At 38.4% G+C, this 144,179-nt stretch overlaps 7 protein-coding genes across 18 annotated transcripts in view; 3 read left to right on the forward strand and 4 right to left on the reverse strand.

Moving 5' to 3' along the window:
• Positions 1-26,580: 26,580 nt before the first annotated feature.
• commd4 (COMM domain containing 4) lies at positions 26,581-31,581 on the reverse strand. Its single transcript, NM_001011118.2, is given in 8 exon segments — positions 26,581-27,388; positions 27,524-27,694; positions 28,626-28,706; positions 29,560-29,679; positions 29,984-30,023; positions 30,107-30,172; positions 30,354-30,425; positions 31,507-31,581. Coding segments are annotated over 8 exon segments (594 nt in total). The 5' UTR covers positions 31,510-31,581; the 3' UTR covers positions 26,581-27,347.
• A 239-nt stretch (positions 31,582-31,820) lies between these two features.
• Positions 31,821-45,402, forward strand: neil1 (nei-like DNA glycosylase 1). 4 transcript variants are annotated; one of them, XM_012965879.3, is made up of 9 exons: positions 31,821-31,952; positions 34,223-34,697; positions 35,024-35,143; positions 39,735-39,798; positions 40,654-40,753; positions 42,536-42,660; positions 43,435-43,462; positions 43,719-43,771; positions 44,685-45,402. In XM_012965879.3, exons 2-9 carry the CDS (start codon positions 34,276-34,278, stop codon positions 45,075-45,077), a joined length of 1,305 nt encoding a protein of 434 aa, XP_012821333.2. In that variant the 5' UTR covers positions 31,821-31,952; positions 34,223-34,275; the 3' UTR covers positions 45,078-45,402. The 4 variants fall into 4 exon arrangements, with proteins under 4 accessions (XP_012821333.2, XP_012821336.2, XP_012821334.2 ...); XM_012965882.3 differs by having other exon boundaries at positions 31,821-31,948; XM_012965880.3 differs by having other exon boundaries at positions 31,822-31,948; positions 34,274-34,697.
• Positions 45,403-50,989: 5,587 nt separating this feature from the next.
• On the forward strand, positions 50,990-79,489 carry man2c1 (mannosidase, alpha, class 2C, member 1). Of its 3 annotated transcripts, none has more exons than XM_031897493.1 (27): positions 50,990-51,040; positions 52,670-52,810; positions 53,823-53,948; positions 54,411-54,534; positions 55,464-55,534; positions 56,037-56,214; positions 56,989-57,178; positions 57,972-58,078; positions 59,320-59,430; positions 60,360-60,452; positions 60,884-61,000; positions 62,892-62,987; positions 63,127-63,272; positions 63,445-63,568; positions 64,023-64,144; positions 65,113-65,198; positions 66,599-66,766; positions 67,376-67,458; positions 69,345-69,439; positions 70,273-70,377; positions 70,467-70,623; positions 72,973-73,116; positions 73,693-73,802; positions 74,921-75,000; positions 75,299-75,444; positions 78,897-79,000; positions 79,128-79,489. In XM_031897493.1, the coding sequence occupies exons 2-27, from the start codon at positions 52,671-52,673 to the stop codon at positions 79,243-79,245; spliced, it is 3,141 nt and encodes a 1,046-aa protein (XP_031753353.1). In that variant the 5' UTR covers positions 50,990-51,040; position 52,670; the 3' UTR covers positions 79,246-79,489.
• A 1,106-nt stretch (positions 79,490-80,595) lies between these two features.
• On the reverse strand, positions 80,596-104,431 carry slc27a3 (solute carrier family 27 member 3). The gene is made up of 10 exons (XM_002938870.5): positions 103,805-104,431; positions 102,822-103,031; positions 98,076-98,234; positions 95,424-95,548; positions 89,818-90,012; positions 88,809-88,899; positions 84,976-85,174; positions 83,328-83,425; positions 82,216-82,346; positions 80,596-81,428 (listed from the first exon to the last, which is right to left on the reverse strand). The coding sequence occupies exons 1-10, from the start codon at positions 104,271-104,273 to the stop codon at positions 81,252-81,254; spliced, it is 1,854 nt and encodes a 617-aa protein (XP_002938916.1). The 5' UTR covers positions 104,274-104,431; the 3' UTR covers positions 80,596-81,251.
• Positions 104,432-113,318: 8,887 nt separating this feature from the next.
• Positions 113,319-129,512, forward strand: hykk (hydroxylysine kinase). Of its 5 annotated transcripts, XM_012966593.3 has the most exons (6): positions 113,322-113,452; positions 114,263-114,403; positions 114,820-115,168; positions 125,423-125,565; positions 125,936-126,119; positions 126,869-129,512. In XM_012966593.3, the coding sequence occupies exons 2-6, from the start codon at positions 114,338-114,340 to the stop codon at positions 127,324-127,326; spliced, it is 1,200 nt and encodes a 399-aa protein (XP_012822047.2). In that variant the 5' UTR covers positions 113,322-113,452; positions 114,263-114,337; the 3' UTR covers positions 127,327-129,512.
• On the reverse strand, positions 127,623-133,231 carry ctsl (cathepsin L). Of its 2 annotated transcripts, none has more exons than XM_012966538.3 (8): positions 133,162-133,231; positions 132,744-132,847; positions 131,665-131,807; positions 130,959-131,147; positions 130,675-130,857; positions 130,267-130,426; positions 129,500-129,620; positions 127,623-128,400 (listed from the first exon to the last, which is right to left on the reverse strand). In XM_012966538.3, the coding sequence occupies exons 1-8, from the start codon at positions 133,182-133,184 to the stop codon at positions 128,298-128,300; spliced, it is 1,026 nt and encodes a 341-aa protein (XP_012821992.1). In that variant the 5' UTR covers positions 133,185-133,231; the 3' UTR covers positions 127,623-128,297.
• Positions 133,232-140,223: 6,992 nt separating this feature from the next.
• LOC100496172 (ervatamin-C) overlaps positions 140,224-144,179 on the reverse strand; it is an 8,557-nt gene continuing 4,601 nt past the window's right edge. For both annotated transcript variants that reach the window (XM_002938879.3, XM_031899146.1), the window contains 5 exons: positions 143,450-143,641; positions 143,108-143,290; positions 142,411-142,570; positions 140,975-141,095; positions 140,224-140,481 (listed from right to left, as the gene is read on the reverse strand). In XM_002938879.3, the coding sequence (XP_002938925.2) occupies positions 140,385-140,481; positions 140,975-141,095; positions 142,411-142,570; positions 143,108-143,290; positions 143,450-143,641 (753 nt within the window). In that variant the 3' untranslated portion in view covers positions 140,224-140,384. The remainder of the gene's footprint in view (positions 140,482-140,974; positions 141,096-142,410; positions 142,571-143,107; positions 143,291-143,449; positions 143,642-144,179) is intronic.

The following is a 144,179-nucleotide window of genomic DNA, read 5'->3' on the forward strand; positions in this document are numbered from 1 at the left end:
ATTATGCTGGAGATCCTGAAGTATGTTGCAGGTTCCTGAATTAGTGTCTCAGTTTGAGATTTCTCCTCTGGAGTTCCCTGATAAAAAGTCCAAGGTTGCATACATTATTGCCTTGCTTTATGGTAAAGCACTTGCCTGTGTCACCACAAGATGATCCTCTTTTCCTATTTACAACACCTCTGCTTTTATTTCTATGCCCCCAGGCAGAAGATCAATGCCTCTGCCCGCCTTTTGAAGATAACCCAGGGCACCGTGTCTGCTGCAGAAAATGCTATTGATTTCGTTCTGGTGGCCAAAGTCACCTGGAACAATGATGCCCTTGCCACAGTTTTTTGGCAAGGTCTGAATGAGAATAATTAGACAAATTGGCCACAAGGCATTTGTCTACACAATTTGAGGAATTAGTGTCCCTTGTTATTCACATTGACACCAGGTTTAAAGCGAGGCAATCCCAGAAGTCATGATCCCATAAGGCACCTGCTCCTTCCGTGCCAGTCTCTGAACCCTCTGCTGTCCAGAGCCACTTTTCTGTCCCCAAAGGAGAGGACACGTAGAAAGTCTTCAGGCCTTTGCTTATATTGTGGACAGAGTGGTCACCTTCTTAAAGGAACAGTAACACCAAAAAATGAAAGTGTATAAAAGTAACTAAAATATAATGTGCTGCTGCCCTGCACTGGTAAAAGTTGTGTGTTTACTTCAGAAAGTCTACTATAATTTATATAAATAAGCTGCTGTGTAGCCATGGGGGCAGCCATACAAAGGAGAAAAGGCACAGGCACATAGCAGATAACAGATAAAACACTATTGTATTCTACAGAACTTATCTGTTATCTGCTATGTAACCTATGCCTTTTCTCCTTTTATCCAGTTTGAATGGCTGCCCCCATGGCTACACAGCAGCTTATTATATAAATCATAGTTGTGTTACTGTAGCAAACACACCAGTTTTACCAGTGCAGGGCAACAGTGCATTATATTTTTATTACTTTAAAGCTCTTTCATTTTTTGGTGTTACTGTTCCTTTAAGGCCTGCCCTGTAAAGCCTCAACATCAGGGAAATGCTGCTGCCTAGGTCTGAGTGGGGAGTCTCCCCTAGGCAGTGTCACCCCCAGATAAGCAAGTTTCTAGCTACGCTATCCTATTCTTCTAAGTCCTTTTTCTGTCAAGCATTCCAAGACTCTGGGGCAGCAGGGAGTTTCATGGACGCGTTGATGCCCAAAAGGGCATTGGTGAAGTCATTGTTAGGGTGGGCTTCGCACTTATTCACATCATAAATCATATAGCCTGTATTAATACAATTAATACTAATGCTTATGAGTAAGGAATACATGGGGCATGTGCTATAGCCCACCATGAATCTTGCTGACTTACTGCTAAACTTTGCCCCAAGGTAATGGATGAGGGGGTCTCATTCCTTCAGTGGGGCTGCCAGGAATTCCACCATCAGGTAAGCACTTACTCTACAAACAAACATAAGAAATGCCAATATGTATATTTAATGTAAAAAATGTGGTTTAACTGGTTAAGCATCTCTGTGCCAGACCAAGCATACTCCACATTTCTAATAACTTACTCCTTCTCGAAAAGAGATCTCTGCAGTTTCACAACTAAGGTTTAGGGCACATAAGCCTAACCGAATGCTTTGTCACATAGGGCTGTGTGTACAATAAAGACTAACTTTTCTGTGTCCTGTGGGATGGTGAATTCTTGGCGGATTGTTTTGCAAAACGGCACAAAAATTTGCCACACAACAACAACAAAAAATTGATGTGCAAAAAAAATTATGTGTCAAAAAATTTTTTTGACAGGCGGCATTTTCCACGTTTCGTGAATCTTTTCAAAGTTTTGCAAATTTTTTGCCACAACCAAACAGGATAGATTCACTCATCACCAATAGTGTGCTATACCCTCTACTGTAAAAAAAAAATACCTGCAATAGGATTGGTTGCTCTGTGCTAAATGCAGCTGGCGATCTACTGTATATTGTGGCAGGCAAAGCAGTCACAGAGGTGCAAATAGAGAATCTTCTGAAACTGCATGAAAATGTGTACAACACACTTTTCTCTTAAAAAGTTGAGGTGTTCAATACCCATTCTGCCAAATCCCAAATAAGACTTTTGAAATATTTAGGAATAAAACACATTATCATTTGGAATATACAGAAATTGAAATATTTAAAAACAAAAACACCAACCCACCAGTCACCAGACAGGGCTAATAAAGGCATAAGAAATCCTGCCATACCATGTGCTTTAGGAAGCAGTAGGTAAAATAAAAATAGATACCTTGGGAGGAACATAGAACATAGATACCTTGGGGGGAATTCACAAAAGTGGAGGAAGCATTTTTTTTAAAGGGATAGTTCACCTTTAAGTTTACTTTTAGTATGTTATAGAAAGGCCAATTCTAAGCAACTTTTCAGTTAGTCTTCATTAATTGTTTTTCATAGTTTTTTTAATTATTTGCTTTCTTCTTCTAACTCTTTGTAGTTTTCAAATGGAGAAAAATGATTTCTCTGTGAAGCTACAGTTTCATAGTTATTGTTACTTTATTATTATTATTTATATAGCGCCATCACTTCACACAGCACTTTACAGAATAAAGGGTTACAAAAGACATGTACATAAATTAACACACTACTATCCCATAAGGAGGCTCTCTACCTATCTTAGGTTAAAATAGCCTTTTTATGTATAAAAGGACTTGTTGGCTGCCAGTTACAATTTTAAACAATTTATAAATACTCTTTACTCCGTTCAATAGGCCTCACAACTCCAAAAAACTTTTAAAAGAATCAGGTCACTCACCGCTCCTTATCGGTGGTCCGGGTGCAATGCCTTAGACCCTCAGCACAGGGAGAAACACTGAATCAAAGCACCATGTGGCACGCACTCAATCGGACACCAGGGCAGCGGTGAAGATTAAACTGCTTTATTCATGAATACATTCTGGCACGTTTCATGTGTATACACACATAGCATACGTATAAAAACCAACAGACAGCTTCAAGTTTAAAAAGCATTTAGGAACCACATCTTCAATGAAGTCACTTCCTTTATACAAAAACAATTAATACAATTAGAAACCTTTGCATTACAAATATATTATACATATTTACATAAAGACAATTCACAAAAAATGGTTTACAGTTACATTTGGATGAGGATTGGAGACAATAGGGGGAGGGCCCTGTTCGCAAGAGCTTACATTCTAAAAGGGAGGGCTGAGACATAAGGTCAGGGTAACTAGCATGGCGGTAGAGTTCATGTTGGTGTGTGAAGTGACAGTGAGGGTAGAGTAAGAGGTGAAAACCAGTGGTTGGTGAGTGTATGAGAGAAGAATAGAGGTGTTCAGTGGGTAATCACATTTCTGAGGGTTTAGGTTATTGGCTTGAATGAAAAGGTGAGTTTTAAGAAACAGTTTAAAAGCTTGGAGACTCTGGTAGTGTCTAATGGGACGGGGAAATGTGTTCCAGAGGATGGGTGCAGCATGTGAGAAGTCCTGGATGCGAAAGCAAGTAATGAGTGAGGAGAAGAGAAGGAGGTGATGTGTAGAGCGAAGGTAACGTCTAGGGGTGTACTTGGGGATTAGGGTGGTTATATAGAGTGGTGCGGCACCAGTGAGTGCTTTGGAGGTAAGTTCAAGTGTCTTAAACTGAATCCTGTACATGAAAGGTAGCCAGTGTAAGGCTTGGCAAAGAGGGACAGCACTTGTGGAGTGGGAGAAGAGGTGCTAGAGTCTGGTGCAACTGTTCATGATGGATTGGAGTGGGGTCAGTTAAGACAGGGAAAGCCCACAGAGAATTGAGTTGCAGTAGTCTAAACAAGATATATTCTGAGACAATTTGCAATTGGTATTAATTTTTTATTATTTGTAGTTTTTTAATTTTTTACTTTTCTATTCTGGTCCTCTCTTATTCATATATTAGTCTTACATTCAAACCACACCCGGGTTGCTAAGGTAATTTGGACCCTACAACCAAATAGATGCTGAAACACCAAGCTGCAGAGCTGCCGAACAAAAACTGAAATAATTAAAAAACTACAAATAAAAAATGAAGACCAATTGCAAATTATCTCAGAATATTACTCTCTACATCATAGTAAAAGTGAACTCAAAGGTGAACAATCCCTTTAAGTACAAGTGGTGTTAAACTGTTGTAAATACAATCTCTATATTCACAAAGAGAAATCGACCAAAATACTGACTCAGCCACACTTCATTCCGACACTTCACTCATTTTTTGGTGAAAGAAAGACAGTTTACAGACACTTTTGTGAACAGGTTTTTAAAAACAACATTTTCTTTTGATATTTTTTAAATGGTGTAAAACTCACCCCCCCCCCCATTTCTTTCAATCTCCATTCACCCCTATTTCAGTGGCAATATAGGGGAAACAGCATATTTCAGTCTAACCATAGAAAAACAAGGTGTAAAAATCCTCATTAGCATTTTTATAACCAAATAAAAACAAAAAAGGTGTATTTTATATCATTTTATATATAAAAGCAGATTTTTGCCAGCATAAAATAGGTGACAAAAAATGTTTTTACCCATACTGGCAGGGAATTGCTTCTCTGAAAGACAGAATCATTAGTACAAGGAACAGGTTCACCTTATGGCAGACTGGCAGGATTAGAAAAAGCTAAAGACAAATTCAGAAAAATTTAGTATCGGTAAAATGCCATTTAAAATTTCCTGTGACACACAAAATCTGGAAATAGTCTGTTTAAAAGACAAAGTCATAAAAGTGAATATGGCAGGATCAGGCCCGGATTTGTGGAGAGGCCACAAAGGCCCGGGCCTAGGGCGGCAGAAGTTTAGGGGCAGCATGTCACCCCGCCGCAAGAAAATTTTTAAATTTGGCTCCCATACGGAGCAGTCGGGACCTCTCCCTACTGTTCCGTATGGGAGTTTAAAGTAGCGTTTGTGCATGCGCACTGGGGAGAGTGCGCGTTCGCGCATGCACACGGGGGGGGGGGGCACCCACAGGGGCGGCCTCGGGGCGCCCAGAAGAGAAATCCTCTGACCCCCCAGGGTACAATGACTGTGTCTTTTTTTTATTATTGTATTCAGATAACTGGGCCACTAAATGAAAAATGTGTACTCTTCATGCTAAACTCATCTCTTATTCTTATTTACTCCCCCTATGATAAAAACAATCCCCTTTTCACTTTGACTTAGCAATTTAAACAATGTTGACAGACAAGTATCTAGACAAACTGAAAAATCTTTAAAATCATTTCCCTTTTTTAAAAGACTGAAGCACACAAACACTGCTTGGACTCCCCCCTAAAAGGGACACTATAATCTATTCGATCTCCACGTACCCTGCCCTTTTCTTCCTCCACATTCTTATCTGAATGTAGTATTTGTGCTTGTCTGCCCCATTTCTATGCTATGTTAAATGAAAGTTCAACCTTTTTCAATATTAGCTCAGTGAACCAAGAAGAAGCCCTCTGTATAAATAAACCCCTCCCTTTACCCCAGCTGCACCCTTTGTTAGGTTTTGGGTTAAGGAGCAGCTCATTATATAGAGCGCTTCATGGAGGATTGGTAGATTTGGTGATTTGTATTAAAGGAACAGTAACACCAAAAAATGAAAGTGTATAAAAGTAATAACTATATAATGTACTGTTGCCCTGCACTGGTACAACTGGTGTGTTTGCCTCAGAAAGACTACTATAGTTTATATAAATTAAGCTTCTGTGTAGCCACGGGGGCAGCCATTTAGGGCTCTGGCACACGGGGAGATTAGTCGCCTGCAACAAATCTCCCTTGTCACAGGCGACTAATCTCCCCGAACTACCATCCCACCGGCGAACATGTAAGTCGCCGGTGGGATGGTACACGCTGCGCAGGCGACTTCGGCAATTTGCCGAAATCGCGCAGCCGTGTGTGCCATCCCACCGGCGACTTACATGTTCGCCAGTGGGATTGCAGGTGATGGCAACTCGGGGAGATTAGGCACCCGCGAACAGGGAGTTTTCTCGCAGGCGACTAATCTCCCCGTGTGCCAGAGCCCTTACAGGAGAAAAGGCACAGGTTACTTAGCAGATAACAGATAAAACCCCATTATATTCTACAAAGCTTATCTGTTATCTGCTATGTGCCTGTGCCTTTTCTCCTTTTTCCCCCAGCTTCAATGGCTGGCCCTGTGTTGACATAGCAGCTCATTTATATAAACTATAGTAGCGTTTCTGTTGCAAACTTACCAGTTTTACCAGTGCAGGGCAACTGTACATTATATTTTAATTACTTTAAAACACATTCATTTTTTGGTGTTACTGTTTCTTTAAGCAGCTGATAAAAAACAGGTGGTTTAAATGGGACTTCCAATTTAAAGGAAAACCCCACAAAAAAATAATAACGAAACAGTCTCTCTGACTTTTTTAACTACCATCACTCATGTTGTTCAAAGGTTAATAGTAAGACTGCAGCACCCCCTTAATCACTTGGGATTCCTTCTCCTCCTCTAACCCACTCGGCCCCCTCCCTCAGAATTGACTTTGGCTCTTGACTAACTGAGCATGATCATTTCTTATCAACTAAAGTTACCAAACACACCTGTCAGTCTAGCAGCCTATGAAGAGATGGCACGGCTGGTTACCATAGAAACTCTACTCTAGCTGTGCACTCTGCTGGAGAAACATATATTTTCTCCTAACCTCCTGTCCTGAGCTTAGCTTAAAAATTACAGTGCACAATCCAAACAAGAGTTTTTATCAAACTAAGTTCTGCCTGTGTAAGCCTGCATTCTTCATTGAATGAACTTTACAACACCTGTGTGCCATTTGCAGATGTAACTGTCACTTAAGATGTGTGAGAGGAACTGCCTGGTGAAAGCTGCTATTTGTTTCAGGAAAATATGATGGTGCTGGTAAATGAAGGGGATAAATGCAATACGAATGGTGTGGTTTGGGTGGGGGACATGTGCCCAACTTATATACATGGTAGGAAAATGTAAGGTTTACACGTCCTTTACATTTTACCCTGTTGATAGATAGAAAAAACATTAGACAAAAACTTTGTTCAGCACAAGCCCAATCTGTTGACCTAATGTTAAAAAACAGGTCAGACTGTTGTATGTTTTGATCATCATTTGAATTATTGCAGTAGAACTAAAAGCTCAAGAATGTTTTTCCCTAGTACTGCAGAACTTAGCAATATATGTCAAATTATATTCTACCATAATATATAATACAGGCAGGGGTGGGCCAAACTGACCGGGCGCCCTAGGCAACCCAGTCAGCCACCTTGCCCCTACTTTCCTCCCGCCTACCATGTGTGTGCGTGCTCACACGCTAACGCGCAATGACTAGAAAGCACAGGCTAGAGGTAGGTGCTTGTGGTGTTGTGCCCCAGGCAGGTGCCTCTTCTGCCTACCCCTAGTTATGGCCCTGACTACAGGTATAGGATCCAGAAACCCGTTAACCAGAAAATTCAAAATTTCGGGAAGGCCATCTCCCATAGACTCCAATTTAATCAAATAATTCTAATTTTTAAGAATGATTTCCTTTTCCCCTGTAATAATAAAACAGTACCTTGTACTTGATCCCAACTAAGATATAATTAATCCTTATTGGAGGCAAAACAATCCTATTGTTTAAATGACTTAAAGGACAAGCAAAAGTACATTCACCAATATATTAGGCACCCTCCAGTGATTGCAGGGTCGGATTTCTACTTGGGGCGCCCCAAGGCCGCCCCCATTCGGCGCCCCGCCGCCGCCGCGAATGCGCATGCGCCAAACTTGCGCATGCGCGAACAAGCCCCCCCCGCCATGACCGCTAATGCGCATGCGCAAGTGCCAAACGTAGACCTCCCATACGGAGCAGTGGGGAGATGTCCCCATTGTTCCGTATGGGAGCAAAATGTTAAAATTTGCTTGTGGCGGGGCAGCATGCCGCCCCTGTGTATGTGCCGCCCTAGGCCCGGGCCTTTGTGGCCTCGCCACAAATCCGGGCCTGAGTGATTGTAATCACAGCAGAAAACTGCGCCGGCCCGGAGTACCTGCAAGTGATCCTCTACTTCCTTATTTGCCACTTGCACATGCGCAATGGAGTGAAAAGCCAAACTTTAACAAAAAAGCCAGCCTTTTCCTTCTACTGTGCATGCGAAGAACGAAGACGGAAGGAAGAGGATCGCTAATTTACTGGTACCCTGGGTTGGGGCAGTTTTCTGCTAACAAGAGCACTGGGCTGGGGTATCAGGTACGTGATTATGATTATAATCTGGGGGGGTTGCTTAACATTTGGCACCTCCCCAGTGATTGAAGCTTTTCTTCTCCTTTAAGGTATGGTGATCCAATTTACGGAAAGACACCTTTTCCAGAAAATCCCAGGTCCCAAGCATTCTGGATAACAGGTCCAATATGCAGTATTTTCACCTTAGATAAGCCTTAAACTTAGAAAGTTACCTAGTGTCCTGATGGTATACATTTAAACATTTTTCACTTACACTCCTGTAGGAATCTTTGTTGGCAAATTACATTAATAAAGTTAGATAGTTACAGTTTAATCAACTGTTTTGAAAAGTCTTTTTTTATAATGCCTGTATACAGGTGTAAATATTTAACAATATAATTTTGAGAGCCCCCGCTTAATATTTTTTTAGCAGCAAAATATATAAAAAAAAGTATAATAAAAGTTAGAAATATGTTTTGCTGGTGGGCCTGGGAAGATTAAGCAATGCCATAATTATTATTATTATTATTAAGTATATTAAGACTTACAATGTTTCTAGCTGCTGTTTGTAACTGTTAAATAAAGATGATATTTAGATCATATTATTGTTTTATTATAATTTATTCTGTTGTTACGTCCCAGCTAGTGATGTGCGGGCTGGCCCAATACCTGTGGGAGCCACGGGTTAACCTGCAGTTCTCGACCCGCACATCACTAGTCCCACCCTAACATAAAAGAGAGTTGCTTAAATTGAAATTCTGCAAAAACCATTAGATTATTTTGTTGACTAGAAACTAAAAAGATGAAGGAGTAATAACAAAGTTTAACAACCAACTGTTAGCATAACCTGAGATGTTAGAAAAAAATGAAAGCTAAAAAATTAAATACAAATAAATAAAAATAATAAATAAAAAAATACAAAATAACTAAAAAAAACTAATGTCATGAAAATGACCTAACAACTGTATGCTCAAACACTGGAGAGAAACCATGTAGCATTCCAGCACTTTATTTTTGTAAAGTCCAATGACATCACACAGCGACAAATCGTAAAATAGCATAGAGGCAGTTCCAAAGTCCCACAGAAGAATATCCACAGTCTGAAGAAAATAATGGCCGAAGAATCACTGAAGCGGTTGATCCGAAGTGCAGGAATCCTTTCCTCTCTCTCTCTCTCTGAAGACTGACTTCCAAGCTCTCTTTGGGGCTCTTTTTATGTCCCTGTGGGCCCATCCTCCCAGCAAGCCCCTATTGTTTCTATGCAGGGGTGGAGAGATGTATAGGTGCCAGGGTAACTGGATTATCTGCCTATTGTTTCCAATCAGGCCAGGGCAGACGTGTTGGAGCCTTTGGGTATCAGTCCCTAATCTCATCAGAGAAAAATTAAATCAATTCCGCCATTGTTTATCATAAACCCGTCACAGCTAAAATAATCAGTTCTGAAGCATAACATTAAATATTACACATAGGGCAACTCATAGGGGCCGATACATTAAAACATGAGTTTGAATTCTGAATGGGAAAAATTCGGATTGGATACGAAAAAAAACGAAAAAGACTCAGTGGTCCCTAATCTAGTACCTGCTTGAAAGCTGATCATGATATCAGCATTTACATAGAATCTAAAATAAAAAAAATATATTCTTTGTGTTTAAAGTGTTGATATAGAAGAATCTTAGCAAGTGTGGCAACAGCTGGAACACTTTCTCATATGGAAATCTGTTGTAAATCCCAAAGGCTGACAATGATGACCCCATATTTCTTAAAATATGATCTGCATGTGCCTAGCACTCAAACAGAACAAATCTACATAAATATTGCAACTAACGTACAATTACAGTACAAGTACAGTGTACTATGTTTTATGCTTACAGATAACATAATACTGATTTCTAGTTTGTATATTTCTATCAAACCCATTCAAAGGCCAAACAACATGTTTTCTGAAGCTGAAACTCAGTTCTCCTCATGCTTATATATGACTAGATTGTAATCAAAACTCAAAAATATTTTAAAAGCCAGTTCAGTCAAGCAAGAATGAGGCAAGGGTAATCTGCTTGTAATGGCACTTAAAGTAGCAGTATATACCTGTGTTGATGAATACAGGATACATTCTGTTTATTGTATAATTATGAAAGATGTTGAACAGTGAAATTTAAGGAGGTTTGATTTTCCAACTTCCTTGCTTCCTCAGAGCAATTGTGGGAGGAGATGGTCAATTAAATTTCCCTTAGGCTAATGTCCCGTGGAAAGATTAGTCGCTAAAATTTTTCAAGAGCGAGTTCCAGCGACAAGTCGCTCAATTTGTCTCTACATAAAGAAGAATATAAATTGCCAGTACCTACACCAACGATACTACTTCAAATCACTTACCCGCATTGCTATGAGACCCTTTTCCGAGTGATTTTACAAAGAAAGCATTGTCATTCCAAACTATCGGAATCGCTGAAAGTAAAACCCACTGAAGTCACTGAGATTTCCCCTTTGCATTGAATGTAATTTCTGATTGTGGGTGGGGAATATGACACCTGGATTTGAGGGAAATAGAATCGCTCCATTGTGAAAACCCTAGTTACCGATTGTTAGGAAAAGACAAGCGACTCGTCGCGGAACTTGCTTTTTAAAAATCGCAGTGACTAAATCTCCCAGTGGGACATTAGCCTTACCAAATAAAACCAGGGTATAATGAACATCTCCTTATCTGTAAACTTGAGACATGAGCAGAAAGCAGTGAAGGATTCTTTAACACAGAGCTCAGAAGGGAAAGGAAATGTAGTAAAGTTAATAAAATTGAATTACATAAGTAGCCAGAATACATTTTTAACATAAGCCCTATTTATTTGTTTATCTTTTACAGGTTTATGTTAATGTAGAAGTAAAGTGATTTTAAAAGCAAAGGACCACAGAACAGGCCCCCCTTCTCCTCCCCAAATGCACCCTCCTCTGTAGAACTGTGCAGCAAGGTTGGTGCCTACCATGTTTGTCTGCCTCACTTGTGTTCCTTGCCTCCATGGCACTGATCACTGAACTGAGGCATAAGCACTGAAAACTGCCTTTCAGATTATGCTTAGTGCCTGGGAGCCAAACACCGGAAGGGAATTGACTAAACATGGCTGCCAGCATCTCTGCTGTGCAGGTCACCTTTTGAGATTAGGTATCTGGAGCAGGAGCATTTTCAGGAGTCTGTATGGGAAGTAAACTGAGTAGGAAAAAATAGGGCAAGACAAACAATAATTAAGCAAATTTCACATTTATTTTCATCCATTTTCAACCATATACTATGGTACTTGTCCATATTACTTCATTGGTCATAATAACATTTATTAATACATTCATAATTTACTACTAAATACTGTTTTATATAAATTATTCATTGGTCATATGCTGTGACGCCAAAAAAGATGCAAGATTTAAAGCAGATTTTGCAGTTGGTCTAAATGAGTGCTGCAAAGAAATAAGGCTGAAATTACCTTCTATGTTTGCATAAATAACACAAGTTATCACAAGACAAGATACGAGCAGCCTTAATTTTGTTGCAAGAAAATTTACAGTGTTAAGGAGTGATGAGTTACAGACAATTTTTATGAACTTCAGTAGAAAGACACCCAGATCCCCTGTTTACTGGGAAGTACTGCCCCTAGGCCCCATACCTGACTGCATTCTTACACGTAGTAAAAGAAAGAGATAACACAAGTGGTGTGAATCTGTCAGTAGGTTATGTTAGCCCTACCACGGGAGAGTTTGACACAATATATGGGAAGACCTCATTTTTTATAGTATCCTAAAATGCAGTATCAACACTAAGATTAGACCAGTCAACAATAGAAGAATTTCTTGTTTGTGCCTAATATTTTAATATTTAAAAAAGAAACAACTGCTCAACATGTAAAAACATTTGTCAATTTATTTAGACTATTTATTTAGACTGACCTTACAAATAATTTGTTGGAGAGTGGAGTTCTTGTTTTAAATAACTAGAAAAACAAATTAGATCAAATATTTTAATGACATTGTGCAGCTAGCTAGCACATTAATTAGATTATTGACATGCAGACACTTCAGGCAAGATTTACTTTACCTAAACTACATGAATAAAACCAAACCAGGAAATAAGGTAACAATTAACTTGATCGGGTCTCTTGACCTGGCCCAAAGTCATTGACAACTAGGCATGACAACTAGGGTTGCCACTGTTTTTTGTATAGGGCTGTCTGGGTCAAAACTGCCTGTCCGGATTTCCAATTTAGTACTTTGCACTGATTGATGTGGCAGTTAGCCAATCTGCAATCCCTACAGCATAGCACCCCCCCAGCATCATAACCTTGATGACATCTGTCCCAATCCCTGCTGTCATTCTTTCTCACCCCAACATCAACCGCACCATCCCCTGCCTGGACTTTGTGAAAAGGAAATGTGGCAACCCTAATGACAACACAGCCTCTAGTATGGCTGACCCCTGGCATAGTTCATATTTCCAGTCCATAATAGTTTAATATCTAATATAACCCATTTGTAAGGCTTGGCCTTTATGACTGGTAATTATAAAGTATCCTTTCCTCAGTGACCTTTTGAGTAGACCCCTGGCATAAAGGTGCCCCTATACACATGTACATGTACAAATCTCCTGTTTACTGGTAAAGTATACCTATACCTCATACCTGACTGCATTGTTATAGATCAGTGCTGTCCAACTTCTGTGATACCGAGGGTCGGAATTTTTCCGAACTACGTGGTGGAGGGCCGATAATGGAAGACAGTTTTGACCACTCCCCTTTTTGAAACCGCACCCACTTGAAACCACACCTGTGTTATCACATGACCATACCCATATTAATGGTTGTAGTACAGCAAAAACCTGCCATACTCTGCCTTCCCTACCCTGCCTGTGTGTGCCATACTCTGCCTTCCCTACCCTGCCTGTGTGTGCCACACTCTGCCTTCCATAGCCTGCCTGTGTGTGCCATACTCTGCCTTCCCTCCCCTGCCTGTGTGTGCCATACTCTGCCTTCCCTACCCTGCCTGTGTGTGCCACACTCTGCCTTCCATAGCCTGCCTGTGTGTGCCATACTCTGCCTTCCCTCCCCTGCCTGTGTGTGCCATACTCTGCCTTCCCTACCCTGCCTGTGTGTGCCATACTCTGCCTTCCCTACCCTGCCTGTGTGTGCCATACTCTTCCTTCCCTACCCTGCCTGTGTGTGCCAAACTCTTCCTTCCCTACCCTGCCTGTGTGTGCCAAACTCTGCCTTCCCTACCCTGCCTGCGTGTGCCATACTTTGACTGTGTGTGCCATACTCTGCCTGCCCTACCCTGCCTGTGTGTGCCATCCTCTGCTTGCTCTACCCTGCCTGTGTGTGCCATCCTTTGCCTTCCCTACCCTGCCTGTGTGTGCCATACTCTGCCTGCCCTACCCTGCCTGTGTGTGCCATACTCTGCCTGCCCTATGCTGCCTGTGTGTGCCATACTCTGCCTGCCCTACCCTGCCTGTGTGTGCCATACTCTGCCTGCCCTACCCTGCCTGTGTGTGCCATACTCTGCCTGCCCTATGCTGCCTGTGTGTGCCATGCTCTGCCTTCCCTACCCTGCCTGCGTGTGCCATACTTTGACTGTGTGTGCCATTCTTAGCTGGTTTGTGCCATACTTGGCCTGTGTGTGCCATCCTCTGCCTGCCCTACCCTGCCTGTGTGTGCCATCCTCTGCCTGCCCTACCCTGCCTGTGTGTGCCATCCTCTGCCTGCCCTACCCTGCCTGTGTGTGCCATACTCTGCCTGCCCTACCCTGCCTGTGTGTGCCATACTCTGCCTGCCCTATGCTGCCTGTGTGTGCCATACTCTTCCTGCCCTACCCTGCCTGTGTGTGCCATACTCTGCCTGCCCTACCCTGCCTGTGTGTGCCATACTCTGCCTGCCCTACCCTGCCTGTGTGTGCCATACTCTGCCTGCCCTATGCTGCCTGTGTGTGCCATACTCTGCCTGCCCTATGCTGCCTGTGTGTGCCATACTCTGCCTGCCTGTGTGTGCCATACTCTGCCTGCCCTACCCTGCCTGTGTGTGCCATACTCAGCCTGCCCTACCCTGCCTGTGTGTGCCATACTCTGCCTGCCCTATGCTGCCTGTGTGTGCCATACTCTGCCTTCCATACCCTGCCTGCGTGTGCCATACTTTGACTGTGTGTGCCATTCTTGGCTGGTTTGTGCCATACTTGGCCTGTGTGTGCCATACTCTGCCTGCCCTACCCTGCCTGTGTGTGCCATCCTCTGCCTGCCCTACCCTGCCTGTGTGTGCCATCCTCTGCCTGCCCAACCTTGCCTGTGTGTGCCATACTCTGCCTGCCCTACCCTGCCTGTGTGTGCCATACTCTGCCTGCCCTACCCTGCCTGTGTGTGCCATACTCTGCCTGCCCTATGCTGCCTGTGTGTGCCATACTCTGCCTGCCCTACCCTGCCTGTGTGTGCCATACTCTGCCTGCCCTATGCTGCCTGTGTGTAACATTTTTTTGGGGGCAAACAACAATAGCAGCAGCAACGTTTCAGGTCACAAGACCTTTTATCAAGCTAATTGGCAATTACACACAGCACCTTTTATCCCCTGTGCACCCTCTAGTGGAGATGTTCCTATATTACAACAATGTATAAAACAGCAGTGGAGCTAAGTAGACACTCATGTGTTACAATTAAGTGATCAATGTATATCTTTAAGTGTTAGTTGAACTGCAACACAATACCCTTATAAATTTTAAAAAAACATGAAAATGAAATTAAAAACAAAGGCCAGGACAAGAGGAGAGTAAGGGAGAAAGAGAGAAAAGATTTTTTTATCTAAAGATTGGTCTTAAGTCATATTCTTTATTCAGCCCTAAAGGACTTAATGTTTCCAGTTTACGTATCCAGTAAGCCTCTCTATATAGTAATTCTTTTAATCTATTTCCTCCTCTCCTCTTTGGCTCAACTATTTCAACAACTTGAAATTTAAGCTGATTCACTCTGTGTCCGCATTCAATAAAATGGCCTGCAACAGCCTGATCTATTTTTCCTGTGTTAATTGCTGACTTATGTTCTCTTATCCGTTCGCGAACTGTTCTCGTCATTTGCCCAACATATGCCAGCCCACATGGGCATTTGATGACATATACTGCATAAGTTGAGCAACACGAGAATCTCCCACGTAACCTGATTGCATTGCCTTTTCTAGGGTGATATATCACCTCTCCTACTTGTACATTTGAGCAGCAATTGCAATTGTAACATGGAAAAGTGCCTTGTTTCCTTCTCATATCATCTCTTTGTACACTGTTAGTTCCCAAATCTGATCTTACTAAATAGTTACCCACACTCCTCCCTTTCTTGTAAGCAATGACTGGGGGCCTCTCGAACTCTTTTATATATGGCAAATTATCTCTAACCAGTGACCAGTGTCTCCTTAGAATTTGAGCAACATGTTTACTCAAGGTGTTATATTGAGTCACAAAGGTCACATGTTTTTCTGCCTTCTTTGGCTGCATCTCTAGCATCTCATCTCTATTTTGAGTCTGAACCTCTTCTAGCTGTCTCTGTAACAGATCACTTGGATACCCCCTATCTTTGAACTTGTTACACATTTCTTTCAATCTTTCATCCACCCTTTCCTCAGAGGAAACTATCCTTTTAACTCTACTTAATTGAGACTTCGGTAACGCTCTTTTTAACTGAGGGGGATGAAAAGAATTGAAATGTAGTAACAAGTTCCGGTCTGTGGGTTTAACATAGAGATCAGTAAGTAACCTGTCATTGCCTTTATAAACTACAAAGACAAGAGGTGCTGTTCCTGTTCTTCTGTACCTGGATGTGCCGATGGAAAGTGGCCATTGGGGAACCTGCACTACTTCTAACTAATCACAAGGCTTGGTGCTGACTACTACTCTCCAAACTATGCTGCCTGTGTGTGCCATACTCTGCCTGCCCTATGCTGCCTGTGTGTGCCATACTCTGCCTGCCATACCCTGCCTGTGTGTGCCATACTCTGCCTGCCCTACCCTGCCTGTGTGTGCCATACTCTGCCTGGCACACACAGGCAGCATACAGTGACACAATGCTGGCACTGCTCCTACAGAATGCACAATAACTATATATTTAAAAACTTTTTAATTGCAGTACTACCTCAGTATATGTTCTTTTTGTAGTGTGCAGGGATTATTTGTGGGTTTCTACTGCTCCTACAGTCTGTCTTAGGTGTGAACAGGGGAACAATGGGAGTGATTACAGCCTGAGCCTGAGGTGTGAACACTGCAGGGGGTGAACAATGCAGAGATTAAAAGGTGTGAACAACCCAAGGGATTACATTTTTAAACAATACAGAGGGTTTACAGCCTGAATCTGAATTTAAAGCTTACACAAGAGTAAGCCATCAAAGCAGCCAGACAGGTGGGGGGCCACACAGAGGGGGGGTCGCGGGCCGCCAGTTGGACAGCACTGTTATAGATGGTAAAGAATACAAAGAAGTGGAGCGAATATGTCAGTGGGCCATGGCAGCCTGTGGTAGAGTTTGACATTACTGTATATAAACATGCATTATCAACACTAAGGATAGATCAGTCAACAATGGATACATTTCTTGTTTATACATAGGTGTATTTAAAAAATGAAAACTATTTTACTTGTAGAAACCTTTGTCAATTTATTTTTATTTTTGTTGGAAGGTTTTTGGAAAGATTATAAATCTCTAGACGAGATTCCTGATGCACTCCCTGGGCCTCTTATCTCCCTCCCCCTATATTGAATGCATGCTCTGGACAGGGGGTTGAGTGAGCGGTGGGGGCCCCAGGGGGGCTCTTCACCCCTTAGTTCGACCCTGACAGCAGGTCTCTTGACTCTGACCCAGACCTACAGATCACAAGGCATGACAACAGTGCCTCTGCTGACTTCTGCCATAATGCATCTTTCCAGTTCATATTAGTTAAATAACTAATATATTTATAAGGCCTGGCTTTAATGATTAGTAATCTGTTCCTCAGTTCCTCAATTACCTTTTTTGAGCATGGACCTTGCATAAATGTGTCTATATATATATATATATGTGTGTGTGTATTGTGCTATAAATCAGAATTAATATTTGAACATGTCCTAGCGGCGTCCCTTTCCCAGCTTGTTAATGGATTTAACCTTTTTTGAATTACCAGTGGGGAGTGACAGCAAAGCTGCCAGGTTGGATTTGCAGTTCCACAAACCAGAAGAAACACATCAGCCTTGAAGGGACGTTATAGACTTACTTTTGTTATTGGATAGTAATCACTACTGCAGAGCAGTTGATAACTGTGAAAAAAAAACATTATTTTTTTCCCCAGCACACATTATTTCACAATCCTTTAAGACAGTAAATTCTTGCATGCACAGTCCTTACCAGCTTTTTTTCAGAGTGATTTGTCTCTATTGATGGTATTGGGGTGATTTTTGATCTTCTGATCTTCTCTCTCCTTCTCTAACCATATAAACACCACTGTCAAAACCTGTCACTGTATCTTACGCAATATTGCCAAGGTCTGTCCCTTTCTTTCACCTGCAACAGCTTATAGACAACATTTTGGGCCTCGCTGGGCGCTTTATGCACTCCTGGAACTTTTGTACAGTTGTGCTTAGCGCGCTCAGCCCATCCTGAATTCCGTTCCGAATCGACCCTTGCTGGTGCTCCCCCAGCCGACCATTCCTCCCCTGATGCACTAAACTTATATGCAATTAGGGGAGGACGTCAGGTGGTTAGGGAGGCTCAGCAGGGGCCCCTGGGGGGGGGTAAGGGAGGCTCTGCGGAGGTTAGGGGGCCCAGTCCGACCCTGAACTGGGCTCAGACATCCCTCACATGGCAAATACCAGATATGACACCAAACAGACTATGTCTGATTTGTGTCAAAATGCGTTTGCAGTTGCATTTATTTTGGCAAATTGGACCCAGCACCCCAGTGCGGCCACAATGATGCTAGAATTCTGAGAAAAAAAGCTGAATTGTGAAAACAACACCATGGTAATTGAGCTTGAAATTGCATTTTGCTTACTGCACTTGCAGAAGTAACGTTTTCCTATACCCTAATAGTCATGGCACATATTTCTAATTTCTTCTGAAATCTCATGAACCCAGCTGTGTAGCCTGTCATTTAATGGAAACTTCCTGTCACTGCTGGTTTCCATTAATGCAGATAACAGGCTGCATGCCAGTTTTGAGAGCTTCAACACCACATATTCCAACATTAATGTTCTCCTGCTTCCCTTCCTAAATAAATATGTTCCATTTCAAGCTATCTAACCCATATCCCTCTTAAACAAGAACCTCTCTCAAGTCCTAATTAATTCCCAATATTAGATTGGGTTTGGTGCCCACTAGCGCCTGGGCCTACCCGAACCTCTGGACACTGATGATGTGCATTCCTCAGCACGAAGGTAAGTTGAACTACAAGAGATTGACAAGAATACTGAGAATGTTACTTTCCCTAATGTGTGGAGCCTTTTTAGCAAAGCAAGCTTCCAAAAATTTTAACAGAGCATTTTCTTTCTGCTAAATCTCTGCATTATTTACATTTATAAGGTAGGGCAGTGGTGGGCAAACCGCGGCTCAGGAGCCACAAGCGGCTCTTTAGGCCTTGACTTTGGCTCTTCCAGGTGCGGGTTCGCACGTACAGTATGAACGCATTTTCGCTGCCCATAGCAAAAATCAGCAGGAGGGGGTGGTCTTTGGGCTACAGGAGACACGGCACAGGCGGGGGATCGGGATATGCAGTGCAGGGGAGGCTCGTTCGTTTCATGCACGAGTGAGCCAGTTACAGTCTGCAAAAAATTTGGCTCTCAAAAGAAATTTCAATCACTGTTTTGTTGATATTTGGCTCAGTTTACTAATAAGTTTGCCCACCACTGAGGTAGGGGAAGGATTCAATATTGATACTGTCCCTTTGCTGATTTATGTACCTATGTATTTCTTTGTTATATTCATTGGCCTGACCATAAGAGGTCAATATGAAGCAAGAGATAAATAGCTTTTAATTTCATATTCACTACTTCAGAAAAAGTCCTGTTTTTGCTTAAAACAATGGTTCATATATAAGTATTGGTGTTCCTGTGGAAGAGCTTGCAGAGCATAGATTGGGGCATTAAGTTTTCTGCTAAAAACACAGAACAAAAAGGGTTATCATTTAAAATTATATTAAATTATTACTGTTCTCAATTTATTCCCTTAAGCAGTAAATGATGAAGCTTCAAGAACCACCCTGTGTGGTTTATTCATAAGTAAAGAAGTTAATAGGGAAAAAAAGGAATGCATTTAAGAAATACAAGTTAGAGAGGACAGAATCTGCATTTAATGAATATAAACACTATAACAAGTGTTGTAAAACAGCAATTTGGAAGGCAAAGATAGAAAATGAGGAGCGCATTTCAGCAGAGGCTAAAACTAACCACAAAAAGTTTTTTTAAAGGAGTAGGAAAGGTATGATCACTGGGAGGTACCAAAATGTTAGGCACCCCCCAGTCATTGTAATCATTTACTTAATACACCAGCCTGTGAGCAATTGATCCTCTTCCTTCTTCTCTTCCTAAAGCCAAACTTTAACATATAAAGCCGGTTATAACTGATACAGAAAAGGCAAATGTGCTAAACCAGCTTTTTTTCTTCAGTGTATACAATAGAGGAGCCCAGACCCACCCAATAGCTGCACTGTTGGCTCAGTTCAGTCTAGTCAGTGGCTGATGCAGGATATGGTATATAAAGGTTTTCTCAGAATTAATGTGAACAAGGCACCAGGGCAAGATGGAATACACCCTTGGGTACTGAGAGAGCTAGGTTTACAGTGGCCTCTCTTTCTTATATTCTCACTCACTTTCATCTGGTATGGTGCCTATGGATTGGAGGAAAACTAATGTCATTCTCATATTTAAAAGGGGATTGTGATCTCACCCATTTGACATCTGTGGTGGAATGGCGTTATGAACAGTAATCAGCATGGCTTTATGAGGGACAGGTCATGTCAGACCAATTTGATTGCTTTTTATGATGAGGTGAGTAAAAAACTGGACAGAGGGGATGCAGTAGATGTGATCTATTTGGTTTTTGCCAAACCCTTCAATACAGTGCTCCATAAACGACTGCTTTCTAAACTAAGGTCTGTTGGTGAAGTTGTTTGCACTTGGATAGGAAACTGGTTACAAGATTGGGTACAGAGGGTGGTCATTAATGGTACATTCTCTACTTGGAGTAATGTTCTTAGTGGGGTTCTGTATTGGGTCCACTTTTATTTAACTTGTCCCTTAGGGGAGGGTATTATAAGTAATATATCAATGTTTAAAAATGACACAAAACTCTGCAGCCCAGTTAAATTCATCCAAGATGGGGCAATCTGGGAGGCTAAGTGGCAGATGAGATTTAATGTGGATAAATGTAAGGTCATGCACCTGGGATGTAAAAATATGCAAGCCAATTATACCCTTAATGGAACTGCACTTGGCAAATAAATAATGGTCAAGGACCTTGGAGTCCTTGTAGATAATAAACTTGGCAGTCAATGCCAGGCAGCAGCTGCAAGGGCAAACAAGGTTTTGAACTGTATTAAAGGGGTATAGATTCACGGGAGGAGTGGGTTATTCTTCCACTCTACAGAGCGCTGGTAAGGCCCCATCTAGAATATGCCATGCAGTTTTGGTCTCCAGTGCTCAAACAGGATATTATTCAGTTAGAGAGGGTCCTAAGAAAGGCAACTAATCTGGTAAAGGGTATGGAAAATCTCAGTTATGAAGAAAGACTGGCCAAGTTCGGGTTGTTTACGCTGGAGAAGAGGCGCTTAAGGGGTGATATGATAACTATGTATAAATATATAAGGAGAACATATAATAATCTCTCTAATGCTTTATTTACCAGTAGGTGCTTCCAGCAGACATGAGGGCACCCACCCCGTTTAGAAGAAAGGAGGTCCCGTCTGAATATTTTTTTACAGTTAAAGCTGTAAAGTTGTGGAATTCTCTTCCTGGCTGATACATTAGACAGCTTCAAGAAGGGGTTGGATAGCTTAGCTTTGCAAATGACAAAATACAGGGTTATTGGTGATAGCTTATAGTACTAGTTGATCCAGGGACCGGTCTGATTGCCATCTTGGAGTCAGGAAGGAATTTTTTTCCCCTCTGCAACACATTAGAGAGGCTTCAGCCAGGATTTTTTTTTTTTGCCTTCCTCTGGCTTGACTAGCAGTTAGGCAGGTTATATATAGGCATAAACGGTTGAACTTGATGGATGTGTTACTTTTTTAGACCTAACTTACTATGTTATTATTTTGGATGATATTCTTACACTCCTGCAGCTATTGATATCACCTGACAATATTTTTGAAGTTTTTACATAGGATGTGTGGGGTGCGTTTTCCTTGCTCGAAAAAAATAAACGATTACAGTTGGCATACAAGGGCCAAGGAAAGGAGAGGAATAGTCTAAGCTTTCAAAAAGAAGGGGCAAGACCCCCAGATATTTATTCATATTCTAAGATTACCGCATAAACTCATTAAAGGTGTAGTTCATTTTTAAATTAATTTTTAGTATGTAGACAGGGATTATCTAAGAAAATCTATAATTGGTCTTTATTTCTAATTTTTATGGTTCTTTAGTTTTATCTTTTGCTTAGCTTCATGGGGGTATTTCAGCAGCTATCTGTTTGCTAGGGTTTTATTTTCCTTAGAAGCCAGGCATTGGTTTAAATGAAAGACTGCAATATTATTAATATTAAAGGGCCTGAATAGGTAGATAAGAAGTAACTAACAAAATTTTGCTTGGGTCAGTAACCCCAATCTAAAAGCTGGAAAGAGGCAGAAGAGGAAAAATAATTCAAAAACTGTGAAAAATAAATAATGAAGACCAACTGCAAAGTTACTAGGAACTGGATATTCTATAAGCTACTAAAAGCTACCTTAAAGGAGAAGGAAAGGCTAAGTCACTTGGGGGTGCCAAAATGTTAGGCACCCCCAAGTGACTTTAATCGCTTACCTCGTACCCCGGGCTGGTGCCCCTGTTAGGAGAAAACAGCACCAGCCCGGGGTACCCTTAGAGAGTGCTTCCTCCTTCCTGCTTCGTTTTGCCGGCAAATTTCTGGAACCGGCGCATGTGCATTAGAGTGAAAAGCTGACTTCTCTGTTAAATCTTGGCTTTTTCACTCTACTGCGCATGCGCGCGACAGAAGCAGGAAGGAGGAAGCGCTCGCTGCTACCCCGGGCTGGTGTTGTTCTCTCCGAACAGGGGCACCAGCCCGGGGTAAAAGGTAGGCGATTTAAGTCACTTGGGGGTGCCTAACATTTTGGCACCCCCAAGTGACTTTGCTTTTCCTTCTTCTTAATGCAGGACTTTGTAGATTTCAAAGACCAAACATCTGCAATATTAAAAAACATACACGTGACTATGTGGATTAGAACGAGTGCCCTCCTGACAAGCAGTGGGCAAGCTGGTTGGTTCTAATGATGGCTGTTGTACATCTGCTGTAGCTCTCTGCCCTGGGGTACAACTACTTTGCTCCAGAGAGATCAGGAAAAGTTCAGAGTCAGGCATTATTTTCTGGGTTTAAAATACAAAAGCACCGCACCTTGTCTGCAATCACTGCCTAAAGCTAAATGTGCAAACACAGTTGGAACATTTTCTAGCTATTTTTCAAAATTAACATGGATTTACAGCAATGACATGTGCACATGACACACTTGAACAGAAATATGACAAGGAAACTGAAAAGTAGAAAGAAAACACCTTCCACTAGTATGAGATGAATGGTGTGCAAGGTCAAAATACCAGTGATTATAAGAGCAGAGAATGACAGTGACTTAACTACTGAGTAAATTGATTACCTGTGATTTCAGCCGAGAGAGGCCCATGGAAAAATTTTTTTGCAGGGGGACCTGGCCCCTATAGTTATACCACTGAAGTAAAATTCACCAAAATGTGAGATTAGCTCACCACAGAAAAACTCACCCATTTTACATTTATTCCTATGGGATTTTGAGAAGCTTATTTATCAAATGGTGAATTCTAACTTTTACTTATTCATAAATATGCTTCTAAAAAGAAGTGGGAAAATCTTCCTGTGGTGAGCTCCAAACTCACATTTTGATAAATTTGCTCCTTAGAGTTGCAATTTTAATGAAGTATGAGTGCTGCCTATAATCACCTGAATCCACTTGATATTGATATTCTGAGACAGTTTGCAATTGGTTTTCATTTTTTCAGTCCTGAACAAATGGCCCCATTGTGGATAAATTACAGCTACCATGTGACAACGTTTGGATTTAGATCAGGAGACTGACTTATATAATTTTATTCTAAAGAAGAATATGCCAGATCTCAGATAGTTTCCTATCAAATATGTTACTCATATATACCTCTCAACATCTGAAAGATGCAAAGAGGGACAAAAAGAAATGGCATAGTGGTAAAACATTTTGACTACACCCCCTAAATACCACTCCCATTTTACAAAATTTGACAGGTTATGTAAAGTTTGAAAACATTTCTGGGGTTTTGGGGTCTTGTTTTATATGTGTTATTACAGTTTTGCTAATGAAGGTAAAATTGTCCTTATTAGTTACAATTGTATCTAAGTGCAGAGTATTCTGGGCTCTCTGCCAAAAGTCTATTTATCTAATTAAGTTTGAAAACTTTGTATCTTTTTTGGCATTCAGTGCAGGAGATTAAAGGGAAACAAAGGACTTTTCAATAAGAATCAGGGACTGCGGGTTGACCTGTTAAAGGAACAGTAACACCAAAAAATGAAAGTGTATAAAAGTAATTACAATATAATGTACTGTTGCCCTGCATTGCTACAACTGGTGTGTTTGCCTCAGAAAGATTACTATAGTTTATATAAGTTGGCTGCTGTTAAGCCATGGGGGCAGCCATTCAAAGGAGAAAAGGCACAGGTTACTTAGCAGATAACAGATAAACCCCCATTATATGGGGCTTATCTACTAGTTATCTGCTATGTAACCTGTGCCTTTTCTCCTTTTTTTCAGCTTGAATGGCTGCCCCCATGGCTACACAGCAGCTTATTTATATAGTAGCTTTTTTTGTAGCAAAAATACCAGATTTTTGCAGAGCAACAGCACATTATATTTTAATTACTTTAAAACACTTTAATTTTTTGATGTTACTGTTCCTTTAAAAGACTTTCTTCACTTTAAGGCAGTTTATTTAACACAGGGGTGCCCAATTCAGCATTCAGCTTTCCTCTCATTTTCTCAAACACTCTGTCGCTTTTTGAATAGCTCCCTCTGTTCCTTGCAGTGGCAGACACAAGTTCCAAATACAGACAGGTAGCCTTCCTGCTGTGCACCCTGCTCAGATAGACTTTCTTAGCATTCTCACTACAATTACATACCATTCCACAGGACAACCTTCCTGTGGAAAGTGGGCTCCAATATATGAGATGAGCCACTGGAATGGATCTTCCAACTATCAATAGCTTGATAAAGAGCCAATTAGGCTCGAAGCGTTGCTGCTGCCTGCATTGTGACAATAAAGGCATTTTAATGAAGTATGAGTGCTGCCTATAATCACCTGGATCCACTTGAATGGATTGCCTGGTCTGCCTCCTTCCAGAACACTATAGCTTCCCAGACCAAACAGCAAAACCCTTTAAACAGAGAAAGCATTCTCTTACCGCTTACATCTCCCACTATGGAGAATTAAAAGGGAAAACTCAGCTTATGGCCTGTTTATTGGGTCACTCTACCACAATACCAAGCACCGCACTTAAAAATGGACACCAAACGGCACCATTGTATTAACCAATTGAACTGTGACACCATGGTTTCATGTTAAGTTGTTAAATTTTAGTATAAACCTGGCCTTGTATACTAGTTTCTTTTCTCCTGTCTGTAAATGTATACTTTTGTATGGTTAATAAAAGAATTGTTAAAAAAAAAATTAGGGATTATGCACTATTTTAACTGTGGGGAATAACTGTATAGAATATGTTCAACCACAACTTCATATAACATAATGGAAATAACGTGTTTACCAAATCTGCAGCCCTGTCAATGGTAGCTTCAGAAATATAAAAAAAAAAACTGGGACAATTTAGGCCACATTCCTGACATGCCATGCCAGCTATGTTCACTTTCCTTCTGGGATGTGTGATTTTGGACTGTTGCGCCTAAACAGAAACAAATTAGAGGTATGGTACAACTGAGCTAGGGGTTCCCTCAAGCTGTTGTGCATCTGCTTTCCTCCTTAATACTGTGATAGCCTGGCAGACCTTAGATAAGAACTCCCCACACCCTGCTTAGCTGCAATGACTTGCTGGTCCCCCTCTGATGTATAGACAGACATGCTTATGTTCCAAAAGTTTATCATGCCATGGGCAGAGTGTTGGCCACTGGTTAACACCTTAGTAACACATAATTAGAGACCCAGCAAATAAAACAGAAAAAATATTTTAACCATTTAATGCAGGGACCCTCTGTTGCCCCCACCCAAAGCACAAGGCAGCAGGCCCTATTTGCCATCCAAGGACAACTCACTTGCAGGTGCTGCCATCACTTGTATCAACTGAGATATTTATCATTGCATCCAAACAACAGCATCACTCTTGTATTACTAATGTTGTTAGTGTGCTGTTGATAAAACAAATAATAAAGCCTCTAATCTAAATAGTATTTATAACAAAGTAAATATAAACGAATAACAAATTGAAGCCCCAAACAAATCAAAACCCGTACCAAATAAATGAATAGGTCCGGGTGTGAACACCCCAGACCTAGCGCAGTTGTGAGGAATCTCTAGGGGGCCCCAATGAAAATTTGTAATTGATACAGAATCAGAAAAAGCTCACCAGAGTCCACAATTGGTCCGGGTGCTCAGGGCCCCGAACCCGTAGCTGAAGGGAGAAATTATATCATATACAGTTGAGCTCCAAACATCTCCGGACACGATATGCTGCTAAAACCAGGTCTTTATTGTTCCATCTAAAAACTAGACGCCTAGTGTGCTGTTGATGCCTTTTTTCATTTAAGCAGCTGGGCAGCCCCCATGGCATCTATTCATGTAATCATATATTGATTCACTCTTTGTCTCCCCATAACCCTTAAAAATGGGCAGTCTGCCCCAATCACACAAGCCAGGAGGAAACTTTGCATGACTTTGGGAAAATCGAAGTGGTGGGTAGGCCTTTCCACCAGTGATTTGTATTGTTGCTGGTGGAAAGACAGTCGCCTGCAGCAGCAGAAGTTTATCGTGGGCAACTAAATCAGCCTAAACAGAGTGAAATATATAACATTTGTTTCCCTGTACAGGTGTAATGCTAACACTATTGGAGCCATAAGTTCAGTGATATTAGATGAGTTTCCAAGGACTTGGTATGGTATTAAACTTCATTATGAATAACAAGGCTGCCCCTGCGGACACCCGTGTCTATAGGTGAAGAAATTCAGAAATTAATAGACAGTTTATGATTGTAATAATACCAGCAAATCATCATATTCAAATACATATATACAAGCTTAAAACATTATAAAAAGGAAACATCAGGATGAAAACACAAATGTAGTAGGGGATAAGACCGAGAATTCCGAGAGCTGCAGCTGCAGTTCTTGTAGACTGTATTTACACGAACTCCGTAGAAATAGTAATAGTATGCCCTACAATGTCGGTCACCCTGGGTGACATCATAACTATGTGCACTGACACAATTAAGGCTCTGAAGCACTAATTTCTAGTGTGGTCTATATATTTGTAGTAAAATATATTGGGAAAGGTTATGGAGTATTGGGTTGGCAGGGTGCTGTTTACTTGCATGATGTATGTCTATGTACATAAAGGAGAACAGCAATAGCTGGCTCCGTCCAGGTAACCTCATACAAAGAACATTGAAACGATGGCCTATGTTGGGAAAGTTTTTAACAAAAGGTAGAATGCTGTTTTGTTTTACCAAAGCATTTTACATATGAAAAAGACAGGAGAAATGTATATGGTTTTCAAAACTGCCATAACTGGCAGGTATAATGTCCCTTTGAAAAGAAAGGCATAACTGCAGGGTCTGCTACAGTTCACTTTGTACTGAGCTTGTTTTGAAATGCTGCTCTATATATTCTGCTCTGCCCAGTAAAAGTACACCTGTTGATGCCATTCTTGCTGCAGTTTTTCTCCATCTGTTGACTGTGACCCATAAAGCTGGCTGAGCCACTGATCTGGTCTTAATTCAGGGCATTCATCATCTCAAGAGCCTGCTTCAGTTCTATAATAAAATGCATATTTATACATTAAATGTTTTGTTATAACATCATGATATCATGTCACATATTAATAACACTTAGAATAGAACCGAGATAATAACTCTTAAATATCCCCTTATACTAAAGGCAAGTCTCACCTGTTATAAGGACACGGAGTTTGGAAGCAGAAACAGTCATGGTAAGAGGTTGGTTGCATCCTGCATCTGTCACATTCAGATTAAGGTGCACAAGGGGTTCATTCACTTGCTTCACAATACTGGAACTAAGGATCTGATCTACACGCCAGTTCAATGAGGATATACGTGTCACTGCAATACAAAATGAAAAAAGGAGGATGAAAGAAAAACACTTTAAAAGGCACTTGGTACAACTACCCTACCCATATTCAAAAAAATAATGCAGCCAAAGACATAATTAAATGTAAGAATCATGAAAAGTTCTTATACCTTAGACACAACATACACATTACAAAAGAAAGCTGCCGTTGTGCCTCTATAGACTTGTACCAAACAAGTGGACCAAAGACACAAGAACATTTTACAGTCACAAAGTACAAGTGCTAAGTGTACATAAGCTTCTGGTAACACATTCATATAATAAGACGAAGGCAAAGGTGGTGCCCATTCCTACTACCATCTGACTTTATTCACCATTCTCAGCCTCATTCTTTTTACTCTTTCCTCCAACCATTTTGCTTACTTTTCTCTTTCCTTTCCTCCCACTGCCCCATTCTGTCGGCACTTGTTTTTACTTCTCTGTTATAAATCTTTTGTGCCATTCTGAAAAATGGCAGGAATCAAGCATATCCCTCAGCTGCCACAAACTTTCTGCCAGATGTTTTACAGCAGTTCAAAGCTGTGTTGATAAGGAAGGGGGTGCTTAAAATCTAGCGCATTTTAGAAAAAGTCTAAACTGAAAAACTGCACAACCATTCCCCATTGAAGTAACAGTCACAGTGCCTACAATCATGTGTGTGGCTTTTCTTTTTTTTTTTAGTTTTGTGTCCCTTTTGCCCTCCTCACTGCTTCATTCACAGACAGCTCTCACACCCTCCCCTCCTCACAGCTTGTCTGTGCAACAAAAGCGGCAAGGTAAGACTGTTTCTAACAGGCGTTGTGACAGAACAAGGCATTTGCAACAACCAGCTCAGATTCTGCACATCACTTCCTATATTTATATATGTATATATTTCCTATAACAAAACAAATTAGCACATGCAAAAATCTCATTCATACTCACAGCGCAGGCTGCTTTCCCTAAGTGTCTCCTGCAGTGCATTTTGCTTCTCCTCATATGATCGGCACAGAGAGGCAGCATGTTCTGAAATATATGTATATCAAGATGAACATGGAAGTAGTTAAATGATAACGACTCATTGTAGAGGCTAGCTTCTATGTTGCATACCTTTAAAAGTTGCTTAATTTTATCTACAAAATGCTAAAAGCTTAAGCAGCAGTGCACTCTTCATCTGAATTAATCGTCATACATGTAGCATCCACTACAGCTGCACCACTTTCTGCTAATATTTTGAAGATTTCTGGTGACTGTCCTCAACAGCATCCCAGAGTGCACTCAGCATGTCCAGTGACACACTCAAAAGATGGCCTAACATGATCCAAGATAGGCAGATGCTGTACATATTATTGTAAAAAAAATAAGTTGCTGTGAAAAAACATCTATTGACTTCAATGCATTTCATGAATTTTTCAGCAAAGCAAAACAGGGCACTGGTAACCTTTTACTGCAGTGTTTAGCCCCACAGGGCTTCCTCTACTCTCCTCTGAATATGTACTATCAAAGGGCCCCTAAACTGGATGGGATAATTTTTTTTTTTTTAACTTTGAGCTCTCTGTGTCTGTTATGATGCTTTACTATCTATGAATAAGTACAAGAGGATATGAAAAGCATAAGGTGGAGTACCATCTATCGCTCTATTTTCACAGATGATATTTGAGGGCCGGATATCTTCACATGTTGATACTGAGTTTGCCCTTTGGTTCTAAGCCATGTATACTCCCTGTTGAGGAAATTTGTTTACTCTAAGGCTAGGCAACTATGCTGGAATAAACTATAAAGAAAAAAATAAACAGGGAAAAAAGCTACCTTTTACAAAGCAATGCAGAGAAATTGCACATGCTGTTAACATGATGTCAGTGAATGCTCCGCTCCCTACCTCTGGGCAGTCCCAGCTGCTGCAGCTCACTTGACAGACTGTCACTGCTCACATTATGCTTAGCTGCACTTGAAAGAATGAAGCAGAGAACAGCAACTGTAGCCTTGATGTCCCCTGATTCTGAAAAGAGCAAAACCATCATTCTTGTTAGTAACACCCATGCAAACAACATGTATGGTTTTCTACATTTTCTTATTTCCAAAGACAACTGCACTTTTATAACTTATTAGGGCAGGCATACTTATCAAAGTGTAAAAAGTCATATACAAATATGTGTATTGAAAGAAGTATTAACAATCTGCATTAAGCATAGTAGGGCATGCTTTTATGCTTATGGTTCATTGTACTTTATACAAATTAAGCATAGCAGTAACTTTCCCTGCAGATTTTTAGAAAGGACCATAAAGACCACAAAAAGCCTCACCAAATCGAGCATCTGATGTCAGTTTGATGATTTTCTCATACTGAGGGATAAAAAAACAAGGGAAGTAAGTAATATTGTCATAGGCTTGTCATCTCAAACGTGTACCTATAATTTCTTACTTACATCAATTTGTTCTCCAAGTAGTTTCTTTAGTACCTGGGCACAGATCAGCTTCAGCTTAACTGATGACTAAGACACAGAAGGAGATAATGGTGAGGCAGATGAAATACTGATACAGACTGTAAATCCGACTGCAAAAAATGTACTGATGCAGAAACACAGACAGCAAAGCGTACAGAAAAATAGTTTACAGATTTGTACTACAAAAAGTAAAAATGCACTGTTAAGATAGTTTATTTAAATACTTAACTATTCTGGATAAGGTACTGATTTCAGCCAAAACCCAGTCAGGGCAATCTAAGTCACCACAGAACCGGAACCTCTGAAAGAAGGATAACATGAGAGATTGATTAACAGGGGGAAAGTGTTGAGGATGTATGCAGTATAAGACAGACATATTTGTATTGTACAGGCTTTCAATGATCCAACACTGTCACGGATATCCATTAACAAAAAATCTTAATAATATAACACACACTAGGATTCGGTCATGGTAAGTAACAGAGCAATCCTATTACCTCAATACTAATTAAAGAAGCTATAATAGCTGTGAGTTTATATATGCCTTTAAAGGAAAACTGTACCCAGGAACATATTTATATGTAGGCACCTGAGGGCCTGTGCATCGGGTGGCAGCTTTAAGGGGGTGGCCTTTGGATGCCTATATAATCAATAAATTAAAAAAATAAATAAAAATATACCTCCCCAGCTGCCACCAGACACTATCTGTTGGTAGGCTAAGGCTAGTCCTTACCATCTTAAGGCAGGTGGTAAATACAGTGCCCAATGTGGCCTGCTTCCTAAATTACACAAGTGAATGATGTGCCAGTTAGGGAGCGGGAAGGGGGTCACCTATGTACTACAGGCAGCAATATATTCCTAAGCGGTAAGTGCTTTACAACTGCCATGGTTGAGGTGCTGGTAGCTCAAGGGATCCCCTGAGATCCTCGGATCCTCAGATCCTCAGAGCCAAAGCATGCAAGAGCAAAGAAAAGTGTCCAGCTAAATATTGTTTTCAGTTACAAACACAGTGCATCATATAACAACAAAAAACATATTCCAAGTTTAGTAATCTTTTTACATAGATTAAGCATTCATTCTAATGTATGTTTTTAAACATATTCACTTCTTACACCAAATATGCATTAGTTCCTGTAGCCTGTATTCACCACACACTTGACTTTATATGTTCTGGAACTGCAATGACTACAATTCATTCCAACAAATGCCTGCACGTCCATACGCCTCTCTTATATGTCTCATGTGTGTAAATTGCACTGCATCAGCTGCTGACCCCCACTCTCCCCCCAGATGCTACAATTCCTCCTCCCCATCAGCAGAAGGTGCTTTCCTGGTTTGGGATGCCTTTAAACCGCACCAAATTATAAGAAGATTCTACTCACCATGTTTTGAAAGCAGGTATAACCCTTCCTGTCAGCTGATTAGTGCCCTGCTGCACCATGTGACATAATCTTCTCAACTAACTTTATTAACAAGCAGACAAGAGGAACATACCTATATTTGCATGTGTATGCGATATGTGTCCACAGGGGGTGCACTTGGACGAAACGGCTCAGGGCAAGTATGATAAAACATGTTTGTTCATTAAAAGCCACAATTAGCAACAGGTTGTGGTGATTTTGGTACCACCACTTTATTGGATTTTACTCTCCTTTAGTTTCATTTGCACAGCCAATCTATTCTTTAAAGAACTACATTTCCCAGATCACCCTGGGGGAACAAGGTAACGCCCCCAAGACAATCTCAAGCAATAGGAAGAAGCGGATGGAGAAGTGAAAAAGCAATAACAGGAACACGTGTAGTGCAGACCCGGGCGGGGATTTGGTAGGTAAGTAGTCTGCATACTCTGTAAATTGGGACTACATATGGGTGTCAGTAGTGAGATAATGATCTGATACAGATCTTAGTCGGATTGTTTAATCCAGTGCTTGGCAGTTCGTTTAGTGTTCAATCCCCGGGAAGTGGGCGTGCTAGCAGCTGATTTATGTAACGCTGCATTGTGCCTTTCCGTTGTTACATAAGGGATGACAGAGAAAGATAGACAAATCAATATTGGTCATGTTGGTGCGCAGTCTGCTTGCGTCTGAATCCCTGACTGTTCCATGTCTAAAAATGTTTGTGTCATCTTTGGGCCGCCAGCAAATTAAAGACAAAGTGAGAGTCTGTGTGGTGGGGGAGACTAAGTACTAGTCACCCCTGCCCCTTCATCAATAGCCAGTCACTGGCTTGTTTGAGTCTAAAGGTACCCATACACCTTAAGATCCGCTCACTTGGCGACATCTTCTCCCGATATCCCCCACCTACAGGTGGGGGATATTGGGAGAATCGAGGCTAATTCGATCGTTTGGCCCTGGGGCCAAATGATTGAATTATAATGACGGGCATAGGCAAAGTCAGTCCGGGGACCACATCAATGAGCCGATGCAGCCCCTGATCCGACTAGATTTTTTAACCTGCCCGATTTCAGGCCAGATATCGGTCGGACAGGCCCGTCGGTAGTGCCCATACATGGGCCGATTAGCTGCCGAATTAGTCTAAGGGACCGATATCAGCAGCTAGAATTGGCCCGTGTGTGGGGACCTTTAAGCTAGCCATGGTTTCATACGATTTTAGGACCTCCGAATTAGGGCTCCGAATTATCGTCCCGATAATTTTCGTATCATTGCGATTGGTTGTTTAGTCGATCAGATGTTTAGTCGATCGGACAGGTTAGAAAATTTCCATTGGATAATTACATTAACATTACATTAACATTTATTTATAAAGCGCCAACATATTCCGCAGCGCTGTACAATAAGTTATGTACAATAAGATAATGATAAAATCTGTGTATGTATTGTGTATCGGACGATATCCTTGGGCAGGGCCGGAACTAGGGGTAGTTTTATTCTCACACTATCTATGCCAGGGGGGTGCCCAAACTTTGTACAGTTTGTCACTGGGTGACTCTGACTCAGGGTTAGAAAAAGTGGGCACACCCACCAACTGGCAATTCACCTATTGACTTTTATTATTTTAAATTTAAAATGCTGCCATTCTTTAAAGGAGAAGGAAAGTTGTTTTGGCATTTTACTGCCAATAGATTAGCCACATTAGTGCCACCTAGAACAATATATTTGTTCAGCTAAAAGCTTTACCATACCAAGCTCCCTCTGTTCGTTTAAGATAGCAGCTGCCATTTTAGTGTGGTCTCTGTAATGTCCTGCTGCAGCTCTTGCCTTTGGTAGCTCAGATCGCACATTCTGATGGGAGGGGGAGGGAGTTCTTATGCATTCTTGTGGGAGGGGGGAGCAGGAGAAAGGAGAGAGGAGGAGCCCCAGAATGAAGGATTTTTCTGAGAGAGAAGGTATGATACCAAAGAACATGTTTACACAAAAAAAAGACAAGAACTCATGTGTTTCTTTTGATAGAGGATTCAGTGTAGCGTTTCTGTGAATGCTTATGGCTGTATTTACATAGACCTTTCTGATAAAGCTTACTTAGTTTTTACTTTTCCTTCTCCTTTAAATATTAATACCAGTGTCCCTAAACTTTGCAGAGGCACTGGTTAACTGCAGTTCAAGGTTAGATAAATTGAGTGGAGCCACAACCACCTATCAGATGTCACGCATTGACTTTTAGTGAGTTCATTAAAATTTCTGCCATTCTGACACTATTAAAACCAGGGTCCTAAACTTTGCACAGTATTTTTTACTATATGACTGTGGTCCAAGGTTAGAAAAACCGAGTGGAGCCAACAACAGCCAATTAGATTTCATTTAGTGACTTCACATCTTTTTTAAACCAACATGATGTTTGTTCTCAAATTTCGCTTACTAGTTGAAATTCCTAAACAGGACTGTTCTGCCAATCTAACTGTCCTGTCAGTTATAGCTTCTAATGCTAACAGACTCCTGCTGCACAAATATGGCAGCCACCTGATGGAGGGGTAGATACATAGATTTAGAAGAGGATACAGGACTAATGTTGAATGTATTTAAACCCTGTGCCTTTTTTGTGTTACCCTTTATTTTGTTAGTTATACATACATTTTTTAAATCATAGAATCAGATTTTACTTTAGCTGCAGTTTACATGCATTCTATTTGTTCCTATGTAGTGACGATGCCTTGATCAGGAATTCATTCTGTTCTCCATGGTTACTCTGCAGATATGCCTGAGGGTCCGGAGCTTCACCTTGCCAGCCTCTTTGTAAACAAGGTTTGCAATGGGTTGCACTTTGCAGGTGCAGTAGAAAAATCTGCTGTCAGCAAGAATACAGATGTGCCATTTAACTGTCCTGAATACACAATTAGCTCTGTGTCCAGAGGAAAGGAAGTGAAGCTGATCCTAACTCCTCTTTCTGATGGATCTGAAGAGACCCACATTATTTTTCGGTTTGGTATGTCGGGTAGCTTCAAGTTTACTCCCCCAGACCAGATCCCTAAACATGCCCACTTGCGTTTTTACACCAAAGATGCTCCTTGTCATGTCCTCTCCTTTGTGGACCCTAGGCGGTTTGGAACCTGGGTGGTGCATGGATCGTGGCAGCCAGAACGAGGTCCTTGTGTGATGCAGGAATATGAGAAGTTCAGGTACGCTGGGGGTATGCAACATTTTGGACAAAGTATATGTCTGAATTGTTATATAGAAGAACAGTAGTTATTTGTGTTTAAACAGGGAAATTGTATCTCTATGTGTATAGCAGGGAAAATGTGTATTTGTTTTAATTTCCTTGTATGTGTTGATTACCGTGTGTTCATGTCAATAACCCCATTAGAAATATATTTACTGAGAAAAACATTGATGTGTTCAATACTTTTTTCCCTGCTGTATGTGTGTGTTCTTGACATGGAATTATGCATGTTCATTTACTTATTGAAGTTAATTTATTAGGTTATAATTGCATTTTTCTTTTCAGGGAAAATGTTTTGAAAAACCTTTCAGACAAAGTATTTGATAAACCTATATGTGAGGTTATGCTTAACCAGAAGTACTTCAATGGCATTGGCAATTATCTGCGGGCAGAGATTTTATTCAGGTAAGAATGTAACAAAAACGTAATCACAAAGTCTGCAATACTGTATCTCTATGGCCCTATTTATTATGCTGTGTAAAATGAGATTTGCCAAAAAATGGTGTAAAAAGCTGTGTAAAATAAATGGTGAATTTTTGAAGGTGTGTTTTATTTTATGCCACCTGAGCACCAGATTTGATGCCATTATTTCCAGCGAAAGTTGCTCTAAGAAAAAATGTGTAAAAAAATGATGCTGTTTTTTTATGCAGTAAAGCCCAGTAAAGTATTTCAACTAATGCTAATATTGTCTAAATGACCCATATCACTGGCCATAGGAATATCATAGAAAGCACAGATGGAAACTAGAAAGGGAAGTTTGAGAACAAACTTCATGTTGGGTTGAAAAAACGTAAAGTCACTGAATGAAATCTGGTTGTTGGCTCCGCCCACTTTTTCTAAACTTGGGCCACAGTTACCGTATATACTCGAGTATAAGCCGATCCGAATATAAGCCGAGGTACCTAATTTTACCTAAGAAAACTGGAAAAACGTATTGACTCGAGTATAAGCCTAGGGTGGCAAACACAACCGCTACTGCTAAGTTTCAATAATCAAATAAATAACAGATAAATAAATAGATAACTTTAGGGAAAGAAAAATGCTACAGCAGCAGACAAAAGCAAGTTTAGGAAGGCTAAGGAAGCTGCCATACTAATTATCAAGTACTTGGACCCCAGTGTACAAGTCCCACCATAGTACTACAATAGTAGTTACAAGGGCAAAATAATTCTTGATGCTGGACTTAATACAAATTTAATTTTTGTAAATAACAAGTTATTGTACCAATTACTTACTCTGGCTCGGTGTGCCCTTGTTGATTAAATAATACTTCTATTTTGCTTTTACCCCAAGATTTTACCCATTGGACCCTATAATACTGGGGGCCCAAAACAAACACACCATTTGGTTTTCACAAACTGGCAGAGTTGTTTACACTACCAAGTAACCAACACCTACAGATGGGCAAACTAATATGCAAGAGATGGACTGCTTGCTTATGGCCTGCATTCTGAGCAGGCATTTCCTCTCCTATCCTCTCTCGCTGTCAGACAGGGTATTTGCAGAAGGTATTGTACATTTAAACTTACTTGCGCTCTGAGGATAGGTGCAAGGAAAGGTGTAAGAGTGTACCTGCATCTGGCAGGCGCTCGATTAAACGAATTGCCATACGCTGTCTTCAAGCGCCCATACGTGTGTGTATGCTCCGGCGCACAGAGACATTTGCTCACATTCGGCGGCACACAGACCCGCCTGCTCATCCGGCGGCACACAGACCCGCCTGCTCATCCGGCGGCACACAGACCCGCCTGCTCATCCGGCGGCACACAGACCCGCCTGCTCATCCGGCGGCACACAGACCCGCCTGCGCATCCGGCGGCGCACGGACCCTTGTGCACATTCAGCGGAGGTAGGGGGGAGGTATACTCGAGTATAAGCCGAGGCTTACTTTTTGAGCACATTTTTTGTGCTGAAAAACTCGGCTTATACTCGAGTATATACGGTATATAGTAAAAACCACTGTGCAAAGTTTGGGGACCCTGGTTTTAATAGTGTCTGAATGGCAGCAACTTAAATTTCCCCACTGAAATTCAAGGAGTAACATCTGATTGGCGGTTGGTGGCTCCGCCCCCATTTTCTAACCTGGAACTGCAGTTACCCAGTGACTAACTCTGCAAAGCTTAGGGACCCTAGGATTAATAGTTAAAGAACGGCAGCAGTTTAAATATAAACCTATAAAAGTCAATAGGTAAATTGTGGTGGGTGTGCCCCCAGTCACCCAGTGACAGTGGGAACCCTGGCATAAATAGTGTGAGAATGATCGCATTTTAAATTTAAACCAATAAAATTCAATAGATGAAATCTGATTCGCTGTAAGTGGCCCAACCCACTTTTCCTAACTTTGAATGGCAAATACCCAGTGACTATCTCTGGAAAGTTTAACAACCCTGGAATTAATAATAAAAATAATGGCATCAGTTTAAATATAAACCAATGAAATTTAATGGGTGGAAAAGGATTGGCTGTTGGTGGCTCCACCCACTTTTTCTAACCCTGAATATGTAGTCAGCCAGTGACTGACGGTCAGTGCAAAGTTTGGGAACCCTGTGAGAAAGGCAGCATTTTAGATTTAAACCAAAAAAATTAAATCAGTGAATTCTGATTGGCTGTTGGTGGCTCCGCCCACTCTTTTAAAACCAAAAAATGCAGTCCCCTAGTAACCCTGATGTTAATACTGTGAGAAAGGCAGCAGGCTGAATTTCCTCATTGAAAATCAATAGTTAAAATCTGATTGGCTGTTGGTGGCTCCACCCACTTTTTCTAACTCTAAACTGCAGTTACCTGGTGACTAGCTCTTTGGGGACCTTAGTATTAATATTTAAAGAATGGCAGCAGTTTAAATTTTAACATATGAAGTCTATAGGTGAAATCTGATTTGCTGCTGGTGGCTCCGCCCACTTTTTCAAAACTAAAACTGCAGTCCCCTAGTGACCAACTGTGAAAAGTTTGGGGTCCCTGTGGTTAATACTGTGAGAATGGCAGCAAGTTGAATTTCCCCATTGAAAGTTAATAGGTACAATCTGATTGGCTGCTGGTGGCTCCACCTACTTAAAAAAAAACCCCCAAAAAACTTGAATACGTAATCACCCAGTGACTGACTGTGCAAAGTTTGGGAACCCTGGCATTAAACCAATAAAATTCAATAGGTAAAATCTGATTGGCTAGTGGCTCCGCCCACTTTTCAAAACTAAAACTGCAGTCCCCTAGTGACCAACTGTGAAAAGTTTGGTGACCCTGGTGTTAATTCTGTGAGAATGGCAGTAGGTTGAATTTCCCCATTGAAAGTCAATAGGTAAAATCTGATTGGCTGTTGGTGGCTCCACCCACTTTTTCTAACCTAGAACTGCAGTTACCTGGTGCCTAACCCTGCAAAGTTTGGGGACCTCGTCGTTATTATTGTGAGAATGACAGCAGGCTGAATTTCCGCTAAGTCAATAGCTAAAATCTGATTGGCTGTTGATGGCTCCACCCACTTTTTCTAACCTAGAACTGCAGTTACCTGGTGCCTAACCCTGCAAAGTTTGGGGACCGCGTCATTATTATTGTGAGAATGGCAGCAGGCTGAATTTCCGCTAAGTCAATAGCTAAAATCTGATCGCCCACTTTTGGGCATCCAACAATCATCCTATTTTCATTCAGGCTGAGCCCATGACTATGTGATTCAAGTTTGGGGAGTGTAGCCTCAAAGCTGTAAGATTGGCAGCTGTTTCCATTTCCCCATAAAGTCAATGGGTGAAATTTGGTTGGCTGTTGTTGGCCCCTCACACTTTGGGGTCATCCAACAAATGTTGCTGCTTCATTCAGGGTGACCCCATTATTATGTTATTCAAGTTTGGGGGGTGTAGCTTCAAAGCTGTAAGTGCGGCAGCAGTTTAAAAAACTTCCCTGTCAAAGTCAATAGGAAATTTGGGGCGTTCGGAGCGGTGCCACAAAAAGACGGGGGCGGGATCGCTTAGAAAAGCACAAGCAACTTGCTCCGCTATAGGGCGAAGAAGTGTGCAGAGTTTGGGTGTTGTACCCCTAAAACTGTAGGAGGAGTAGCGTTTAGAAAATGGGGGGCGCTAAGAAGAAGAAGAAGAAGCGGAAGAAGAAGAAATAGGCTGCAGACTGACAAGTCTTCTTAGGGCAGGTTAACTGGCTCCTAGCAAAACTGACCCTAGTGAGTGTGTCCCTGTAATGTGAATTAAACATTTCGGTGCTCTAAGTAATAATACTAATAGATGTGATTTTATGGTGCTGTTGATCGTGGTCCCTATATTTTGTATTAATCTTATGTGTAATGTACACGTTATTTGATTTTGTACTTTTATCATTTTAAATTTGAGCAATATGGACACATATTAAATAATAAAAGCAAATGTGCTTAATAAGCAGTTCCTTTTCCTTTGTTAGGCTGATGCCACACGTGGCGTTTTTACGCTGCGTTTTTTCTCAGCCTAAAAACGCCACACAAGCCACACATGGCGTTTTTCAGCCTAGAACTGGTGACGTAAGCAAATCCCGTTGCCATGGTGCTAATAGTGTGAAATAGCAAAAAACGCTGCGTATTTCTGCTAGGTCTGGCAGCTGCCGTTGCGTATACATAGGAATAGCTTGCTTTGCAAGTACTGGCGTATTTCAGCCTACGCTTGAAAAATCCGTGCTAAGGCGTTTTCTAGCGTATTTACGCTTTGTGTGGTTTGCTTAGAGTCTTTTCAAGTTATTTCTATGGATGATGATATCAGGCGTTTTTCAGCCGCCGAGAGAATTAGAAAATACGCAGCGTAAAAACGCCACGTGTGGCATCAGCCTTAATGTAGGTGTTTTTGATTACAACGGGAATTCTTTTCAGTTGAACCATGTTACTAATTAATTAAATCCAACTGTCTGGCTTCGGGACATAAAAGTATTTAATGCAAAGCCCTAAACCAAAGTTTTGTCTCCCCCATTTCTTTGTTTTGAAGGCTACAGTATTTTTCTCCCACTTTTCTTATCCCTTTGCCTTCCTTTCTTCCAGGTTAGCGATCCCACCTTTTATTCCTGCTCGGTCTGTGCTGGAGGCTGTGAAGTACCAGAATCAGGTCAGTAAAAATAGATCATGAAAAGCGGTGTGTATTTTGGTACTGGATAATAACCTAGTGTTGGGACCTAATTATTAAACATTTGTAAAAAAATTCAAAAAATTTGCTACTAAAACTAAGTATTCTTACAGTGAAATTATTGCAAGGCACAGTTAAAGGGGTCATTCAGCTTTAAAACACTTTTCAATTCAGTTGTTTTACTTTTTTTCACATTTCGTCTTTTACTGTCTCATGCCTCCATGAACAGCTCTGGATGGAGGGGGGTCACCAACTCTGTGAACTGTTATAATTTGCTACATTAGTTGATACATTTCTTGTTCTTGGCAGCTGTTATACTTGATACAACAGTTGCTAATATTCCACAGATGTTAGTCGCTAGCCTGAAACACTAGAGCAAGGAACATTAAAGTTTAAACTTCAATTTTAGAAAAATGGTCAAAAATAAGATGCAGTTGCAAAAAGTCTTTATTTCTGTTGTACTCAACTGAACTAAAATAAGGGGGTTGGAAGGTAAACAACTCTTTTAATATAGTTTTGGAGTTATGTAACTAAAAGTACAAGCTTTGGTCTAGTTACCTATAGCAACCAATTAGTAGGTAGCCTCTTATTGGGTACTGCACCTGTGCCTTTCATAATATATAGGGGAGTGGCTTTATTAAATTTGGAAATGTTTTAGTTTTTGCATGTGCACAATAGAGACTAAGGAAAACACACAGGATAAAACAGCATTGGAAGTACCTGATGGCGATAACACAGAGCAATGGTCTTTTATATTCAGTGGTGGTTTTCCGGTTATTGAAGCTTATATTAATATATATGATTGTGAATATTGTTTTGTACATTTTGTGTTTACAGAATAATGAGCTCTCACTCAGTAAAAAAATAAAGATTAAGAAGGAAAACCCGGACATACTGCATCTGTGTCATCTGGTACCACTAGAGGTCATTAATCTAGGTATGTGCTGTTTGACAGCTTTAATAGAGAAAGATATACACTTTCCACATGAGACCACTAAATAGAGATTTGAACTATTTTAATTAAAAAAAAAAAATGACTGTTAAACTATACAAACCAGTTTTTTCTATTCTGTATATGTTAACATTTTTACTTTGAACCAGAAGTCCTAGGTCTTATTGGAGTGTGCTATGCTCTTTGGTGTGTCACCATCTACAAACTTTCCCAAGGCTTAAATACATTATAGATACATATATGGGGCCCATTCATTAAACCACGATTTTTTTTTTTTGAGAAAAAAATCTTATTTTTTCTAACTTCTAGAACTTTTCATTATGTCCACAATAATTTCATTAAAATTCCATGACATTTTCATGGTTTTCGTTAACTTCCACAAAAAAGTCATATTTTTCGCAAAGACTACGACCATTTCGGAAATTAATTCATTCAAGCTTTGGTATCGTGACTATCTTTTGGCCAGGTTGGATCTGCAGAGTGCCATTGAGTCCTATGGAAGGCTTCCAACATCATACATTGAAGGTTTCAAAGCCAGAAAGGTTTTCGTGCCGATTACGAACGTTTAGATCCGAAAAATTTGTGACTTTCGCAACCACAATATTTTCATGCGACCGATAAAAGAATTTTCGTGACATTTTCAAACATCAGAAATTATCATGATTACTCTGAATTTTTTGTTAAAACATTCTCCCAATTAGCCCCACCCATCTTTTCCACTTTCTGCTGTTTCCTTTCCCAGGCTGTTCATGGGTGCCAGTGGCACTCAGCACAATGCACTGTAGAATAGGAACCAATCAGCAGCAATGAAGCCTGTTCGACTGCAGGGCTGTGATTGGCTACCCACCTCCCTACATTGCTTCTGGTTGGGACCATTAGAAAGGCCCACCCCTCATTTGAAAGACAGATAGGGAGCAGAGCAGATGAATAGACATACAATAAAGGGGCCATTTGTAAAAATGATCTTTTTTTTAACCCTGGGTGAAACCAGAACAATGTATTATTCTTTAATACTTACAGTATTAGGGGGGTTAAATTCTGCTATATGTCTGCTTTAAAACTAACGGCACACATGACATTTTGCCCTTCTTATTTTTAAAGGAAAACTATACCACCAAACAATATAGGTCTCTATAAAAATATATTACATAAACAAGCTCATATGTAAAACCTTGCTTCATCTAAATAAACTATTTTCATAAAAAAATATATATTTTTCGTAGTATGTGGTATTGGGTACTCCTAAATAGAAAATTGTCATTTTAAGAATCAAGAGCCAATTCCTGGGATTATAGGATTCACTGTGCACACAAACAAGCAAAGGCACACATACATACTAGGCCCCATCAGCCAATTAAGGGACAGAGTTCTCCCACACTTTTTTCTGTTACAGTTAGAGCTGTGTAATTTCCTGTCATGTGATCTAACGCAGCCCATCACTAAATGGTGGGTCAAGAGATAGGATGTAAAAGGGCAATATTTCTTGATATATATTTTCCAGTTTGGCGAGATTCTTTAATTGGTCACTTTACATAATATAAACTCTCTGTTGGTTAGGTATTCATTCTGGGGATATAGTTTTCCTTTAACTGGTGAGACTGCATTGTCCAAACTCTATGAATCCAAAGAAACCACCTTCATTTAAGGGAAAGGGAATCCCATGAAAATGCATTTGTGCAATACATTTTGGCCAGACCCTCATTTACCATTGTGATTAAAGCTTTATTTTTAATGATATATAATGATTTTGTATTTATTGCTTTGCAGGTGGGAAGGGTTATGACCCTGAGCATTCAGATAATTACTCTGAGTTTGAGAAATGGTTGCGCTGCTACTTTGTTCCAGGAATGAAATCGCTGAGAGACAGCAATGGACGGACTATATGGTTCCAGGTTAGGAACTGTAATCTGTACTATATTTTAATCTGTACTATATTTTAATCTGTACTGGATTACTAAAACAAAATCGTTGTTTGGGGATAAGGGACAGATCTTAACCAAAAACAATAGTTTGATATCTAGATGGTGAGCCTGTACAGCTTTAGCATTACCCTTGTTAGGGTAGTGGCACACGGGGAGATTAATTGCCCGCTATAAATGTTCACCACCATGGCCAACTAATCTCCCTAAAATGCTTCCCTGTCATTGGGAAAACATACGTGGTGCTTTGTTGTTCCAAAGTTGCTCGAAGTTATCTAGATTAGCCGCCTTGCCTGGCAACTAGTCTTCCCGTGTGCCAGTACCCTTATAGGTGGGTTAATAGAGATTTCACATGCTCAAGATTATATTTAAAATGGGAGTCATTTTAGACTCTAAGGGGCTGATTTACTAATGAAAAAAATCGTATTTTTTGCGACTTTTTCGTAGCCGTTACAACTTGAGCGAATTGTCGCGATTGTTTCATAGCCATTACAAATTTTGTGAATTGTCGTGACTTTTTCATAGCCATTATGACTTTCGTGAATTGTCGTGACTTTTTCATAGCCATTATGACTTTCGTGAATTGTCGCGACTTTTTCGTATTGAGCGCTCGAAAAAGTCGCAAAATACCGATCATTACGAAAAAACCACATTCGGACGTTCGTGGATTAGTAAATGTGCCCCTTAGTGTGTGTTGCTTTCTTTATATGCTTATTCTTTCTAAAAGTACATTCAACCTAATTACAGGGAGATCCTGGACCACTTGCTCCCAAAGGTGAGTATATATATTTTTTTCCTTATAAGCTCTACCCACATCTTATCTGTAATGTTGCTTCATGCTACTGCTGTTGCCCACCTTTATTTTTATTTCCACTTCTACCTCTTCACTTCTCTTTTTTCCCAGTATTTATTGGCTAAGTTTGCTAGTTTCTTCCACACTTCTTGAACTCATTGTGACTTTTGTTAGTTATTCATTTCACAAATATGCCACATTCATTTAGCTTCTGTTATGTCACTTTGCTCTCTACCAGGCAAAAAAACGAAGAAACGTCAGTCTATGAATAAAGTGCAGAAGCCATTAAAGGTAATAATTATCTAATCTACAGTTGCTTGTGTGGGTTTGTGTCACTCCTTGCAGTTGGACAGGTGCTTGTATTATATGTGTTAAGGAAATGCTGCACCACAGGTGTCCAAAAAAAACGGTACTAAATTCAGATCTAAAAGATTGTGGGGCCTGCAGTAATAGCAATAACTTTTTAAACATATTTATACTGATCAATACATGCTTCTTATCAATACTCAAGGCGGAGTACTATAAGCTATAGGGCAAAGTTATACAGTATTTTGAGTAGGGTCCACTTCTCTCTGCCTGAGGCATGTGGAGAGAAGAGGATGCGCTCTCATCCACAGCTTTTTGTAGCTGCACTGACAGGCATGTTGTCAGCCTGAGTGCAGCTACACAGAGTGAAGATAGGCCCAAAAGCATGCATTTGTTTGGGCTGATCTCTGCTGTGTAGCTGCACTCAGACTAATGCTGTGCCTGTCAGTGCAGCTACACAGAGCTACAGATGAGAGTGGATCCACTTTTCTCTGCCTGCCATGCAACCAGAGAGAAGTGGATCTTACACCGTGTGTGACTTTGCCCTTGAACTTGTGCATGATCTAAACCAAGACTGCAATCAGCTCCTCATTGTTTGCACCGAACAAAACCAGTGCATCTAGTTTCAGTTTTGTCTGCTGGTTCTGGGCAAGCCATATAGCTTGCCTCATATAGATTTACCCATTTCTAGAAACCATCACATTCCATAAGATTTTTCTGTTACATAATTCTGTATAACATGAGCTGTATAAATAGGGCTTGTACTAAAATATGCATTCTGCCTATTTCTTTAAATATAATATAAAACTGTTATATGGATAATTTCTACACATACTGCCTTTTCCACACTGTCAAAAAAATCTGATCAAATATTTATTGGTTATTTTATTTTTATAAGGTGAAGAAGACTGCAATCAAAGGCAAACTTGGAGATGTGAAAAAAGAAAAGAATGAAGACATAGAGAGAGATTTAGATGAAGTTAAGGCTGTAAAGGCAGCAGTGAAAAGTAGAGGTCATAAAACAAAGGATGGTGTCATGAAGAAAGGGGTGGAGGTTAAGCAGAAGTGGGGCAAAGGGAAAGAACCAGAAAAACAGAGGAGAGTTAGGAAAGTTTCATCCAGGACTTCTGCACTCAATCCGCCTGCCCGGCCCCTGAGGGAAAGGGGTGTGCAAGGCATCTCTTTGCCAGCTACAACAAGGCCAAGTCGATTAAAGTCTGGTAGGACTTCCCTGACACAGGACTCGCCAATGGAAATAAGGAGATCACTGAGAAAACATAAAATCACGTAGAAAGTGGCCTGATTTGGAAACATTGTGGTTGGGCAGAGGTGCTCCCTGTCTTTTGAGCAAAGAGTTATACATTTTCTGTGAGGTAAATGAACTATTAATAGTTTAGATTTTAAGAGCTTTGAACAGCCAGTGACACTGGATCTTTCTCATTGAGGTAATTAAATAAAATATTCTATTACTACTTAAAAAATCTAGAATGTATCTGTATGGTATACATTAAACAATTTATGGAATTTTCTTATAAGAACTCTGTGTGTATTATAAAATATTTTTTACTATCTGTACTTTTTAAAAGAAAGGGGACATTAAAATGTTTTTATAATAATGGTGTTTGCTTAGTGTTTGGTTAATGTCTTCCTGCTGGTATGGGGTTAATCCTGGGGCATTATTTCATCTGGTACCAGGGATTTTCAGGAACTGGTTCTTCATAGAGCACAGCATCAATCAAAGGACGAGTAAGTAAGGCCAGCAGATAGACATTGTTTCTACTAAATTAATCCAGAAAGACCAGGACCAGATTTATTACAAATAGTACTTGGGAAAACAATATATCTACATACATATATATCCAGCATAGCTTCAAACATTTGTGTTCATGTTTTATTCACAGCAGGGAACAGGGCATGTTTCTTTTCAATGTCACACACTGCAAATGCAAACAAATTAAAGTTATTTTTCTGAAACCATAACAGACTGCTCCACTAGCAGTGTGTATATTTAGAAAACCATCTTTTCAGTATCCTTTACAGCTAAACACAGATTTTGTAGTATGGTGTTGGATGGACTGATCATCCTACACGTTGAATGTTGATGCATGGGTTAAAAAATGATGACTGATAGAATAATCTCATGCAACTTACAGTATAGCAGTGGGGATCAGATTTCCATGTAGTTTAGCTGCTATTAGTGCAATTCAGACCATTTCACTATACTGTATATTTCACTATATATTTCACTCACAGCTCCCTAAGCTTCACCACCTTGCCTCACTTACTTAGCTTAAGGCTGATGCCACACGTGGCGTTTTTCCGCTGCATTTTTTCTCAGCCTAAAAACGCCATACAAGCCACACAGCCCGAGACTATGGTGTTTTTCAGCCTAGTACTGGTGACGTAGCAAATCCCGTTTCCATGGTGCTAATAGCAAAAAACGCTGTGTATTTCCGCTAGGTCTGGCAGCTGCCTTTGCGTATACATAGGAATAGCTTGCTTTGCAAATACTGGCGTATTTCGGCCTACGCTTGAAAAATCCGTGCTAAGGCGTTTTCTAGCGTATTTCCGCATTGTGTGGTTTGCTTCAAGTCTTTTCAAGCTATTTCTATGGATGATGATATCAGGCGTTTTTCAGCCGCCGAGAGAATTAGAAAAAACGCAGCGGAAAAACGCCATGTGTGGCATCAGCCTAACCCCCCCCGCCTTTACCACAGTTGATGATTTAGCACCTGTACTGGCTTTTCAGCCTGAGTAAACACAGCCCCTGTAATTCTGCACATCTGTAACAACTGAGCAATCGCCTGTTTCAAGTTACACCCATAACTGGTATAACTAACCACTAACAACCCTGAAGCAAGGAGGGTGGGGGTTTTCAGGAAGACAACTATTTACATAAATATCACCAATATGAAACCACTCCAGATAAATAAAAGGCATACTTTATTTAACAATTCTACAGCTTTCCTTAATAGACAACAATTAAAATTGCGTCCTTAATAGACAACAAATTAAAATCACATACTGTTTTTGTAGCTTTATGCCACATAAAATGACGTAAATGCGTTGATTTTGCAAGAGCTGAAATAATAGATCGTATGGGATGGGGGGGGGTATGTTCACATTGGGGCCTCTACATGCCACATACTTAATGGGCATCAAACTGTTCAACTGACCCCTGGCGCTCATATTTAGGATGTTTTATCTGGTTACTGTAGGAGATAAGATACTATAGACCAGCGTTTTTCAACCGCTGTTCCGCTGACTGGTGTGCCGTAGGCAGGGCCGCAATTTTTACTTTCAAAGGGGGCCCGGCGATGCTACAGTTTTTCTTAGTAGCTCGGGCCCCCTTTAATAAAATCCGGGCCCTGTCATTGGTTGCGCCCCGTGTGTACAGGTGACGTCAGTACGCACGGGGCGCAACGTTATAAAAGGGCCTGTGTGCGGTCGCGTGTAGGCATAAGTGAAGAGGCGGCGCGCCTGAGGGATACGAAGATGCTGCTGAAGCCACCGGAGAAGCCGCCGAAGAGCAGAAGTAAAATGCTGCTGGGCACCAATGTATTAGGGGGGGCCACGGGGCACACTGACTTATGGGGGCACTGCTGCTGGGCACCAATGTACTAGGGGGGCTGGCTCTTGGCACCAATGTACTGGGGGGCACTGCTGCTGGGCACCAATGTACTAGGGGGGCACTGCTTTTGGCACCAATGTACTAGGGGGGCACTGCTGCTGGGCACCAATGTACTAGGGAGGCACTGCTCTTGGCACCAATGTACTAGGGGGGCACTGCTGCTGGGCACCAATGTACTAGGGGGGCACTGCTCTTGGCACCAATGTACTAGGGGGGCACTGCTGCTGGGCACAGAGTTAAATTTTTTAACATTTTCTAATGGTGGTGTGCCTCGTGATTTTTTTCATGAAACAAGTGTGCCTTGGCCCAAAAAAGGTTGAAAAACACTGCTATAGACTGGAAGCTCTGAAGTGATTTTTCAAAAAAATTCACAAATTTTGAAAAAACTGGTAACTTTAGGAAAGCATTGCAACTTGGTAGTTTGGAGTAGACCGTTATACATATTCTAGATTTCAGAGAATCTGTTCTTTCCAAAAATGTATAGTTTTCTGGGATAAACCTTCTGTTAGCGGAATTTTTGCCCTTGAAATATAAATATGTATATATATATTTTTTTTATGGATATGTCTTACTTAAATAGGTCAAAAACTCCCAGGATTCTGGATAGGAGGACCTTAATCATGAAAGTTACTTTAAAGGTATTAAGTCGAGTTTTATGGTATACTTTTATTTCTAAATTACACTGTTTACACAGCAAATAATTCACTCTACCATTTGAATTTTTATTTTTGAACCAACAAATGTGTTTTTTAGCCATAATATTAGTACTTAGGCAGCCATCTTAGTGCAAGTCTGAGCTTTCAGAAACAGCCAGTACTACACATTAGAACTACTTTCAGTTAACCTATTGTTTCTCCTACTCCCATGTAACTGGAGAAGTCCCAAGCTGGACTTGGATTTCTTACTATTGAGTGCTATTCTGATATCTACTGGGAGCTGCTATCTTGCTAACTTCCCATAGTTCTACTGATCGGCTGCTGGGGGGAAAAGGGAGGGGGTGATATAACTCCAACTTGTAACGCAGCAGTAAAGAGTGACTAAAGTTTTTCAGAGCACAGGTGAAGAAAGTGGGAAGTGAAAGAACATGGCTAGCCCCGTGTGAAATTTAAAAATTAAATATAAATAAAATCTGTTTGTGCTTTTCTCTCTGCTGGAGAAGCTCTATTAACTGATGTTTTGAAAAAAAAAACATGTTTCCCATGTCAGTATTCCTTTAATATTTATTAAAAAAATAAGATTTTGCAAATACACAATAGCCTTCTATGGAGGGTTCAGAATTGCTGAAAAAAACAAGTGGCCGTGCATGCACACACAGTAACATAGCGCACAGTTCACAGTTCTGTGGAGGACGTACAGGGTTTGAAAGGGCAGTTTGCCCTTACAACTGCTGCTACATTTGATTTGTCTTTACAGTACCCTGAAATGCATAAATAAATCAGACCTCAGCATGCAGAAAGGTAACACTGAGTTGACCAGCAGAGTTGCAGGGCTAATTTTTTAAAACCAGCCAAAGTCGGTCACAAAATGATCCCAAAACTAGCCAAAAGCCATTTTGAAAGTAGCCCAAAAATAGCACAGTATGTGCAGTGAAATACGTGACAAAAGCCTTGAATCACTACACTTGCCCAGTGCCCACTTAGCAAGTAATGACGCTGCAGCAAAAGATCAGGCCTTCACATCATTTGGATTGCTGCAGCGCGATTACTTGGAGCTATATGGTTCCCTCTGCAGTAGGGTAAGCAGCTTACACCAGATGCTATATAAGGCAGTTGGTATAGTTGAAGGCTTCCTTCATTACTTATGCAGTGCTCACTCTCCAGTGCCTTACTATGATGGATGTTGCCCTGCTCAAAGCATTTCATGACTGCACTCTTCAAACCAAACCCTCCCCCCCAACTCTAAGTAGCAGTGATTTAGATAATGCAGAGGAATTACATCACAGTCTCATCTTGCAACACAAAAATGAGGGTTGCCCCACATAAAGCACAACAGGTAGGTCACAGGAGAAATAGATTTAGAATACTGCATTAACCCCCCCCCCCACTACAAATTAGTATTACACACATCCCATCACATCCCAAATGCAACTGAAAGAAGGCTGTAGTGCAGTGCTCCCCAGCCTTTTGATGTTGCTCCCAGTGGCCTCAAAGAAGGTGCTTATTTTTCAGTTCCTCACTTGGAGGCAAGCTTTGGTTGCATTTGTACTGCCAAGCCAAACAGAGCTTCATTTAGGCTGTCAGTTGACTTAGGGGGCTGCCAAATAGCTAATCACAGCCCTTATTTTGCACCATCATTAATTTTCTTCATGCTTGGGTTGCTCCCCAACTCTTTTTACATTTGAGTGTGGCTCACAGGTAAAAAAGGTTGGGGACCCCTGCTGTAGTGCATCCAAACATGCAGGAGGAAAGGAGGTACAGGTACATTATGGTGAAAAAAACAACTTTGGCATGTTTCCAAAGTACAAACCAACCTTGACACCAAAAGCTAGCCCCAGAAGAATTCAGAGGCTGCATCGCTAGTGCAGAGAACGCTATTATGCTTTAAAAAGCAAAAATTTGGCTCTTAAACATACCAGAGATGCCTTTTTTCACCTCGTGGTATCTGCCCACTCCCTGAGGCTGGACACAGGGCAAAGTCCCTTTTGTGGTGGTTTCAGAATTTATTATACAGCCTGCATCTTCCCAGCGCTCACAACATTCAGATGTTGGTAGATCTTGGTTATAGTAAAAAAAAAAAAAAAAAGCTACTGACTACAATTATATATCTTGCCTTACTACATACTTACTTACAACCCCACAGTTACAGTCCCAACCCTGACACCATCTTGCCTTGCTATACACAATGCCCCACCCCTGACACCACCTTGCCTTACTATACACACAATGCTGCGTACGGACTATTGCTCTGCAGGCTTACAGTTTAACGGAGACTAAAAGGCAGCAAGGTGGCTCTCAAAGCATTGTTCCAATAATACTAATTCCCATTTTTAAATCAAAATTTCCGCTCCTCTAGTTCAGAGAGCGCTATTACACTCTCTCCGCTAGTGATGTGCCCCCCCAGAAAAAACATTAAACGCGGAGGGGCAGCCCCTGGGTAGAAGATTCCTGTGTATATTAAAGTTCAGTGCCAGAGGTCCAACCTGCTGCCTTCCATGCTGGAATTTGTAGTTGAAGCATGCAGGTTTTTAGCTATTTAAAGGGTCAAGTATGACACAAAGGTATCCCCCTTCCCACCCAACCAAACTCTGTCAGGCAGAGGCTAAATCCCCTATACACAGGGACACCTCCTTCTACACCAACACCTTGCAGCTCCCCAGACCCACAGCACCAAATGGCTTGGCCAGTAGTCGTGACCGTGGGGGTTATTGAGTCAAGTGGGTTTTCAGTCATCTCTGTAGGGTCTTGTAAAGGAAGGCAGTAACCTGGCCTGGCCAGAACATTGAGCTCACAGAGGGTGCTCTCTGTCTGCATGCAGCAGTTTAAATCACACGAACCACCCAATTCCACTGCATGCTGGGTATTGTAGTTTATATAAAGCGTAGGCGTCAAACAACAGCTAAAAGAAGAACTACATTGCCCAGCATGCACTGGGTATTTACCAGGAAAAGGGAAGAGGCAGGCAAGGTAGGGCTGAGAACATTTTGGTGCGTGTAGTTGGGTGTATATGCAACCCCAGCGTAGGTCTCAGGGAGCAAAATATGCATTTTGTTAATGGCAACCATCTTTATGGAGCTCTGCTGCCCTGACTGTAATTAACACTCACCAGCCCTCATACAGCAAGCACCCCGGATCTACTCACAACTGTATGTTTGGTGGATCTATCAGGTTCTGGTTAGTGTGAATTATTTTTCATGGCAGCAGAATATTACACAGTCATATTAACCTGAGCAGATGGATGAGACAACTCAATTCCCCTTTTCCTCTTGAGTGTAACATCCTTCATTCTTTGCGTGCTGGCATTTATTTATGCAGTTTAGCTGGGGCTGAGGAGCCACATGCTTCAGCTGTCATGAAATGCTGGGGCCACATAATACCCCTGTTGTTTCCTTTATATAGCCACATACTACACCTGTCATGAAATGCTGGGGCCACATAATACCCCTGTTGTTTCCTTTATATAGCCACATATTACACCTGGGGGGGGGGCACATACAGTGGCTTGCAAAAGTATTCTGTGGCAAGATCTGTGGCAAGATCTGAAAACTGCTGTTCACAAACGCTGTCCATCTAATCTGAGCTGTTTTGCAAAGAAGAATGGGCAAGGATTTCAGTCTGTAGATGTGCAAAGCTGGTAGAGACATACCCTAAAAGCCTGCCAGCTGTAATTGCAGCAAAAGGTGGTTCTACAAAGTATTGACTCAGGGGACTGAATAATTACACACACCCCACTTTGCAGTTATTTATTTGTAAAAAATGTTTGGAATCATGTACGATTTTCGTTCCACTTCTCACGTGTACACCACTTTGTATTGGTCTTTCACGTGGAATTCCAATAAAATTGATTCATGTTTGTGGCTGTAATGTGACAAAATGTGGAAAAGTTCAAGGGGGCCGAATACTTTTGCAAGCCACTGTATTGGTGCTAATGAAATGCTGCAGGACCACAGTGTCTTTCATGAAAGGTTTCATGGCAACATAATGGCTCTCATTTAAGACTGCGGAACCACAGTGTCTCACATGAAATGCTGTGGGCCACATAGTGTCTCTCATAAAAGGCTGCAGGCCACTTAATGTCTGTCAAGGAATGCTGTAGGGCCACATAGTGCCTCATAAAAGGCTACAGAGCCATGTAGTGCCTCACATAAAATGCTCCGAGGCCACATGGTGTCACTCATGAATGGTCTTAGGACCACAAAGAGTCTCTCATGAAAGGCTGCGGGCCACATAATGTCTCTCATGAAATTGTGAAGTTGCCATTGCATTCATGTAAAAAGGGTGTATTTTGTTTGAGTGCATTTATTATGCAGCAAATGAAAGTGCCTATTGGCCAATCATAGATGAGCTTTCTCAACCATGAGATAACTTTTTCTCATTGGACTGAATCTTGCCTATTGAGTCAGACCTGTATTGAAAAGGGTAAAAAATAGCTAATTTCAGCAGCCAATACGTTTCCAAATAACTGTTTTTTAAAAAAAAAACTGAGCTCCATCACAACACAAAAGCAACTTTTACAAGGTGATCTTGTTTTACCTTTGGCAAAATTATGTTAGTCCTGATCATGATTCTAACCTTTGTCTTTTTTAATACTGTTAGAATGGAAATAAGTCAGAGCAGCAGATCTGGTTCACTTTATTCTGGAAGTTCTTTTGTGCAGAAGAATCGAAGGACAACTTTAGAGCGTGTGGAAAAATTTATATCTGAAATTTATTTTACCGACTGCAATCTAAGGGGAAAGTGAGTACTGATACTGATATGGAAATTCCACTCACATGTAGACGATCTGATCCTAAATAACAGTCATATAAAAATATGTTTGTCAGGGATATCTCATGTGCTTACAGCAGAGATAAAAAGGCATTTTTTTATATAGCTTATGCAATCTTGTTACAATCCAGTAACTGAACTTTTTCCTGATGATGATTTCTAGTCAGTGTTATGTGTCCTTTGTTTGGGGACCTTTGCACTTTTGCAGAAGCCTTTAGCTGCTGTACTTGTGCAAAAATGTTAATGAGCAGAACTAAATCTGAACCCGTTAGGTTAAGGCTAAACAAGGCATTAAGCAGGCATCAACGGGCATCTGCTTTCTCCTCAGCACCCAGAGTCACTGTGACGGCCTGATTGCAGACCCCTTGTTTCTGAACCCAGGCTGACGTATGATTGAAGGGCTGTTTTTCAACCTGCACTAATATGCAGGCTGAGAAATAGCCCTATGTCACTATAGCCACCTTAGCATCAGCCGTCTCATGTGTCTGCACCCAGAGCTGCTTCATTTGGCCCGGGTGCAGACACTTAAGCAGATTTACTGATAGGCACCAAAATACTTATCATGCGTTTTGACAAATGGCAGAAGCTTTTGCCTGTGGCCACACTTTTTTCCTACACAAATGAGACATTTTACATTTTTTTCCTTCAATTTTTATACAAATTATAGTTTAGTTTAGTATTTGGCCATATTTTTAAAGAAGGATTCCATATTTGGGCAAATATATTGCATCCATAAATGATTGCACCTCATCCTTCTGAAAAAGTATGAGAATATTTGCAATCTAGTTATACCCAAATATAAAGGACAGAAAAGTCCTTTTCTAGTTAAAATGCAAGTAATGAATACATGTTGATGATAAAGGGAGATATATTTATAAATGTAATTGTTAATCTGATGAACGCAGCACATTCATCTGGGACTTTGATAATAAACTATACAGTTCATCTGGTCTTTCTCAACTCTTATTTCTGTCTCCAATAGATTGTTTGGCGCTACATGTCCACTCGATTCTATCTCCTATTTTCTGACAGAACAACGGATTTCATATGAAGAAGCAGTAAAGAGAGAGTTCCAGCCTGCTCAGATTGGACAGACCTTTGGCCCTACGTAGGTCCAATAAAATAGTGTGTAGACACAGCATAAGATTTTAAATGAGGTGTAATTGAATTACATACGTTTACTTACATATGGGTGAACAGTTAAGTCATAGATAGCAGCTGTGTAAACTAGAGCTTTTTTTTTTTATCACCGTATGAGCTTCTTGCACAATTTTCCCAATTTGACAAAGTAAAAGTAGAGCAAACCAGAGGGTATTACAGCAAAACATACAGACAATTGTACATTTGTGTCTCTAAACAGAGATTGCAATACTAGGCAATCTAATCCCTGCTCACTAAAGCATACACCCTGTTTTTTGTTAATAAAATAAAAGGCAACAATGGAGTGTCAAGTTTGAAGTCAAGATCAGTGACTTTGCCAGTTGAGCTTTCAGATCTTTAAATTAAAGTAGGAAATGATTTGCTTCTGTAGAGATTTATTTATCGGTCTTCTTTGTACTTTTGTGTGTAGATGGTGGACCTGTTGGTTCAAAGTGCATGTAAGCATTCCTAAAGAATGGCTGGGAGAGGAAGTCCACTTAAGATGGGTGTGTGATGGGGAAGCAATGGTATGGAAGGATGGAGAGCCAGTCCAGGTGAGATGCTCCAGTATATGGTTTATTACATGTGTGTGATGAAACACAAAGAATTTAGTCTGAAAAAAAGTATTGTTTAAACTATTAAAAAGTAGAACACTCACTAAGCAGGCACAAAAAGCTGTATAATCAAAGTCATTTACAAATTAAACATGAAACCCAATTTCTTTTTATTATTAAAACATCCATACCTGTTATAAAGGTATTTGAAAATCTCAGCTGTCAATCATATATTGCCTCTGGCTTAGAGGCGGGGCAGGTATTTACTTTCACTTTCCATTCTGCACTTCCTAGATGCCACTGCACTCCTCATATTCCCCCTTCCTCGTTACTGTCTACAGTTGTGTATCCTGTTCATGTGTATGGGCATCAACATTCCTATTCTGATGCATAAACAAAATTTTGGGATCATGCAAAGCTAGTCGCCTGCCAGCTTGCTTGCTGTGACTGTGACTAAAGGAACCAAGATTCATATGGCTTATATAGTGTATGCAAAGTTTATTTTCCATGACTGGAACAATAGTAAAAAAACTGGAATTATTTCTTGGGGTAACATGTCCCCTTTAATTGGTAAGTGGCAGACACTATCAGTATTTGTGGTTCCCACTGGAGTCAAAAGGAGGTGGCAGGGGTAGATTTAGGCATGCACCATTTCCCATTAGCCTAAAAAGGTGCAGGTTGTGACATCATTCAAATCCTCTCTACTATGTGCGTAATACTTTTTTCCCCCTTGGGAGGTTTCGCATTTATTTAATTTGGTGTGATTTTCTTACTAGTACATTACATTTGCAATGCAATTGTTTTACGATTGCAAATAAAACCCTTTGTTTTTCTGCCTTTTTAAGGAAATACGTGTATTAATATAAATATGTTCTTAAATATCTTAAATATACTGAGTTTTGTAATATTTTGTGCATTTTATTGACCAGGCATTAACAAATGAAGGACAGAAGAATAGCTATATTTTAGCTGGTGAATTTAAATCCCATGATCCACAAAGGTATGAGTTAGAAAAAGTGAAAAAAAACCTCAAAATATATATAATAGTTCACACCTACAGGCAAGTAGTGTACTTCTCTCTACCCCCTATCATTTGAGCTATCAGATTCAGTCTGTTCTAACTGTTTAAACTCTGTTCATCCTTGTGTTGTCATAAAACAGGATCCAGTCACATCAGATGTTTGAAATATAGCATGGTATTACTGCATCAGTAAACCTTACACACAGAGCACTTACATTGCACAGCACAGTGCTCAAAACATTTACCTCCAGGTTGCTAAATCCATGGCACAATTTTCATTACACTCCCTACCTAACCCTACCTAACCTTTGTTCTACTATTCAAAATATATGACTTTATTATCTTGTCAATGCAAAGTATATATTCTATTGTTATATATATATTATATATATATAATAAATGGTTTCTTATAAGTGTAAGTAAGCATCTCTCTCTCTTTAAATTCTTACTGCTAACCTCAAGGTGTTTACTGTTTTTGTAGTATAACAATCTACATTGAAGTGGCTTGCAACGGACTGTTTGGTGCTGGTCAGGGTAGTATGATAGCTCCTACTGATCTTAACAAAACATTTTGTCTGCAAAAGGCTGAGCTTGCTATTTTTCGCAGAGATGTACAAGAATTGCTGTTAGATTTTCAAGTGATATATGATATGGCTAAGGTAAGCAAGTTTCCCTTCTGTTTTTTGCCTTTTAAGGCAATCAAGTAAAATGGCAATAACATAAAAATATGGAATCTGGTAAAAATTACTTGTTTTGACCATCTTTCTACTTTTAGGTAGAACCGTGCTAATCAATATTCCTTTCCCTACTTGCAGTTGTTTTTCTTTCTGTTGAATAGTAGTAACGTGACATCACTATACTATGCTTATGATTTTCATGACAATTGGAATGCTTCATAAAAAGTCACCCTTTTATGTATTAGTAGTAGTTGATTCCAGAACACAATATGTAAAAAATTTAGCAGCTTGTGGTATTCAATCTTGCTGGGTAGACATCAAATCCTAAATAAGATTTGTAAATGATAAAAGAGAGGGAAGTGGTCAGGCCCTAACTGGCAACCTGTGGGTTCTGGCAAATGCCAGAGGGGTTGCTGTAAGATGACATAGGCAGTCACTATTGGGCCTGTGGGGACTGTTTGGTTCTCTGTATACTTAATATGCCAGAGTTTTGAATCCCAGTCCAGACCTGGAAGTGTATGGACTGGGTCTCTGTTACAGGGTGATGCAGCTTTACAAAGTGTGGAAAGTATCTGACCTATGTAAGATTTCTACAGTATGTATAAGGTTTAGAAATAATTTTAAGACATTATAGAAACTGGTTAATTCCCCAACCTTGCTCTCCAGATGAATTTGCCTTTTGGTGTCCTTTTACAATGTCTGTGAATTTGAAATGTTTTAATACTTGTTTTTCGTTTCACAAATGTTCTTTCTCAGTGTCTTGGAGAAGATAACCAAAGAGGCTTCCAGGCACTTTATGTGGCTAATCAAATGGTTAACATGTGTGATGTAAATGACCACCATACATATGCTATTGTCCACAAAATATCTTCAGACTTTTTTAGTCAGAGGAATGGTGTAAGCCAACACATCATTCATGCCATGGGACACTGCCATATCGATTCAGGTAAACGGTATTATTTTTTGCACTTAAACTTTTATTTATGATTTTAGTTATACATATTGTACACACAACCGTAAAGGAAGCTGTCATGGGAAAATTCTACATAACACTTATTGAAAAAAATGTTGTATTTCATTTCCTTTTTTTATTTTAAAGGCGTTGGTAAATCATATAAGGAACTGTCCCATTTATAGCCAGGAAAAAATATGCAAAGAAATAAGGCTCCTGGGGAAAAAAAGCCCATGCAGATTGGATGTGAGAAAATTCTAGTCATTTCCACTTGAAAATGTTCTAACTAATGTTTTAGAACAAAACCCTTTATTTACCTATTCAATAGTCCCTAAGCTTGGATAGTTTAATAAAAATATATATGGCTTAAATAAATATATATTCAATTATTTTTTTTTATTTTAAAGTAGTGAAACTCAAAATATTTTTTTATTATGATATTTATCATATGCCATTCTTGACAGCAATGCAGTGTCAGCCTTAAGTCCTTTAGGGTAAGAACTTAGCCACTTTGCACATCAGGGATTTGACTGATGCATTGTAGGCCAATAACCTTCTTTAGCCACTACAGTGTATCTTGGATGTGAATTTAGAATCATTTTCCCAAACATCTATTTTTTGTTTTATTTTTAGCAGACTGAAACAGGTTCCCATGCAGGGTTTTTCTGTATTTTGCACTATTGTTAGCAGTGTGCATTGATAATGTGGTGATGGTGTTACAGTCAGCATGGCGATTTTGATACTTGGGACAAAGCATTGTTGACAGATATTTTTAACCTTCTTTTAGCCTGGCTCTGGCCTTATGAAGAAACTATTAGAAAGTGTGCTCGCAGCTGGATTTCTGCTGTGCAACTTATGGCCAAATATCCTGACTTCACATTTACATGCTCTCAGGTACTCTCATTCATTCTATTTTTATAACCGCAATATGCACACCCAATGTAAGCATAGTATCACTAGCAAAGTTTCATCTCTGTAGAGATTATGGGCCAGGTTCAAATCAATGAAAACATTTTATTTTATGGTTTCTCATGTAAAACCATGAAGGTGAGATTTAATTCAGTTACAGTTTTCCCCATAGACTTCAATAGAATTTTGATTTGATAACCAGAGAGATTAATCTTTCTTATTGAATTGTGTCTGGAATTGAATTAGGAGATAAGCTTTTCTCAAATGGAATCTGGTCCCATATACCTTATCTATATTTAGGTTTTACCCTTTGACAATAAACTGATGATGCTGTATTGGTTTTAAAGGGAACAAAACATTTTCAGGGCTCATTTATAATGACCCCAAATCTGCTTAGTGCTAGATCACTAAGGGTGAATACACACTGGGCTACTACAAGCAGCTACTTTTGCAAGGCTACTAAACCCCAGAAAATACCCTGCCATAGACAAAACTGAGAATTGGCTCTGCTAAAACACAAATAGAGACAATTATCAGTAAATAATTAGTATTGTCTCTATTAGTAGCCACGACAAGTAGCTGCTGATAGTAGCTCTGTGTGTCTTCACCTTAAAAAGTAAAAATCATATGCCTTTTTTTACAAAGCACTTGCATCTGGAATTTTGCTGCACTCTTCACTTCGCAACAGATTAACAATCGGATGTGATCTGCAGATCATAGCATTGCAGGCATAAGGCAGCCCTGTTCTAGGGTGGTAAGTACAGGGCTCTTTTACACCCGCCAGTATTTCTAGGGTCACAATTTGGTCACCTTCCTCATAAGGTAATAACAGGATAGTTCCACCAGCCACTATTCCAGGCTCCCTAAGTAGGGGGCAGCTTGGCAGTTTGGGGAAATTGAAGAAAGTATTACTGTAGCATACTTACATAGTATGTATAAAATGCCTTTTTTACTTCTTACTCATATATTTAACTGTAAATACTGTACATACAGAATGTGTTTTGTGCACACAATCACATATGCCTTTCTACAGTTTACAGTAATTGCTATATAAAGTCTTTTTATTCCAATTCATTAGAAATACATAGAAATCCTACTATTAAGGTCTTGGCTATTGACAGGTACATCCTTGGATCATCATTAATGAATGATCCCACTAACAATATGCTTTGTTTCTTTATGTAGCAATAAAGCTTTCATTTGTTCATTTGTTTTAAATCTGACAGGCCCAGCAGCTGGAATGGGTTAAAAACTGGTATCCTGGGTTATACAAACAGATAAAGCAATATGTCAAGCTGGGTCAGTTCATACCTGTTGGTGGCACCTGGGTGGAAATGGTAAGGCTTTTTTTTAATGTAAAACTAATTTCCATTTTGTTTTTTTTCCACACATCCGTGGCACCCATCCTATCTTAGAAAGCTTTATTACCCTATGGTTTCGAAGTAAGGAAGCAAAAGAGATATCAGATATTTACATATTGTTTTTTTGGGAAGGAAACTTATTTATTTCATTCTTATTTATTAAACATTTTTAGGCCTCTTTTTTAGGAACCAGTTTCCTTGGATAATGTATCATAGGTGTGCTCAGTGCTGTACATATTTTGAAATTGCTATACAGGTATGGGACAGTAATTAAATCCAATAGGATTGTTTTGGCTCCTATAAGGATTAATTATATCTTAGTTGGGATCAAGTACAAGGTACTGTTTTATTATTACAGAGAGAAATGGAAAATATTTTAAAAATGTGAATTATTTGATTAAAATGGAGTCTATGGGACTACACGGGCAAATTTCAGCTGACGATTTGGGTCCTTTAGACCGATTTGGCAACTTATTTGCCCGTGTATGGGCACCCCCGATGGCCTTCCCAACCTAAAAATGAAAGATTCTTTATCAGAAAGGTCTATGTAAATGCAGCATTAACTTACAGAACTGCTGCTCAGTGAAAAGAAACATCATATTTCTTTCCTTCTATTCTGTATACATTAGCTTCTTTGTCAGACTTCCTTCTGCCCTCTCTGCTGTAATCTGAGCTGAGAGCTGTTTCCTGCCTGCACGCTGTTGCCTGGTGGTGAAGTCAGACCAAGCTAAAATGGCTGCTTCTTGCTTAAATAAACAGAGGGAGCTTCTAGGGCTGTTTACTTAGGTTTGGTAAAGCATTCTGCAGAATAAATAGCATTCTAGCTTGCACTATTGTGACTAATCTATTGGTAATAAATGCCTGAGTAGCTTTCCTTTTCTATTAAGAGCAATTTTTTTTCGTAGGATGGCAATCTTCCCAGTGGAGAATCAATGGTGCGTCAATTTCTTCAGGGCCAGCAGTTCTTTCTAAAGGAATTTGGCAAGATGTGCACTGAGGTTTGACTTGTGTCCATGTTTTTTCTCTCAAACTGCTATTACTTGCAATTCTCTGTTAATATGTGAGAAGAGAAGAGAAGAGAAGTGGAAAGAATGTGTTACTAGGCCAAAGGCTAGTTGATTTATTTTATATCACCCCTTAAAAATATATTTATTATCCATTATTTTTATAGCATATTTACCCAGAGCGTTACACATCAGTCCCTGCCCCAGAGGAGCTTACACACACATACAGTATATTAAATAATATATAAAAATGTATATATAATGTGTATTATACACATTTATACATTATATTTGTCTATTCAGCAACTTCAAAAACAATATTTTCAGGGAGCAACGGTTATATTTTTTATGCTGAAGGCTTCTACTATGTTGGATTGCCATTGCATTTTGAGAAGATTCTAATACAATATATATTTTTGTCGTAGTTTTGGTTGCCAGACACATTTGGTTATTCTGCTCAGCTGCCCCAGCTGATGAATGGCTGTGGAATCCACCGTTTTCTGACTCAGAAGCTTAGCTGGAGCCTAATCAATGCTTTTCCTGTGAGTACAGTTGAGTGAATTGGGTAATTCTGATTTAGAAGTGCAGCTTCTACTTTATTTTCTCAAGAAAATTCTCTTATAGTTTGATTTTTGCGCTCTCGCCCTCTCTCTATACCAAGAAAGCATTACACTCACAAATCTTTTGTGAAAAGAAAAAAATTTTCTTAGCCATCTTGGTCCACTAAATGAGGTTACAGTGAGTTAGGTGTACTCAACACGCACGCACGCACGCGTGACCTAAAACATCATCTGATTTTCTACTTAGTACTTTAGTACTAAAAGTAAATGAAGAAAACCTAGTTAAACAAACGAAGCAAAAATTATTATATTTGGTCATGTATTTATTGAAACCAAATGATACAATAACATATCTGCATGTGGCAAAAGTAAGTGAATGGTGCTCTCAGTATTTGGTGTGACCCCCTTGTGCAGCAATAACTGCAACTCAATGTTTGTGGTAACTGTTGATCAGTTCTGCATATTTAAGCCAAAAAGTTCTAGTTTGGCTGTATCCGTCCACAAACCATTCTTCCAGTATTCTTCTTGTTTGTCCACATGATTTTTAGCAAACTGTAGATGGTCAGCAATATTTTTGGGGGAGAGCAGTGGCTTCTCCTTGCTAGCCTGCCATACACACCATAGCTGCTCAGTGTTCTCCTGATGGTGGACTCATGAACATCAACATTTGCCAATGTGAGACAGGACTTCAGTTGCTTAGAAGTTACCCTTGGTTCCTTTGTAACCTGTTGGACTATTAGACACCTTGCAGTAGGAGCTATCTTTGATCGTTGACCACTTCTGGGTAGGGTAATAAGGGTCTTTAACTTGCCTCCATCTATACACAGCCTGTCTGACTGTTGATTGGTGGAGCCCAAACTCTTTAGAGATAGTCTTGTAAAGATTTACAGCTTTATGGGCATCAACAATTGTTTTTGTGTGGCCCTCAGACACCTATCATGGCTGTTCGAGCCATGATTCACATCCACAAATGTACTGTTTGTGTGATCAGGCTTTTCTGTATCCCCATTCTTTAAATTAAACACGGTCTTCACACCTGACTGTCATCCCATTGACTGAAAGCACCAGAGTCTGATTTCACCTTCAAATTATATGATAATGCTAAGGATTCATTTACTTTTGCCACATGCAAAGATATGTTATTAGATCTTTTTATTTCAATAAATACATGACCAAATATAATAAGTTTTGCTTCATTCGTTTAAATAGGTTTTCTTAATCTTTTGGGACTTTATTAAAAATCAGATGATGTTTTAGGTCACATTCATATAAAAATATAGAACATATTAAAGGGTTCACAAACTTTTGAGAACCACTGTATATAAATTAACTGATTTGTACTTTATTAGAGGAAACTAAACTGGAGACAAATTATACTTCAGAACATGGAATAGTCTCTATTTAATGATTTTTTTAAGGATAGGTTAAAGGAAAAGTAACAAATGTATTTTTTTTAAAAATATTCCTTTTCATAAATAGCAAAATTTTACAAAAATTGTAATATTATAAGTGGATTTTGAATAATTATAATTATCATTCATTTATAGGGCTAAGGCTGCTCTTTCTCAACTTTCGTGACATCTTTCTGGGCAGCTCTCCCCTCCTCCCAATCAGTCAAGCAATCGACAAATAACTTATTTTGCTTTGCCCTATACATGAATGGTAAAGTTAGTATATAAAAAACACTTACAATATTGCAATTTCTGTACGATACATATGTTAATATTTTTTAATCAAAATTGATATTTTAATATTGGTGTTTAATTTTGATGTTTCTGTTCTTTTAATTCTAATAAATAAAACTGGCCAGATTAAGGTTTTGCACTGGGCATTAGTCTATACAGTGTGTACATCTGTTTTGTCTCTTTCATAGCATCACACCTTTCACTGGGAGGGCATTGATGGCTCCAAAGTCCTGACTCATTTCCCTCCAGGGGACTCATATGGGATGATGGGAACAGTAGAAGAGGTGAGCTACTTTTATAGGTTATTACACTTGTTTGCCAGCATTTATTAGCTAAAGGATTGGTTTATTGATTCTTTAATTATCGTTTTTATGTTAAAAAAAAGTAATATTTCCATTATGTTATGCATGGTACTTTTTGCAGGTGCTTAAAACAGTAAAGAACAACAGAGATAAAGGCCGTGTCAATGATAGCATTTTCCTGTATGGATTTGGAGATGGAGGAGGTGGTCCAACAGAAAACATGGTGGGGAGAATTAAGAGGATGAATGACACTGATGGGTTGCCCAGGTCTGTATGTGATATCAAAAAAATCTTTAAGGTTAAAAAAAACTGCTTAACAATCTAGTATGAAGTGATCTGATATTAATAGACACATACAAGTCAAATGTAAATATGGTTTTTACTAAAACACTCTAATATTGACATAATTCTGCACTTTTCCCTTTTGCCTGTGTTGCAGAGTCCACTTGTCTACACCAGACAGATACTTTTCAACAGTGGAAACTGATACATCTCAGCTCTGCACCTGGGTAGGAGAACTCTTTCTTGAGTTACACAACGGAACCTATACTACACAAGCACAGGTAATACCATATTTAGGATTATGTTGATTTGTTGTTATGGCCTGCATAACTGGCCAATTCTAAAACTAGCTAGACATTTCATAAAAATAGGTAGACTGAGTTGACAATTAGAAACAGTCTAACTGCAGATCTTTGCATACTACTCGAATTTAGTTATTTAGAATGTGGTCCAATAGAATAACTTTCATGAGCCTTTTGAAGTCAATAGGAGTACAGTGGCTGGTGTCATTAAAATGGTAATTATACATAAAGAGAGAATTGTAGTGAGAGGAGGCTCTTGGTTGTCCAGCTGGTTTCATATGAACTGATGGCCTAAGCTGTAATGTAATTATACCCCTTGTATCTGCTCCTAAAACAAAGTTACTCAGTTTTATCCTTTCCTAATAATGCTAAAGAGAGACTAAAAGCTATACATATAATATAAATATTCATATGCATAATTTATGCTTTTCAGATTAAGAGAAGGAACAGGCAGTGTGAGCAACTTTTACACAATTTGGAAGCCTTGAGTGCCTTTGCTTTGGCTGAAGATACCACTTTTATTTACCCAGCTGCACGGCTGCAACATCTGTGGAGGTAGCTTTTTTTGCTGCTTTGGGGTATATATTTATATATATTGGTTTTTTTTATCTCTTTGTGATTCTCTCAGTATGTACTTGCGACAATAAACCCAGTCAGTGATGCTGTCACTTAGTACAAACTGGCTACAAACTGGGGAATGACAAAGATACAGTCAGGAAGGTGAGTGGCTTGGAAAAGTATGGAGCAAGATAGGAAAAAGGGAATAAAGTGTTAGAAATGCTTGATGCAGAGCCTCCGAGCAAAATTTCATTGGTGGGCCCCACTGTCCCAAGAAATTTGTTATAAAAATAACCCTCAGCACATGAAGTTCAATATAGTGAGCCAGGCAGTTAAGAAATGGTCTGTGCTTACTGAAGTAGTTATGCTCTCTGTGTGTGCCACCCTAGACTAACAGTCCTGAGAGCAGAAAAATTACAAAATAGTGATGCCACAATAATGAAAAAGGGAAAATAATTTAAAAGAGCCATGCTGTAGAGCAGTTGAATAAAATGAGGGGTCTGCCATGAAAGATGCTTCTGCCAAAGGTTATCCCAGATAAAGGTGTGCCATTAGGCCCCATATCCTGGTGGGCTCTGGGCAAATACCACTTTTGCACATTTATCAAAATGGTCCTGGGTAAATGAGGAATGCAATTAAGTTTTCTACAAAAAAAATGTGGTCTGATAGATATAATCAGACCACATTTTGTAGAAAACTTAATTGTATTTTATCTATACATAGGTTCAGGTTCTACAGCTTTTCTTGGTAATGGGTCAAGGATACTATACCTGGTAACATGCAGTATATTGGTGCATTCTGTGAGGAAGAGTTGAGATTACTATTAATGAATAATACTTTTTTAAACCAAAGTAGAGCTTAAATAATCCCGACCCTCATAGGTCTAGGCTGTGCTAAATTGCTGATATGTAGCTAGCCATGGGTTTGATTTCTAACTTGTTTCTCCATTTTTCTGTACTTCTAAGGTTACTTTTGTTAAACCAGTTTCACGATGTCCTACCAGGCAGCTGCATTCAGCAGGTGGTAGAAGATGCAATTGGGTACTACAAAGGTTAGTATATTTCTTGCATGCAGTTGGGGTCCTGTTGACTTTTCATTGATGATGTCTTTACTGGAGTTTTTTCGTGAGATTGTTTCTCTAGACCACTTTAAACTATTAATGTTTAAAGAATAAACAAAAATAAAAAAATGCATTCTACTATAACAATCATTTAAGTTGTGTTAATTGTATTAATGAACGGTCAGCAAACAACAAGGTTTCAGTGTTTATGTGGTTAGGGCTGTGACATACAAGGAAATTAGTTGCCCTGCTTTCCCACCGGTGAGAATGTAAGTCGGCAGTAGGAAAACATAAATTTCACTTCAGCTTTCCGAAGTCATCCTTGTGAGGCAACTTCAGAAAGCCAAAGCAACACATGTTTTCCCAACAGCAATTTACATTCTCACCGTTAGGAAAGCATTTGGGGAAATTGGGATACTTGGACATTGCTAAATCAAGGAAAAATTTTTCCACTTCAGCTGGGTATCTATAGCAGTTACTGTTCTCTTTCCTGCCACTGGTGTTAATTAGACCTGATGCAGAAATTTGTACTGTATCTGCCTATCATGGGTGCATATGAAGAATTTGTATTGGTTATCTGTTGTTTTTTACCATTTATATTCTAGTTCTTTCAGTGTCTCCTGTCATTTAGGATAGGTGTGGTGAAAAGGGGCAGTTGGGACTAGTCAGTAAAATGAATTAGATTAAAATTTCTTCAGATTGGAAGGTTTGGGGAAAGAAGAAGGGGATCTACCCTATCTTGTAAAGGACTGTTGCACATTTTGGACCATTAATTTACCTGTGCATTTGTGTAATGGTAATAATTTATAGGGATGTGGTTTGTGCAGGGCTTTAAATGCTTCTATAAACGTGTCTGTTCATAACCATCTCCTACCAATTGCCCCTTGTCAGTCTTAGACTGTGTGCCCACATGTCTTCATGTTTGCCCAAAGTACAGTGCTTTCTAACATGCAATGAACTCCTAGGAAAGGCAGGACCTATAATTATTAACTCAGTAAGCAATGTATATTTATAATAGATTTTTTCTTCAGTGGAAATCAAGGGTACTTTTCTGAGAAATGTTTAATTAAAAGTGAAACAAACATTCAGTATTTTTCTTATTATAATTTTTGGTTAACTGTGTTTTGGGTAAACAAATGGCTAGACCACAAGAATTATTTACGCAATAATTAGCACCGCAGCCCAGTGTAATATAAGACAAAGATTTGGTCAAAACTGGTTTTGGCATTAGCTGATCTTTACCATTGTTATGCTGTATATTATGAAAATTGTGAGATATTTCTTCTTTTAAACCTAGTTAACATATGTATTTGGATTTGTAGCTTTTATATTAAAGCATTTTAATTGAGGTTATATTATTTGGCAGTTCTAACAGTGGCTTCCTTTTGCAGAGATAAGTACCGAAGGATTAAAACTTCTCAAAGAATCTATTCATGCACTCTTGAAAACATGTGTGGTAGAGACTTCAGCAGATCATGCACTAACAGTTATAAACACTTTGCCTTGGGAACGCACAGAAGTGATTTCAATCTTAGGAGCATCAGGGCAGCAGACTTTGGGTATACATTACTTGGTTATTATTGATATTGCTGTTGTCGCATGTAGGACTGAACATTCTGGCATTACAAAGTTGTAAAAATGGGGTATATAAAATTAAATATCCAGTTATGGTGGAATTTAGTACAATTGTACTATTCCCCACTGGATAAACAGTAGTAATTGAAAACAATGATGGGGTTAATTTCCCCTTGAAAATATGTAAAATAGCAAACAATAATAGGATTAGCTTCCCCTTGAAACAAAATCAGTCAAGTACTGGCAAAAAACCCTTTCGTAATCTCGAAAATATCTTGTAAAGAAATAGTAGAAAATAGTAAAATAGAAATAGTAAAGCATGGGGTATGACCAGGTTTATATGGGAAGAAATGTTTAGTTTTTGTAAGTTCAGTTTAAGATTCCAATTATTCACCAGATGGTAATGCTAGGAGGCAAAACCAAGCAAATCATTATAACCTTATAATGAAACACACCTCATATTTCTCACAAAGAAATACTATGCATTGTTGTATTGTTCAGTTCTTTGTTGACTGTACCAGTTCTTCTGTGGAAAAATTGGTGGATGGTCTCCAAGGAGTTGATCATTCATCTACTTTACTCCGTTCCTTTAGGCCTTGTGAAAGTACCAAGCATGGGTTATGTGGTACTGCCTAAAAATCTGAGCCCTGCTACTCCTGTCACAGTCATTTTGCAGGTAAGAATAAAGTTTGTAAATGATTTAAAAAGTAATAATAGAGTATTATTTTCTGATGTACCACCAATTAAAAAAATGGTCACCAGTCATGTATTCGGAGTGGTCTCAGTATTCTCTTTATAAAATCTTTTTTTTTTTTTGCCTCTAAATGTTTAATAATCAATAGGTAATACATTCACGAAATGAAAAAGTGTGTATCTCCTAATGATCTGTTTGGTAGTCTCAGAATGAGTTAAACAAACAAGGACAGTGCTTTTAAAAACTTGTCCCCTGGGCAGCTTTCAGACTTCTAGAGCAGACTTCAGTTTTAGATGAGCATAGACTGTAGACACTGGGGGTCACTAATTAACACTAGGCAAATTTGCCCTTGAGCAGTAACCCATGACAACCAATCATATTGTTGCATTTATTGTTCTACCTGCAGCTGTCTGAAAAAAAGCCAATTAGTGATTGGTTGTTATGCGTTAATGCTCAGGTGCAAATTTGCTCAGTGTTGATAAATAAGCCCTAATAACTTTTGAAATGCCAGGGAATGGTCTAAATCTTCAAGCCTACTAGAGGTAGTGACACTTGGAGCAATGGGAAACTGGGCTTGTAAAGCATGTTTAAGTTGTAGAAAATGGAAAACAATTGAGTTGGGAAGTTTATATGCACTCATCTAATTTAGATTAGATGAGTATTTTAAAGTTTGCGGTTACACCAAAGGGGGAGTAGTTCAAACAATAGCCAGGGCAATAAGTTTTAAGCTGTGTTCCATACATAGACAATCTCCCTTATAGCAGGAATTGCTTTGTTTGTGTTAGTAAAGGTGCCCATAAGACACACTCTTGGTAAGTTTGCCAAGCGTTCGGATCTTCTCCTGATATGCCCACCTATGGGTGGGTGATATTGGGCTAATTAAATTAAAATGGCAGTCATAGGCACAATCGGATCAGAGGACTGCATCAACAAGCTAATGTGACGGAAAAATCAAATCTGTCCAGTCAAGGTCTGGACAATTTTAGGTGTTGGGGAGGCCCGTCAGTGGTGCCCATACACGGGCAGATAAGCTGCTGAATCGGTTTTTTATTGAGTTGAATGAAAGGTTCCACATAGTCTACATTTTTTTAAATCTTACTGTTATTTAGAAAAACATTATTTTGCTCTTCAAAATAAAAAGTTGTCTAGTTGGTTGGTCACTCATGTTAACAACATGGCAGTGGTTTGATTGACAGAGAGAAGTAGTAGAGGGCATAAAAAGTAAGGTCTCATAAATACAGATACTATTAAAATATTTCTTCATGGTTAATTTACTTTTCAGTTGGTTAGGCCACTGACCTGTTGAGCCTTATAGTAGAGTCAAAGGTGGGAAGAGCTAGAAAAGAAAGGCAAGTAAGCTGAAAACCGTACAAAGCTACTATAGAGCCTATTAAATTACTTTGATCTACAGAATAGTGAAGATAAATATAAAGTGAGTTGCTGGTTTAAATGCTGGGCATGGAAAACAACATCATTTTATGTAAACTCACAGATAATTAAAGAGCAAAATAAGTTAAAATTGCACATTGTTTTTAATGTTAAAAATGAACTTAAATTATTAATAGTCATGAATAAGATCAATGTATCACTTAATGAACTGTAGTTATTATTGTGTGAATCCTTAAGTAAATGTTTCCTACCATTTTAAAAAAGTATTTTTTCATTAGTAACCCATGGCAACCCATTAAATTATTAATAGTCATGAATAAGATCAATGTATCACTTAATGAACTGTAGTTATTATTGTGTGAATCCTTAAGTAAATGTTTCCTACCATTTTAAAAAAGTATTTTTTCATTAGTAACCCATGGCAACCCATTCTCATTAGTTTTATTAGCATTTACTATTTTCCTTTTTTGCTATAATAGAATGATAACTCTATAACAATGGAAAATGGGATCCTTCGTGCCAACATTGATTCTGCAGGACGGTTGACATCTCTGAATTTACTGACCTCTAACAGGTTTTGTTTATACTGTTTATCTGCCCACTGAATGTACGCTTGCTCGCATTGTCAGACCCCATCTATAGGAACATACTTCTAATCTTGCTTCCAGAGAGTGTTGTAGCTGCTGAAGGATGACCAACTTTCTCTAAAAGCAAATGGCTGTTGGAAGATATTGGGAGCTATTATCTCAACATCCCTTAGGTTCTCCAATTAATCCAACCCCTCCTTTATCTCGTTCCATTGCAAAGTGATGGATTTTGGGACTTAATGTCCCTCTTCTTTCTATAGTGGGGGGTGCAGAGGTTCTCTGGAAAGAAAAGATCCATCACTTCACAATGGAGCAAGGCAAGGGAGGGGTTGTATTGCACTGTTGCACTGTTAGCCTAAGAGGGGTGGTGCACTCCCCTGTAAAAAGATAGACTGTTATGGTTTCCCTTCCACCTGTGAAATCAAGTATGGCTGTATAATAAAAATATATTCTTATTTATTTGTGGAAGTTAAGACCTTTACATAAGCCCATCTGAATAAGCTCAGATCAAAAGAGGGGTATATATTCTTTTTATGTAGTTTATTTTTGTTTAATAAAATATTTATTGCAAAAAAATATTATTAGTGTGATTGAGAATGCCTAGACCCATTTATATATGTCTTGCCTCTTTTTGGTCTGTATGTAACAGGAAACAGGAACAATGCAAGACATTTAGCCTGTTTATTAGTGCCACATGACAGGGGAATAAACTCTACCTTTAAATACTGATGTATTCGTCTATTTATCTCTCTTGCATTCTTCTGCCCAATTATATCATATAACTTGCGAGATATGGTTTTAGATAAGCATCTTGTTGCAGGGAGTCTGTCGCAACTGGCTGTTTTGGAAACCAGTTTGTGTTGTTTGATGATATTCCCTTGTATTGGGATGCCTGGGATGTGATGGACTATCATCTGGAGACACGGTAAATAATGCAGATTAGTTTGTTTATATATATGATATATGAGTATTAAGTACTTGAGCTGTTATACTCTGATTGTTCTCTGCTTCCAGGAAGCTTCTAACAAGTGTTATCAGCAAACTACGGATTAGCCAAAGTGGAGGACTGCGAGGAGCTGTGGCATTTACTTTGCAAATTAGTGAAAACAGCACAATTGAGCAAGAAATCATTCTTGATGCTTCATGCCCTTACATCAGATTTAATACTAAGGTATGTAGTGTCTTGAAACAGATAGCTTTTGCCTACCTCTGCTCTGTACAGTATGTTTTTGCCCAGTGACGCCAACCATGGCTTGTGAACAACATGTTGTCCACCAACACCTTGGATGTTGCTCACAGTGGCCTTAAAGGAGATGCTTATTTTGGAATTCCTGGCTTAGAGGCAAGTTGTGGTTGCATCAAAACAAGGTGTACTGCCAAACAGAGCCTCATGTAGGCTGCCAGTCTATATAGGGGCTGCCAAATGGCACACTACAAACATTTTTCATTCTTGTTTTGCTGCCCAACTCTTTTTACATTTCAATGTGGTTTAGAGGTAAAAAAGGTTGTGGATCCCCATTTTAGGCTACCACACACAAGAATTTGTTCTCTGTTTTTATTTCCGTGACTTCTAAAAAAGTAGCAGAGACAGAACTCAGTAGTTTTCAATCATGCACAACTGGAATTGCAAGCATGTTACACTTGTGCAGCTGATTCCAGATACTTGCAGAGAGCTGTTATAAAGTGAAAATGAGGTAGTTGTGCTGGTGGCAAATAGAGCTGTCGAAAGTGGGAAGCGATTAGCAGACATGACTGCTACTATTTTGCTAATGTTGCTTTTATAGAGATAAATAACAGAGACAAAATAAAGACTAATTTCCATGATGACATTTACCATATAAAATTTAGTATAAAAAGTTTGAAATGTATTCAGTTATAGCAGCTAAGACTGTCCTGTTGAAGTCTTTTGTGTATGGTTAAAAAGTATCAAAATAAAGATTTTTAATTATATAGTTTGGAAGGTTTATAGTGTGTTTATCTTTTACATTTTTCCCAAAAGAGTGCATTGTGAAGTTCATAATCTCTACTATATTTGAGTATCTTAGACTAGTGCTTCTGTTTTGCTGCACCTTAAGGGCGCTCATCAAAATCCCACAGCACAGTTATACTGTAGTTCAGCAGAAGGTAAGAAACTCAGCACTGACAGGACTTGGCCAAACAAAAAAATATTTATTGATTGATCAACATTTTGGTCTTTAGATAAATATTTATCACAAAAATCTACCTTCAGACGACCGAAATGTTGATTACTCCCAGAGTGTTGTTCCTTTGCTATGTATATATACTGTATTTATATATATGAGTGACATAGTGCCACACTCAAAGGGAGCTTGTAAAAAAAATATTGAAAAAGGGACATTTGTTCATATTTCCCCATTTCCCAATGGTTGTTTTTTTTACCTTTTTTCTCTTTGTGCTTTAAGTGCTCCTTTCCCGCATATTTTGCTGTTCCTTCATTGATGGCATAAAAAGGCTCATGTCACACTTACCTATTGCTGCCACAGCAGTTCAGCAGCATAATTCACAACCTTTGCTAAAAAAGGGGCTTCTGGATTTTCTTGTTATTAAGTGTGTTTTACCTATGATGACCCAGCACAATAGCCATGTTTTTTCAGTGTGTAGTATATTACAGAATGTCATGTTTAACTATATTTAAAAAAGCCAGTTCACCATAACTTTCTGTGTGATCTAGTGATATTTTGGGAAGATTTGCAATTTTTTTTTAATTTTTATTAAAAGAATAAGCAGAAGAACTTCATTACAGGTCCTGTGTGTGTCACATGTTACAAGTATGCCCCATTATTTTACTTCCAAATGCTGCAGATATGTTGTCCTGAACTGATTGGCTTAAATGCAGATATAGCTACATTATGCAGGAAAATATTGAAGTTTATAGATTGTAATCTGTTTTGGGCAGGGCCCTCTTCATCTCTTGTATTGGTTATTGGTTGCTTTGTATGTAACGCTGTATATCCAGTGTATGAAACCCACTTGTTGTACAGCGCTGCAGAATATGTTGGTGATTTGTAAGTAAATGAAAATAATAATAATAACTTATAACTGAAGAGGAGCCACCTGATTGCATTATCATATTACTGCAGACTGTGAATTGTGTGCTTTGCTATCCCCTTTTAGCCCTATGCCACTTAAATATAATTATATATCACTATATCCCCGCCATTACGCTTTTCTGGTATGAATAATGCCAATCTTCATAACTGAGATCCTCCATTTTCTTTATAATTTAGGTTAATAAAGTCCTGGGCCATATGTACTTTATACCTAATATTTCGTATTCATTTATACTGAATGTTAAATATTCTTGTGCAGTTTTTTACATGGGATGTTTTTTCCCAATGCCATCTTGCAGATATTAACATTCTGTGGGGCTTTTGTCCATAGGAATATGCATACCAAAGAGCTGTTCCTGACCTAATGTGATTTTTTCTCATTATTATTCAATTTATTATGAACAGCTTTAAAGTAATGAAGACTGTGACTCATGTAATCTTTTTAATAGGTCAAATGGAATGAGGCTCACAAGTTTCTGAAGGTCGAGTTTCCAGCCCGTGTTCGTAGTTTAAATGCAACTTATGAGATTCAGTTTGGACACATTCAAAGGCCGACACATCGCAATACTTCTTGGGATTGGGCTAGATATGAGGTGAGAGGGTTGTCTGTATTTGTTATTGAGATGTTTTTGGCTTTTCTGCAGTTCAGTTAATGCATTGTCTGAGACTTTTGGTCCCTACTGGCCCCAACTATACTGAGTGTGTGTTTATTTGTTGAAGCAGTATACATAATGCTTGTTTATTACACAGCTTGTTTATTATGTTTATTAAACAGTTTTTTGTTATTTGTATTGGCCATTACTTGAACTGAACAAAGAGGTCCCAAACATTCATACTTAAGTTGAGCTAATGGAAGACAGTGTGTGCTGGGAAGATTCCACAATTTAAACATGCACACAACTCAAAATGGCCACAGTGTAAAATGTCACCAATCAAGAATTCTCAGTAGAATTTACATTTTAATGCAGGCAGCTAAAGGATTTAGTAGTAACATTAGTGGTACTGAGGGTAGATAGACCGACACCCTGTTTTGTGTGCATTCGTTCTGCCTCATTTTGTGATTTCGTCTTTGTTTATTGCTAAAAAGTCAGTACATTACAGATATTGTAAGTAGTATTTTCACAGATACATATTAGTATTGCAGTGTGTTTGTTTCCTGCTTCATACAGGTTTGGGCTCACAAATGGATGGATCTGTCTGAACATGGCTTTGGTGTGGCAGTCTTAAATGACTGTAAATATGGTTGCTCTGTGCTTAAAAATATTTTAAGCCTCTCACTGTAAGTACAAAAAGGCAAACACTTTTATTTATTTCTTTGTAAGTTTTGATTATATATATATATATATATATATATATATATATATATATATATATATATATATATGTTGCAAGAAGACAGGCACTCACGTATAAGTAGGTCCAAGGGAGCCTGGGTGCAGTCCCAAAATAATAGATGGAGTAACTGTAGAGAGAGTCCGCACTCACAGGTCTTACAGAAAATGTAGAGGTGTTTATTCAAATCAACATCTAACGTTTCGGCTGCATCCACAGCCTTTCTCAAAGAGTCTTTGAGAAAGGCTGTGGATGCAGCCGAAACGTTAGATGTTGATTTGAATAAACACCTCTACATTTTCTGTAAGACCTGTGAGTGCGGACTCTCTCTACAGCTACTCTATATATATATATATATATATATATATATATATATATATATATTGATAAATTATTTTGTTCCAGAATTATTGCACATAATTTTACATACATGTTCTTGTTTCTTATTACCCAGGCCTATTTTAAATGATGTGCCAACAGCGCAGCAGTGTAGAACAGACTTTCCAGACACATAATCACATTTATTTTTTTGTTACATCTGTAAAAAAAAACATATGGCTGCATGAACACAGATATACATGAGTATAATTGTGCACGTGCACCAATTCTAAGTTTATAACAGGATCGCCATCGACAGATTTGTATCTCAGAAACCCTGTTTTCTGAACACATGACCTCCTTCTAGACTAAACCCCATCCTCCACCTTAACCCAACTATTACAGTCACATCCTCAGGCTATGGGGGACCTGTCACCCAGCTGTCAATCTTATATTCCCACCCTATTTCTATGCCTTAGCTAGATGAGTTACATATTTTGCCGACTTTTGTTGTTACTTTTTTAAAATATTGTCTTTATCTTTATTTTACCATGCAGTTATTATGCTGTTTTAATGCTGACCTTACAAAACTTGAGAGTGATTGAGAGCAGCGCAATTGTTACTGCTTTTTTTTTTTAATGTTTGTTAGGGCAAACAAGTTCATGGTTATTTATAGAGCACAGCTTTTCACTCAAAACTAACTTTGCTGTAAATGATCTTTTTAATGACTGTTTCTATTTATGCTAGACTCAGAGCTCCGAAGTCTCCGGATGCAACTGCAGATATTGGGGTACATGAGTTTTCTTACGCGTTTATGCCACACTGGGGTACGTGTCTCTGTAGACCTGCTTTACTTCAATAAGAATTGTAAAAATTATGTTTACAATGTATTCCATAAAATAAAATATTCTCTGAATGTTTTATCAGATTTTAAAATATTCTTTTCCTTACAAAAATGTGTCTAAGGTTAATGTGTCTTATTATTAAATTATTATTTATAAGATTTATTATTAAATATATTTTTATCAGTTAAGTTTACTTATATTAAAAGCTAGTATATTTTCAGTGTGTCTCTTAGCCACCCATAAGACATTTGTATATTTGAATTCTTTTGCTTACCCCTAGGAACATTTCAGGAAGCTGGTGTCATCCAGAGTGCGTATAGCTTTTGTGCTCCACTACTTACCACAGAGTTAACAGATGTACAGACTAAGTCATGGAGTGCCTTCAATGTGCTTTCACCCGCAATTGTCCTAGAAACAGTGAAACAGGTAAGTGCATCCATCACCAGTTACATTTTCCTGTGCCTATTCATGACTTTCATTTATAATTTGGAACTGGATATTTGTGTTCACATTGATTTGTCTGCATGCCATGTCTCATTTGCCTGTTTTCTTTTTTTTAATTGGATGGCCATAATAAGATCTGTTTGTTATTGCTAACCCTAACCACAGTTGTACTAACCTTCCTGGCATTGCTTTCTGTGACTGTGATAAATGTGTGTAAAGCAGTGGTTCTCAACCTTCCTAATGCCGCAACTCTTTAATACAGTTCCTCATGTTGTGGTGACCCCCAACCATAAAATTATTCCTAAGACCATCAGAAATATATGTTATCCGATGGTCTTAGGTGACCCCTGTGAAAGAGTCGTTCAACCCCCAAAGGGGTCCCGACCCACATGTTGAGAAACGCTGGTGTAAAGAATAAAATATAAGTTTGATTTAGGTAATTAGTTAGTTGTAATTAATGTTGATGTTATTAATAATTAATAATAATAAAAATATGGAAATCAAGCAGCATCATGGCTCCAGTGAGGAGTGGTAGCACGTGTTGTATATGCTTATGTAGTCTGGTAGAGGGAACTCAGTGACATGTCAGAACCCACTGTTAAGAAATAAGTGTGAGGAGGAAAGGTAGAGTCCTTATGCAGATACCCCCGGTGGTAATAAATATTATTTCAATATTTTGTCACTTCTAGTACCAATTCTTATTTCTTTAGCTGTAGGAGATTTCCCCAGAGGTTTCAAAAGAACAGCACCACCAGTTTAGATATATACTGGAACTATTTTAATCATCTGGATAAATAATTAGGAATAGAAATACTATTTTCAGGGTCATTGTGTAAAAAGTATAAAAGTTATAATACTGAGAAGTGCTGGCATATATCCACAGAACCACAAGCCAAGAAAATTGTTTTGTGCTTTATCTGATCCAATTAAAACATAACTTTTATTCTAAATCTGAGAAGCATAAAATAATAATAAATATATATCACAAAACGTGTCAACTAGTGCAGAATAAATAAAAACCAATTATTGGGCCTTAATGAGGGTTTTACTTATACCCCGTTTATTTCTAAAACTTGACTTGAATCTCGACTAATGTCAGAACTATTGCTTGACCTTTTTATTGGTTTGGAGAGTTCTGTGTGTAAACCTCTAACATTTTTGTTATTAGTTATGGCTATATGATAATGTGTTTCAATATACGTGACGTGATCAGAAATGTCTATTATACCCATGTAGTTCTATTTTTCCCCCGTGTATGAATGACGTGAAGGTTTGCTCCTGCTCCTCAACTCCTCTCTCATTCTCTCCTCACACGCTCGCATTCAAGACTTTGCAAGGGCTGCCCCCCTTCTCTGGAATTTACTCCCACAAACTGCCAGACTTTCTCCCAATCTCTCTGCCTTCAAGAGATCTCTAAAAACACATTTATTCAGAGAAGCTTACCCTAATCTAGTTTAGCAATACCCTGTGCCCACCTCTCACAACTCTGGTCATGCCCATTCCCACACCTTGTGTCTCAACCCTTTCTCCTTGTAGATTGTAAGCTCTTTATATATTACTCTGTATGTCCAATGTATGTAACCCACTTATTGTACAGCGCTGCGGAATATGTTGGCGCTTTATAAATAAATGTTAATGTAATGTAAAAATGTAAAAGGTTTGGACAGTGGATTATACACATTTAGCATTACATATGTTTGGCCTCTAGGTGGTGCCAGAGGCCCTTTTTGAACTTTAGGCTACGTCACTAGTTTTTGCCTTTATAAGGATTGGAGGGCACGAGACACGCCCCTTATATGCCCCTGATGAAGTCACGTTTTTGACGAAACGCGTAGGGCGGGGCGGGGCGGGGCGCGACGCCGATAGATAGTCAGGCAGTTAACTCGATCCGGCACGCTTTGTGCCGAGTGTTAGGCGGCTCTTGATAGCCGCAGGTAGAAGTGAGGAGACGGGGGTTTTAATGCGCTGTACTGAATGGCAGCGGCTCTTGATAGCCGGAGGTAATATCGAGGAGGGTGTTTTTGGGGGGAGCCGGTTGGAGCCTTGCAAGGGTACACGTCGGGGCAGCGTAAATTACTTGGGAGTGGATGTTGATGTTAAAAGATCGGCTTATCTGAGCCTTATTTGGTGCAGGGGTGGTGAATGTAGTCAGGAGTTTGGGTTATGCTCAAAAGAGCACGAATAGCTTCAGATCCTTTAGGTGGTCTGTTAGGAGTATAGCAGTGCTAATACCTTCTTGATACCCTCCCTAAGTATTTATATATTTATCGATTCATTTAACTCATTATTCAATTACTGCTATCTCCCTGTATGTGTGTGCGAGGCTACCTTTGTCCGTTGTCCCTCACCTCCTCTCTATGTGTTTATGTGTGTATATTGATACAGTTACCTACTTTAATTAATGAACTCATAGACTTATACCAATTTATTCCTGTCTGTGCAATTGAGTGTGTAAATATATGAAACTGACTTCTGGTTGTCGGCCCCCTTCTGAACCATGTTCTGAAACTGATTGTAGAAGTATCAATTAGATGAATTACGTATTCTGAACATGTGTGTAAATACCAATAATTGGTTTTTATTTATTTTGCACTAGTTGACACGTTTTGTGATATATATTTATTATTATTTTATGCTTCTCAGATTTAGAATAAAAGTTATGTTTTAATTGGATCAGATAAAGCACAAAACAATTTTCTTGGCTTGTGGTTTAGTATGTTTGGGTAGGAGACACCCTGTGCTGGTCTGGCTCTGTTCACTTCTAGGTGATTTGAGTATTTTCTCTGTATTTTTTTTTATATATCCACAGAAACCTTTGCAATTTTTTACTTTTGTTGGCCACGATAGACTTCAGAAGTACAATGAGGTATAACATTTTGTAGTACGCACTTCTATCAATAGGTGCACCAGAGATTTTATATACAGGATTTACAGTCAAAGGGATAGATGCAGCTTTAAAAATGTGCTGTTATTTTTACACTGATTTTTGTGTGCCTTTCTTAAAATAAAATGAATAATTTATTTATTTTTTGTTGTTGTTTTCATTAATTATCCCTATTAAACATACCTTTCTCATATAAAATTTGATATCTTCTATCTAGAAAATGGAGTTTGTTGATTGTGTAGTTGAAGTTGGTGCTTTTGGTGCACTAACAATGCAAATTGAGGAACTTGTTGGTTGTAGTATTGGGAAATCCCCAATATCGATAAGTACCTGAGGGAATCCATTGATCAGAATCCCATGAAAATGCATTGACTTTGTGGTGTGCCGAACTCACTATGTGAAATAATGGTGCTAAGTAAGATAAATACATTTTACAGTACAGAAATAAATTCCTAAAGCTCTTTGTAAACATACTCAATATTGTAAAAGATAATGTCTTTCTTGCTTGCAAAGTTGAATTTTTTTTAATACTTTAAAATGTACTTTTCAGGCAGAGAATCAGCAAGACTCGCTGGTACTGCGGCTGTATGAAGCATATGGTAGCAGCGTGGAGACTTGGTTACAGACACCCCTCCCAGTTAAGGAAGTTTTTCTGTAAGTACACCTATTTTCTCATGTTGCCGTTGAACAAAATGACAGTTCAGCTCACTGTAAACTAGATAGAAAGTGCAGATATTTTTCTGCAATACATTTTAAATTCTAATGTTTATGACTTTTTTAGCTGTGATCTTCTGGAACGGCCATCTTCTGGAAAGGCACTCAGATTGGAGGAACAAGGCGTGAAACTTTACTTTTCTCCTTTTAAAGTGCTGACACTGCTCCTGGTTCTGCAGAGATAATTCATACAAACAGCAGCAAACTGTAAATCTAAGTTGGTCCAAATACTTTAATTATTATATCAGATTGTGCAATGTTTATCATAATTTCCCTGACTACATATCAATCAGACAATGACTGGCTCAGGGAGCTTACAGGACAGCATAAAATAAATAAACAAATTTCCCACTGAATAAAACAGTTTCTCTTTATATATACATCTTAAGAAATTGATAAATTAAATAGAAATTATATTTTATTAAATGATACAGCAGTCAGGCATAAAAGTCAAATTTCTTCTCTGACAATAGTCTAAGTTTGGAAAAAAAAAAGGGTCACCCCCTGGATAAATATATTCTGGGCACATGGTTGTGTATTGTCACAGTATTGTCAACGAAAGCTTCATGCCAGTGTTTTTACCAGAACTTATACCAATATACATTGGATTCCTTATTTTCTGGCATTTAAAGGAATACCATCAGTTCTCTCAATAGTGCCCTTAAGTCTCCCCATATTTCTCCCGTTCAGATGATCAGAAGCCTCATAGGAAAAAAAAAAATGCTGAGCTCTGTAAAGAAAGTTCACATTATGTCACGCTCCTGCACCAAGACCGGTGTACATGCACAGGGTGTAAGACTATGAGAAAGCTTCCTGCTGATTGGCTCAGATCACACATTCCTAAAGGGTGGGGAGGGAGTTCTTAGAATTCTTGAGGGAGGGAGGAGCAGGAGAGAGGAGAGAGCTGTATGTCTCTGGCACAGGAAAACAAAGACAACAAATCCTGTGTTTCTTTTGATAGAGGGCTCAGTGCAGTGTTTCTGTGGGTGCTTATGGCTGTATTTACATAGACCTTTCTGATAAAGCTTACTTAGTTTTTACCTTTCCTTCTCCTTTAAAATATGTGTTTATTTGGCAGTAGTAAAGACTCGGACTATCAAGCCATGTAAGAATAATTTAAAGTTAGTTAGATATTTTCGTTTCTGATACGAACGTGATTGCAGACATGAACATTTTTTTATAGGTATATAATGGGAAGAAAATACACATTGTATATATATCAATACGATGTTGATGTGGTTTATTATGATTTATAATAAAAATATCATTTGAAAAAAACTGCTCAGGCATTAATATAATCTTATATAAAAAATTGTCCAGAAATGCCATTATGTGATTTTATAATTAAAAAAAATACAGACATTTTTGCAATTTCATTGAATTTTCAAATAAAAATGATTTCATGTTTTTTTTTAATATTGTCCTCTAAGTATACTACACATGGGCTTTTCAGCTGCTCTTCCCGTTTTATTTTTAATGGTTTTTAAAGTGTGTGAGCTGCAGAACAAAAAAAAAAAACTTTATAAAACACAACATTAAAAAAATGAATTAAAAAGTATTTATTTTTACTACATGCACTTATTATACATGGTACTCTTGCTTCAAAATTGGTGTGAGCAGCATATTCAGTTTAAAGGCAAAGGAAAGTTATACAACCATTTTTACACCCTTGGATAGTCCGCTTCTCTCAGGCTGAAAAAAAATACCAGGCTGAAAGCGGGATAGGAGGGAGGAACCTAAGAAAGGAAGTAGACTGGCATCACCCAGCCCTCGAAGAGACAAGTTGGCAAGGGAGCAGAACTGAATGGCACATTGAGTTTTGCTTCCTGTCAGATGCTGCTACCTGTATTTTAAGAACTACCTTTCCAGGTCCTTAAAAATCCAATTAACAAATGGCAATCACTGAAGCTTGAATAGTTTACATTTTATTTTTATTCTTTATAAAGTATTACTAGTTTTACTCATAAATGTTTAGGCACTTGACCTCTCCCCTATGTAGTTTCAATGTTAGTGCCTGAGATATACATTTTTTTTTCAGCTGCTTGTCTCGTATTCATTTGTTACAGTGCATTTTCGGAACCCTCCTTTTTCCTTTCCAAGTACTCAGTATATTAAAGAAACAGAGGTCTAGTTTTGCTTTCAGCTGATAATGTATTGCAGAAGTCCTCTTCCTAAAAACAGAAAAACACTGCTACAACTTCAATTCATTCTGCTGAATTGCATTATAAATATGTATGTCCATTGGCTTGTATGTTTTTTTACTATCATCCAAGAAATACAAAGCATCTTTTATAGTCAGTGGGTTAAAACCATCCTTTACAAGAGCCACTTTGCGTTGCTTGAAAGTGCCTGTAATGTCCATTTCATCCTGCAACAGAAAAAACATTGAAAATGACTATTTTTTGCTATCATTTGAAAGCTTACATTTTTATAAATCAAAATTCGGCAGAAAATCAAAACTATTTGTTGGGGTTCCTGGGCCCCCGCACAGCTGCTGTTGGGTTCCCCGCATAACATCTAATGGCTGCTATAGCATTCTTACGCTGCTCAGTGCATAAACGACTTGCAACTAGCAACTGCAGTCTAAAGGCAAAGTTTGTGTTCTGACATACTGTCGGGCATAATAATTCAACTATTGCCAGCTTGGCCTGTGTATCTATAGAGTACTTGTCAATTTTTCTGTAAAGTTTTAATTAATAGACAGCAAGTGTCAAAACATCCATACTTTAGAAGAAAAAGCTGTGATGGTATTCCAAAAGCTTGAGTAAGGTCTGTACATATATAAATAAATCCTCACAAACACATTGAATTATGCAATATATTTGTTACAGTGACATAACCTGCATCAGCTTGGTGAAAGTCAGGGAAATGAAAGCATTCTTGCCTTGCTAAAGCTTGTGAATGGTGCTATTGTTTTAAAAATATATGTTGTACAGATACTGACTGTTATCGCCATGCTCCACACACCTAGATACCAAGGAACTCCAGGAAAAGTATCTCCAAAGCTGTTTTTTTTTTTTTTTTTTAAAAGATTGGGTGCTATCTTTCTATTCCCCCCCCCCCCTTCAATCCAACCCAGAACTGAAAGGAAGAGGAAGTGGTTGACTTCTCCTGACCAGGAAAGACACTTATACTGCAGGCAATAGATTTCCCACCTGAATTCTCACAAACCGAGGTCTGGCATAAGTAGGCAAAAGATCTGCAATTGTTGAATATAGTTTTCTCCCATCAAATTCTTTGCCTTCTTTTAGTTTTATAGAAACCATTCCAATTCTTCCTTCGTGATCTGAAAGTAATATTTCAATAATAATAATTTGAGGTTTGGGTATCAGCTATGTCTCAGTTTAATTTATGTAACTAATAGTCTATGATCAAAAACCAAAATCTCTGTAACATTTTGTGTTTGCTTTTTTTACTGTATATTCATATACTCAAGACAATGTTTCCATTACCTGCCCTTAATTTATGGATCAAATATTTGCATCAAAAAATCATATTCCCACCCACTTCTGTATGGACATTTAATATAACTCTAAGGAATTATATGATATTAAATGTATGCAGGTAATCGAATTCAGAAGCAACGTCTGTTATGCTCAAAGTTGGGGTATTTCTTAAAATACACTGCTTTTTGTCCATTCAGCTGGCAACCTTGTCAGCACGCTGGGCCACTCCAGCCTGAAACAATCATTGGTTTAGGGGCCCAATATCAGATCATACTGAAACCGGTCAGATAAGGACTGCACCAATGCAGTCCTCACCCAATGGGCTATTAAAACCCGACTAAAGGTGGCCATACACGCTAAGATCCGCTTGCTTGTGAGGTCGCCAAGTGAGCGGATGTTCTGATATCCCCACCTACGGGTGGGCAATATTGGGCTTATTGTCAGTACGTCGGGCAGACCTGTCGTTAGTCCCCATAGACGGGCCGATGAGCTGCCAAATTGGTCTAAGGGACAGACATCGGAAGCTAGAATTGGCATGTGTATGGCCACCTTAAGAGGTGGGACCCTATACATGGGCCAGATAGCTGCCAATTTGCTTTGGAGGGACTAAGTCGGCAACATTTATCTTGCTGTGTATGGCCATTGGCCAGCTTAAGAGCTTTATCAGAATATGAATCTGTGGTGTGTCCTCGTCTGCCAATAGACAATCTTCCTTAAATTCTGAAGTATCTACACTCTTGCTGAATAGAGGTCTTCATGCTTCAAATTGCTTATTATAAACTACTTTTGTGGCACTGTTAACCTCATTACCAATCACATACAAGGCACAGAAACACCATAAACATTTGCTTCTTCAATGAAATCTGCCATCCCGACGATATCTGCCACTTCTGTTGTAGCTACATTTTCCCCCTTCCAGCTGCAAAATAAATGGATACTTGTTTACAAATGATGGCTATACTGATGAAAGCTCACTAATGTAAATAATACAAATATTGCTTACAGTAGAATGAGAAGGGCATGCATGAATAAGAGATGTATTTAATAGTTTACTGCAGTACTGAAAAATAAATTGAGGACTGATTTACTCTGCCATTTTAGTTGTAACTTGTGTGTAATTTAGTGTTTGTAAATAAGACCCTTGATTTATTTTTTCTTTATGATGGAAAGGAACACCTGTACCAGGCTTTCAGCTACATATAAAATACTAAAAGCAGAAAAGGAAGACATTAATGCATTATTCTCCTAGTGCTGAAAACTCTTGGCCTGCTATATCGTAGCTTGGTGATAAAAATAGGAATATTAAAAAGTATATTTGTAGTTTTTTGTAAAAGGACATACCCAGCAATTATTACTCTGCCAATATATTTCTGCTCTTGGAACTTATCTTTATCAGCCACTGGCAACTTTGTAGTTGACAACAAGAGATCCTCTGCACTTACCCATTATCAATATATATATATAGGACATTAAGACATTCTGAGCATTAAACTACCAAGCAATGCCCGCCCCCTTTAATCACAACAGGTATTGTTTGTCCATATATTGCAATATACTTCAAGCTGGCCAACTACGTCAAAGTCATCCCTTCTGGCCAGTCCTACACTGACTACCCCAAAAAATAAGTTTTGCCTAATAAAAGAAAACTTAATTGTAAGCAACATTGCAATATACATTCATTACATATTTGTAATGATTTTTGAGTTATTTGTATATATAATTGCTATTAAAAGCAGCGTTTGCCTGTCCTTTCTATTCTCTGCCCTGGTGGCTCTGGTGTTTGAAACAATGTAACAAATGCCAGGAGATTTTACAGACCTGTTTTGCTGGAGGAGCCTGGCACTTGCAACACTGGAGTTCAGCAGATGCTGCTTTATTACAGCAATCACATTTACAAATAACTTTTAAAACACTAATAATTTTTAATGAATTGATATTGGAAAGTTGCTTAGTATTTTTGGGGTTGACGTGTCCTTTAAGAATTTTGCTGCTTCAATATACATTTAGCAAAGGGACTGAGTTTTACCTGCAACTTACTTGCTTTCAAGGTTAAAACCCCCCAAATGGTTGCCCTTTTATTGGCTCCACTGGGATCACCTGACTGCAGCTGGGAAGGGTGGGAGCTACAACAAGGAGCTGGCCACTGCTCCTATATAAACTATAGCAAACAACGGAAAGTTGTGCTCAACCACTAAATTTTAAACAATCAGGCGAGTAGCAATGAAGTTGTGACCACAAAATACATATAGACAACAACAAGAGATCCTCTGCATTACATTGTAGTTGCACTTTTATCACAGCCAGAAACAGGTTCATTATTATTAGCGGGTAGTGTGAGCTGAACAAGCAATAGCAGAGTTATGGCTTTAATACAACAGATTGTCTACATATTTACAGAAATAAAACCACTATATAACAATAAATCTTAAAAGCAGTTAATATTTTTATGAGTTTGGACTTAGTTCTTACCGGAATGTGTCTCCCACACGATCCTGAAAGTATATAAACCCTTCTTTGTCTGTCATTACTAAATCTCCAGTGTTAAAATACAGGTCTCCATTTTTGAAAACATTCTGGAGTTTCTTCTTCTCTGTTTGAGCCTTATCTCCAGCATAACCGGTAAATGGAGCCACTGTGTTTATTTTTGCAATTAGCAGGCCTGTCTCACCTGTGCCAAAAACGGGTTAAATAGGTCAGTGTGTGTAACTTGTTTTGTTAAATGTTATACAGGTATAGGACCCATTATCCAGAAGGCTCGGGACCATGGGTATTCCGGATAAGGGGTCTTTCCGTAATTTGGATCTCCATACCTTAAGTCTGCTAAAAAATCAATAAAACATTAATTAAACCCAATAGGATTGTTTTGCATCCAGTAAGGATTGATTATATCTTAGTTGGGATCAATTACAAGGTACTGTTTTATTATTACAGAGAAAAAGGAAATCGGTTTTAAAATTCTGAATTATTTGATTAAAATGGGGTCTATGGGAGACGGGCTTTCCGTAATTCGGAGCTTTCTGGATAATGGGTTTCCGGATAAGGGGTCCGATACCTGTACTCGTTTGGGACTTGTTATTCAGAATGCCTTAGGATTCTTTCTGTAATTTCAATCTCAATATTGTGTCTACTAAAAAAATAATCAATTAAACCCAATAAGATTGTTTTGACTCCAATAAATTAATTATATCTTAGTTGGGATCAAATACAAGCTACTGTTTTATTAGTACAGAGTAAAAGGATTCATTTTTTAAAATACTGATTACTTGATTAAAATAGAGCCCATTGGAGATGGCCTTCACGTAATGCAGAGCTTTCTGGATAATGGGTGTTAGGATAACTGATCCTCAACCTGTATGACTGTTCTGTGTTGTTATGATTTAAAAATCAATACAATTTAAATATGAGAACAAAATTATGAATTTACAATTAAAAAATGTTATACAACTGTACAGAAAATCAGTCATGCTGCACGAAAGGGGCACTAGATTTTCTTCTATGTATTTTGGCAAAAGTCAGAGATAAATTACTATTATTTTCCTGTTGCTTTTGTTGTCTACTGTCTACTATTTGTGTATCACAAAGTCATTAGAGAAGTTTAGCAAAAAAAAAAAAACCATTCTGGGCATTTCTATTTTGCTTATTTCAAGTACATGCAGATATACACGGAATACAGGGCCACTATAAGGTACAAGTGGGCCCAAGGCAAAGATTTAATTGGTGAACCCAATTGCCCAGTGTTCTATCAATAACCTTTTTGCTCATTGCTCAGCTATTTTTCTCTGCCACCTGTGGTCCACTCTGTGCACCATAGTAGAATTTTACTTTCACAAAGGGGTAGAAATTGATGGTGTATTTGCAAAAGTCCTGTCGGGGAGGCACACATATGTTGTCCCCATAAAAATTTTTGCCTGGTGGGGAAAACACTACCTGCCTAAGAAATTTGTTATAGAAAACCCTTAACCATTCTAATAAGGCAGGCAGCGAAGAAATAGACTGTTCTTAATGAAGATGATATGAGCTCATTTGTACTGACATTTCAGGCAGCGGCATCGCTCTGCTGACCTATTTGGCGATGGAGTGGGTCAAGGGGTTAGTGCTTTTATGCTCTCTGCACTGGAACAGCTGAATTTCGGTTTTAAAAGTCAGAAATTTCCATCTTTATATTACCAGGAGTAACTGATTACTCAATGCCACCTGAAGAAAGTTTTTCTCTTTGCCTTTTGGCAGAAGCGGCCCTGATGACAAAATGGTGAAGCCACAATAAAACATAAAAGAACTTTAAACTAACCATGTAGCAATGCCATAGAGCATTGCCCATACACGTAATTTTGGAGGAATTAGCTATGGTAGGCAAGTTTGCAGAGGATCAGGAGCGTACGAGACAGGGACACCACATGTGACATCACGTTTTTTCCTCAAAAACATAAGTTTATTTGGGGTAAATTCCTCCCAACATAAACAGAACAGTCAGTTCATAAACAGTTCATCAAATATGGTTATGATTTGTCCCTGCTTCAGGGCTCTCACTGGGTAACTCTCACACTGGAACTTTTTTCCGGGGGCTTCTCACCGTCCCCAATGACTTTCACACATCCACAGTGGCTCTCACACTCGTAAACACTCTCTGGGCTACTCACTCAGCCCTGTTGTCTCTCCCTTCCTGGGATACCAGCTCACCAGCTTCTGGCATACTTTGGCTTCTCACCAAGCCTCACTCAAACACATGGTCACGGCTCCCTCTGCTCCTTACAGTGGCAGGTGGCACCCCCAGCTCCTCTGGGAGTTCCTAACACAGGCAGGCAGCCTTCCTGCCCTGTGCCCCGCTCTGAGAGTGAAAACCTCTGAGTCCCCAACCTTAATCACCCATCACCTCTCACCAGTCACCCCTCTCTGTGTAATCCCACAGCTCTTTTATGTGCTGCTCGCTTGCAGCCTCGCCAAATCAAAATGCTAAACTGGAGTATGGAATGGAGGCCCTATCCTTTTAACCCTCCATTTACTCCAGGACTCACCTATTCGGCTTTTCCTAATCCGCTTGCATGAATACAGCATTAGCTGCTGCTAAACCAGGCATTTTCCCTGGTGCTACACGTATCCCACCATTAACAATGGTGGAAAATACACCAAACAGTGTTCTTACTGCTTGTATCTCTCACACTGCCCATAAATGTAATGCCATGCATCACACCAAAAAATCAATTATTAAAACAGCTAAGCAGCATATTCATAAAGGTGTGTATTTTATTTAATCAAGGATTAATACCTAAAAAAAATAAATAAATAAATGTAAAACAGAAAATATGCCTGAATAGGCAGAGTATTCAGGACAAATGACATTCTGTAAAGCAGGGCAGAGTTTATGTTACAGGTTCAACAAACAGACTGCATTAGGACAAGGTCGACCTCTAAATAGGCAAAGGTATTGGCATTAGTCAGGAGTCAAAATAAACATATTGCAGGCTGAGTGTGCTACAAATATCATCACAATGAGTCTGAGCCTGGCACATGTGTGATGGTGGCATCTCTGCATGGTAAAAGCAGTGACTTAAGCACCTGCACCATTAGTGCTGAAAAATAAAAAGTATTTAAGTAGGTTGACGCTACTCCTTGACTTATCCATTCCTTCATCACAGAGACGCTAAATATCAGCCAATCAAAAGACACCATCAGAGTATCCGTATACCTGTGCTTTCGTCTGAGAAAGAACATGGCTGAATTTTACATGGCAACTTAAGGAGACACCCCTGTCCTTTCCCAAGGATTCCTTCATCTAGTAAGCAACCTTGTCAAAGTGCCTGCCTATTCCACATGTCAAAATTTGTCAGAGAAAAATATTTGCCACATCCGATGACATTTTATGCAGAATGCTACACCCACTATCATCCTTTGTACAATTACAACACGAGAAGTGCCTATGGCATAAAGTGGTGGAAGGTGATGGATCTACACCAACATAAGAAAGTATGACTGTTTTAAAGTCTCACATAAGAACTATCCTGCTTGTGGTATTAAGAGAATATCTATCATGAATGGTTACCTTAAATCCTAATCAAGTAGTAGATCTGAAATATGGATTAATGCTACAGGTATTAACCTTTAATATAATAACTTACATGACAAGAACAAATAATACAGACAGATTTCATAAAGAGTAAAATATAGATAAATAAATAGTAAAACCCAGTAATATCAATGTATAATATCCTGTACAGACTGATTTATGGAGAGTGTCTGTAGTCTCTGTATATCTTGTAATCATGTTATCAAATGCTATTAAATCAGCTAGATCATTTCACTCCTACCTGTTTTTACACTGATACAATGCCCTGAAGCATCTCTGACTATTTCATCCTTTTCCACATCATATTTAACAAGTCCATATGGCCGCAAAAGCTGAAATAAAAATATTGATTCACACAAATGACATTTTGTGAATTTTACAGGTTTTTTTTCAATTTGAATAAACTGGAAAACTTACCAAACTAGAATATTTGCTTACTTATTAAAAAATTTGAATCTAAAAACCTTGATCAAGTAAAACCATGAAAAAACTCATATTCTACTCTACTTGATTATTTTCATGGGTCTACAAACTCTCAAAAAAATGTAAAAATGTTTTGCCTAGCACCACTCTCATTGATTTCTGTACGAACTCACAAGCTTTTAGCTGCTGAAAGAATGTTTTGCGCTAAATAAATATTTAACATTTCATTTTTTAGCCCTAATTTAAATTCATTGCTTTTAGCGTAAAAAAAAAAAAATCAACTCACAACATAGATTCAAATCCAGCATAAAAACTGGATAGATAGATAAACTTGTAATCTGTGGGGCAGGGTCCAAAGCTATAAAAAAATTAAGGTAGTTTGCACCAATTATTTGTACTTTGAACCCTGACACCACTTTGTAAATTTCCTTTCCTATTTTCAGTTTTTTGTGATTTAGTAAATAAGACAACTGCTGTGAAAATGTAATTTTGAACATGTTATAGGCAATTCTTCTTTGCTTATGTACTCTCTTTCAGTTATGTGATTGTATCACAGTCTCAGTACGGTTATGCATTCTTAAAATATAGTGAATAATGTACTCCCTATTGTAAAATATAAGGATATTATAAGCCACCAAGTAGTTTCATGACTATATAAAATCACAAGGCTGAAGGCAGAGCGCTTTTATAAAGGTCATGGAACTCCGCGGGACTCATATCCCTAAGCACCATGCAAATGCAGTTATACCTTACAAACAAATAGTAACAAATATTAAATTAATTCATGGGTAATTAGGAAAGATCAAGGAGTGTGATGCAGAACCTACCTTTTGTAGGAAGCTGGATCTACCCATCGCGCCTACTTTTCCAGTGTAGTTAAAAAAGACAGCATTACTTTCAGTTGCTGCATAAAATTCAAATATCTTGATGTTACCAAAGCGATGGACAAACTCCTTCCATACATCAGGTCTGATTCCGTTTCCCAAAGCAAGCCTTACTCTATGGTTCTTATCATTATCTTTCTGAAAGTAGAAGAAACAGTACAGGTAAAGCTATTGAAGTTTTCCCAAGGGTCCAAGTGACAGAGTGTTCTTTATAGATAAAAGTAACAGGGTAATCCTTTTGAAATTAAAAATGTATAAAATTATAAATGTGATACCTTTATTGGCTAACTAAGATAACCATAGCAAGTTCCTTTTTCAAGCTGATTACAATGAAGCTGTGGTGCTCTCATGTATATATACAACATTCAGCTCATAGATCAAATAACCAGAAAAAAGGAATATCCATCTGTGCGGAAGGTGTTAACAAAGTCATATAAGGGCTCTGGCACACGGGGAGATTAGTAGCCCACGACAAATCTCCCTTGCCACGGGCGACTAATCTCCCCGAACTACCATCCCACCGGCGAAAATGTAAGTCACCGGTGGGATGGCACACGCTGCGCAGGCGATTTCGCCAAATTGCCAAAAATGCCTCGCCAAAATCGCCTGCTCAGCATGCAAAAACCAACCGGGGACTTACATGTTCGCCGGTGGGATGGTAGTTCGGGGAGATTAGTCGCCCGTGGCAAGGGAGATTTGTCGTGGGCGACTAATCTCCCCGTGTGCCAGAGCCCTAAAAGGGGCCCTGCAAGGGACAAATAGATAAGGTAAAGGATAATGTGGATCAAAGTGGCTTGATATAAATTAGGGTAAATTACTGAAGTGTGAAGTAAATGGAATTCCATGTGATTAATTGGCCCAGTCTCTACAGATGTTTGTATTTCTGGCAGTTTTTAATCTACGTAATTTGCCATAAATCCAAGGCCCAGGTTCAGTCCCCTCTCCAGATTGTTGAGAGTTTCCAAAATTCTTAAAACATTTATGGAGTGGTGAGGACTGTTAAAATGGTATCCTACTGGTGTGTCCAGTTTTTTATTTGTTATATTGTTATAGTAAAGCGGTGGTGTGTATTTCTCTTTCTCAAGCTTTGACCAGTCTCTCCTATATACAGTCCTCCTGTTGGGCATCTAGTGCACTGTATTAAGTACACCACGGTCGAGGAAGAACAGTTGTACTGGCCACGGATGCTATATTCCTCTAATGTGTCTGGAATCTGTATTTTGTCTGAATTCAAGATGTGTGGACATTGTGTTTTTGCCACAGGGATTAGTTTCATTTTTGTTGGGTTGTATTAAGGCACTTCTTGTTATTAGTCTTTTTAGGTTTGGGGGCTGCCAGAATTGGTGGGTCTGGGAATATGCTTTGGAGCCTCTTATCCTTATGAAGTGTACACTGTAGAACCTTGGCTTTTTTTCCGAGGGTCTTTAGTTGGGGATTGTATGTGACCACTAGAGGAACCAGATTTATTTCTGTTTTTTGTTTGTATTATAGAAGTAGACTTCTGGGAATCCTGGTGGCTATATGGATGTATTGATTTACAATCCCTGGGTTGTAGCCCCTGTTAATGAAGTCTGCTTTGAGTGTTTTTAGGTGGTGATCCCTTTCAGTATATTCAGAACATACCTGATTATATTGTAGAGCCTGGCTGTAGATGATGGAATGTTTAGTGTGGTCAGGGTGAAAGCTATCATACATTAGATATGATGGTTTATCCGTTGGCTTTCGATATATGGTGGTTTGTATACTATTATCCCTGATGAATGGTTGTATCTATAAAGTGAATAGGGGGTAGTTCAGTTTTAAATTGATAGTTGGGTGAAAGTCATGAAATTGTTTGTGAAACTGAATGAGTTCTTGTTCAGTACTTGTCCAGATTATGAATATGTCATCTATGTAATGGAGGAACGTCAAAGGCTTGGTGTTACAGATGAAGAAAAAGTCCTCTTCTAGTTTAGCCATGAAAAGATTGGCATACTGGGGAGCAAAGCGTGTACCCACACTGGTTCCCATCTTTTGTAGATATATTTCTTGGCCGAATAAGTAGTTCTTTTCAAGGTAAATTCAATCAGTTGTATAACTGCATGAGATGGTACTGAACCATCTATGAGCTGAATGTTGTATATATATATATGAGAGCACCACAGCTTCATTTTAATCAGCTTGAAAAAGGAACTCAGTGTTCTGAAAGCTTGCCATGGTTATCTTAGTAAGCCAATAAAGGTATCACCTTTATACCACTTTATTTCACTTTTGTCAAAAGGGTTACGTAACCTGTAACATTTTGACTGGCTAGCACGGTACTTCAACTTTTCCTACATAAAAGTAAATGATGACTCTCATTTAAATGTCTCATATTTATATATGTATATATTAAATAAAGCAGTTCTATTGCACAGTAAAAGGAAAGCTCATCTTACAATTAACTCTCTTACATTGAAGTAGACAGTGATTTTGTACAGCCCATTTGCAGGTGGTCTTTTTCTATGCTTTGTAATTCTGTTTAATTATTTGCCTTTCTATTCTGTCTTTCTCTAACACAAAGTTGATCTGTTGTTGTGATCACCAACATCTGAGAATCAGATTCCAAAGTTAGACCATTCCATTCTGCACTGGCAGCTTTTGTAATCGTCACAGGACTGACCACCAAACCATGTATTTGGGTCTCTACTACAGCCCCCACACTGTGGCCCATGCACTTCCTGCTGCAAAGACTCTGTAAATAAAGAACTCCATGGGCCCCTCCAGCAATGCCAGTGTCCCTTCTGCTCCAGAAAAGGTAAGTATCCTTTATTTGCACACCCAGATTTACACACATAACTCACATTTGATAAAGTTTGCTTTTTTTAACACAGTCATACAACTTTTAGTGTACAAATGTGCATACCCAGTCACTCAGTTTTAATATAATCATAATATATAATATTATTATATCAATCAATTGATATATAATCAATAATCATGCTTTCAGGTCAGTTATCTTATTTCTTGATTTGTGGTTTGGTAGTTTGGTGTACTAAGACATATTTACCCGATTCTTCAGAACGTGATTTTTTCTGGGGTATTTTTACTGTTAGGGGATTTTGTTTTGTTGTGTTCTGTATCTTTTATATTTTTTCCTTCACGCTATTTTTTTTACATGCTTTCTAATCCTGGTTAAGAGATATTCTCTGACCAATTGGATTGATTCCCCATATGATAGATTTCACAGAGGAAATCAATCCCAGTTTTGTAATAAACAGATTTTGAGAAAAAAAAGCTTTGCAGTAGGTAGTGCTTTTTACTTTTTTATACAAACTGATAATTATAGGAAAGAATTAAAGTTGGTAGTTTAGAGCAAAAACATATATATATATACCCTTTTTGAATTCATCAGAATGTGTACTTTCCAAAAAAGTATGGTTTCTTGGGGTAAACCTACCATTTCTACCATTTCTGGAGCAGTGCTTTGGAAATCTGGTACTGCTGGGAGTATTTGACCTATACAAGCCAGAAATCTCTATAAAACTATAAATACTTTGTATTTGCATTTGCAGGAGTAATGTAACTTTATGCATACAATAAATTCTGTTTCTGAAGTATGTTTTTATATTATAGAAAATGTGATTTTTTAATATGATTAGACATCTATAAGTCTATATCTTATTATAGGAGTGAGATTCACAAAATATAGCATATATTTAAAGTCTGTCCTGACGCATAGTTTTCCTAGGAAGCATAGTTTCAAGGAAATGCCCCTATAGAGAAAAATCACAAAGTATTCAAAAACTGTCAATATAAACACTAGAAAAATGATTAAACAGCACCAGTTGCATATGGTATGTGGGAACCTAAACGCTAGGTAGATTACTTTTTAAATGGACAGCTGCAGAACATAGAATTAAATACACCCAAACGCAACGATGCATGAATATATGGATATTTGCAAAATGAGCTGTAGTTTGACTTATTACTGTAAGACAGTGTGCTTATACAGTACATGACACATAACTTAGATGTGTTACAACCACAAAACAGATATTTTTTTCCCAAGAGTTTTGCATCTAAGGTAGGATATTTTGCATAGCGATCCAGGTTTTGAAACAAAAGCTTCCAAACTGACTGCAAACTATACTAGCCCACTAACCATTAACAAATGTGATTCATGCACTGCTTTGATTGCTGTGTTTCTTCTTTAGAAAAGCGCAGCAAACAAAATGCCCCATGTTCCATTATCTTTAGTCCACAATGAAGCCAAATACTTTAGGGAAAACTGTGCATGCACTGAAGTACTCTCCCTGGCCCCTCTTTGTCAGGATTCCTCTGCACTGTGAGAAAAACTCAGGCAAATGGAGAAATGGGGATGAGCGATTGCATCGCTATGGTAACAGAATGCTATCTTTACTATTAGTGGTGCAGATGAAGGAGGATCAGTAAGAGTCAGTGCTGACATTTGGGAGTATCATGTGACCCAAATGTTATCACTCCATACAGAAGCACAGGCACTGGATTTCCCATGCGCATGTGCACATGTGTGTGGCCTAATAGGATTTTTATTAAAGGCTGATGCCACACGTGGCGTTTTTACGCAGTGTTTTTTCTCGGCCTAAAAACGCTGCACAAGCCACACATGGCGTTTTTCAGCCTAGTACTGGTGACGTAAGCAAATTCCGTTGCCATGGTGCTAATAGTGTGAAATAGCAAAAAACGCTGCGTATTTCCGCTAGGTCTGACAGCTGCCTTTGCGTATACATAGGAATAGCTTGCTTTGCAAGTACTGGTGTATTTCGGCCTACGCTTGAAAAATCCGTGCTAAGGCGTTTTATAGCGTATTTCCGCATTGTGTGGTTTGCTTCGCGTCTTTTCAAGCTATTTCTATGGATGATGATATCAGGCGTTTTTCAGCCGCTGAGAGAATTAGAAAATATGCAGCATAAAAACGCCACGTGTGGCATCAGCCTAAGAGAAGGAACGTAGCAATTATCTTGCTTGTTGGCAATCATTTTTCTATACAGTGTGAATTAAATACAAGTGGGAAGTCACTGACAGGCAGAGTTGTACACCTTGTACATGTACACCTAATGACCATTTTTTTAAGCTTAAAATGTTATTTGATTTTCATTCTCCTTTAAAAATGACATCACAAATATAACACACTACTATTATTATAAATGATTCTAGCTGCCATGTTCCCCAGAACAGAAACTAGTGGAGTGTCTATAGTCCTTAGATTGTAAGCTCTACGGGGCAGGGACCTCCTTCCTACTGTGTCTCATACCACATGGCACTTATATATATACATATATATATTTATTGTATTTATTTATTATATCACTTGTCCTCCCTGTGTGTAATTTTGTATTCTGTAAGACTGTACAGCGCTGCGTACCCTTGTGGCGCTTTATAAATAAAGTTATACATACATACATACATAGTCCTCAGAAAACGCTGTAATGTAAAATCATGCTATATATGTATATATCTAGGAGTATTTAAATATTTAGTTTCGTTTAGTGTCCCCCTTCTTTGCTTTTCTGGGGGTAGCACACATTTATGTATATTGCTTACTATACCTTAGGTGTGTTACACAGGTATCGAAATATCTCCCCAATATACTGAACAACAGTGACATTGTATTTCCTGCAGTCATCCCAGAACTGACTGGCTGAAAATTTACTCCTCAAAACACAGCATGCTCCTGTGAAAGACAGAATGAAATATGACTAGTGGATATCTAAACATCATGACTAACATTTCTGGAAATATTATAGTGTACAGTATAAATGCCATGTAGCATTTTAAACTGTTTAAATTCAGGCATATTAGCTATTATTTTATTAGTAAATTAATGTATTCTGTAGTTCTTTCATATGAGAAACTTGTTCACTTTATTTTGTGCACACTATGGGGCACATTTACAAAAGCACGAACGCTCCAAGCGTATTTTCGCCGATTTTTTCGGGCGTCCGCACGACTTTTTCGTTTACAATTGTTCAGTACGAAAATTTAGTGACTTTCGGATCGCCAATACGATATTATCGTGACTAATACGATTTTTTCGTAAGCATTTTCGTGATATTTGCGATCTTACGAAATTTTCGTTTCCAATACGATTTTTTCCCATTCGTGATTCGGATTCGTGGATTAGTAAATGTGCCCCTATGAGTAATTTGCATTGATTTTGTACTTGGCTTGAGACAGAAACTGATTGTGGGGGTGAACAGCTAGAAAAGACAGATGATGGCACAATGCATTTTATGGATCACCATTCACCTAATTATTGATGAGCAAATTTTTTCAGCAGGCATGAATTTGCAGCAAATTTCCAAATTTAGGAATTTGTTTTGCAAAATTTCTGTGTAAATTCGCCGTGAAAAAAAGTTGCGGTCGTGTCAAATTGGGTGTGGTCGCGGCAAAAATGGGCTTGGTGTCGCCCACGACAAAAAAAAAGAAAGCAAAAAAAAGAACGCAGGCGACAAAAAAAAGATGCAGGTGACAATAAAGTCACACGACAAATGCGTTTAGCGGATTTTCCGCTGTTTCGCAAATTTTCTTGTCATTTTGCGAATTTTATGGCAAAGCAAAACAGGACAGATTCACTCATCACTATTCCTAATAACCAAGCAACACCAAACTGCATAGAAGTCCTAAAATTAACAACAGAATAAAAATATTTATGGCTGACACTTCAACCCTAGCCAACATAAACAGACAATATGTGTTTTAAATGTTTTAAAAGCCCCCAAACAGTAAGTTAACTGTGTTCAGGTTTTTACTAAAGTTCCAAAATCACCTCAAAATGTACATTGTACAAGATCTTCTTCTAGATATTCTTGGGTACACTGACACACTTAAGAAATATTAAAAAATATGAATTTGTCACTTGTTGGGAAAATGGGGTTCCAAGAGTAATTTTACTACTCTCTATGCTCATTGCCCAGCCTCCTCCTGCTCCTGTTTGAGCAAAATAAATGAATGTCAGATAATGTCAACATTCTAACCATGTCATGATAATAATCAGTTCAAAGTTAAAAATGTAACAGGCTTGTACAAGGCAGAAATAAAGTTAACTCAAAAAAATAATTGGATCAAAGTAGAAAGAGCAGTATTTAATGGATATAAAAAAGATGGATATAAAAATATGACTACTAATAATGCAAAGGAGTAAAAAAACGCATTTTACAGTCTGTGACTTATAAAAAGGAACAATAATAAAAAGGCTGCAGATGCTATTATTAACATATATGTAAACCTTGTTTTAAAAGTCATAATATCATCATACAACTAACATGTCATCCAAACTGGCCTTTGGGCTACCACCTAGCCACTTCTTTATACCCTCTAATAGGACAAACCCATAGTTTGGGTACACTATAATTATGGCCTGAGATATAGTTATATAACCGTATGTATACACCAGCACCTTGCATATTGTGTTAAATTATTATTACTCTGTTAAAACTGCAATACATATGTGCATGTTTGATAATTTAGGCCAAGAGTGATTTGCATGCAAATACCTATGTTTTTTGTAGTGGGTGATTCACTAATTTCAAGGGTGTTTTACATACAACCTGTATTGCCTTGTCTTTTTTACATATATGATAAGTGTTACAAATTATCTTCCATTCATGACTGAAATGATTCAAAAGTTGTATAATTTGTAGTAGCCAGCTGCTCCATGGAAAAATCTCCAATGGGCCTAGTGTGAACAGTCTCTCCCCAGCCACTTCTCCTGGCTGTCAAATTGCTCACTGGCGCACACCACCCTTGTAGAAGAGAACAAAATGTAATAGGCAAAAGTGGCTGGTGAGAAGGACTTTGTCAGAAGAACTGAATGGAGGATTTGGTAAAGACCTCTATGGTTTGGTGTTTGTCAGAAAAACTGTGGTGAATATTGAAAATGTATGTTTTTCAGGTTAATCATTTTATATACATACTTTACGGGACTCAACCTCTCAACCTTCTTTAGACAAGGACGCTGGATCACAGCATACAGGTGCCATTGTGAGTGCAACAATGGTTAGTGAAGCAATGGTTCATGTTACAAAATAAATTGTTTTAGCTAGAAGTGTGAGTGCAAAGTTGCAAATTATATACATACCTGAACATACCTTATAACAGTTAAGTCATAACAGTTAAAGCATAACTACGTTTCAAAACAGCCATATCCCTCATATACATTATTATGGCATATTTTATTGCTATTTTTGGAATAATATTACCTTTTTGAATGCATCCCCGAACCCCAATCATCATCCCAGCACTGTGGTACAGAGGCAGAGGAATGTAAACCACATCTGTGGAAGTCACGCCAGCTAAAGTTGACAATGAAGAGCTCATTAAGAGCCGGCCATGATTTACTATAGCAGCCTTGGGAAGACCTATAAAAAAAATATTTATTTTTGATCACATAATGATCCAATATTGTGTATGAATGAAATAACTTTCATAAATCAGGCACTTTTGGCTATTTATCAAATGTACAAATATTTAATTATGTATTTGCACTGAGCAGTACAGTGTGAAAAGTCCACAAAGGCCCAGGTCTGGGTGAAAGTCCAGATAAAATGTGGTAGGTTTTCCCAAGTGTGTATAAACACACAATTATAATGTATAAAATGTAAAGGGAATATTATAAAATGTATAAACACACAATTATAATGTATAAAATGTATAAGCTATATTATTAAATGTATAAACACACACTTATAATGTATCAAATGTATAAGGTATATTATAAAATGTATAAACACACAATTATAATGTATAAAATGTATAAGGTATATTGTAAAATGTATAAACACACACTTATAATGTATAAAATGTATAAGGTATATTATAAAATGTATAAACACACACTTATAATGTATAAAATGTATAAGGTATATTATAAAGTGTATAAACACACAATTATAATGTATAAAATGTATAAGGTATATAATAAAATGTATAAACACACAATTGGGTTTCTATTTAAATCATACATATTATATATCTAATTTTATATAGAAAGTTTAAGGTGAGATTTGGAGGCATGAATAATAGGTGAAACCTTGTCACAAAAGAAAGTGACCTAGAACAGCATATGGTAATTGCACAAGTGGTGATTCTAAGCATTTTGTCCCCGTGTCAATTTGTAGCTGTGTTGCTGAGACACAAAATTTCCCATCATTCACTTGCAGGTAGGGGTGCACTCGCTTGTTAGGTGATTGTTGCTAGGAAATGTGTTAGCCAGTGGTAACACAACAGGGGAATTTAAAGAAAAGAATTTAAAAAAATAGAAATAATACTAAAGAAGCGACATGGCTCATGTTAGACCTTGATTTAACCTTTATTAAGCTCCTATGGAACATTAGGGCACATTCATTTACCTTTATGCAGTGAGCAAAGTACAATTTTGAGTGCAATCACCATGTTGTTTTCTGCAATACATTGCTTTTTCTCAAAATTCTGGCATCATTGCAGACACAAAATGGGCAATTTTCTTGGCACAGTTGTACTGCGCCTACTGCAGTTACACCTGATTCATCAAACTCTGCATGTACTTTGTCCCAAATTGGGTGTAGTTGGGCAGAATATTTTCATCAGCCTGGTGTCATTTCTGATGTTGGGTGTGCAAGTAACATGTGTGCCCTATTCTTTCGGCCCAAGTATGCTGCACCTATTGACGCAGGGTACTGAGGGAACCCTGGAGCTGCCATCTGGTCCCGAGGTGGCAGTAGCTCCAAGATTCTCATGTGTCAATAGGTTCAGCAGTGGCCCATTTGGAACGGAAGGCAAAAAGGTCTGAGTGGTGCCAAGCGCAACTATAGGGAAGTACAAATAGTGGATTTTAATATTAGTAGCTTTAATGAAAGTGGTTTTATGTACAACTGACTGCAGGGAAAAGCGCAGTTGTCCACTGCCCTTGTGGATGTAAAAGAGTCCTGATGAATCCCTGTAATGTAAGCAAATTATAAGGGATTGCTAGCATTCATTTTAAGACACCTAAGTTTCCATTTGCTAAAGTGTCTACAGCTCATCATGCATTAATAAGAGGAATTTGTCATATTACTCACTTTTACTAAAGTGCTTAATTTGTCACGCAGCACTTAGTGTTATTTATGGGAAAGCAGTAGCTATCATCTGCATTCATCAAGCACACAAATTACATACAAATACTGACTGATGCAGGAAGACATAAAGAGGGCCCTGTACATTAGAGATTACAATCTTACTTAATATTATTATCAGTTAATCTTCTACTAATGTATTCATTGTATCAATGTATGATTCATATGTATCCTTCTTACCCAATTAGTATTACCAACAACATATGTTAAAAACTAAGGTCAAATCCGCCCTATTAACAATTTTCTGGAGTTTTTTTCCCATAATACCCTTCTTGGGGGGTTCACAAAGGTGATATGAAGTAACAATTGAGTTTTTATGCATTTTTGTGTTAGGTTTACCTTCTGGCCAGCAGTTTTATGGAATACCATATAAGAATAAAACAAATCTGTCAGTTACTGTTACTACAATTGGAATTGTATTTCTTAGAGTCAGATGATTTTCTTGGATAAACAAATATTTTATCTTAACTTTTAACATTAATGAATTGTAATTTCAAACTAACTCTGCTCATATGAATTACCCTCTTCAGGTTAGCGAAAATTTTGAGGACAGTTTTGGCTCTACCATTTAGTAAACCTTGTGAAAACTTAAGCTTATAATGTATATATAGCATAATAGATGAAAACATATCTGTGCATTAGAAAACTTGCAATTAGCATATCATAATATCATATCATAATTTAGTAAACCAGCTCTGGCATTATTATTATTATTGGCTTTAATTTTGACTTAATACATTGTGGCACTTTGTCTCCCTTTGCTAACAACTTGTTTTCCATATGGATGTAGCCTTTGCTTTTGCTTATATCAGTTACTAATTACATGCTTGTAAAATGCTCTGCTGTGATGCTTGTCAAGTCAAAGTCTATTGTTTTTATCAGATATTTAAGCACTCTATATAGAGGATGTCTGGGGGTTTTAAACATGGTCTGTGAGGTTACTTATTTATTTTAACTATATGATGTGTTATTGTATTAATGTGTATGCAAACACTGAGGAGTAATGTAGCTGATGATGTTTACATTGCTGTATAGGGTTGCACCGGAACCTGCTGGGTCTCTTAAGATAACTGTTTCCAAAACTTTAAATAACTGCATTAACTAAATACTTAAGAGCTTATTTAAAGGGGGATCTAAACTAACAAAAATACACTGATGTAAAGATATTAACAGTTTTTATATGAGGTTATCAAGCCGAATAAAGGAGGCGTACACCACTGATGGCATCATGTACACCGCCAACAGGCAGCGTCATGATGACATTTTGGGTGGCGTGATGATGTTGGGTGCAGGGTTATTGCATCCACTAGCAGTTATATTGTAATGTCACCCACTGTGACCTACAGCACTTATATTTGCCTATTTGTGTCTGTAAGTTACCCTCCCATATAGATTGTAAGCTCTACGGGGCAGGGACCTCCATCCTCTTGTGTTTTTATCGCAACTGTATCTTTTATTTATTTGTCTTTATTGTAATACGTTGTATTCATCATCTTAATAACCCCCTGTTTGTATTAATGTATTCTACTGTACAGCGCTGCGTACATAAGTAGCACTTTATAAATAAAGTTATACATACATACATACATACATACATACACACACTGGGCATGATTCAGAGGATATCTGTCTTGTTTTCAAAATAGTGAAAACTGAGCAGAAGGTTTTAACCCAGACAGTCCCTTGAAAAACTGGGCTGTCCAGGTCAAAACTGGACAGGTGACAACCCTATTTATACTGTTAGGCTCAGGAGCTTTCTTTGAAGGCCAAGAGTGTCAGTGATCCTATCTGTCTGTCTAACTGACTCTAACATAACTGATATGCCCTTTTTGCATTCAGTTAACCCTAGGGTTGCTGATTGTCAGTTGAGCCAAAAGCTTGGTATTAAGCTTGCCATACATGTTTAGATTTTAGTTGTCTCACAGCAAACTTTCGAATATCAATCATACATTTTAATGCAAAAATCTAAAATTAACATTCAGATTGAAATTGTAGCCTTAAAGTCTTAAAAATCACAAATTTGACAATGTCTTGGCCGTTAATAATCGCCAGTCAACAATGGTACAAAAGTTATGTCCCGGAAATACATTGTAGGTCACCCATGGATATCGTCAGATAGGCAATCTATGCGCAGATATTATTGTTATCAGATAACGGAGATAAACGACCAATTGCCATGGTACGAAAACTGGCAGGATGATAAGTTCAGCCCATACATGGTCTGAAAATCGAATATGTGTGGGTATTGCCAGCTTTACAGATCTAAACTGCAAATATCTCAGAAACTGCTTAAAATAGAAAATGAATGCAAATGGCCAAAGTGCTCAGGAAACAACCCACAGAGTCATTTTACTTCAGTTAATCTTTAGGCTTAGATTCCCTTTAAAAGCAGAAGTATAGAGATGTCCACTAACCCCATGTGATCAGGGTCCTGAATTTTTTAACCTAATACATCTACATGCTAAATGCTAGCACAAAATAATGTCTTCAAAATTCCCAGAGTGGATCTTTATTACCTACAGTAAAGAATAAAGTACAAGAGAAAAGGAAATGGCAATTATCTGCCAACAACATCAGTGTTTCACTAGAGCTCAATGGAAGAAAATACGATTTGGTTGGAAATGTAAAACAAGTTGGCATAATATTTTATTAGTATTGTGGGCAGTTTACCTCACATTCTGATGGTTGTTGCCCCTGTACCACATGCAAATAGAGGGAATGGCACAGTCTCTTGTTTATAGGATGGCATTCTCAACATGGTACTGGAAGTATAGTCGTGGTGTTTCCTGTGTGCAGTACCTCTGGTTGTGTGCCACAAACTGTAGATTGCTAAAAAATAAGTAAGAAATAGTTTACCTGTAGTTCCAGAAGTGTAAATATACAGAGCTGTGGATTTTGCGTTGACCTCTGATCTGTATGACTTAGGAACAGGGTTGTCAGAAGCAGCTTCCACTTTGTCAAGCAGGCTGTCCACCCCATCTGTAGCAGATTCTCTGCTTAGGTAGAATATCTGGACATTTTGTTCTTTTAAGGTAGGCAGCACTTCCTCCACTGCATTCCTTAGTTCTAATCAAACAGAATATACCGTGTTAATAGTGGAAGGTGACTAAACACCTGTATGACCACTCATACCATATGTGTCCATTCTACCATGCAGAATCAGTGTTTGGTTGTAGTACTAATGTAATATAAAAGCTTTAGCTGCTATTGCACATTCTGCTCACCACAAAGAATCTTATAAACAGTGTTTGTTCTTTGTATATTTATCCTTTGTGTGTGGATATAGAAAGTTGTACTCATAACCCTGACATCTGCTCTATTTATTATCAGTGCCATTGTAACAGAGGGAACGCCAGAAGATAGCTGCTTATCTGTAGCACTGCCTAAGTTTTTATGCACACTTCAGCATTTTCATACTTCCCAATGTATCATTTTGGCTTATTTTATAGAACAATATTTACTAGGACAAAGTTCATGATCTTACCTAGACCATGCCAAGCCCCTCTCCCCCCCTAAAATATATATTTGGGAAGGGCTCGCATGTAATTCATGCACTACCTGCCTACCTTCTGGCTAAACTACAGTACATACCTACAGTACATTACTCTCATATGCCCTAGTTATTTTGTTAAGGTTGTACCATTTAAAATCAAGACAAAATATTAATAATAATCATTAGTACTGAATTTCTGCATGTATCTAGAGGGAAATTGAAAATAAGGGCGTTGAATTACAAGACATCTTACTGACATTGAGGCACAGTATTATACATTATGTTGTCTGACAGCTAAATCATAAGAATTACTGTTTGTGATTTTTTTGGGAAAAAAACAATTTACCTGGAGCAGCAATTAGCACTTTTGCTCCACTGGATCGGAAGCAATGAAGAAAAGATTTCAAGCGAATGTTATAGTTCAAGCAAGCCATTGAGCATCCCAGTTTGCATAAACCTATCCAGATCCAGATGTATGCAGGCTCATTACCAAGGAAAAGTGCAACACAATCTCCCTGCTTTACCTTGGCATGTTTGTTCAGTGCCCAGGCTATCTGATTGCTTTTAAGATCCACCTCCTTGAAGGTATATGCCTGATCTTGAAAAAGAATAAAGTTTTTATCAGGTCTAATGGATACTTGGTGAAGAAATATGTCCAGCACGGTACGGGAGTTTTTTATGCAGCGTTCTACAAATCGAACATAGCGGAAGACTTGGAAAGCGAAACGAAGATCCTGCCACAAGTAGGGCAAGAATATACGTCTTAGCAGCAAAAGAATGGGAAGCCCCAGAAAAAATGTCTGCAGAACAGACATCTCTCTTATACAAGCAGAAACACAGGGAAAGAGACTGAACCAAATAAACAGCAGGGCATAGGCTGTGAAAGAATAAATATGCTACATAGGAATGCTGGATTGTACTCTGAACCTTTAAGATTGCACATGACTGTAAAGATCTGATAGTCTCAGTTTAACCTTTTCTGCACCTTTAGTCACTGGGGAGGCAAAGACTTTTCAAACCCCTCCCCCCAAGAGTACCCAAATACAAAAGTCTAATTTATGGTAGCCAATTTAAATGCAAAGCAATAGTATAAAACAGAGCATACACTGATACCATTCACAATGGTACTTGCTCCCATCTGTGTTACTAACAACTTGATGCAGCCTAAAATGCACAAGTACATGTATTGACACACGGGAACCCTGGGATTACGATCAGCTACAACATGGCTGTACCAGATTTCCACTAGTGGGTTGAATCAATAGGCACTACTTAGTTGAGACAAGGGGATTTATAATACCAAGGATAATGTGATGCTATAGATAGCATGCCAATCCTATTTTTATATATATATATAAAAATTTACAATAAATTTTTTCACCATTTACTAAGTCCTTGTGTGTGCGGCTCTCTGTCCTTATATACAGTGGCTTGCAAAAGTATTCGGCCCCCTTGAACTTTTCCATTTTATTGGAATTCCACGTGAAAGACCAATACAAAGTGGTGTACACGTGAGAAGTGGAACGAAAATCATACATGATTCCAAACATTTTTTACAAATAAATAACTGAAGAGTGGGGTGTGCGTAATTATTCAGCCCCCTGAGTCAATACTTTGTAGAACCACCTTTTGCTGCAATTACAGCTGCCAGTCTTTTAGGGTATGTCTCTACCAGCTTTGCACATCTAGAGACTGAAATCCTTGCCCATTCTTCTTTGCAAAACAGCTCCAGCTCAGTCAGATTAGATGGACAGCGTTTGTGAACAGCAGTTTTTAGCTTTTGCCACAGATTCTCGATTGGATTTAGATCTGGACTTTGACTGGGCCATTCTAACACATGGATATGTTTTGTTTTAAACCATTCCATTGTTGCTTTGGCTTTATGTTTAGGGTCGTTGTCCTGCCGGAAGGTGAACCTCCGCCCCAGTCTCAAGTCTTTTGCAGACTCCAAGAGGTTTTCTTCCAAGATTGCCCTGTATTTGGCTCCATCCTTCTTCCCATCAACTCTGACCAGCTTCCCTGTCCCTACTGAAGAGAAGCACCCCCAGAGCATGATGCTGCCACCACCATATTTGACAGTGGGGATGGTGTGTTCAGAGTGATGTGCAGTGTTAGTTTTCCGCCACACAAAGCGTTTTGCATTTTGGCCAAAAAGTTCCATTTTGGTCTCATCTGACCAGAGCACCTTCTTCCACATGTTTGCTGTGTCCCCCACATGGCTTGTGGCAAACTGCAAACGGGACTTCTTATGGTTTTCTGTTAACAATGGCTTTCTTCTTGCCACTCTTTCATAAAGGCCAACTTTGTGCAGTGCACTACTAATAGTTGTCCTATGGACAGATTCCCCCACCTGAGCTGTAGATCTCTGCAGCTCGTCCAGAGTCACCATGGGCCTCTTGGCTGCATTTCTGATCAGCGCTCTCCTTGTTCGGCCTGTGAGTTTAGGTGGACGGCCTTGTCTTGGTAGGTTTACAGTTTCGCCATACTCCTTCCATTTCTGAATGATCGCTTGAACAGTGCTCCGTGGGATGTTCAAGGCTTTGGAAATATTTTTGTAGCCTAAGCCTGCTTTAAATTTCTCAATAACTTTATCCCTGACCTGTCTGGTGTGTTCTTTGGACTTCATGGTGTTGTTGCTCCCAATATTCTCTTAGACAACCTCTGAGGCCGTCACAGAGCAGCTGTATTTGTACTGACATTAGATTACACACAGGTGCACTCTATTTAGTCATTAGCACTCATCAGGCAATGTCTATGGGCAACTGACTGCACTCAGACCAAAGGGGGCTGAATAATTACGCACACCCCACTTTGTAGTAAAATTGTAAAAAATGTTTGGAATCATGTATGATTTTCATTCCACTTCTCACGTGTACACCACTTTGTATTGGTTTTTCACGTGGAATTCCAATAAAATTGATTCATGTTTATGGCTGTAATGTATACTTTTGCAAGCCACTGTATATATATATTTTTCACTTCTGTATAGTTGCACTCTGCACCACTTAGTCCTTCGTGCCTCCCATACAGAATCCTATTGACGCAGGGGAACCCTGAAAATACCGCCAACTCTGGACCAGGTGGTAGCTCCAGGGAACCAATAGGCACAGTGCACTTGCATCTAAAGAATACAACGCATGTGTCACTCTTGTGCTGAACACTGGAAATCAGGCTCAAAAAACTTGTGTTAGGCACAAACAACTTGTATAAGATATCCCCCTGGGACTGCTCACTGCACTTGCAGACGTAAATGACTAGTGATGACCAAATCTGTCCCATTTGGCTTCAACGAAAAATGTGCAGATCTTTTAAAAGATTTGCAAAACTGCGAAAATGTTGCACGTCCAAAAAAATCTATGCCCGTTTCATGTAAAACCACGGAAATTTGCTGCAAATCCATGCCTGCTGAAAAATTTAGTCCATCACTATAAATGACCCTTTATATCTAGAAAACTGCGGGTCACAAGCTTTCCAAATAATATATAACCAGTATCTAATTGGTACTGTAATCAATTTAGAGCTGGTTTGTACATTTTTCCTGTGGATCACAGGCTGCCAAGGGGAACTGGAATAAGAAATACAAATTTGCACAAATAAGGGAAAATTTAAATCAATACTTACCGAAATTTTCCTTTCCTGGTTGCCATGGGCAGCCTTCACACCTCTGGGTTTCCCCGCCCTCTAACCAGTGATAGGACAGAAAGTGCAATTAACCCATTACCCCCTGTATATAACCTCCCCTCTCCCATTAGCCCATGTCTTTGTGTCCGAGCCAACACTCTGGGAGGGAGTCGGTGTGAAGGCTGCCCATGGCAACCAGGAAAGGAAAATTTCGGTAAGTATTGATTTAAATTTTCCCTTTTCCCTGGTTACCATGGCAGCCTCCACACCTCTGGGTCAATACCCAAGCAATCAGGACGGGTGGGTTAAAACATAACAATACACTTTATCTGCGGAAAACAACGAATCTTATTTATTTAAGTACTGCTACCGCAGCATACTGCTTTCAACAGTTTATTCCCAAACTCTTCCTGAGATTTGGTTCGCACATCAACTTGATAGTGCTTCAAGAATGTCCTTGCTGAGCTCCATGACGCTGTTTTACAGATCTGTTCTGTCGACACTTCTGCCTGAAATGCCCATGACGTACTTAGAGCTCTTGTGGAGTGTGCCCTTACCCCCTTAGGAAATGGTTTTTCTCTTTTCCGGTATGCCAACCTTATACAGTTGACTATCCACCTACTAATGGTAGGAATTGATGCTGCATGACCTCTTCTGTTACCACTGGGTATGACAAAAAGTCTATCTGACTTTCTCCAGGTCTTAGTTCTTTCCAAATAGGTCATGATACATCTGACCATGTCGAGCTTATGCCACCTTTCCTCTTGCTCAGAAGTATATTCTGGAAAAAAAGAAGGCAAAATCGTCTCTTGATTGAGATGAAATGTCTTTACTACCTTAGGTAGATATTCTGGTACTGCTCTCATAATGACTCTATCCTGTTGGATAATCGTGAATGGTGGCTCTGCCGATAATGCTTGTAGATCGCTCACCCTTCTAGCAGATACTACTGCCGTTAAGAAAACAATTTTTAGTGTTAGTAACATGTCAGATACCTCTTCTAGAGGCTCAAAGGGTTGTGAAGTTAATGCCTCCAACACTAGCTGCAAATCCCATGCTGCCGAGAAAGTTCTGCTTGGAGGTCTGAGATGCATCACCCCTGTCAAAAATTTAATTATTTTTGGGTCTTTTGCCCATTGAATTTCGGTTAAAGCTGAAATAGCCGAAACTTGTAACTTCAATGTCCTCAAGCTCAAATTCTTTTCATAACCTGCTTGGAGAAAATCTAGGACATGTATAACTGACAATTCTGCCAGTGTTATCTCTTTGTGTTGCAGCCATGGTAGAAAAACTTTCCAAACTCTATCATACGTTTTGTTTGTAGATGTTTTCCTAGCTGCCAGCATGATATCTATCACTGAAGCAGAAATTCCTTCTGTAACTAGCCTTCGCCTCTCAATCTCCAAGCCTTTAGGGCTAGTGTTTGCGGAGCTGGATGCAAGATTGGCCCCTGACTCAATAAGTCCTCTCTGGCTTGAAGTGTCAGAGGCTTGTCCACTAACATGGATTTGAGAAGTGGATACCATTGTCTCCTTGGCCAATCTGGGATGACGGCAATGACATTTGCCTTGTCCGCTCTTATTTTTCTCAATACTCTTGTAATTAACGGTATTGGTGGGAATATGTATAAGAGGCCCCTGCTCCAATCCTGTATCAAGGGATCTATGGCCCTCGAAAAGAATTTCCTCACTTTGCAATTGGTTGGGGATGCCATCAAGTCTGTCTCTGGCCAACCCCACTTCTGTACTATTTGAAGGAATACTTGATGATTCAATTCCCATTCGTGATTGTCTATTGTTACTCTGCTCAAGAAGTCCGCTGCCACATTTTGTATTCCCGGCACATGTACTGCCGATATGTTTTGTAGGTAACTTTCGGCCCACTGCATGATTGGCCGCAGTTCCTCCATCAGACTTTGACTGTGCGTACCTCCTTGCTTCTTCAGGTAAGCTACTGCCGCCAAATTGTCTATCTTTACCAACAGTGCTGTACCTTTCAGGTGACTGGCCAATACTTGGACTGCTTTCCACACTGCTCTTAGTTCCAGAACATTCGCTGGAAGAGATTGTTCTTCTCTGGACCATCTTCCTTGAATGCCTCTTTCTTCTATATGAGCCCCCCATCCTCTGGGGCTGGAGTCGGTCGTCAGAATTTTCCACTGAATATCTTTCAGTGTTTGGCCTCTGGCTAAACTGGAATCTTCCAACCACCACCTCATCTCTGCTTTCACCTGTCGATCTATGTGAATGGTCTGATTCCAATTCTGCTTCTTTCTCTTCCATTGTTTCAAAAAGGCCGCTTGTAGTGGCCTGGTATGCCACCTCGCCCACATTACCATGGGAGCCGTTGAGTTCAATAACCCTAGGATACGGCTGACCTCTCTTGCTGACATCGAGTCTGATCTCAGCAAACTGGATATCACCATCTTTATTTTGTCCTTCTTTTCTTGTGGCAATGTGACTCTTGCTTGGAGTGTTTGGAACCTTGCTCCTAGATAGACCAAATCCTGTGTTGGTTCTAAGTGACTCTTTTGTGTATTTAACACCCATCCATGACTTTGTAACGTCTTTATAACCACCTCTCTGTGGCGTAGTAGGGTTTCTACATTCTTGGCTTTGAGCAGGATGTCGTCTAAGTAATGATAAATTAGAATGCCTTGTTTTCTCAACAGTGCTATTAACGGTTGTAGGACCTTTGTAAATACTCTCGGAGAAGTCGCTAGCCCGAAGGGTAGACATGTAAACTGGTAATGTAGATTGCGAGCAATGGCGAACCTTAGGAATCTCTGATGTGTGATTGCTACTGGTACGTGGAGGTATGCATCCTTTAGATCTACCGACAACAGCCAGTCTTTTGGTCGTATTTCCTTCACTATTGAAAAGATAGATTCCATCCTGAACGTCTTTATTCGCAAAAATGAATTTATCGGTCTGAGATCCAACACCGGCCGAAAATCCCCAGTCTTCTTTTTCAGCATGAACAAAACTGAATATATGCCTTTTCCCCAAAACTTCTGTGGTACTGGACTTATTGCTCCCTCCTCGAGAAGCTGGTGTATGTATGACATCATTACCTCCTGTTTCTCTGCTTGAAGAGGAACTTGTGAAGTTACAAACAGATTTTCTTTTGGTGTTTTCTTGAACTCCAAATAATAACCTTCCTCCAATGTCTGAAGAACCCAGTGATCCGAAATGGACTTCGCCCAAACCTCTACAAACTGTTGCAGTCTTCTGGGTATCCTTGAAGTTTGAGCTGTCAATCTTTCAGACTGATTTTCTTGAAAATCTTGAAGCTTCCGCTTTTGGCTTCTGCATCTTGAATAAAGCTGCTTGACCACCTCTCCATTGTGGTTGCTTATCTTGTCTTCTGGGCTTCTGATCCGCTCTAAAAGAAGTTCTTCCTCGAAAGGACCGACGATCTTGTGCTGCTTCCTGGAATCTTGTAGTTCTTCTTTCTTGGGGAAGAAAAACGCTTTTACCACCTGTAACCTTCTTAATGATTTCATCTAGTTTCGGACCGAACAGCATCTGTCCCTCAAATGGCAGATTACACAAATTCATCTTTGATGCCTTGTCTGCGTTCCATGCTCTCAACCATAAAGCTCTCCTTGCCGCTACTGACAACGCCATAGCTCTTGATGAGGATCTGACTAAATCCACTGAGGATTCTGTGAGAAAATCTGTTGCCAATCTCATTTCTGCGAGAGCCCCGATTATATCTCTTCTATCCACACCTTCTCTTAATGCTGATTCCACATTTTTGCTAAATACGACTTTTTCAGAGAAGCTTCTATCTTTCTATCCATTGGATTTAGGAAAGACACTACATCCTCCACTGGTAACAATGTCTTTCTTGAAAGTCGCGAAACCGCTGCATCCACCTTTGGTGCTTTGTCCCAAATTTGTTCCTCCTCAGACGGAAATGGATATAATTTTTGAACCTTTGAGGGTATTGGAAATTTTGCATCCGTTTTCTCCCATTCTTTAACTATTACTTCTTTTATTGTTTCATGTAACGGAAAAGTAGATTTTTCCTTCTTCAAGAATTTAAATGGATTAGAGGACGATTGTTGCGGCTCCACCACTTCTGGTAAATTCAATTGGGACCTAATAGCCTTAATTAATGGTTCCACTAATGACATATTAAATGAGGAATACGTTTCTTCCTCCAAGTTGTCCTCTCCTTCTGAATCTTCTCTCTCCTCCTCTCTTGAGGAATCAATACTTTCTTCACGTATGGGATTCTGTTTAGCCTCCTCTCTGGAGTGTTTAGCTGATTTTAATCCCTCTGCTACAGCATCTCTTATCCACTTCATTACTTTTGAAGTATCCACCGCTGCATCTCCAGACAGTCTCCGTGTGCATCTTTGACATAATCTTGAATGCTTCATTGCTGGATTTTCGCATGCTACACACACCTTGTTTCTCTCTTTACTAGTTCTCTTTCTGGGTGGGGACACACTGCAAGAGATTAATAATAATAATACAATTTGTAATATATGCACTCTTTTCCTGCCTACATACACTACACCAACTGTGACTCACCTCCTATCATCATTGGCAGCATTGTCTGGGCTACTGGGCACCTGGTCTTCCATCTCTGTCTACACAAAACTGCACACAATCCACAAACCACACAATCACAAAATGCAATAACAAACTGCTCCCGCAAAACAAATGCCCTGAGCAGTAATCCAATTAATATAGCATGGTGATGCTAGCCTAAAACCATAGAAATCATAACAAGCACAGCAGGTGGAAGAATCTTAATATGGAAAAATAATACCATTAGTATTGAATCTAACTGAATACGGCATAGAAAGGTATTTGTAAACCAAAAATTTAGAAATTCTGCATATTAATATTAATATAACGATGGCTTTCTCACTTGCCAGACTGTAAACAAAACGCCAACCTGCTTAGGCAATTCAAAAAGACCGCCGCTGCGTCCGGAAGCGCCGCCGTCGCATTTTGGAACGCATATATGCGTTCCACTGACGTCACTTCCCCCGCTCAGCGCCGGAACCCGGAAGAAGCGCTCCTGACGCATGCGCACTCACTAGCTATGCGTCCCAGCCTGGAACGCATGTGGAAAGACCAGGTGCCGCCCTCTGCTATCGTCTGAGACGTATAGCTGGTTTACCTCATCGCTTAAACTGGATACTCCAGATAACCAAGGTGAGGTCCTGACATGATCCCCGGGCTGCCTAGTAACGGGGGTGATCCGCTGATCTCCTCTACGAGGAAATACTCCTGCCAGATCCTTCCAGGGAGAGAGGCTGAACTCCCCAGGTGTGGGATCCCCTACGGGTCCAGGTGAGCCACAAAAAATTATTTAAACTCAAAAAAAAAATCCTTTGTCCTATCCTTGGCGAGGACAGAAAAAAGACATGGGCTAATGGGAGAGGGGAGGTTATATACAGGGGGTAATGGGTTAATTGCACTTTCTGTCCTATCACTGGTTAGAGGGCGGGGAAACCCAGAGGTGCGGAGGCTGCCATGGTAACCAGGGAAAACACGTCCAAAAAGCACCAGCAGAATCCTGCAGCACATATTTTCTGAGTGTAAGGACAATTTCCTGGCAGTCAGAAAACTGTTTAGCAAAATGACACCTACTGCTTTGAAGAATGTTTGAACCACATTTTGTGACTGCAGGGGGGGGGGGGCTGTAAGATCCCATGATAACACCCACTCCCATGGCATTAGCACAGTGAAACTAGCAAGAACTCAAAAAGGCCATGTCCAGTAAAACTGGTGCAAATTAAAAAGCCAATAGAAAGCAATAGAATTATTTTTATTAGCTAACTTGTTTCTCTAGCCCATCAGAGCTGCATACATTACAAACATATTCATTCTTTAATAACTTGATTGGCCAATAACTGTTGCATTTAAAGTTATTTTAAAGGGAAAAATGCTGCTGGAATGGGCTTGGAATCAGGTAACAGAAGTGAATTTTCAAACTGCTAGCAGATATGTTCCAATTGTGTTGATAATGGGATTTTGTGCACATCCTTACTAGTGAGATTTGGAAGCTAATCTGAAAATCTTAAGGTGCGCTGTTTATTAGAGTCTAAGGGATGGTCAATCAGACATACAACAGGAATATATTTGTACTTGGAAAATTCAGCTCAAAAATGCTGCTACAGTTTAAAATAAATAATCCTAAAACTAAAGTCAGCTCAGCAGCACTGCCAGTGAGACAGACTATAGCCGGCATAATCATTCCCTGCCAAGTCATGGAATTCCAGTTTGTTATAGGATACTCCCTGTTTGGACGTCCCACATCCATTCCCAGATTTCTTTGCAGCAGGAAGCTTCAGTAGCACAAATACAAGGCAACTAAAGGACACTGATGAATGCAGTTTGAATGCAAGGTATTTTTCTTCTTATTTTATAGGGGTGCTGTAATTAATCATTTGTGTGTGTGCTTAATTTGGATTCCCAGTATATTATATAAGGATAAATGTGATTGAGCCATCAAGGGGTCAATGCTTTAAGCACATTTAGCAGTCTGCCAAAGGAAAAGCTGACAAAACGAGGATGTGTGAATGCAGTTTATTGTTTCCACTGCTGGAGAGTTGCTTCTGTACTCTGAGAATGGTCACAAAGCAACATGTGACTGCACAGCTGTTGTGGAACTGCACGTTCTATTTTCTGGGTACACTTGGAAGCGGAACCAGCTGAAACGGAGTTACATTTTAGTATTAAAGGGGATTTCAAAAACTTTTTTTTGCATAATGAAAGAATTTCAATTTACATTTATTCCAGTTTTAAAGTTGGTTTTAAAGTTATTTATAAAAGTAATTTCTACTAAATGCAGTATCTTTCTGACTGTTTACATTCTCTGTAGTCCTGGCTCTGACTCCTGAAATACTGGAGTAGAAGCAGCTGATTAAACTTACGTCTATTACATTGAATCAACAACCATCTTCAGAGAATATAAAAAAAATAAACATCCTGTTTTCAAATCCAGTTACATTTACAAATCACAAAACTACAGATATATTCTATATGTCTGGTCTGGTTAATGCCTTTTTTACTCATTGCATTGCATTATGCTGACAATAACTGTAGAGGAATGTGATCTTTGTGACAACACTGTACTTTGTACTTGTGTTTGAAGAAATCTCTGAGCTAACTTGCTGAATTCAAGGTAATACTTTGGAATTCCTTCTGCTTTTAAGATTGCTTGGTAAATCAACAGCGTCGCCAGTGCAATTATATTGCAAATCCGCTAGCCATTAGGGCTTGTAGTGTGCATGATCCTGGGATCAGACCTGGAACCAGCTTTTAAACTTCCAGCTGGAGGGAGGCAGAATACAAAGGCAAGTAATTCAAAAATATTTGTATAAGAGAATTGTTTTGCCTCTGATTAATTATATCTTAGTTGGAATCAAGTAAAAGCTACTGTTTTATTATCACAGAGAAAACGGAAACCATTTTTAAAAATGATAACTATTATTATAATGGAGTCTATGGGAGATAGCCTTCCCATAATTCAGAGCTTTCTAGATAATGGGTTGCCAGATAATGGATCCCATACCCATATCATTTTGAATTATGTGCCTCCTTCTTTCCAGATTTCAACTGGGGGTCACATATCCTGGCAGCCAAAAAAACCTATTTTTTTAAATTAAAACAGCAGGTAAAACGCATTGTTTATTGGAGTTATATTAGGTTTGCGGTTCATGTATTTCTGTTATACTAATTACTAATGTGTTCACTTTCCCCCAAAATCTAGGTAAATATGGCTTCTCAAAATAAACACAGTGATGTCCTTAATAACAACAAGCCAGCCCTTAGAGAAGAGCAAGCTGTGCAGTTGATTGAGTCTTTATATGGCTTAAAAGTATCAAATATCAAAGCCCTACCAAGCTATGATGATCAGAATTTCTATATTAAATCATGTTGTAAAGACCCCAGTGGTTGCTGTGAGTATGTGATGAAGATAACCAATAGTGAAGATAGCAGATATGGAGAACTTCTGGAAGCTCAAACATGTGTCATGGTGTTTTTGTGCAATAATGGTGTTCCTGCTCAAAAACCTGTATGCACAATAAATGGTCAGAACCTCTCATTAGAAACTATAGGTAAGGTTTTTTTTTACAGTTTCTTTTAGTGTTAATGCTTCCTGTACTGATTATACAATATATTCAGAATTAAAGTAGTTAAATTAAATGTAGTAGTATGTTATAATATTCTTTCTTCTTGTCAAAGGGGAACATGTCAATTCTAAAGAGAGGCTTTGCTAAAAATGTAGTGCATTTAGTTCTATTCTGTAATGTGAATGTGTTGGTGGCATGGGTTCATTGTTATTGGTGCAGAAATGCAAGGTTTGGCTCACAACAGGACAAGGACAACTCACACTCAAGGGAAAGGCTTAGCCATTAACCCTTTTACTGCCAGCCATTTTGGTCAAAGCGGAACTTGTATTGCCAGACAGTTTTTGAACATTTTGCACTGTTTCACTTTAGGGGCCTTTCCTCGGGGGGACTTTTAGTTTACCAAGGAAAACAATATATCATTTTTTTCAGAACAACCTAAGCTTTCAAAATATGGTAGAATTTTTGTGTAATTCCAATTCTGTAACAAGATATAGGCTTCTAAATGTCTAAAAATGCAAAAAAAATCAAATTTTCCATAATAAAATCACACATACTAGAAACAAAAATTATTTTATGCACGAATATACAACTGATTTGGAAAGTCCCATGTCTCCTGAACGTGCCAATACCAAATATATATAGTTTTATGGAGATTTCTCACTTGTATAGGTCAAAAACTCCCAGCAGTACACTACCAAATTCCCAAAGCACTGCTCCAAAAAAACTGCATACTTTGGATTTCAAGGCCAAAATTCCACTAACAGAAGGTTTATCCCAGAAAATTGTACATTTTTGGAAAGAACAGATTCTGGGGAATACAGAATAGGCACAACTGTCTGTCTACTCCAAACTATCAAGTCGCAATGCTTTCCTAAAGTTATTGGTTTTTATCAAAATTTGTGATTTTTTTTAAAAAACGTTTCAAAGCTTCTAGTCTATAGTATCTTATCTCCTACAGGTCATAAAGTAACCAAATAAAACACCCTAAATATGAATGCCTGGGGTCCACTGAACAGTTTGATGCCCAATATGTATAGGTTTACCTAAGTATGTGGCATGTAGGGGCCCCAATGTGAACATACCCCATATGAACTGTCATTTCTGTCATTTCAGCTTCTGCAAAATCAACACATTTACATCATTATATGTGGGATGAAGCTAGTAAAAAGTACGCTCACCCCAGAAAGTCATATATTTTTGGAAAGTACACATTCCCCCGAATCTAAAATGGGTACCCATGTCTTTCTACTCCAAAGTACCAAGCCGCACAGCTTTTCTAAAGTTAGCAATTTTGATGACATTTCCAAAAATCCCCTCAAAGCTTCCACTTTGAAGCATCTTATCTCCCACATAGCATTAGGTACCAAGATAAAACACCCTGAATTTGAACGCCAGGGGTCCACTGAACAGTTTGATGCCCAATATGTATAGGTTTACCTAAGTATGTGGCATGTAGGGGCCCCAATGTGAACATACCCCCATATGAACTGTCATTTCTGTCATTTCAGCTCCTGCAAAATCAACACATTTACATTATTATATGTGGGATAAAGCTACAAAAAAGTACGCTCACCCCAGAAAGTCATATATTTTTGGAAAGTACACATTCCCCCGAATCTAAAATGGGTACCCATGTCTTTCTACTCCAAAGTACCAAGCCGCACAGCTTTTCTAAAGTTAGCAATTTTGATGACATTTCCAAAAATCCCCTCAAAGCTTCCAATTTGAAGCATCTTATCTCCCACATAGCATTAGGTACCAAGATAAAACACCCTGAATTTGAACACCAGGGGTCCACTGAACAGTTTGATGCCCAATATGTATAGGTTTACCTAAGTATGTGGCATGTAGGGGCCCCATTGTGAACATACCCCCATATGAACTGTCATTTCTGTCATTTCAGCTCCTGCAAAATCAACACATTTACATTATTATATGTGGGATAAAGCTACAAAAAAGTACGCTCACCACAGAAAGTCATATATTTTTGGAAAGTACACATTCCCCCGAATCTAAAATGGGTACCCATGTCTTTCTACTCCAAAGTACCAAGCCGCACAGCTTTTCTAAAGTTAGCAATTTTGATGACATTTCCAAAAATCCCCTCAAAGCTTCCACTTTGCAGCATCTTATCTCCCACATAGCATTAGGTACCAAGATAAAACACCCTGAATTTGAACACCAGGGGTCCACTGAACAGTTTGATGCCCAATATGTATAGGTTTACCCAAGTATGTGGCATGTAGGGGCCCGAATGTGAACATACCCCCATATATACTGTCATTTCTGTCATTTCAGCTCCTGCAAAATCAACACATTTACATCATTATATGTGAGATAAAGCTACAAAAAAGTACGCTCACCCCAGAAAGCCATATATTTTTGGAAAGTACACATTCCCCCGAATCTAAAATGGGTACCCATGTCTTTCTACTCCAAAGTACCAAGCCGCACAGCTTTTCTAAAGTTAGCAATTTTGATGACATTTCCAAAAATCCCCTCAAAGCTTCCATTTTGAAGCATCTTATCTCCCACATAGCATTAGGTACCAAGATAAAACACCCTGAATTTGAACGCCAGGGGTCCACTGAACAGTTTGATGCCCAATATGTATAGGTTTACCTAAGTATGTGGCATGTAGGGGCCCCAATGTGAACATACCCCCATATATACTGTCATTTCTGTCATTTCAGCTCATGCAAAATCAACACATTTACATCATTATATGTGGGATAAAGCTACAAAAAAGTACGCTCACCCCAGAAAGTCATATATTTTTGGAAAGTACACATTCCCCCGAATCTAAAATGGGTACCCATGTCTTTCTACTCCAAAGTACTAAGCCGCACAGCTTTTCTAAAGTTAGCAATTTTGATGACATTTCCAAAAATCCCCTCAAAGCTTCCACTTTGCAGCATCTTATCTCCCACATAGTGTTAGGTACCAAGATAAAACACCCTAAATTTGAATGCCAGGGGTCCACTGAACAGTTTGATGCCCAATATGTATAGGTTTACCTAAGTATGTGGCATGTAGGGGCCCCAATGGGAACATACCCCCATATGATCTATCATTTCAGCTCCTGCAAAATCAACACATTTACATCCTTTATGTGGGATAATGCTACAAAAAAAGTACATTCACCCCAGAAAGCCATATATTTTTGGAAAATACACATCCCCCCGAATCTATAATGGGTAAATATTTCTTATTGCTACAAAGTACCAAGCTGTAAAGCTTTCCTAAGTTTGCAGATTTATATGACATTTTCGAAAATCGCATAAAAATGTTGCAATTTGCCGCATTTATCTCTCACAATTTCTTGATAAAGATCAGATAAAGACAAATCACCCCAAAAAGGAACACCAGAGGTCTACTGAACAGTTTGATGCCCAATATGCATAGATATACCAAAGTCTGCGGTATGTACTGAACCCAAAATGAAAATAGCGCATAAGGATTTCTCGCCTGCCAGCTCAGCTTTTGCACACAGAGCCCCCTGTCAGTGTATTATGTGCCAAAACTTCCCCTAACCATACAGTGACCCCCACAAAACCATATATTTTTGGAAAGTACACATTCTGACAAATCCAACAAGGGTAAAGAGTCCTTTCTACACCAAAGTACCAATCTGCAGAGCTTTCCTAAATTTATTGGTTTTTATGACATTTCAGAAAATCACCTAAAAATGTTGCAATTTGTCGCATTTATCTCACACAATTTCTTGCGTACAAAGGCAAGTCACCCCAAATAGGAACACCAGAGGCCTACTGAACAGTTTGATGCCCAATATGCATAGATATACCAAAGTCTGCGGTATGTACTGAACCCTAAATGAAAATAGCGCATAAGGATTTCTCGCCTGCCAGCTCAGCTTTTGCACACAGAGCCCCCTGTCAGTGTATTATGTGCCAAAACTTCCCCTAACTATACAGATCCCCCACAAAACCATATATTTTTGGAAAGTACACATTCTGACAAATCCAACAAGGGTAAAGAGTCCTTTCTACACCAAAGTACCAATCTGCAGAGCTTTCCTAAAGTTATTGGTTTTTATGACATTTCAGAAAATCGCCTAAAAATGTTGCAATTTGTCGCATTTATCTCACACAATTTCTTGCGTACAAAGGCAAGTCACCCCAAATAGGAACACCAGAGGCCTACTGAACAGTTTGATGCCCAATATGCATAGATATACCAAAGTCTGCGGTATGTACTGAACCCAAAATGAAAATAGCGCATAAGGATTTCTCGCCTGCCAGCTCAGCTTTTGCACACAGAGCCCCCTGTCAGTGTATTATGTGCAGTAACCCCCCCTAACTATACAGTGACCCCCAGAAAACCATATATTTTTGGAAAGTACACATTCTGATGAATTCAAAATAGGTAAAGTTATTTTTGTACACCAAAGTTACACCTGGCAAAGCTACGCTAAAAACAGATCAGGAACACTTATATAGGGATAAAATGTGATAAAACCACAAAAATTGTGCAAATCAGTGAAACAACAAAATAAGTTACATGACAGTGTAATTAGTGGCCAGAATATCTGATCCAATAGTTACGCTGTCAAAATAAACAGTTTTTAGGTAAAAGAAAATAAAAACAAAGTGGTAAAATGAAAAAAAAAAAAGCAAAACAAAAAAAAACCAAAGTGTTTGTGTATACATGTGTGTACATGTGTAAAAGTTGTGTGATAGTGTGTAAGTGTGTATATGAGTGTAAATAAGTGTATAAAAGTGTGAAAAATGAAAAAAAAATAAAATAAAAATAAAAAAATGCTAAAATGTGTGCTGTAAGTGTGTGTAAATGTATGTAAGTGTGTATAAATGTATGTAAATGTGTGTATAAGTGTGTAAAAGTGTGTAAATGCAATAAAAAAAAAGTCCTTACCTGTTCCTGAAGACCGATCGCCTCCTTCCTCATTTGGGCCGGCGCTGGGGGAGAGGGAGGAAGCAGGAAGCAGCAGATGCGATGCGATCGCATCTGCTGCTTCCTGGAGGGTCCTGCGAGCGATCGGCTCGCAGGACCCTGAAGACAGCCCCCCTGGCACATTGCCCAGGGGGGCTGTCATTGTTAGAAGCCCTCTGCAGCGGCGGCACATGCCGCCGCTGCAGAGGGCAGCGCTTAAACGCCAACGACGTATGAGACACGTCGTTGGCGTTTAAGCCCTTTTACTGCCAGCACGTATGCCATACGTGCTTGGCAGTAAAAGAGTTAAACCGTTGAAATATTTTCTATATTTGCAATGGTATTTTGGGTTTGAATTGCCACTGTTGCAAAACTGCAGAGCAGCCAGCCAGAATGAATTTGTGCTTTACATTTTATTTGGATCACTTTAACAGGACTTCCAGTCTTTTATCATAGTCCAACTTTACATTGTTATTTACATGACGGTGCAGTTGCTTGTTCTTTGGCCACTGAAATTCTACATTACTTAAAGGTGTAGTTCTCCATAAAAGAACTGTTATTATCAGATAGGCAAGAGTATTTTAAGTCAGTTTGCAGCGGGTCTTTGTTTTTTTCACTTTTGTGGTTATTTTGCTTATTATTCTGTGGCTTTCTAGTTCAGTATTCTTATATATACTAAACCTTATCCGCGCTTGGCAGAATTTTACCCTAAGTGTAAAAAGTTATTCAATTATCTAATTATCTGAAAACCCAACAATAGTGTCCCCACACCAGAAATGTGAGCTAAATAAAGTGAACAGCCGCCTTCCTCCAAAATAATCCCAAATTGTGAAATAAGCTATTATAAAACAGAGTTGGCGCTCATATGAAACAAACCACCAAGTGTTATGAATTAAATCAATCAATTAGTATTTATTAGTTCATTACAATAAAAATATTCAAACATAATTACATCTTGCATTAAAAAATATATAAAAAACACCAGTACATAAAATGATAATTAGAAATGATTTTATAAACCTAGAGTGAATTATTGATGTAAGACCTAACAATTCATAGAAGGATGGAAATGGTGCAATATAAATAATCAGAAAGGATGTATTTAAAAGCTAAACGTTGGAGTTGGTAAAAATACAACTGCAGATAATAAATTTAGAGAGAAATAAACTAAAAGATAAGCAGGGGGACTAACGAGTAAAGCAAATGTATTAATTAAATCTGTAGCAGATTACTACATTAGGCACAGGAAGGAATGGGTAATTGCACACATGCCCAATCCGTAAATACAGGATTATTACGGCTTCACCAGTGTCTAATCGCCAGATACAGCAGTTAAAAAAGGGCAAACAGGCCCCCTGTGGGGAGCTCGCTCCCAAATAAACACCCGGTAAGGAAAAGGGCTAACAGGTAAAATGCTATGGGTGAGTGCTCTGGTGAGCAACCAAGCTCATGGCGTATATAGTTAAAAGTAGCACTAAAAGTTAACAATAGTTTTCAAACAGATACCACCTGAAGACTAGAATAAGTCTGGTGATAAATTGATCCCCCACACTCTAGATGTTACATACAGTACCCTCTGTCCCGGCCGGGAACTTACTATGGGTCACAGCAGTCGGAGGATCCCGCTCCTACATGCGGCGCAGCACCGTTACACTCCTTACGGTGACGTCAATAATGTGGGCCGAAGGTCGAGCTATGGGTCCTCCCTGGTTACAAAATCCGACGCGTTTCGCGCACCTGCGCTTAGTCATGGAATACCCAATCACGGGGATCAATTCTCACTTATATACCTCCCCACGCTGTATAGCACCGCCTCCCTAACAAGCCATTGATATTAACACTTAAGCATATATATCTCCTACATTGTGCATGTAACACTTATGCACCATATAAAACCACTACCTCATAAGCTTATTAGTAATACCTAAACAGATAACACATCTATATAAACAAGGCTGAACACTCGAGCTCTATTAAAAATAAAATCAAACTATAGGATGTCAAAAATAAATTACAAACATCAATTCCTAAACATCGCTAGACCAATAATTAAGCCCCATGACGGGAGGGTACCGTAATGCACCTAATATATACAAAAAAAATTCAGTATTAAGTCATACAGTTGCATCTGCATAAGTATTCACCCTCATAAATACAATGTTAACACCTGTAAGGAATTCTCATGACAGTCCCCAGATAGTGCTGCCATCTAGCGGTTAGCCTAAAAAGGACTTAATATTCCAATTTTCATTAAAACCTATTGGTTCGAATGTGTTCAATGAGAACATCCAAAAGGATTCTCTTTTATCTAAGGTAATAAGTCTATCTCCCCCTCTGTAGTCCACTTCTACATGTTCAATCGCCCAGGCCTTAAGGTGTCTAGCATCTGATGCATGTACATCCCTAAAATGTCTATAAAGTGGTATTTCAGTAGACCCTAATCTGATTTTCCAAATATGTTCATACAATCTAGTGCGGAATGATCGTATAGTACGTCCCACATATTTTCTATTACAGCTACATTCAACTATATAGACCACATATTGAGACCAACAGGAGATATGACCCTTAATAAGATATTTTTTCTCAGAATTGTAATAATTAATACTTGTAATCTTCTTCGGGCAATAGTTACATTGAGAGCAGTTACCACATATATGCCATCCCCTAGAGGTCATACTCTTTTTCATATCTTTTCTTAAAGTACTAGGAAAATAATTTAAAATAGTTTATGTGGTAACTGCTCTCAATGTAACTATTGCCCGAAGAAGATTACAAGTATTAATTATTACAATTCTGAGAAAAAATATCTTATTAAGGGTCATATCTCCTGTTGGTCTCAATATGTGGTCTATATAGTTGAATGTAGCTGTAATAGAAAATATGTGGGACGTACTATACGATCATTCCGCACTAGATTGTATGAACATATTCGGAAAATCAGATTAGGGTCTACTGAAATACCACTTTATAGACATTTTAGGGATGTACATGCATCAGATGCTAGACACCTTAAGGCCTGGGCGATTGAACATGTAGAAGTGGACTACAGAGGGGGAGATAGACTTATTACCTTAGATAAAAGAGAATCCTTTTGGATGTTCTCATTGAACACATTCGAACCAATAGGTTTTAATGAAAATTGGAATATTAAGTCCTTTTTAGGCTAACCGCTAGATGGCAGCACTATCTGGGGACTGTCATGAGAATTCCTTACAGGTGTTAACATTGTATTTATGAGGGTGAATACTTATGCAGATGCAACTGTATGACTTAATACTGAATTTTTTTTGTATATATTAGGTGCATTACGGTACCCTCCCGTCATGGGGCTTAATTATTGGTCTAGCGATGTTTAGGAATTGATGTTTGTAATTTATTTTTGACATCCTATAGTTTGATTTTATTTTTAATAGAGCTCGAGTGTTCAGCCTTGTTTATATAGATGTGTTATCTGTTTAGGTATTACTAATAAGCTTATGAGGTAGTGGTTTTATATGGTGCATAAGTGTTACATGCACAATGTAGGAGATATATATGCTTAAGTGTTAATATCAATGGCTTGTTAGGGAGGCGGTGCTATACAGCGTGGGGAGGTATATAAGTGAGAATTGATCCCCGTGATTGGGTATTCCATGACTAAGCGCAGGTGCGCGAAACGCGTCGGATTTTGTAACCAGGGAGGACCCATAGCTCGACCTTCGGCCCACATTATTGACATCACCGTAAGGAGTGTAACGGTGCTGCGCCGCATGTAGGAGCGGGATCCTCCGACTGCTGTGACCCATAGTAAGTTCCCGGCCGGGACAGAGGGTACTGTATGTAACATCTAGAGTGTGGGGGATCAATTTATCACCAGACTTATTCTAGTCTTCAGGTGGTATCTGTTTGAAAACTATTGTTAACTTTTAGTGCTACTTTTAACTATATACGCCATGAGCTTGGTTGCTCACCAGAGCACTCACCCATAGCATTTTACCTGTTAGTCCTTTTCCTTACCGGGTGTTTATTTGGGAGCGAGCTCCCCACAGGGGGCCTGTTTGCCCTTTTTTAACTGCTGTATCTGGCGATTAGACACTGGTGAAGCCGTAATAATCCTGTATTTACGGATTGGGCATGTGTGCAATTACCCATTCCTTCCTGTGCCTAATGTAGTAATCTGCTACAGATTTAATTAATACATTTGCTTTACTCGTTAGTCCCCCTGCTTATCTTTTAGTTTATTTCTCTCTAAATTTATTATCTGCAGTTGTATTTTTACCAACTCCAACGTTTAGCTTTTAAATACATCCTTTCTGATTATTTATATTGCACCATTTCCATCCTTTTATGAATTATTAGGTCTTACATCAATAATTCACTCTAGGTTTATCAATTAATTTCTAATTATCATTTTATGTACTGGTGTTTTTTATTTATTTTTTAATGCAAGATGTAATTATGTTTGAATATTTGTATTGTAATGAACTAATAAATACTAATTGATTGATTTAATTCATAACACTTGGTGGTTTGTTTCATATGAGCGCCAACTCTGTTTTATAATAGTTCAGTATTCTGCACGGGTCTCACATTTCATAGAAACCAGGCAGCAGAATTAAAATGCATCAGAGAAAGATAATCAATAAAATGATTCAATAACTATAAAATAAAGCCATACACAGGCCCGGATTTGTGGCAAGGCCACAAAGGCCCAGGCCTAGGGCGGCACAAACATAGGGGTGGCATGCTGCCCCGCCGCAAGCAAATTTTCAAATTTTGCTCCCAGACGGAGCAATGGGGACCTCTGCCCACTGTTCTGTATGGGAGTTTTAACTTTGGCGCTTGTGCATGCGCATTCGCATGGGGGGGAGGGGTTGTTCGGGGGGCGCCGAATGGGGGCGGCAGAAATCTGGCGCTGCCCATACAAAATCCAGTTTTTGGTTACACTTTATTTGATGTTTTCTAGTTACAGTGATCACACAGGTGAGTCAAAAGGCTAGTATGGAACAAGAGCTTATAGCCCAATATTGAGTGGCGAAAGAAGGTTTTCATATAGAGGGACTTGGCATACAGTATGGTTTGTACAAAAAATATAGGAAAATACAGTGAATAGAATCGTAAAAAATAGGGGTAAACCAAAAGAATGCATTGTTAATTATATTAATATTTATATTTTGTTTATTTTTACTACTGCATGTAGGCTGTATTATCGATGGAAGATACCCTCCATAGGGGGTTTTCAGTCTCCTTACCACAAGCAGCCTTGACTTCTTTCTAGCCCCGTAAACTTGGTAACAATTGAATAAAAAGCAAGCTGTACATTAACCTTGTATGTTTAAATTCCAGACTATGGGTCAACAATAGAAGAACAGGCAGTGAGACTTCTGACATACCTTCCAGGAACACCACTTGCAAAAATTGTAGCAACCCCTGAAATGTTGTTTGATGTTGGTAAAATGGCAGCTAATATTGATAAAATGCTGGCTGAGGTAAGGATTTTGGAAAATATTTACCACAGTTATATCAGTTTATCAGTTTAAGCATAAACCAGTGTGGATATAGAATTATTTGAAGAAACCTTGGTGGAAGAACCCCCAGAATTTCTCAGCATATTGAAATATGGCATGTTGTGCTTTTAAAAGAGAGTATTAAACATGGAAAACAGTGTGCTGATGGCATAAAAGAGGCCAGACCTTCCCAGCTGATGAGAGACATTAGCAGTAATATAGAATATGAAATGGCAATTCCAAGAAATATTCTGGAAAAAAAGATTCATACAGGAAGCTAAAAAAATGAACCTTTTTAAGCACCTGCAAACAAGTTTAAATTTAAGGCTTGCTTACTTTCTTTATATTTCAGAATTTCCAGCATCCAAATAAAACATGTTTTGAGCGGGGTCAGTTTATTTGGAATTTATCAAACACGCCCTTGCTGCAAAAATATGTTCACGCAGTTAAAGAGGAGGAACTGCAGAATATAATTGAAGGAGTTATCACGCAGTATGAGACGTTTGTACTGCCAAATCTGAGTTGTTTTCGCAAATGTAAGTAGGCGATGTAACAGAAGGAAATATATATATCATTCTCCTATAATGCAAAATGACATAGTATTAAACACATTGGTAATCCTCATATGGTTCTTACATTTAAAAAGGCTTCTGGATATGATGAGCCTCATTACAAAGTAAGTGCAAAGTGCATGATACAATTTTTAGTAGGGAAGCACCATGTTTGTTACCCACAATGCAGCATTTTCATCCAGAATTCCAGCATCATTTTGAACTGACACTGTCTTGCAGGTGCTGAAGCTTTTGCTTAATGCACTAATATGGATGCTTTTCATCTGCAAGTCAGTTGCAGCTATTGATACACCCCCCCCCTTCCCAATAAGGGAACCCAATAATCACTTCCATATTCAGGCTGGTGTTTTAGGGAGAAGGCTGGATAGGGACATTGCCCCTCCCACAAGTAGCATCATGTTGCTAGGAACATGTATCGATGCAACTATGCTAAATTTTGCATCCAACCTAATTCTTTTCACTTATATAATTCTTTCTTTGCAGAACAATAGTATTTTCTGTTGTAAACTTTGTATTCTGTGCATTACCTTAGTAACATATAAGACAAGTATTAATTCTAGGGTCAAGTAAAACTAGGCCCATGCACTTTCTGTAACCTATTTAACATACTGGTTTCAGCATGTTTTTGCTCCTAGAAATGTGACCCCAGATAAATAAAGTAAATGAAAGTGTTTTTATTATTCTGAATAATGTTTTATTTTTATACTTTGTAGGCATAAATCATGGAGATCTGAATGATCACAACATACTAGTAGAAAAGACCAGTTCCCCTGGAAGTATTCAGGAGCAATACAAAGTGTCTGGAATTCTAGATTTTAGTGACATGAGCTATGGCTACTATATTTTTGAGTTGGCAATCACTATAATGTATATGATGATTGAAAGCAATGATCCACTTCATGCTGGAGGCTATGTACTTGCTGGATTTGAAAGTGTTATTCCATTGACTGCTGAAGAAAAAGATGCTCTGTTCTTCTTGGTGAACTGTAGATTTTCTCAGTCACTGGTAATGGCCAGGTACAGTGTCCTGTTGTGCCCAGAGAACGAGGAATATCTTATGATAACAGCTAAAACTGGTTGGAAGCATTTGAAAACTCTACATAATATGGGCAAAGAAGCCGTTGAGAAGATCTGGTTTGAGACAGCAGACTCATATGTTGCTAACCATTAGCTTGTTTGATGTACCTTTTGGAGGATGAAATAGGGGGATGGCACAACTTGGCAATGCACATTTGCACCTTTATTTGTCTCCAGATTTGGCCTTTTTTACTTGTAAGAATTAGAAGCAAATAGGAAAAAATAATTGAAATTAGGAACAAATTATTTGCCATGCTGATTTGTGCTTAAGGGCTGTACAATTAAGGAATCTGTATTTGCAGCAATAAACTACCGTAATCCTGATGAGTGAGGTAAATTGTAAGAATAGCAGATTAATTTAAACTCATCTGTAATGATACGTATTGTATTCCCTGATGGCCCTACCCTTGTGTAATGATTTACATGCCTAAATAAGCATTTTTATAATCTTTGTGACTTGTAAAATCTATTACAGTAGAAATGGGATTTTAGTGCTGAAAGTTGACAAAGAATCTGGTATACTGAACATATTGTATTCCTGATGTTGCAAAACTACACCTTCAGTTTCTAATGAACAGAAGACGACCGTTAGTTGAAATGTTCCCCAGACATACAGTACAGCCTGCTTAGGGTTTAAAAGGTGCACACAACACTTTCAAGTACTTTAACTGAATATCTTCCAGTGTGTGCCTGAAAAGAATACCAACATTCTTGAAGACAAATAAGTAATATTTATTAAATGACTTTATATAGGTAACCATCTTTACTATATAGTCACCTGTTAATAGCATGAAACAGTACTGACCCCACTTACTTTCTAGACTTTCCTATACAAATAGTGGCCTCTTGAATTTCACCATCTAAGGCAAAATTTGGTACTACTGCATGTTCTACCTTCATAATTCCCCAACTTTTCTGTAAAAGAATTTGATATACACAAAAGCTATATATGGCATATTTATACATAATCTGCATTAATTACTTGAGGGTACATATACGTTTAGTGAGATTCTACTACAGAAAAATGATCTGTTGTACAGATACCATTGTGCCATTTGTTATCAGTTACATTCTAAAGTCAATGGTTGCTGCCATCTCCGTAATGCTGCACTGGTTGATATTGCGCTTCATTTTTACATAGCCATCTTCGCCCCATTCCTTGCCCCAGCTGTAAGAAAAATTATAAAAAAAATGTTAATGTTATTCAAGGGTGCGGACTTCATTTTAACTTGACAAAATTTTCAAGCAGCTGATTAAAATAAGGTCACACATATGTTTTTTAGCAAAGATTTAATGCATTATAAGTGTTTTATAACAGACAATATCCCTACATTCAGTATAGAATATATATAAATATAAGATCTATTATTTGGAAAGCTTGGGAGGGTGATCTTTCCATAATCTGAACCACCATACTGTAACTCGGCTGAAAATCATATTAATAAACCCAATTGGATTGTTTTGCTACCAATATGGATTCACGCAGCTTTGTTACCATCAAGTAGAAGATACTGTTTTATTATTGAATAGAAAAAGGAAATAATTTGTAAAAATTAAAATTATTGTTTAAAATGTACCTTATGGATAACAGGTTTCTGGAAAATTAATCCCATAACAATCCCATCAATTGCTTTTGCCAACTGTACTTGTGCAATTTAGCGCCTGTTTCTATTTAATTTTTATACAGTGCTCACCGCATTTCAGGGCTTAACATTTCTGTGGGGTGTTAGAGATTAGAGCACTAACACCCTATAGCATATAATAGAATTGGACTGATCAAAGCAGTCAAACCTATTCTGAAGAACTGATACATTGACCAAAGTTTTAATAACACCATGCTTTTATAACATTTATTAAAAATGCTTTAATAAATATGCCATTTCCTAAGTTTTTTTTAACACTCAGAATATAACAAAACACACATTTCTAAATCTTTATCTATATTTACTCCCATGTGCATGAGAACCTTTTTTTCTGCCATGATATAATGATTATGCAGAGCTTCAACTCCACACAGTCAATATTTAATTAGAAATAAAATTATTATTAGTGCATGTGTGCTGTTGTTATAATAAGATAATTATATTAAGAAGCAATAATGCAACAATGCACTGGAGATTGCAAACATAAGCAGCCGTGGCACTCAGCCCTGACTTATTCTACTACATATAAATGTAAAGGTAAGAATGACTGGAGTACAGTAAATGGCCTGTTGAATTACTTCACTCTGAAAATTGTATTTATGTGAGAATCCATTAAAAATATACCTGTTCTTTATGATCCAATAGTCCTTGTCTTCTTCCTCCTTATCATTAGCATGTTCTGTCCCATAACCCACAATAATTACTGCATGATTAGGACTTTCAGCACAATCTCCTTCAAATATTCCTAGGAAATTAAAACACCTTTATACAAATGGCAGATTAAGTTACAGTTAGATCAGATTAACCAAAACATGAAAAGGATTTGTATACATTTAAATATAGCATAATGTTAGCCTACACCAGAAGTAATTGTTTGTTTTAGATGGTGTAATATAGTATATTAACTTTTGTATGATGAAAAGAGTGATATTCTGAGACAATTTGCAATTGGTCTTTATTTTTTATTATTTGTGTTTTTTTTTTTAATTATTAAGCTTTTTGTTAAGTAGCTTTCCAGTTGGGAATTTCAGCAGCTATCTGGTTGCTAGGGTCCAAAATATTCTAGTAACCAGGCAGTGGTTTGAAAGAGAGCCTGGAATATGAATAGGCGAGGCCCTGATAGAAACATAAGTAATACAAAAATAACGATAATATTAAAAATATAGTATAAATAGTAAAAACAAAAATTGTAGTCTCACAGAGCAATCATTTATGGGCTACTAGGGTCAGTGACCCCTATTTGAAAGCTGGAAATCAGAAGAAGAAGAGAAACAATTCAAAACTATAACAAAACCTATTGAAAAGTTGCTAGGAATTGTCCATTCTATAACATATAAAAAGGCTGAAGGTGAGCCACCCCCTTAAGAAACTGGGATTGTACATATAAATACCTTCGCTGTACAACTGAAAATCTGAGCTCACTCCAATGCCGACAGTAATTGGTCCTTCTATGGCTACAGAAGTTGCCATGTTTTCTTCACCAGGTAAAATATAGAATTTGCTGACATTCATATGAATGGCTTTATCAGAATCATATTCACAGGTGGCTTTCTGTAAAGAGCAGAGATGTAACACTGCTTAATTACTAGGGTATGGGTATATTTATATTTTTTATAAATGTGGTGTTAAATAGCATTACATCTGCACATGTGCCACTATCTAGTTACTTACATGTAGCTGCTATGTGGAAGAATGTAATAATTGTTATTGAGAACAATTCTGAAAAAAATTTGAATAAAAACAGCTATTTTCAATGTACCATTCTTTACTAGAGAAGAGAAGATAAGTACAAATCTCACCTTTTGTGAGTATTCATACTCCTTGTTTCTCATGACACCATGTTGTGCCACATATTCCAGAGCTTTTATAGGAAACCCCCCACAGCAGCCTTCATTAATCTCATCGCAGTCTACAAGCTGCTGTTCGCTCAGGTTAAGCAGTTCCTTGGTCCTAATACAGTAGCGGGATTCCATAACCCCCACCTTAAAGGTAAAAAAACAACCACGTGTAGTTTGTTAAAGGTTTTATGACATTTATGCTGTATAATGCGACATGAGCTTGAATAGCACTGTAGGTTTTTTACCGTTGCAAATGCCCAGCAGGATCCACAAAAAGTTCCTTGATTTTTTACGGGAGTCACACAATTCGATTTCCTCCAGTCCACTTCTTTTGGGATGGTAATACTTGTATAACTGTAGCTTTCAGCTTTCACTGGATTTAGGGATTTTTCTCTTGGAAGAAGGCAGCTTTTGGAACTTCTCTCATTATCAGTCTAAGACAAAAACACAATTGGCCATACATAGTTTGCATAGTTGACATTTTTACTACCAATGTGCTTTAGTGACAATGTGCTCAAAAAGAGGTGGATATTTCTCAGATATACAAGCTTTTCATAGTTTCTGAGCAATACTCCCAGTCACTATTGGTTTCTGCCAAAGTCTTTTGCTATGGGAAGTGGTGACAGGTTATTTTGCCTTTTTGAACTGGTGCCCTGAGTGCCACCAGCCCTCATAATCAGGATATTGAGGATTTGTATTAAATATCAAACTAGGAAATACAGAATGATGCTCACAGACTGCAAAGATATATACATAAAACTATGTCTTCGTAATTATTCACTTGTACTGAGTGTAAGGTACATATTAGGTCACAGTGGTCCCTTAATATAAAATACATATGTGTAATCTATTAAGAAATGATAGAGCTATATACATTTTGTAACACAAAAGGATTGTTAAAGGATTTCTTTTTAACTTGATTGTTTATAATTTGCCCTGGATTTTATTTACCAAGTCTGCAAACTGATTCATGGCCATTCTGTAGCTCTTGAGCCCTTGGTCAGCAAGCTGATTATGCTTCTGCACCTTTTCCCATGTGGCCTCCCAGGCTTTCCGCCGGTTCAGCTCTTTATCCAGAGTGACATATTTTTTCTCTGCAGTACAATATAGTATATTCTGTTAGTATTCTGCTTCTAATCTCCAGTTATTTTATGATACATTATTTATATAATAATAATAATAATAATAATAATAATTATAATAATCTGTATTATCTTAGGATGAGTTTGTATAAAGCAGAGAGGTACGAAAGAGGGAAAAACTAAAGTTAGATACATCAACATGTTTTTTCAAGCCAACGTTTTACAAATTTTGTGGCCATGCCCATTTTGTGGCCGCACGACCCCCAAATACCACACACTCTTTTACATGGTTGGAATGGCGGTGAAGCATGCTGTATTTTATAGGTCAGAACATTTCCTCCTTTACAGCTTTCTAAGCTGTTAGCAGTCAATAACCAATCAGTAAGGGAGGGGTCACATGGGACATAATTGTTCAGTTAGTTTGCTGCTGAATCTGCCCTGCGTGCTCACAAACTAACTGAACAGTTATGTCCCATGTGCGCCCCCCCCCATTCCTTAGTCACTGATTGGTAACTGACTTCTAACAGCTTAGAGAGATGCATGGGAGGAAATAGTGTTCTGGCTATTATGTTAGACATCCACTCACTCCAGCCTTTATAGATTACATTTTTGCCTAACTAACTATATTGAAAAAATGCACAGCCTATCTTTTTTCCCCAGTATTATTTTTACACTGAACTATTTCTTTTTGGGTAGTGTCTATGAATGAGTTGTTATTTGTGCCTGACATGGCAGCTCTGTATTACATAAACAACAGAACAAAAACATTACATTATCAACTCTACTGTATATTTATTTACAATATAACACGAAAGTTCTGTATTCCTTAAGCAATATCACTTGGTTGACACAAGTTATAGAAGAGACAGTAAATTTCTGCATACTTTTGTCTTTAACTCTTCTACTGCCAGTCAGATAAGTAAGTTAAAAGTAAAATTTCTTATTTACCATATTTAGATTTCCAGGCATTCCATTCTTGGTCAAGAAAATGTGATGCTGAAGCACACACAATGATAGCTGAGATGGCAAAGAGATACTTATCCAAATGCATCCTAAAATAGTGATGAAATGTTACTCAATACTGTGTTTGGCTCTTAGAGCAGGAAGAGGATTTTGCAGTATGAAAGTGCTAGCCCACCGCCCTACTAGAGGCAACAGTCACTAAATGTTTGATATCTCACACCTCATGACATATGCAGATTTCCAGACAAAGACTGTGAGTCTGCCAAAATAAAAGGACAAGGAAATAGAAACTAGAGATAATAAACATATACTGAAACAGAAATTTTTAAAAATGCCATACAAGCAGTTAAAAGATAAAAGTAAAAATGTATCATACAATTATTTCCATAATATGAAATTTTACCTTTGGATTATGAGGAGGTGCATATGTTTGCAGATGAAAGTCTTCCAATATCTCACTGCAAGTATAGGATTGTCCCTGTCTTTTACAAATATTTATAAGCCTTGACCAAAATAGCCAAATTATAATTTCCTGTTACCAATCAGATTAGGGGCAACAGTTGAAACCAATCACAGTTATCATAAGATAACACATTGTCTGTATGTAACGGTATAAGTGTCAGTAAAAATCATGTTTGTGAGATACAGACACTGCATAGGTTTCTTTTAAAAAGTTGTTTGCCCGCAGAGTTGGAAATACAGTATAACAGAACATTGAGGGATGCCACCTAGGTTGTTAGTTCATATCACTTTATGACTTCCTGTAAGGGGATTATAATGCAATAGGACTATGGAAAGTAAAAAAGATTGTTGTGGCCATGCAGCCAAGGTAAAAAAGAAATATGAAATAAATATTAAATAAAAGAGAAAAAATTTTTGTCAGGCAGACAGGGTGTCAGTAACACCTTCATAGAGGCTAGGGAAAGTAAAAATAAAATAACTTGTATTTACCTTTTAATTTTTCCAGTATAAAAACAAAAGTATTAAACTGTCATTTATTTCTGCATTTATCATTGAACTTTTACTGTCTGTGACTGTCTAGTTTACATGAATACAGGAACCCATGACACAATTTGAATTTAGCTAAATCTATGAAAAAAAAAATATAATGTTGTTTGTATTGATTATCTTGTAGGTGCCCTATTTGGCCAAGTCTTACATAAAGCAGTTGATGTAAAGATAAACTTAAAAATTATATACCTGGAACATGGTGCATGATTTTGCATGATCAAAATGTAATGTTTCCATTTTATCTGTTATTTTTAGCTAATACACTTTTCTTGACAAGGAAAAATATTTATGGCAATACCATAAAGGGATTATCTTTCCTACCTAGTATTTGCATTTGTTGCTTTCCTAATTGTGCCACAATAGTCTAAAAGCTGCTGCTTGCTCAGGTTAATCAGGTCTTTTGGTTTAGTAAAGTAATGGGAATCCTTAACACCCACCTTAATAAAAAAATAGAATGATGGCAGGCAGTAAGGACAGGGCCTGTCTGTGCTCTCAGCACTGTACTCTGCACCTAGTATCAGATTCTTTATTCCAACACTAAGGGGCACATTTACTAATCCACGAACGTCCGAAAAGCGTCCTAATGCGTTTTTTTTTAATGATCGGTATTTTGTGACTTTTTCGCGAATTGTCGCTAATTTTTCGAGCGCTCAATACGAAAAAGTCGCGACAATTCACGAAAGTCGTAATGGCTATGCAAAAGTCGCGACAATTCACGAAAGTCATAATGGCTATGCAAAAGTTGCGACAAGTCACGAAAGTCATAATGGCTATGCAAAAGTCGCGACAATTCGCGCAAGTCATAACGGCTATGAAAAAGTTTCAACGGTGACGAAAAAAATCGCAAAAAATACGAAAAAGTCGCAAAATGTTCGTTTCCAATCCGATTTTTCCCCATTCGGGATTCGGATTCCTGGATTAGTAAATCAGCCCCTAAGTACAGAATGCAGAATTCTCCAGGGTGCAAATCAAATGCGCGCCCCTTAGTGCTCACTTAACAAGCAATTGTGCCACAGGGAATGCTGCACTCTGCAACTAACACTGGATTGAAAATGTGGAGCTAGGTGTAGAGAACAGCATCCAGGGGCACAGGTCAGCCAGTAAAGGACCTCCTATTGCACTGAACTCATCATTCAACATATATTTTATCTTTAAAAAAATAAATTGCTTCCAGTCCAGAACATGGTGCAGAGTGCAGCCAGAATATGAAGACAAAAGCATGTCCTATAGTGCCCTAGCACGTGTATCTTTATAAAATGCATGAATATTGACTGGAGGACTGAGCACAGATGTCTCAGAGGTTAGCACTGCAGCTTTTCAGTGTTGGAATCCTGAGTTTAATTCTGATTTTGGTGTGAATTTCAAAGACTTTGCATGTTCTCTGTGTGTGTGTAGGTTTTCTACCACATACAGAACATAACGACCCCAGTGAAACTGATGCTGGTGTTCATCATTTGAAAGTAATAGTAAATTGTGAACTCTACTTAGATGTGGGCTGGTGTGAATGGTGGACAATTTCTGTAAAATATGGCTTTTTCATTTTGTTTGTCTGCATTCACCCAGTCTTGCTTTGTTATAGACACACATTATCTTGGACTTTGTGGTCATAAAAAGGATTCTGTTTTTTAATCAGATTAAATGTTATATTAAAATCTTTCACTAAGCTAAATGACGTTTCGATAGTATGTTCCCCTTCTTATCACTTTGGAGGAATTACAATTATGTTATCTATTTAACACATGATATAGTAAAGTGGGTTAGGCATTAACCCTAATGAATAATAAGACTTTGGGGCAGATTTATCAAAATGTGTGTTTAGAGCTTAATTCATAAAAACTCACCCACATTCTATTCATTTCCATGGGATTTTTAGAAGCATATTTATCAATGGGTGAAACTCATTATTTGATAAATAGGCTTCTAAAAACCCCATAGGAATGAATAGAACGTGGGCGAGTTTTTATGTATTAAACTCACATATTAATAAATCTGCCCCTTGATATCAGAAAATTGACTTGACATGATATCAGAAAATGTGCACTTCCATGGGGCTGATTTACTAACCCACGAATCCGACCCGAATTGGAAAAGTTCCGACTTGAAAACGAACATTTTGCGACTTTTTCGTTTGTTTTGCGATTTTTTCGGCGTCTTTACGAATTTTTCGTTACCAATACGATTTTTGTGTAAAAACGCGAGTTTTTCGTAGCCTTTACGAAAGCTGCGTAAAATCTTGCGATTTTTCCATAGCGTTAAAACTTACGCGAAAAGTTGCGCCTTTTTCGTAGCGTTAAAACTTAAAAGGTGCGAAGTTTCGCGTAAGTTTTAACGCTACGAAAAAAGCGCAACTTTTTGCGCAAGTTTTAACGCTACGAAAAATCGCAAGATTTTACGCAACTTTCGTAATGGCTACGAAAAACTCGCCTTTTTACGCAAAAATCGTATTGGTAACGAAAAATTCGTAAAGACGCCGAAAAAATCGCAAAAAATACGAAAAAATCGCAAAATACCGATCTTTACAAAAAAAACGCAATCGGACTCATTTCGACCCGTTCGTGGGTTAGTAAATCAGCCCCCATGAGTAAATGAGAGTAAATTAGGTGAGAGAGAAAGAAAATCCTGTGTATGCAGATTTCCCCCTACAGCCCCCTGACTTGGGTAGAGCAGTTCTTTGTTTTGCTGTGCTATAAAGAGATATCTCTATGCTCTGCCACAGCTAACTCCCTTTTATATACAATAGCATAATGTACCCATTCATTAACTTATATTTCAGCACTGATTTTATTTTAAACCTATACTTCACAAATGCTCATTTCACAGAATATCATCCCATCACACATGTTAATTTAGAAATAAAAGTTCTTATTTATTATGTATACCTATAATGCAGTTCAGGAATAAATGCTTTTTTGCCAGCAGGACCATCAGTTCCTTATGCTATCATGCTTACAGTGTATGTGTGGCTGCTGATCCCAGAGAGCTTGTGCTGCACAGTGTGATACTGAGAAAAGTGCGAACCCCACTGCACAATAAAAATAGCAGTTGAAGAATACTGCAGAAAGCTTATTGATTCATTATTCTGCTTTATTGGACTTTCATGTCAACTGATTTAACATCTTAAGAATTTAGTAATGAAAATTTTTCGCCAGTTATGGATTTGCAGCAAAATTCAGCACTCAGAATTCATATTTTTTTTGTAAAAGGGACGCAAAAATTAGGTGCAAAAAAAAATTTGCAATTGCGGCAAAAAAGTTAATGTAGCATCAAATACATTGCAATGACATCAAAAACCAAACGGTCACTTCAAAAAAAGTTGCATGTAACAGATTCGCTCATTACTAGTAGAATTTAATGGATTGCCTCCTCTATACCTCTAAATACACCAGTCTGACACTGTGTTCATGCTCCTAGTTAAAATCCATGCTGGCATTTAGAGACCCCAAATTTGGAATAGAAAGTCATTTTTACCTATTTAGGATTTACTTTCCAGAACTATATGGTTTTCTGAGGTAAACCTACTGTTTTACAGAGCATTTTTGGCCTTGAAATCTGAGGTACAGGATGCTGATTTCTGTGCTGGTACTTTGAAATTTTTTTAGTGAACTGAGTTTCTGAACCCTACTAATCCCCATAAAACTATATATACAGGTATAGGACCTGTTATCCAGGATGCTGGGGACCAAGGGTATTTTGGATTATTGATCTTTCTGTAATTTGGATCTCCATACCTTAAGTCTACTAAAAAATCAATAAAACATTAATTAAACTGAACAGGATTGTTTTGCATCCAATAAGGGTTATTTATATCTTAGTTGGGATTAATTAGAAGGTACTGTTTTATTACTACAGAGAAAAAGGAAATCCATTGTAAAATTCTGAATTATTTGATAATTAAAATGGAGTCTATGGGAGACAGGCTTTCTGTAATTCGAAGCTTTCTGGATAATGGGTTTCCGGATAAGGGATCCCATACCTGTATATGGTATTGGCACATTCATGAAACATGCAGATTTCTAAACCAGTTGTATTTCCATATATAAAATAAAACATTTTTGTGATATATATCCCTATATTATGTAAATAATAATATAGCAATTTTTTTTCCAATCTTGTTACAGAAGTGGAATTACACAACAATTTATAAAAATTTAGAAAGCCCAGCTTGTCCTGAAATTGATGCATGGTTTTCCTAGGCAAACTAAAATTACTCTTTAGGAAATGCCCCTAAAGTGAAATGACCAACATATGAAATGCAAAAACTCTGGCAAAATCCTTATTCCAAGGCTCATGTAGATGTGGGACTAAGTTTAATGGCTGACAAACTGATAAGAGCTAAAGACAGTTGTATATGTAAAATGTCACTTAAAAGACAAAGGGGCCGATTCACTAAAGTGCGTTAAAACAAGCACTATTTATAGCATGGGTAAAAATTTTATCGCTTCTTATTTTTTGCAACTTAATGCACGATTCATTAGGACACGCGTCATAATTATGACGTGATGTTCTTTGCGTTATTTAACTCGCTTTGTTTTTCTTGTGTTATTTTCCGCCATTTTCCCTGAAAACTGGAGGCTGCATCACTCTAGGGCCAACACATACTTGAAAAAAATCTAATCCCCCTGTGTGCCACAGTCTTAGGGGCTGATTTACTAACCCACGAATCCGACCCGAATTGGAAAAGTTCTGACTTGAAAACGAACATTTTGCGACTTTTTCGTATGTTTTGCGATTTTTTCAGATTCTTTACGAATTTTTCATTACCAATACGATTTTTGTGTAAAAACGCGAGATTTTCGTATCCATTACGAAAGTTGCGTAAAAAGTTGCGCATTTTTCGTAGCGTTAAAAGTTGCGCATTTTTCGTAGCGTTAAAACTTAAAAGGTGCAAAGTTTCGCGTAAGTTTTAACGCTACGAAAAATGCGCAACTTTTCGCGTAAGTTTTAACGCTACGAAAAATGCGCAACTTTTTACGCAACTTTCGTAATGGATACGAAAAACTCGCGTTTTTACGCAAAAATTGTATTGGTAACGAAAAATTCGTAAAGAATCCGAAAAAATCGTAAAAACATACGAAAAAATCGCAAAATACCGATCATTACGAAAAAAACGCAATCGGACTCATTTTGACCCGTTCATGGGTAAGTAAATCAGCCCCTTAGGGTAATGTCCCACAGAGAGATTATTTGCCTGCGATAAATCTCTGCTACCACGGCCAACTAATCTTTTCAAAATGTCTTTCTACCAGCAACAAAGGGAATTGCCAGTGGAGAGGCCTAAGCAACGCTTTGGTTTTCCGAAAATGCGAAAAGGACATTACCCTTGGGGGCACATTTACTAACCCACGAATGGGCCGAATGCGTCCGATTGCGTTTTTTTTTCGTAATGATCGGTATTTTGCGATTTTTTTCGGAAAATTGTCGCGACTTTTTCGTTACCAATACGATTTGCGCGAAAAAACGCAAGTTTTTTGTAGCCATTCCGAAAGTTGCGCAAAATCACGACTTTTCGCACAAGTTTTAACGCTACAAAAAATCGCCAGATTTTGCGCAACTTTCGGAATGGCTACGAAAAACTCGCGTTTTTTCGCGCAAATCGTATTGGTAACGAAAACGTCGCGATAATTTCTGAAAAGTCGTAAAGTCGCCGAAAAAAATTGCAAAAAATACGAAAAAGTCGCAAAATGTTCGTTTTCCAATCTGAATTTTTCCAATTCGGATTCGAATTTGTGTCTTAGTAAATCAGCCCCTTAGTATATTATAGAATGGCCAATTCTTAGCAACTTTTTAATTGGTATTGTTTTTGAATGATTTGACTTGTTTTTCTGACCATCTTTCAAATGGGGGTCACTGCCCTGCCAACCAAAAACTGCTCTGTGAATCAATATTGTATTTTTATTGTTACTTTTTAATTCTTACCTTTATATTATATAAATTATCTTCATACTTCAGTCTGTTTTTCAAACCACTGCCTGGTTTGAAGGGTAAATTAAAACTTAGCAACCAGATAGCTGCCAAAATTCCAAAATGGAGAGTTGCTGAGAAAAAAAAGTGCAATAGGAATCAGGGATCTCATACCTGAGTTTTCCCATGATAAACCCTGAGAATTTTTTTCTCATCAAACTGAATCTTGCTGTATGCGTTAAACTTTGGTATTTATTGTTAGATTGATTTTATATCTTCTCTCACAGGGTGGAACAGTAACTTTATCTTGGTTTTTTGTTTTTTTTATATCTTGTTCAGAAATATCTCAGCACAGATATTTCTCTCTACCTCAGGTATAGAGGCCATTTATAGGAATCTTTTCATCAAGAATTATACACATCTCTTACATCCTGTTTAACTCTGTAAGGGATTGTTGCAACAACCTCCAAAGGAAACTGTTAAACCATAAAAGGAAAAAAAATGCACAGAATCAGAATACAATTTTCAGGCACGAAGTGCGCAGTACACCATATCAGTTCCATATACGAATGTTATACTTTATTTAGAAAAGCTTTAGAAATAATTTTAATTAAAGGTTACAACAAAGCTTTGACGCATATTCAGATAAACGGAGGGTTGTTTGTGCTGGCAAAATCATATTAGGCAATATAAGGTGATCTTGCTGATCCCGGCCTAGAAGTCCACAGTAGCTGCTTTTGTTGCTATATCGCACTGATTACTATTCCGCTTCATTCTTATATAGCCATTTTCTCCCCAGTTTTTTCCCCAGCTAGAAGAAACAATAAAAATTGCAATATACATAATATTATTATGTTTTAACCACATAGTTTCTTTTATCCATATAAACTACGTATAATCCTAAATATAACCCCAAAAACTGAATTGTTTTATATGAATATAGATATTATAGTTACAGAGCTGCAGTTTACATTAACATTTGATTCAGCCAGGGAAGAATCAAACAGCAGTGGAGGAGTTAATGGAAGAAGTCAGACATTAAAATTGGGGAATGCCTGGAACCCTCCAGTTGTCATTGAAATAGAACCTGCAGCATCATCACAAATGAAACAGTTATTCCCCCACCCCAAAGATAATGATAGGAAGAACTGTGCAAATGCCACACATACATATTATATTAATACAGGTACAAAGTATGCTGTGGTTCTAGTTTCAAACTAAAGGTAACATCCATGGATACTATAAACCATTGTATTACGATATACAAGGACATTGTGAAATCTCCACCACAATTAATTTTTTACCTATTCTTTATTATCCAGTAATCTTCATCCTCTTCATCTTCATTTTCAGCTGCCTTAGTCCCATATCCTACAATAGTTACTGCATGGTTGACTTCTTCTGCACATTCTCCATCAAATATCCCTGTTATCATTAAACATAAAACAGTGATTGAATATCTTTCTGATGATATATATATATTTATATATATATATATATATATATATATATATATATATATATACTGAATAGCATACACTACAGTGGCATGAAAATAAGACATAGATTAATTTGTCAATAGCAAGGAAAATACATGTAATGCTAAAAGCGGAAATTCCAGTACTATCAATATGACTTGTATGTGAGGACTGTTGAAACTACATGCATTTCAATGTACAATAAGGCACACAGTCACTTATTTAGTCAATTATATGATTTGTAACAAGGTTCAATGTGACAGGATAAAACTGTGAATGAAATAACAGGTATTATATCCATTTAGCTAGAGACTGGGAGTGAAAGTACGACACTGTCCAAGTCCAAGTGAAAGTTACATAGGGAACAGGCACCATAGAATGACTTATGTGAGAGAAGTATACAAGGGACTCTCTTGAAAATATTGTGGGAATCATCTAATCATTACTTTTTCTGCTCTTCTCACCACTCCCATAATTATTCTCCTTTCCCCAAACCTCTTGTTTACTTTCCACTTAGCTCTGCTTCCAATATTATACATCACTTCCACTCTTACTCTACCTTGTCTCCTAAAATCAACTGCATAATTAGCAAGCAATCAGCCAGATTCAATTCGATGAAAAAAAGCTTATCTACTAATTCAATTCCAGATTCCCATGGATCCAGATGCAATTCACTGAGAAAAACATATCTCACTGTAGATCACATGAAAACTATAATGAAGTTTATGGGAAAAACTGGATCTAAATTAGGAGAAACCCTTTCTTTCTCCTGGATTTGAATGAGGCCCAAGTTTTCACATGATAAACCATAAAATAATGATTTCCCATGGAACTGAATCTGGCACAAATTATCAGCAATGTATGTCTGTACCTTTGCCTTTATAAAAGAATGAGGAAGGACAGGAAATTATGGAATAAATGCTCATAGAATAGTTGTGAACAAAAACAGAAAACATATGGCGGGAGCAATGAAAAGTTTAGTCTGCCATGTACCAATGTTTTAATTGCAAAACATCAGTGAAGGTTCAGCTACAAACATGCATTCAGAAAACTGCCAAAACACATTTTTACCCCAGCTTTATTAAAGATATACTTGGTCACCTCACACAATGATAATCTAAAAATGATTGCAAAATGTTTGCACTAACGGTCACTGTAGCTTCTGTAGGACCACAAAAATGTTTTATTATGTGCCACATTTGGCCTAGAGGCAAACTTGTAGTTGTTGGAAATTGGATTTATACAATAGATGTTAAAATTACCTTTTTCGTACATCTGTAATTCTTCAGATACTCCAATAGCAACAGTGATAGGTCCTTCTAGTGCAACAGACATGGCCATGTTTTGTTCTTCAGGTAAAGTGTAGAATTTTGTTACATTTAACATGACGGCTTTATTGGAGTTATATCCACATTCATTTTTCTGCATAATCATAAATATAGAATAAGAGTGAACTATTTAAAAGAAATCAATATATATATATAGTTGTAAGGTACAAAGGACCAAATTCAAATCAATGAGAAAATATAATTTTATGGTTCATCACATAAAAACTTGCAGGGGAGATTCACTTTGAGGATAAAAAACTTTTCTCCTAATTCAGTTCCAGTTTTTTTCTATAGACTTCAATAGAGTTTTCATAGGACAAACAGAAATATACGTTTTACTGACTGAGCATTTGGTTCTATGGGAAAATCTGTAATTTAATTAGCGCATAAGCTTTTCTCATCAAACTGAATCTGGTCCATAGATTTAAATCAACAAGGAAAAACTTTTCTCCTAATTTATTTCCAGTTTAGTACCATAGACTTTAACAGTGTTTTCATGTGGTAAACAGTGAAGTTTTTCTTACTAAATTGCATCTGGCTCTGTGCGAATTGAATTAGGGGATCAGATTTTTTTTTGAGATGAGACAGTTATTATAAAACCATTAAAATGAAGTACTTAAATAAACCGTACCTGTTGTGTGTACTCATAATCTTTTCTTCTCATTATTCCATTTTCAGCTACGTGTTCAAATGCGTCTATTGGCCACCCTCCACAGCAGCCGTCATTTTTCTCATCGCAGTCTACAAACTGCTGCTCGCTGAAGTAAATGACCTTATTCTTCTTAATGCAATAACGGGATTCAAGCACGCTTATCTTTTAAAAGAAACAAAAGGAACAAAAATCAGATAAAAGTGCAATGGATGCCACAAAATACAGAATACAAAAGAAAGTATTTTCAAAGTGATAAAAAGTGGCAAAAATGATCTTCACAAATGCAATAAACAAATAGGCAAAGAAGCAGTTACTTCTTACAGCTGCAAATGCCCAGCATGACCCACACAGTTCTCCTTGGTTTCTCACAGGAGTAACACATTTGGATTTTCTCCAGTCAGCCTCTTTAGGAAGCTCAGTATTTCTGTCATAACTGTAAACTGGAGCACTGGCAAATCTTCCTGATTTTGGAGTTGAACGAAAGCAAGGTCTAGAAACATGATCCTGGGCAGTCTGAAAAAAATCAATTGTTTATTTATGCAAGACATAGTTAATTAGTCATAGTTAATTGAACTGTCCTTTAAGGGGATGTCCTCATTTTACAAAGTCCTACCAGACTGGTAGGACTTTGCAAAAGGTAGACATTCCCTTTAATACATATTTTAGGGTGACACACGCAAAAAGAAAACTGTGGTCACTCAAAAGAATCACTTTGCTGCATTTTAATAACTGTGAGCAAATTAAAACTATATATATTTTTTTTGATAGAACCCATTCCGCACACTACCAGCCCCTGCCTTGATAAAGGTCCTTCATTGGTGGCACTGGAACATTACATTTAATGCATTTTGCAGAAATCAATTTTTGCTCAGACCCAGGTTGCATCATTCCCCACTTGCTTGGCTGTGTCACTGCTATGACAGCATCTGGGTGCATACATACTATATATTTTAAGTGGACCACTTTTGTATAAATTATAAATGTCTTAGGGATATCTAAGAGCATAACCTCTATTTAGCTAAGTTATCAACTTGACCTGAGAAATGAAAGG

Source organism: Xenopus tropicalis, chromosome 3 (genome assembly GCF_000004195.4).
Source record: "Xenopus tropicalis strain Nigerian chromosome 3, UCB_Xtro_10.0, whole genome shotgun sequence".
Lineage (NCBI taxonomy): Eukaryota > Metazoa > Chordata > Amphibia > Anura > Pipidae > Xenopus > Xenopus tropicalis.

What these genes read in the sequence shown, in the direction of transcription:
- neil1 (XM_012965879.3), top strand. Translation starts at nt 34,276, where the DNA reads ATGCCTGAGGGTCCGGAGCTTCACCTTGCCAGCCTCTTTGTAAACAAG. An exon ending in CAGGAATATGAGAAGTTCAG is followed by an intron (nt 34,698 to 35,023) that starts GTACGCTGGGGG and finishes TTTTCTTTTCAG; the next exon opens with GGAAAATGTTTTGAAAAACC. An exon ending in ACTAGAGGTCATTAATCTAG is followed by an intron (nt 40,754 to 42,535) that starts GTATGTGCTGTT and finishes ATTGCTTTGCAG; the next exon opens with GTGGGAAGGGTTATGACCCT.
- man2c1 (XM_031897493.1), top strand. Translation starts at nt 52,671, where the DNA reads ATGGAAATAAGTCAGAGCAGCAGATCTGGTTCACTTTATTCTGGAAGT. An exon ending in GACTGCAATCTAAGGGGAAA is followed by an intron (nt 52,811 to 53,822) that starts GTGAGTACTGAT and finishes TGTCTCCAATAG; the next exon opens with ATTGTTTGGCGCTACATGTC. An exon ending in CGCGTTTATGCCACACTGGG is followed by an intron (nt 75,001 to 75,298) that starts GTACGTGTCTCT and finishes GCTTACCCCTAG; the next exon opens with GAACATTTCAGGAAGCTGGT.
- slc27a3 (XM_002938870.5), bottom strand. Translation starts at nt 104,273, where the DNA reads ATGTCTGTTCTGCAGACATTTTTTCTGGGGCTTCCCATTCTTTTGCTG. An exon ending in TTACACTTCTGGAACTACAG is followed by an intron (nt 98,235 to 102,821) that starts GTAAACTATTTC and finishes TTTTTTTTATAG; the next exon opens with GTCTTCCCAAGGCTGCTATA. An exon ending in CGTGTGGGAGACACATTCCG is followed by an intron (nt 83,426 to 84,975) that starts GTAAGAACTAAG and finishes TTTATTTTGCAG; the next exon opens with CTGGAAGGGGGAAAATGTAG.
- hykk (XM_012966593.3), top strand. Translation starts at nt 114,338, where the DNA reads ATGATCCTGGGATCAGACCTGGAACCAGCTTTTAAACTTCCAGCTGGA. An exon ending in GAGGGAGGCAGAATACAAAG is followed by an intron (nt 114,404 to 114,819) that starts GCAAGTAATTCA and finishes CCCAAAATCTAG; the next exon opens with GTAAATATGGCTTCTCAAAA. An exon ending in TCTGAGTTGTTTTCGCAAAT is followed by an intron (nt 126,120 to 126,868) that starts GTAAGTAGGCGA and finishes TATACTTTGTAG; the next exon opens with GCATAAATCATGGAGATCTG.
- ctsl (XM_012966538.3), bottom strand. Translation starts at nt 133,184, where the DNA reads ATGCACCTCCTCATAATCCAAAG. An exon ending in CCTGCTGGGCATTTGCAACG is followed by an intron (nt 130,858 to 130,958) that starts GTAAAAAACCTA and finishes TTTACCTTTAAG; the next exon opens with GTGGGGGTTATGGAATCCCG. An exon ending in AGTATGAATACTCACAAAAG is followed by an intron (nt 130,427 to 130,674) that starts GTGAGATTTGTA and finishes TGCTCTTTACAG; the next exon opens with AAAGCCACCTGTGAATATGA.